General features: G+C 43.2%; 1 pseudogene; it reads left to right on the top strand.

The window, feature by feature from the left end:
- The first annotated feature begins 40,548 nt into the window (after positions 1 to 40,548).
- Positions 40,549 to 41,161, top strand: LOC118593711 (annotated as a pseudogene).
- The last annotated feature ends 103,018 nt before the right edge of the window (positions 41,162 to 144,179 follow it).

Genomic DNA, 144,179 nt, shown 5'->3' with positions numbered 1-144,179 from the left:
TGCTTTATGGGGCTTAGAAATGAGTTACTCTTTTGTGATCAGAAGTACAGTGATCTACAGACTGAGCATTTCATTAGAAAGAGGGAACAGCTCATGCTCAGACAGACTGCAACTTACCCAATAGTGTTGTTCTTTAACACCCAAGCCAGAGCAGAGTCCTGGCTGGGCCTCTTCCAGACCCTTCTCCTCAGTCCCATGCATGACACATCACTGTCTGTTGAACCTTACACTCTGAATGTGCCATTGTCCTCTTCTCTCTTCAAAATCAGCTCTCCGAGAAAAGACCCAACAGCTGAAAATGTGGAACTCTCCAGATGTGTTCCAGTATTCCCAACAGACCTGTCAGGGTGTTTTATTTGGGGAATGGTTTATATGACTAGAAAAAGGAGCAGAGCAAGAAGATGGCTGCATATATGACAACATAGAGCTCTCTCTCTCTCTCTCTCTCCTTCTTAAAATATTTATTTATTTATTTTATGTATATGAGTGCTCTATCTGCATGTATGACTTTATGCCAGAACAGGGCATCAGATCCTACTAGAGATGGTTGTGAGCCACCATGTAGTTTCTGGGAATTGAACTCAGGACCTCTGGAAGAGCAGCCAGTTCAGGGCTCAGCCACGGCTGAGCCATCTCTCCAGTCCCTAGAGGCCAATTCTCTATCAAGCGATGACACTAGGGACCACACTCCTGTTCTAAGCAGGAGGCATATACCCAGTGGTCCAGCAGGATGGGTCTCACACACACAAAGGAAGGCTAAGCATCAGCACAGAGGACTTAGAGTCAATGCTGGCACTTATGGTCAGTGGCTGGCTGAACATCTCTGTGGTTAAGCTGGTTTCTCATCTTAGCCATTAGGTCTTCTCAGAAATCTCTGTATCATCAGGCTAGGCCACAGGCAACTGTGGGAAATTTTCTCTTATGTTCATCTCTTCTTTATTATAAATCAAGGGTATCGACATTAGCTGCCACTATATTCTAAGACCCAGGAGCCAGGTGAGCACTCAGCAAATATAGCTTCCATCAGGAGCAGCTACACTGGAGTACCTCTGTTACATGTCTTCCTTGGCCAGATCAAAACAAGAACAGGGCACCTCCCCTGCTAAAAGCTTTTTTATGGGGGAGTCTTCTGAACGATGAGGTAGTCATTAAAATCTTTCATGCCATACTCCCTCAGAGAAGGCTCAAAGCTGTGAAAAACCTTTCAGATAATAGGAGAATTATTGGGGTGACAGGAGGGTATTAATATGGTTATTTTAAGAAAATTCACCTGACTGACTCAATGCATCCATATGCCAAAGCTGTGATAACAAAACACCACAAACTCTGTGGATAAGACAAAAGATATCCAAGGTCCCATAGTCTGGGAGGCTGGTGATTGTTACAGAGGTGTGGGCAGGGCTGTCACTGCCTGAGGCTGTGACAGAGGATTCTGCCCACACCTCCCTCTTGGCCTCTGGTGGCCTTCTGGGCATGTTTGATACCACCATGCTCTGTCATCATCCTCAGATAATATTTGTTGATTCTGTGTTCACATTATGCTTTCTGTAATGACACTGCTCATATTGGGTTAGGTCCCTCCATAATTGACTTCATTTTAACTTGGTTAGCTAGATTCTATCTCCAAATAAGGTCACATTTTGAGGTACTGGGGGATTAGGATTTCTACAAATGAGTTTTGAGGGGACATAATTCATCCCATAACACTGGAGAGTAAAAGTCAGGAAATAAGTAAGTAGATTACCCTCCATCTGCAGACACAAGGCTGAGCACATCCCCCTCTTAATTCTGGTGAACTGGGCAACCATAGTCATAGTCTAATTCTACTTTAAGTACATTGTAACTTTGTGATCTCTTTGACTTTTCAAGGCTTCTGTTTTCTCAAGAATAAAATAAGAATCTTAAAAGCTTCTTTGGAAGTTCATTTAGTGCATCCCCAGAATGACATGTGTTAGGGTAGCGCTTGGCACATTGCCAGTTATCTGAGGAATGGTTGGTCTCCTTCCTGTAGCAATGTTAGGTGAAGTTTGAAACCAGGAAAAGGTGGCAGGTGGCAGGTGGTGGGCAGTTGACAGTGGGTGCTAGGCTGGGTAAAGCAGTTATATCAATTTGTCTAGTGCGATTGTTTTTGTGAAGAGCTATTTGAGTTTGAAGCTTGGAAATGGAAAGCAAGCAGTCAAAAAGCCTTTTAAATTGACAGGAGACAAGCTCTCTGGTAATCCATCAACTCAAATCGCCTACCCCAGATCACATCCTGCTATTTTTTTCCAATGATTTCACCAATAATGACTTCTTTTAACTTTCGATGTGGCTTTTTAAAATGGAGATGATTTATAGATAAAAAAATCCTCTACTTGTGACCTTGAAAGCCACAAGAGATTTGATTTATTATTTTAATGTGTTGCCCTTTTGCAATACATGTTTGGAATGTATAATGGGAAAAGGCTTGTCTCAACAGCTCTGGCGTAGGGAGGTGGAAGGCAAAGGCAGTATCAGGAGACTCACTCTCTTTGATTTTCAGCTAAAGAACAGAGAAGCAGTCACCCCAGGGACAGAGCCTCAAGCAGGCCCTGGCTGTCCCACTCCATCTTATGCTCAAGTCATTCCTAGGTCTCTGTCCCCATCTGTTAAAAAGATTTGACCAAGAGTTGCTTTTGCATTTCCTAACAAAATCCACCATGCCCTACCAGCCTGCTGCCTCCCTTTTTCTTCTCTACAAGACTCCCATTCCAGGATCTGAGTCCAGTGACCATGAGCTACAGAGGAAGCAGGGCTCTGATCCAGCTAAAAGTTGGCTCACAGAGATGGAAGGACGGGGGGATCCGTGCTTTGTCAGCTTGGCATAGGCAGAGTCATCAGGGAAGAGGGTGCCTCAGTTGAGCAGTTTCCGCTATCACCTTGACCTGTAGACAAGTCTGTGGGGGCATTTCCTTGATGGATAATTGACGTGGGAAGGCTCTGTGGCAGCGCCAGTCCTGGACAGATAATCCTAGGTTGTGTAAGAAAATGAACTGAGCAAGCCATGACATCCCTCTGTGCCCTTGGCGTCAGTTCCTGCCTTTGGGTTTCTGCCTTGAGTTCCTTCCCTGACTTCTCTTCACAGCGGACTACAGTCTGTAAAATGAAACAAACCGTTCCCTCATTAATATGCCTTCCAGTCACGGTTCTCATCACAGCAACAGACTAGCACAAACTCTGACGGCGTGGTCTTCGTTTCCATCTAGAATGAGTAATAGTGATAGCACTACACAGAGTTGAAGAAATCATCCTATCAGTGCGAACTGCTCTGTGCCATGCTTCTCTAACTAACAGAATGGCTTAGGGTGGGTTAAGCTAAACTAGGCCAGTTGCCTAGCTTGTTAGCTTCAGTAATAGTGGAAACAAACATACCTAAATGGAGGTTGCTAGGGCTAGTAAACGAAAGAGTGCAGCAGAGGATTCACAGAGGTCTGGAACTCGGGGAAGGCTGGAACAGTCACCTTGGTAGCATCCTAGCAGAAGTGTTTCCCATGAGAAAGCTGAAGCAGAACACAGATTCTAGCCTGTTCAAAATCTGGTGGATGGCGGCCTCCTTCCCACAAGATAAGTACATGCTCAAATACACAAACAATCTGGGGGCTTAAGACAGTCCTAGGCATATGGGAGGCTGGAATAGGAGAATCCTGTGTTTGAAGACAGCCTCAATCATGTGATGAGACTCTGTCTCAAAACCACAACACACCACAATGAAAGAAATCCAATAATGCCAGCAACAAACCCGCTTTTAAAACCCACACATGGTCTTTGGAAGCCTATGGATCCTAATCAAGCATGAGAGACTATCCCTATAAGATTCTGCTCTCCCTGTGATTCAGTGAAATTTTCCACTTACCTAACAACCACGGAGCTGTATAGATGTTTCCCAAGTGGGCTGAACCACTGTACTCTAACAGCAAGGAAAGACTCCAACAGCAGCTTGAAATAGAATAAGAATAGGAACTTACATGAAAGAAATGAATTATCCATAAATTCTACATTAATTCAGAATCTAGTGAGGCACTAATGGGAAAAAAATGTGGTTCCTCATTATGATTCCATGAAACAAGAAAAGGCCAAATGTAAGATGCTAACAACCTTAAAAGCTGAGAAGGAGGATTCGACTGCTGGCCCTTGGCCAAGCTGCCCATGACCCTGAAGGCACCCTTTGCACAGCAGTCCCTTTGCAAATAGAAGTTATGGGTTGTGTTATTCCCCAACATGCCCTTTGTGGAGTTAAAAAAAAAACCTCTGGTTGTCTAGTTGGCTCATTAGTTTATTTTCAAGAGCCTTTAAAAACACTCAGCTCTGAAGCTTAACAATTCAGTGTGAGCTAGCACAAAGCCCCCTTGGACGTGGCTTGTGCTGCCACAGATGTTCATGGAGACACAGTACCTGCAGGGCTCCATTGAGCGGTTTGTAGGGATATGAAAACAAGGCTTTAGGTTTGGTTTTAATGCCGACTGCCATTCCTGGTTTACATTTCTCCTGTTGGATGATCTTTCTGGCTTTCCTTCCCCTCTAGTTATGTTATTTACAACTCCCAGGAAGATGGTGGAGGGTGTCTGGCAGGGAACTTTATTCCTGCATTAACAAGGAGTCTGATGCCAAGAAAACGTAGCTGTCTTTGCACCACGGTGAGAAGAGGGTTAAGTGCCCTGATGCAAATGTAACCTCCTTGCACTCGCTATTCGTCAGTGCTTTATACTTTCTTAGTTTAATCTTGAAAGACCTTAGGTGCACAACTGGCCCAAACATAAAGGGGATTCAGCGATGGAGATCCCTTTAAATTGGCCAACAGAAAGGATCAGTAAGAGTCATTCTATATATGTCTGTGCACATCATAGGCAAATGTTATCTCTCTAGTTTTATTTTTATCTTTGATTTTCAGTCACTAAGTTGCCCAGGCTAGCCTCAAAGTGACTTTGTAGCCCAAACAGGCTTTGAACTTGTAATGCTTCTGTCTCAGCTTCCTGAGAACCCAGGCCTACAGACCTGTGCCATTTGGTCTGGCAGAAGAGTTTCAGGAGACAGGTTTGGTAGTTCTTTTGAGTCTCTGATAGTGAGTGGAAGAAAAGAAATCAAGCAATTATTTCCTTTGTCAGCACTCAGAGAGTTTGTAGATGATCTGAGACCATCAAGATCTGTGGCTGAGCATAGCTGCAGCTTGTGTTCTGCTGCCATTTTGGTAACACAACTCATTCTTCCATAGATAAAATACTTACTGTCTGTCTTGCTATCCACCATTCTCCACCATAGGGTAGAAGTCTTAGAAAACACAGTAATGATTTTAATATATACAGATGTGTAACTGCACATACATGTTTATGGGCATACATGACATTCATTTTCCTTGCAGAGTCAATGGTTTCTGTTTTAGCACCTGTCACTGTATCTTGTTGGTTCTCAGGGAATACCATTATGAAGCACTACAAACTTGCTCTCTCACAGTTTTGAAATTTAAAAGCTTGAAGTCAGGGCTCAGCAGGCTTTTGTCCTCTCTGGAGGCAGAGAGAGAGAGAGAGAGAGAGAGAGAGAGAGAGAGAGAGAGAGAGAAGGGGGCAGTGTTTTGGGATATTTGTTTAACTGTGCAAAGATGTGTTGCTTTTGTTTAATTATGTGTTGCTGTTTCACTTTGCCTGCCTAAAGCACCTGATTGGTCTAATAAAAAGCTGAACTGTCAATAGAGAGGTAGGAGGTATAGCACAGAGAGTAAGTAGGAGGAGGAATTTAGAAAAGGAGAAGCCAGGGGACAGACAGACAGACACAGAGGAAGCAGGAAAGTCGGACATACAGAATGAAAGAAAGAAAAGGCCCAGAGGCAAAATATAGATGAACAGAAACAAGTGAATTAAGTTAAAAGAGCTAGTGGGACAAGCCTAAGCTAAAGCCAAAGCATTCATAATTAATAATAAGTCCCTATGTCTTTATTTGGGAGCTGGTTGATGGCCCAAAGAAAATTTCAAGTACAGGGCAAAAAGAGAGAGACACACAGAGAGATCTTTTATTAGTAAACACTGAGGATGAGATACTCACTTCAAAGAAGGTGACATTTGGTTTAAGAAACAAAAGTGAGGGTGAATGAGTGCTCTGCCACATGGATTCTGCATGTAGCACAAGTAGAAAGAACTGGGTCTGGATTCATCTCTTAGGTATAAAGTGCTCTAAGCCTCTGGAACAATGGTGGGATTGCAAGTCTGTGTATTGCCTGATACACAGAGACTCAGGGTTGTTTTTGTATCAAGTGTGTGGACTTAGGTTTCTTTGGATGTCGTAGAACGTTTTTTGGTTAACATTGGTCAAGTCAATGCATTTCAGACAGTGTACTCCCTTGAGCTATGAACCTTCCAAGTGGGCACTTCACTTTGAGTAACAGAGACTTCACGGAAGTGGATTGTGATAGTGAGGATTGCAGATGGCTAGGGTGTGTTTGGGTGCACGCAAGGACGGAGATGCAGATGGTGGAAGCTGGATCAGGAACACCTCATAGTCACCGGTAGTGCTTTTCCTGACCAAAGATAAAATGGAAAGTATCAGTCCAGCTAAATCATCTCCAGTGGCTCATATGTTTAGACCAACAGATTTTTTTAAAACTATATTTTTAATTTTTTTAATGTTAAATATAATCATATCGTTTTCCCTTTCTCCTCTATTCAGTTCAACCCTTTCCATGTATCCAACTCACCCCCTCTAACTCATACCTTTTTTCTTTAACTGTTTCATATGTGTATAAATGAATAAACATGTACGCATAACCTGCTGAGCTTGTTTGGTGTTGCTCATATCTATGTGATCTCAGGGCTGAGCAATTGAAATTAGATAACATGAAGTTTTTGTTCATTGATTGCCTTCAATGAAGCAGAAAAGGAAAGCTAATCATTTTAAATTAAAATTATGGCTTTAACTATTTAAAAGCTAAAAACAGTGTAGAAGTTTCTGGGTCAAAAAAAAATAGCTACTTACAATAAGCAAAAATTCAGTGCTTTTTAAAAGAACTGGTCCCTGGAAGACTTATCAGTAATTTAGCTCATTACTTTTAAACTTTAACTGATTTAAAGCATCTGGAGATCTGAAGCATCCTCACCAAGGACACATAATTTTATCTCATTTTATGTCAACTTGACACAAGCTAGAGTCATCTTTAAAGAAAGAACAATTGATAAAATGCCCCCATCAGACTGGCCTGTAGGGAAGTCTGTGGTGAATTTTCCTGACTGATAATTGATGTAGGAAGGCCCAGATCACTGTGGGTGGGATCACGCTGGGCACAGGCGGTTCTGGGTGCTATAAGTAGGCAGACTGAGCAGGCTAGGTGAAGCAAACCAGTAAGCAGCGCTGCTCTATGGTCTCTGCATCAGTTCCTGCCTCCAGGTTCCCGCCGTGTGTTTTTGTCCTGTCTTCTCTCTGATGAGCCTATCAGCTGTGGGCTGAAGTACGTCCTGCCGTTCCTCAGTGGCTTCTGGTCATGGTGTTTTATCCCAGCAATAGAAAACCTGACTATGACAAGGAAGGCTCACTTTGTGCAAACCACTTTTGGATGCTTCACCAAACATCTCCTGTCCCTTCCTTAAGGCATGTCAAAGGTGCCTAATGGAATCTGACACATTCTCACTATGTCTGAAACATCAAAATGGCACCTTCTGATGTTTGCCTCATCTAAGGACACTTTAATACCGTATGCTTTTCCCCGTCATCTGGAATTGATATCAGGACAGGCCAGGCCATGACTATACTCAGAGTTTAAAATGTGAACATCCACTCTTTAAATGTGTGGTGCGATATGAGAGATCCTGTGGAGTGATAAAGAATACATGGGCAGCAGTCAAAAACCTCTGTGCTAGGGCCAATGGGAATAGCTCAGTGGATAAAAGTGCTTGCTTTCGAGCTGATGATTGGACTTCAGTCTCATAACTCATATCATGGAAAGAGTAAATTGACTCTTCTATCTTCTGATTCCACACAATATCCATGCCATGTGTGCCCCCTCCCCCTCAATAAATAAATAGGGAAAAATTAAAACCCTATTCCCTGGTCTCCACTTTGCCAACTTTTACAAATCAACAGAACTTAATAGATACTTATTTGTCACTTTCTATGTGACCTGCCTCGTGACAGAAGGAAAGTGAACTGAGACATGGGCTCCATCAAAGTAAGCTCTCATAAAGTAACTACAATGTGAGGTTCACAGACGCTTGTACCACCAATGAAAACTAGAATCAAAGAGAATGTGATTGTGTAGGTATGCAGAGGCCAAGGAAAGCTAAAATTGTGGTGGCTGGTCTGAAAGCAGAGTTTGTGGTAGGCAGGTGGGATAGGCAGAATGAACCACATGGTTGAGCTTATGTGACTGACGTAAGCACATTGTGCTAGAGAACTGAGAAACCTGCTAACTTGGGGACGCAGAAGCAAAGGAGGGCAGCACGATGGGTGGAGGAGGCTGAGTTAGGAAGGACTGAGTTCAGACCAGAATCTACAAAAATCTAAGCTATCTGTTGGAGTTGATTTAGGAGGAAGTGGGAGGAGAAGGAAGGAAATAAGGAAGGGAGACAAACAGGGATGGATGAGGGAGGGAAATGCTTGCTCTGGAGCAGGCCTGTGGCCCTACTGACCCCCTCTGCTTGGACAGAGCAAACGGAGCAAGGCCCTTGACAGAGTGTGTCCTGTTGTGCAAACAGCTTGATTCAAAGCACAGTGGTCAGAGTGGTCTAGAATTTCTGCCCAAGTCACTGCAGTAGACATAAAAGACAGGAAAAAAACCACACTTGCAAGTGTATTAATCCAGCCAATCTCTCTACTGGGATGTCCCTGTACAATGGTAGTGTATGTTATTACTGACATTGATCTGAGGCTTTGGGGTTCGTATGGTCTTAGAAAGACACTGCTTTTTAGTAGACATTTGTGTTCTCCCATTTCCTAGCTCAGTGGCCAAGGAGAAGATAGGGTTAGAGAAGGAAGCCAATGGGGGTATAATAGTACCAAAGACACTACAAACTGGTACAGAGTTGTCTATTTTAACATTCTTTCTTCATCTGAATCTTGAAAATGACTGTTCTGGGACAAGACACTGACCTCAGTCTTATGATTCAACTATTAAAGTGTCCTTGAGAGGACTACTTTCTTTCTCTTAGTTTATATTTTATTTTTAAAATAAAAGATATGAAACTGATATTTTAAATCTTCCCTGTTTGCTCTTTGTATGATTTTTAAATAGTATCTGGCTAAAACTATCATCCAGATTTTTATCTACATTTTACAAGATATTTGAATAGGAGGAAATTTTTCTCGGTTAAATATAGCATTAATACATGCCAACATTTTTAAAATATTCAAAAAGTGAAAAAGAACAAAACTAAAAAGTAAACTCCTCGCTGCTGCCTCCCTCACCTGTGACAGCCGGTGCCGTTACTCTTTGGTTGTTTGGGTAGTTGGTGTCACACCTTTATGTAACACACTAGAGTTCTCCTTCTTCCTATTGACTCTAGAACAGGCGCTATTGGTTGTTTGGTCTGAGGGCTTATGTGTTTGCTCACATCCCCAGCCACTTTTCCTTTCTCCTCGACTTCTCAATTTTTGTTAGCTTATTATTTTTGAATCGCATCCTGTTGTCTTCATGCATTTAATTCACATGATTAAACTCCATATCATAAATTAGTAACTTTAGACAGATGCAGACTCCACTCTAAAGAAAATGACAATGGTACAGCCTGTTTTCAATCACGAAAAGTTTTCTTTCCTCTGTAATGATTTTATCCTAGGCATATTACATTCAATATTCTCTGTCATGACCGAAAAGACTTCTTCCGTGATTATGTAATAGGTGGGCTATTTTTAAAATGAACAATCAGAATTAGTGATGTAATGAGTGTATAAATATTCAGTGCTGAACCAGGAAATGTGGAATTATTAATACCACTGGAAACAGAAGACACAAAGGTTTCACTCAGAGGGGAATCTTCAGGTATCCTGTCTAATGGCTCTCTTACTCAGGTTCCACTTTACTTTCTCATCTCTGTTGCTTCTGCTGCATCTGTCCCCTGTACCTTTCTCCTTCAATTTCCTTCCTGTCTTGGTAAAGGACCACATCTCCAGCAATGTTTTTTTTTTTTTTTTTTTTTTTGTGTGTGTGTGTGTGTGTGTGTGTGTGTGTGTGTGTGTGTGTGTTTGAGACAGGGTTTCTCTGTGTAGCTTTGAGCCTTTCCTGGAACTCACTTGCTAGACCAGGCTGGCCTTGAACTCACAGAGATCCACCTGGCTCTGCCTCCCGAGTGCTGGGATTAAAGGCATGCACCACCACTGCCTGGCTGGCTTGCTCCTTTGTAAAGATACTTTCTCTCTGACATCCTGATGCTCCCTTTGTGATAAAAGTTTTCCAACTCACCCCATCGTGTGTCTGGTTGCTTCTTTCCAGTGGTCCTTCTTGATACTAAGCACCTCTATTGCAATCCAGGTGATGGCAGTGAGAGGTGATGAGGTCCACAAGACTGAACAAGGGATTTGCAGGTAATGACATGAACTCAAATCTTGATTTTTACCATATCTTATTTCCCGGCTGTGAAACCTCATAGGATAGCTTGTCTTCACTTAGACTCATTTTATTTTATTTTTTTTAATTTTCTATTTGGACAAAATGGTAACAATTTCAGTCCTGCTCGTGTTGCCATGGACCATCTGTTGTTTTATTGGGAACAACTGAGAGAGAAATTCCTTTACAGATCAAGGGGCAGACATTAGGACTAGTACTATTTTGAGGAATGGAAATTATATGGTGTTAGAAAAACATTGGAATCTTCCTTCCCCTATGCATTTAATTATTTATCATTTTGTCTGTATTTGTAGACCATTGTGGTATGGCCATCCCTCAGGCAACCTTTCGTTCGGGACAGGCTTCCTGGTTACAACAGCTGGTGCTTTGATGCACAACAGACACGTGTGGGAGCATTGCTGTCTCAGTAATTCTCAGGGAAGGCACTAGGTACACTCTGTGATGGGGAGACAGGGCCGAGCAATAAATAACCCATCCCTTTATGCTCTTTGGAAGAGCTCTTTACTATCTGGGCATAGAAATGATACACACCACAGGCATTGGATTCCAGAAGCCTGCCCATAGACCAGGGACAGATCTCGATCCCCCTGCCTGGGTGCCCCCAAACAGTTCAAGCCAGACAACCATCTTTCATATCCAGAGGGCCTAGTCCAGTCCCATGGGGGCTCCACAGCCACTGTGGGGTGACACCTTGCACAGCCTGGTGCAGTAGGAAGGGGCTTGGACCTACCTAGGCTCAGTGTGCCGGGCTCTGCCGACTCCTCATGGGAGACCTTGATTTGGGGGATGTGGGGATGTGGGGTGGCTTGGGAGGGAGGGCTGGGGGTGGGAGAAGGGAGGAGGGGGAATCTGTGGATAGTATGTGGAGTGAGTAGAAAATTTCTTAATAAAGAGAAATGAAAAAAAAAGAAAATGAAACTGATCTGAGGGAGAGAAGGGATGGTGAGGGGAGCTGGGAGGAGTGGAGGGAGGGAAACTGTAGAAAAGAAATTTAATTAAAACAAGAGACGAAAAAGAAACGATACACACACTGATTCACTTTGAACCTGTAAATTTCTATCAGTACAAATAATAAACCAAATACTGTGTGGACCATGTGCCTAAATGCTTCCAGGAATTTGATTCTTGTTGATTCAGTACATACATAGAGTAAAAACAAAATTTAGCTTTCAAATGTATACATCTAAGAAACAGTATGCCATAATAGAAGCTGGGGAGGGTGAGGATGAGGTCTCAAAGCATCAGGGTTAGGAAGAATTTTTTCAATCCCACTCTGATCACTGTTCTCCAAATATAGAAGCTGAGAAGCTGGCTTCAGAAGGAATTCACACAAGGCTATTGAAATGAGAGGAAAGGATTCAAGCATTCCTAAACTCGGTCCACAATTATGTTAGAAGGGTCTATTCTCCTAACAGTCTTTCAAACTTCTATTGGAGAACAGAAATTGTCCCTCAGTTCTGCTTCACATTTAATGGACACTGGATAAACAGAGGCAAACAAACCACTTTTAAAATAGTCAGTTCTGGGGTAGGAGGTGTGGCTTAGTGTTACATAAGCTTACTACAGGCAAAGTTCTGGGGTAAATTCCAGCATTACAGTAACTAAACTAAAAGAATGACAATTTCTTGACACAATTCAAAGAATTTTTGATGAACTTAGGTTTAGTGGATCTTGTCTCGTTTTTTCTTTGGTATATGGAGTCTTTTTGAATGAGCTTATATAACACTCGTGGGGTAGAGGGGTTCAAAATGCCTGAAGAAGTCCTTCATTCCTTGGTTAGGTTTATTACAAGGTATTTTATTTCTTTGCAGCTATCAGAGAAAGCCATAACTAGTCAAAATGCAGAGAACAGCTAACAGCCCTGTCCTCACTGACACATCTACAGTACAACTCTTGTACCCAACACTCAGGGAACATCATGAAAGATGAAAGGTTGCAAGAGCCAGGGGACCAGGAAGTCTGCTGTGAGATTGTGCTTTCTACCTATGATGGAAACGCTATGCTCAAGAAATCCCAACAAGAAGACCTGGACAGTCCAAGCACAGTTGACGTCCCAAAGTGGACAGAAGAGAGTTCATGGGGCTTCAACCCCCAGATGAAGAGCCGCATACATTTCATGACCATTGAGGAGGATAATTAGTCTTCCCTAGGACAAAGCCTCCCATTTGGTAATCCAACACCAAGTGTTAATCCTAGAAACAGGCCACGCTCAATAGACTCAGCAAGTCTCATTTATACACTCGTTCATTTACATGTGGATGTAACTGTGATGGTGAAAAGAAGAGGAGCCATGAATTTGGAAGGAGCAGAGTAGAAGAGATGGGGAAAGAGAGAGAGAGAGGAGAGGATGTAGCTATAATTTAGTTAAATAATAAAATGCCCAAAGAGATAAGTTATGTTTTGTCTTGGTGGAGTACCTCCACCACAGTGCATTAAACCCTAGGGGACTGTTCAGGGCGAAGTACCACTCAGAGCAATGAGGAATACTTAAGAAGGGAGAGGCCCAAGGTCAAAGTATGAGCAAAACCACAGAGAAAGTAGATATGTGAACTCATTAAAAAGACAGTTCCTAGATGACCACTGCTATGATTTGGATAGAATTTGAATGTTTCTCTAGAAGAGATTCCTGTATTGGAAGTTTGAACGCTGGTGTGGTGATGATGATGGTGGTTGGTGATGGAACTCTTAAGAGGCAGGGCCCAGGGGGAAGCTATCAGAACCTTAGAAGAGCTATTTAAGTAAGGGATTAAGAGTAATTCATGTGGGACCCTTTAGCTTTCTTGGGGGGGTTATGAAGACTGGGGTCTCAGAATTGCCCTTGACTGATTATTGATGATCTGATCACTTACTGATCCACACAGTCTTATCTTTGCCTCTGCATGAGGTGATACCACCCAGCAGGCCCTCACCAGAGCCTGTCCCAGGCAGTTTAGACATTTATTCTTCAAAGCTTAATCAAATAAATCTCTTTTCTGCATGAAGTTTTCCTGCCCCACCTATTCATTTTATCAGACAAACAGAAGACGTACCACCTGACCCATGAAGCGGACATATTAGACTTGTATCATGTTCCCTTAAGGGACTGTCCAGACAATAGTTTCAAGCGATAGAGAACTAAGCGGTGGCTGATAATCAAAATGATGTTCTACCAGTCAGTCTTTCTGAAGATGACACCAAGCACCTTTAGACATTGTGTGGGTCTGTTCTGGGATGCAGTATGACTTCCTCAACATGGCGGCTGTGATGGGAATTGGATTAAAGCCATCAGAAGACTGTCTACGACAGATACACTAATAATTTTCAGTGTAAGCATTCAATCCCTTTGCAACCATAAATAACACCCCCCCTCTCCCTGCATGCACACACACACACACACACACACACTTTAACTAAATGCATTGGGTCTTTAATATATGCTTAATTTGTTCAAGTCTTTGTATACAGTGTTACCTCTAATCATTACCATCCCATTAAACAGATAATATATGAGTAGTATAGGTTAAATAATACGTTCACAACATTATAGCCAGGGAGCTGGGGTCTTGGACTTCAGTCCAGATGAGCCTGGCACTAAGATCTTAAAAAACTCTGTTCTCCTGCCTCTTTTCTTTATAAAGATTAATATAGTCAAAATGCCAAAATAACCCGGTTGGCACCCAAAATAACTCAGTGAGAGTTGGAGGGTGTTGAAGGTAAACTAAAATAATATTATGATTTCCCTGTCACAGAGAACTGACAGCTGTGCTCCATTTTGCCTGAGGAAGTAAAATTTCCTTATTAATGCGAGCGAAGTAGACATTCGCAGCCCCGCAGGGGAAAAGCTTCCCAGTTTGAGACGTTCTCTGTCAGTTTGAGATGGAGGGAGCTTCCTAACGTCAACTCCGATTGTGGCGGGTCTTTGACAGTTTTCTCTAGGAGCCATGGTCCAGGGCCATAGGATGAGGAGTACCTATTCCTTTCCAACTCAGAAGAATGGATTTAACTTCATAGCCCTTCGGGAGTCTGAGTAATTAGAAGTGAATGTGTGAGCGTGTGTTGTTTCCAAGGAAGTTTTTCTGGCTGTGACTTCTGAGCCTCCACGGTGCTTAAGCATTTCCTTGAGGAGTAGCCACTTCAAGTCTGACTAGACTTTAAAAGATGGAACCAGAAAATAGAGACATCCTCCCGAGACTCCTTGAGACAATAAAGAAGGAAAACACACAGCTTTCCTGGGCTGGGAGGGGCATTTGAGAGGCTCTTCTCTGTCTGGTGTTTACAGCCACCTTGAAATGAGATTTCCAACTTTGGATTTTCAAACACTTGGTGATCTGGGCTTTGAGATTCCTTTCACTCTCTTTGCTTTTCTACTGAGGGTACTTCTATGAGACTAATTCTCTAGGCTTCACATTCCACGATGCCCCAGGAACACTGTGAAATTAGACTCTACTGAGAATGTTTCCAGAAGTTTCTAAAATGAAGTTTCTGAAGTCTACTTGAGACTACATCCCATAAATGTAAGGGCTTGATCAAAAACAGGTCCCCGTCCCAAGAACAAAGGGCCTGAGGAAGTCGTCAATAGTAAATAAAAGAAGCCAGGGAGTTAGGGAAGCAGAAAATTGGGTTTAAGATCATGACCTCTGGAATCTCAAGAATTCTAATCCTTGGCTAAGAAAGTGGGAACAGACTTCGGAGTGGCAGCCTGGGAGAGAGAGCAGTTGCTCCTTGAGCTCTCTTTTTCACTCTGGACTACCAGGAAGTTACTTGTAACCTCACATTATTAAAAACCTGACAATTGCCTTGGGAAACAATTGTTTAATTTCTTTGTTGAGGATGCTACATACAGTGCAGGACTCATGCAAGATGTGCAGCCCCTGAGGAAAGAACAAGAAAAGTGTCGAATGGACAGAATCCGGTCCCACATTCCCAATGCTTCACCTCAAGACCTGGGAGCTGAGAGCCCGGCTTCAAGGCAGCACGATTCCTTCTATGGGCAAGTTGCTTGCATGGGGGAACTGGAGAGATGCACAAGAGGGATTTACAGATGTTGATATAACCCCATTCTCGCGATACAGGGGCGAACTTCACGCCTGAGATCTCTACCAGGTACACAGAGTCAGCATGCCTTGTTCACACTCATGGAGAAGTACAGTGGGCCACTAAGGATACCAGAGGTCTGCAAAGTCTTCAGAAGTGGGTTAGCAAGATGGCAAAAAAAAAAAAAAAAGTAAAACTAACTTGTAGGATAAGAGAAGAACACAGGAACATATGAACATTTTAATAATTAATTTGTAATTAACATCCTTGAGTATGATGGCCCAGACTATAATCCTAGAAGTTTGGAGATTGAGGTAGAAGAATTGTAACTTTGACACCAGCTGGGACCAAAAACTGAGCCTCTCCCTCTGCTTTTTTTAGGAATGGAAAACGTAAGACAGAACACAGCACTCTCAGGAATAGAATCACTCTTTTGAAATTAAAAATGTTTATGTCCAGGGCCCAGGGGACAGTTTATTAGGTGAAAGGCACTTGCTGCCAAATCTGATAACTTGCCTTCATTTTCCGGGACCCTCATGATGGAAGGAGACAACCGACTCCTACAAGTTATCCTCCGACCTCCACATGTACATAAACCTGCATGCAGAAACACCACACACAAACAAATAAGTATAATATTTTTATTTTTGATTATAATTTTCTTTATTATTAGGAGTTTCTTACATGAAAACAATGAAATATGTTTATATCTACCTCTCATTTCTCTTCTCCAAATTTCCTCATATGTCTCCCAATAATTCCCCTTCCTAACTTCCTACAGTTTATTCTTTCTTTCTTCCTCCTCCTTCTCCTTTCCACTTCCTCTTTCTCTCCCTCCTCCTCCTCCTCTTCTTCATCATCTTCTTCTTCTTGAGAATCCATTAAGTCTAGTTACTGCTGTCTATATGTGCACAGGTATGGGGCCATCATCCACTGGTGCATGGGAAACCTCCCAGTGGGAACATCCTCAAACCAACGAACCAACCCAAACAACCATGACTCTTCCTTCTCTAGCAGCTATGAACTGCCAATAGCTCCTCAGGAAGAAATGGAGCCTGGAGAGCATCTCCTGTATCTACACCAGAACGTTGATTGGCTTGGTTTTGTGCAGATAAACATGGCTGCTCTGAGTTCATAAGTTAGCTAACGGTATCATGTCTAGAAGACTTCATACACTCCTCCCCATCCTTCTGCTCTCAGATTCTTCCTGCATCCTCATTCAAGATGTTTTTGTGTGTGGGCGGGGGGAGGTGCCCACAAGAGAGAAGAGAGAGAGAGAGAGAGAGAGAGAGAGAAGAGAGAAGAGAGAGAGAGGAGAGAGAGAGAGCTGTCCTATTTCAGGATGAGCTCTCTCTATCTCTCTTTTTCTTTTCTTTCTCTTTTTTTTTTTCAAGAAAGGGTTTCTCTGTGTAGTTTTTGCCCCTTTCCTGGAACTCGCTCTGTAGACCAGGCTAGCCTTGAACTCACAGAGATCTGCCTGGCTCTGCCTCCCATGTGCTGGGATTAAAGGCGTTTGCCACTGCCCCCTAGTGCTCTCCATCTCTTATTCTCAACATTCTGGTCAGTTATGTGTTCCTGTATTGACTACTTTCCATTGCAGAAAAGAAGTTTCTCAGACAAAGGTTGAGAGCAGCTGGGGTCTACAGGCAAAAACATAAGTATTTAGAAGGAAACTTGATAACATGGCTGTCTGGGAAAAATTACATTAGCAAATTCTGCTCAATAGCTTATAACCCACCCATCTGGGGGCGTTTGACCAAGATTACAATATCGGGTATGAAATTTCCTGTGGATCAGGCCTTAAATCCAATCAGAAAACATCTATCTCATGAAAGGTGTAATCTATTCCACCAGTAGGTATTTCTTGCATGGCTGGTAGTCTTTTCTCCCTAGCAACCCAAATAGCGTTCTCACTCTCTGAAAACTAGCAACAAGCATGAAGTTTCCCAGTTGGTTTCTTTATGTACAACAGCCAAAGTCTGGTGTGTTGAGCAAAGGGGTCTTTGATGATAGCATGTGTTGTTTTGGAGACCTCAGGATTTCCCTGATCAATGATGGATAGCATTTTTCATTTAATAATTCATGCCTTCTAGGAGTAACATTGTCTACCCATGCAGGGTAATTCTGCTTGAACTCTTTCCATAGGCCTTTATATAACATCCTGGTCTGGGTTAACCCATCATCTACCCATCTTTTACCATGCCCAATCCCCACTCACTCCTTTAACTTTGTCATTTCCCTCTCTTCTTTCACACCACATGCATTCTAGAATCTCTCCAGTCATGTGTTTTGATCAGTTTGTGAGGTAGTTTGTATCTGTAATAAAATGACATAAAAGAATCAGAAGAGACAGAGAAACCCTGTCTCAAAAACAAACAAACAAACAAACAAAAGAATCAGAAGAAGAAAAGTAAATAACTTGTCATAGGGTGATAAGAGGGCATAGATATCAAAGCTGGGTGATACATTTGGAAGTCACAGAACAGGGAGAGAAGAACAGGTTCCTGCATGGGTAGTCTAGGTACTGGGGGTCCTAACAGTGAACAGAGTAGAATGGAGGACAGAAGATAGGGAGGAACAGGATTCAAGACCTGAAAGCTGTGAGCTTTCATATCGACAGATTCTGTTGCCTGCTCAGCTCAGTGATTTAAAAGGGACTCTGTCACTGGAGGTCTCCCTCTCGACCTGATGACCTGATATTTCCAAGTTCTTGGCATCTTGAAAAACAACAACAACAACAAAACTGAAGAAGCACATACAAACAGCAGAGAGGCAAATGATTTTATTCAGAAGCAAAGTCATGTTACAGGCCAGATATAAAAGACCGAGTGAGATTTCCTAAATAACCCCTGGTTACTGCCTGTGGCTTCCTTTTGTTGGTCCAGGAAGAGAAATTGGTTATAATGGTGGAGTGTGGGTAGTTTAGTTGTGGTTGATAGGTTTGGATTGTACAAGCCTTTATTCACTAAGCATGTTCTTTCTTACTCTTTGACAAAGAGTAAGGCAAGTTATATAAGAGGGTTTGGGGGGAGATAGAAGAAAGGGGAAGCGATATGATTATGTTATAATCTAAAAAAGTAAAAAAGACTATTTAAAATAAATTGTAAATGATTGGTAAATGCTGAAGAGACAGAACAGGTTCCAAGTGAAGAAAACTGTTCTACACTACAACAGGACATCAGAATGACACCAGACACTTCAAGGGATAATTTTTCAGTTTTTAAAAAAACCGTGAAGAAAAATGATTTTCATCCTTGGTTTTATTTCTGAACTAGTGTACAGCTAAGCCCACCAACCCTTCACTCTGCCCTTCTGTGGCTCAGATTCCAGTGTCCCTTCCAATCACAGTGCACTGGGTAGACTGCACAAGGTCACAAAGTCAACAGTGGGCCAGTCTTCTTTGTCCCACCACTCTGCTCCCTCCTGCAGGCCCTTCTAGTCCACATCAGCCCATCATGTCACAGCTGCCCTCCTCACCACCTGAACTCCAGAATGTAAGGAGCACAAAGGGAGCTTTGTTTTCAGAATACAGAAGTTACACACATTAATTCACCTACAGCCTTTGGCCATGGCCTAGTCTTATGGTCACTGCAAGCTGCAGAGCAGACTGGGAAATCTTAGACTCTGGTGGGGGAGAACATTCCTAGCAGGGCTTTCTCACTAACAGAAAGGAAATGGGTGTGTTGGCTATTTAGTAGTCTCTATCAGGTACTCCAACAACCAGGCAAAGATGGGGCCTCTGGACAAGTAAGGATTCAGAAAATTTGGTTGTCGTGGGCCATTAAGGGAGTTTGGCTCCAGGTGAATGCTTCACCAAGCAATGGGCAAATTGAAAAGTTAGAGGCCAATGGGGCACAGGATGCAGGAAGCGTGACAGCAAAGTGTGTACGTGTGGTCTCACAATGAAGAGAGGAAAGCAAGCCAGGCTGGAGAGGGCAATCAGGCACACTTTGAAAGGGAGTGGTTCCAGGAGGTTTAAGTTTACAAGAAACTGCATAGACTAAAGCTGTGAGATTGTTTGAATATTTGGGGAGAAATGATGGGAAATGCATTTTTTAAACCAACAAAAGGAAAATTGGGCATCTTTTTGACTTCAGAAGAAAGAAAGTGTTGTCAAGGGAAGATAGTCATAATCACACAATCTTGGCTCACTCAAATATTTACAGTCATAATAATGCAAACTTTAACTATTGACTCAACCAAAGTCTTACTATGATGATCACGGGAGAATAAAAAGAGAGAAAACAGACCCCGGGGACAGGTAAGTTCTCTTTTCTTATAATAGTCAACAGAAAATGTCTACAATTGATCAAGTACATCATTTACATTATTCAGAGACAGATTTGAAAATACTAAGTAGGTAACCAGAGAGCTAAGTGTGATTGGCAGGTTGGACTAGGGTGCTGGGGGATATCTTTCTGTATGCTGTGAATATATGTTGTTCCCATTGGTTAACAAATAAGCTGCTTTGGCATATGGCAGGGCAGCTTAGAGGCAGGTGGGAAATCTAAGGAGAGAGACAGCAAAGAGAAAGGTAGAGTGTGGAGAGACACCAGCCTGCTGCCCCAAGGAGCAACATGCCAGCAGATCAGTAAAGACATGGAACACATGGGAAAACATAGATTAATGGAAAGGGGTCAATTTAAGATGATGGAACTAGCTAGTAAGAAGCTTGAGCCATCCAGTTCATAATTAATATCTGTGTGTTTACTTGAGTCTGATCAGCTGTGGGACCGGGCAGGCCACAGGAAAACTTCTGACAGCAATGGGGGGTGGGTGGTTACAGAAGAAGTAGAAGAGGAAATGTCTATGTGTCTTTCTAGCAATAGATGACTTAATTTAGATGTATACAAATGCATACATTAATTTCAGAAATTAAGAATAATTGTTTATGTAATCACACTTAAAGGAAATTAAAAGGTCTTTGAATTAAAATAAATATATATTCTAGATATTCTATATAAAATGTGTTTACACACTATGTATATTATACATATATAATATACACATTATGTGCATTCACATATATATATATATGCACACACATATGTTTATGCATGTGTATATGTGTGTGCATATTACATAATATACATATTATATACACATATTGTATATAATATGCACATATATAGCTATATAGTTCAAAACTTGAACAAATTAAGGTATTTTTTTCTAATTAGCTCTCTGGGAGTCAGTTACTATTTTAAAAAAATGTTTTTCCAGTGACCAGAAACTCACGCCTTGTGTGGAGCCCATTTGAAATCTCAGAGCTGTTTCTAATGTGGAGCCAGTATTTCCCTCTGCAATGTACACCTGTGAGCTAACTCTGTCTCATGTCCCCTGGGAGGTGCTCAGGTGCTTGGGCCACACCAAGCCCAGCAGCCAGCCAGATGATGGCAGATAACTCTTCCCCTGAAGGTAATCTCTCCCTGTGGTTTCACCTGCCTGCTCTCCACCCCCTACCTAGGGTAGTCCTTCTTCCCTAGAATGACCTAAAGGCAGGCCTGACTCTGAGAGTCACACTGGCTGGATGCCATCCCCACTCTGTGTGTCTGCACTTATTATTCAGAAATATGAGGTTCTCAGAAGTTTGGTTCCTAGAAAGGATCTCAGCATGAGAGAATGAACTGAAATGCTCTGGTCTTTCAGAGAGGGACCAGTTCAGCACAGCAGTTCCACCAGAGGTAAATCTATCACCCCAATGCAGCAGGCACACTCAGTCTTTACAGTAGGTCCTAACAACACCCAAGGGAAAACTCAGACTATGCCCCTAGTGGTGGTCCATACTCTCTGTGGGGCCATATTAGCCTTAGTGGGGATATTGCATAACAGTTTCCTCTGAGATTGAAACATTCCATCCTCCAGGGAAGCTCCTTGAGCAGGAAGGTGGACAACTCAAAACAACTTCAGGAAGTCCCTGAAACTGACCAGATTCCCTAGGCCCCTCCCTCTATGGCACAATAATAAGAAAAGATGAGCGTCCCTCTTACAGAGAAGAAAGTTGAGACGCAAAGCAGAATCTCAGCTGAGCTGAGCTGCAAAAAAGACTGCGGCCAGACCAGCTGCCTGGAAGAAGCAGAAACCTGCTGAGCTGCATGGAAGAGATTTCGACTGAGTCACTTGGAAAGGACACTCTCCACCCTGTTGAGGTGCCTGAAGGCTGTGAACTGTATTTCAGGTTCTCAGCTTCATGAGGTGTCACCCATACTGGGGTGGGCTTCGGTGACACTGCTGTCTTTGAGTCATTTCTGCTCCTGTAAGTAACCCCTCACCTATATTCCTGTAAGTGATCCCAATAAAACTTGTGGTCACTAAGCTGGACTTTGGTGACCTTGGACTGTCATGGGCTCCCTAAATAGGGTGAGTAGACATGTGTGTTTTGTCTCCCCAGGGAAAGTTTTGTCACATGACGTGAGGATCTCTCCTACAGCCTTAGAAGAAGACAGAAGGGATTAACTTGTTAGAATTGCCCATTCAGTATGCATGCTGATGCCCAGAATGTTCACATTCTGAAAGTATTTCAGTAAAAGAAGCCAGGCATCTCTTATTATCTCTAATGGAGGTGGGGGTGGGGGGCATTAAAATGGAAATGCATTGACAATGCATTTTGGTGGGCAAGGGGGTGGTAGAACAGCAGCTCTCATGGACTGTCAGGGGATCAGGAACTCCACCATGACGCTCCACACTCGGAGGATTGATATCACTTACATGGCCAGAAACCTATTTTTTTTTTTCAGAGACCACCACAGGCTAAGATTGTCTCACCCTCAGAATGCCACCCCAAAGACCTCCATGTTCATGGAGATTTGCTTCTCCAAGACAATAAAACTAGAGGCATTGAGTGATTAGATGATGATTAATCCTATTAGATGCTGTCTCATCTCACAGAGAGCAGTCAAGACCCCTTCCCCTTGTAAGGAAAAGATACTTGGATCCACTGAGGAGAAACGGCCAGCTTCAGGGAAATGATGAATTACCCAAATCTTGCTTTTACTATTGTCAGAATGTATTTCTGAGGAAACAGCAAAAGTACTGGAGGCTACATTATTTGGAGAGGGGAGAATACAACATGAAAGTTGCTGATAACATTTTATTACTTAATTCCGAGCTTGCCATAATTTTGAAGATACTATGTCATGGAAGAACTTTTAAAAACACACCCTTTTCTCCCCGTGTGAGAACAGAGGCCCCTCTGCTGTCTTTGTGTGGGAATATGGCCAGTTTCAAGTCACCTATTACATGATTGTGAACCCTGCCCCTTTCTACCTCTAGCTTGCATCCCTAAGCTTGGAAACCCTCTTCTCTAACTACTGAATGTACCATGCAAGTGTTTGCTTTAAGTCTCTCTAGAGTCAAACAGCAAAATATCAGTGAACCAATCCTGTTCTTTGGATATTTTTCACTTACCTGTAGCCTAGATAATAATATTACTTGCTAGGATAGAAACACTAGAAGTAGATTACAAATCGATACACTATACAGACACAACAAAAAGGTAGCAGGGCCAGTGGGCAAGGCCATCAGTACAGGAGAGGCGCTGTCTTTAACACAGGGCTCCCAACACTTCTTGAATACTCTGAGTCTTGCTAGGATGTAGAAAAGCAAATGAGGCAGTGTTGCCTGAGAGGAAGTGACACCCACCATTTCCTTAACATTTCTCTGACTACAGCTCATTAAAATGGTCATAATGAGTCGTGAGCTTGAGGGATGACTGGGAAGGAGTTGGGACATGTGGTCTTTGGTTAGGCAACAAATTTCTTACCATAATCCCTTACCAAAGAAGATGGTGATGAGACTGGGAGACAGATAGCTATATTTCTCAAATGGGCACTTTCTCAATAGCTCTGAACTCCAGTCAAAGTAAAATATAATACTCTCCACTGATGTCATTTTACTTAGGAGGGTTTCTTTTCAAAATTCTAATTTATCTTACTTTATAAGAAAAAATGTATTATCTTAGTTTTATTTTCTGCTTGTGAATATAAAACATAAAATATAAAATATTCTGATGAAAGCAACTTAAGGGAGAAAGGGTTTATTTGAGATAATAGTCCCAGGTTTCAGGTCATCATAATGGGGATGGTATCAGGAGCATGTTGCTGCTGCTACATGATGTCTGTAATCAGAAAGAGCATCTGCATGTACGTGCTCAGCTTTCTTTCTCTCTATACATAGCCCAGGGCCTGCCCACTATTAAGATGGCTCTTTCTGGGGGCTGGAGAGTTGGCTCAAAGGTTAAGAACACTAGCTGTTCTTCCAGAGGTCAATTCCCAGCACCCACATGGTGGCTCACAACCATCTATAATGAGATATGATGCCCTCTACATGTAGGCAGATCACTGAATACATAATGAATAAACAAATCTTTTTAAAAAATAGGTCTTCCTACAGCAATTAATAAAATCAGGACAGTCCCCCACAGGCATGACCATTACCCAAGTAACTTTGAATTGTCAAGACAACAATGGACACCGATCATCTCATTTACCATTCCGCAGATAGAATCAATTTTGATTTGGCCCTTCTCTCTATAAACAATTACTATCCACCCATTTGAAAAATCACTAACTTTATAAAAGAGGAGTCAGTTATTGTCACTTGCAGTTAAGCTTTCTGCTAGATGTTCAGGTGACTCACTGAAGATAGACAAGCCGTCTGCTGGCTTGATCTCATGAGCCTAATGAACTCAGGTGGAAAACAGGAATAAACAAAATTTAATGTGACTAAATGATTTGTAATGACTTATTGCCATACCCATAGGTCAGATTATCTCCCAGCCCAAATAAGAGAAGATTCCAAATAACACAGAGACCCTCAACTGGCCAGCATGCAGAGAACAAAGGATTGTACAGAGAAAGTCACAAACTGGACATTCATAGCTCACCCCAAGGCTCCAGGATCTCTGCAGAAGAGGGAGCAGAAAGATCGTAAGAGTCAGGGACGGTGAACAGTCTCTAGGACACAGTGTTTCTCGGACACAACAGGGCAGACCACTATACATATGAGCTCACAGCAATTGTGACAGGATACACAAGGCCTTTGAAAGCTCCAGTCCTGTGGCATTGCAGTGGGACGTGGGCATGGATATGTAATATCACCCCTAGCTATGGAGTTATTAGTGTTGGATGGTTGCTGGGGTGGGGAAAGTAAAGGTGTTTTCCTTTGTTTTTGTTTATGATACAACCCCTGGTAGGCTAGCCAGACAGGAGACCACGCCCCAAGCCTATGAGTAACTGGGCAGGACAAACTGCATTCAATAGGGAAAGGAAAAAAAAAAGTAGTGATCTCAAAATTTGATGGGAAAAGATGGGAGGGTTGGGTGTATGGGAAGAGGAAGAATCGAGGGAGTGAATGTGTTCAAAACACAAGAATTAATAGCATTTGATTGAAAAGGTCAGGTAGTGAGCAGGAAGCACTAAAAATAAAACAGTGCTGATAAGGACAGTGGCTGGAGCTATTCAGATCTTGAGGCTAGGGATGTCTTCTTGGAGGATGGCACATTTGCACTTGGACACCAGTGACAAGAATGAGTTGAGCATTGTGAGATTGTGGCTCAGGACTTCCCAGGCTGCAAATGATCATGGGCTTGACTGTGAGACAGACCAGTGGTCAGAGAGCTGTGGTGCTAAGGAGGCAGTGGGGAGCAACTGTGGTTGAAGCAGGAGAGTCACCCTCCCTTCACTTGGCTGCTATTGTCAGAACCGACCAAAGGGGCAGCAGAGGCAAGAGGAGCAATCAGGAGATGGTTATGGTGGTCCCAAGCAGGATGACAGCAAGCCTGGAACCACAAGCAGCTGAGGAATGGACCACGGGGCTGATGAATAGTGTGGAGGTTCTGTGGCCTGGACTTGCTGAAAGGTTTGTTTCAGATGAAACATGAGGAGCCCAAACTGCCTCCAACTTGTGATTCTCTGATGTTCAGTAGCTGGTCTAGTCTTTGAGAGCTCTAAAGAAAGCTTTCATAGGGTCTAGGCAGAGGGTCAGGAAATGTCTCTGTTTCTTTTACTTCCTGCTTTATTTGCCAGAACGTATCTCTGTCATTGTTTAACTTTTGCAAGAAAATGAAAACAGCCCTCGCCATTTACTCAGAAAAGCTGGCACAGGGTGAGAAATGTGGTACCAGTCTCTGTACCCGAGTCCCAGCAGGGGCACGAGATGTCCTTCTGGCTGAGAGAGCTGTCTGGAGCATTTGAATTTAATCAGACCATAACATATTTCTTTGCCCTTTTACAATGATGATGAGTAACTGGCTCCCAAGTGGGTGAGTTGTATTTTAGAGGGAGGGCAAATAAAATCACTCTTGGCTTGGGGCACTTAATATTTAATTGAGTCATAGCTACACAGACCATAACTGAATATGTATGAAGAGAATAACACAGAGAAGTTTTTCTATCAAAGGAGTTTTTCTCTACTTTCCTTTTGCTTCGTCATTCAGTGAGAAACGGTCCTCTGTTGATTCTGGTTTTTGTTTTTGTTTTTCCCATTTGGCATAGGCTGCAGATGGGAGGCCCAAAGTGTGTGTGCTGGGGGATGAGGAGGGGTGGCGAAGTCCCTGTCTGTATGTCTGTATGCTCCATAGGGGAGCAGATCCTTAAGTGCTGCAGCTAGCAGAGAATTGAGAATTTGGGGACATCACAGACGCATGACAGCCACAAGTCAGCCCCTAGATCAGAAAGTCTGGAGTCTGCATACACCTTGCTCAGACCGCGAGCAAATGGTAGTGGTTTCGTGCAAACTCTTTACTACTAAAGAGGTGTTACAGCCTTGTCCTTAGACAGTAAATCCTCTCACTTGGAGGTGGGAAAAGATGTAGAAAAAGAAGTCTGGAGGTAGCTGAAGGATGGTCTTCTATGAGAGTTCACCACTGGCATCTGTGCCTTTTCTGTTAACACTGATCTAAGGCTTACTGCCTAGAAGGGGATTCAGTAGCTACCAAAGCTGCTATTGAAACTGTGAGCGTGATAATGGCGGCTCAACATTAAACCAAATCATGTGGCCTTTTTTTTTTTTTTTTTTTTTTTTTTTGAGCACACAGGGAGTAAATGACCAACTACGGCAGCATTTCTGTTAAAAGGAGACCTTGCTCTCTATTGAACTTCGGCTCAGTAACTATTTCCATAAATAAATGTATAGTGCAGCTAATGTTTATTTTCCCAGTTTTAGTGTTTTGTGTTATCTTTATTTTGAACATATTTTTAGAGTCTATAGCAGGTAACTCTAGGAGTCTTTGGGGATGTTTCTTTTGTCTTCACAGTGCTGGGATAGAACTCCATGCCTGGTACGTGCGGGGCAAACACTCTACCATTGAGCTGATTCACTAGCACTCCCAGGGGCTTGTGGTGAGTAATACAAACACTCCTCTGGATGTCTTTAAGGGTACCTCCATAGGACATCAGTTAAAGGGGACCTGCCTTAAATATGGGTGACACCACCCCGTCGGCTGGATGGAACAAAAGAGGAAGAAAGACAGGGCCATCCTAGAGCAGACATGCCCCCTTATGTAGGCTTCCTGGGCCTGGTGAGGTGGGGTGTTTGGTTCAGCCGATCCTCCCTCCCTTGCTGCGCTGAGACTGGACCTGTGAGCCCAAATCAATCCGTCCTCACTCAAGCTGCTTCTCTCTAGTATTTGAGCACAGTATCGCAAAACTAACTAAAATAGGAATCTCTGGTCTGAGGAATCTATCCTACAGAATCTTTCTTTTTCTCTCAGTATCATGAATTTCCTGACATTTCCCCTCATTTTAGGCTTGGTATTTAGTCAGTAATTAGCCAAAATTTTGCACTGGCTTTCTGGAAATTGCCATGAATGTTGAGTCACTAACTGAATATATATATATATAATTTTAGAGTGGTTTTGGATTCACAGAGAAGTTCCGAAGCTAAGAAAGACTGGGTTTCTGGATGCTTAGATTTCCCTGTTGCTAGCATTGCACATTCATCACAACTAATGAAACAGTGTCATTACTAACCCAAGTCCATCTTTTGTTAACATTTTCTTAGTATTTACAGAGTGTCCCTTTCTATCCAAGGACCACATTCAGAAAATCATGTTACAGTTAGTTTACTGTGATGTTGCTTGAGTGTGAAATGTCCTCCTAGGCTGATATGTTTGCACACTCACACACTCGGACTCTAGCTGGTGGTGCTGATAGGAAGGTTATGAGCCCTTAGGGCAGAGGCTGGTCATTGGGCATGGGCCTTTGGAGTGATATATTGATTCTGCTTCTAGCCTGAGAGCTTGGCTTCTTGTCTTTCCTGGCAATGCTACCAACCCGCTCACACTCTGCCGTTGTGCCAATCCCATAATGACAGGCTGAGCCTCTTAAACCATGAATTAAAATAAACCTCTCCATGTTCCTGTGGCAGGCCACAGCCAGTAACACATCTTGTCTCGGTAAACTCCTCAAGACAATCACAGTTTCTGTGTTTATGAGAACCTTGACTCTGTATCTCCCACACATTTAAAAGTGTGTCCTCAAAAGATATAAATAGAAAAAAAAATTTCAAGAAGAAAATGGTAAATCAGGGTGTGTGTCTTGAACCCTTCCTTCAGATTTGAAAAATTAAGTAAGCAAAAGCTTGGTAAGGCTATACAGTATAAATCTCATGATGATCAAACCCAAGATCTATATAATTCAACTATTAGAACTCCCACCCTTTCAAGGTTACATAAAATATTTACAAAGATTGACTATCTGCTCACAAGCCAGGTTTCAAGAAATATAATAATCATGGCACATAAATTAGGAATTAATTACCAAAGATAATTAAAAACCCACACAAATTTAAAAATAAAAGAGTACACATAAATAATTCAGTGGATCAAATGAGACAAGGAAGTGAACTTAGGAAATATTCAGCACAGACTGGATATGTCACAACCTTTGGGATGTAGCTAAAACATAACTTAAGAGGGAAAGTTTGACTCTTAAATGTGTATCAAAAAAGAAAAAAGTCTGGTTTTAAATTCAGTGCACAAAGATTATTCATCTTTAAAAAAAATTATTTAGCTTTAGTTTATGTACATCGGTGTGAAGGTGTCAGATCCCCTGGAACTGGAGCTACAGAAAGTTATGAGCTTTCACGTGGGTGTTGGGAATTGAACCCCAGTCCTCTGAAAGAGCAGCTACTGCTCTTAACCTGAACCATCTCTCTAGTAACAAAGGTTACGGTTAGCATTCAGACCCACTTCTTGGAATCCTGGCCAAAAAGCAGATAATATCCCAGCCTGCCCAGCATCCAAAGTTCCTGTTCCCCGTTCCCTTTAAGAAAAGACTCCTCCCTCTTTGCTCGCTCTCTCTCTCTCTCTCTCTCTCTCTCTCTCTCTCTCTCTCTCTCTCTCTCCCCTCACTCTTACCCCCAGCAAATAAAACTCTCTACTGAGCTCCTGAGTGCTCTCTGCATGGCACCTTGGTTCCACACGCCAAGGCCTCTCACTCATGGTATCAGAACAACTACTCTTTGAGAAAAGACTGGGGATGCAGCACATTGATGGGGCAGTGGCATGCACAAGATCCAGGGTTCAACTTCCAGCTTTGCAGTAAATAGATAGATAGATAGATAGATAGATAGATAGATAGATAGATAGATAAACAGATCAGAGAAAAAAGAAAATAAAACCCGAGGAGGAGGGACCTTCTTTCAGCTCTGTAACCATGAGGTTATGCAGAAGAGTATTACCACGGAAAGGTGACCTGAGTATATATGTCTAAGCAAAACTTAAGTTAAAGTAATAACATGAAGCCATGCCCATAATGATCTTCAGTGAGATCTCGCTTTTTCTCACGAGGTGTCCCTTTTTTCTGTACTACTCCACATCAACTATTGATGTTGACATCTTGCTAACGATGTCAAATAGCTAAGTGTTTATTCTTCCAGCAATAATATAAAATAATAATAATAATGACAATATTCTGCTTAGCTACAATACTATTGCCACTTCAAAGAAATGAATGCAAATTCCAGAAGACCACCAGACAGCCCAGCCTCTGTGGCTGTTCTCAAGTGTTCTTCCATAGCTCCTTACTTCCGCTGTAAGATCTGAGTGTAGGCTCAGTTGATATGTTTCTCTTTGTTTTTGTTTTTTTAAAAGTCTAATGTCTACATCCAAAACAGTTCTCTTCCATTTAAAATCCAAGAGGAGTTTTAAAACACTCTTGTGGTTGTCCTGGAGAACACACTCAAGTCAGCGATGGACTCACACATGCTAGGCCAGTGCACTATGGTGGGCTACACTCCTATCACAGATTACTTCATCTGCCACCATTGAGCTGGTTCTTCTGTTCTTAGAGCTTCTGCACACGGGAAGTTAGAGCTACAAGGCCTGGTTACTACATTCAGCTTAAAACCCTTCAGGCTGGAAGCAATCACAGGTAATTTCCCAATTTGGAGCTGTGGTTCATGGAGCCACTAGTACAGACTATACCACTGCTGTTGGTGACCATCAGCTTTTCCAGCACAATAATAAAATTTCCCCCTTGAATTGGTGACTTATTTGGTGATGTTTTTGTTCTATGAGAATATTCCGTTCCCCCAGTTCCCTACAACCATTTGCCGAGTTGTTTTAGCTTCCTCTCATGATCTTTGCTTGAATCAGTTATATTTAGGTTTAAGAATGAATGGTGATTTCAGTGATTTCTCCATTAGCTTTGGAACTGTGAATAAGCTTCAAGCTTCACGGGCCTTTTTGGTGTGCACTGTGGAGTTACTGAGCAGGGAAGGGTGAAGAACAAAAGATGAAAGGCCTGTTATGGAATTTAAACCAAGATCCCAAAGTTCCAATGGTACTTTCTCACCTCGAGGCTCCTTGTAGCGACACCTGCTCTAGTTGGACATTCCTCCTAATTGAGACAATTTATAGAGACCATGATGGGCTTCTAACATCCAGCTATAAAGATTTCCTATGAGCAAGGGTATGGATCTACAATATAAAGTATTTGTTAAATGCATGCATGTACAGATGTACTATGAAGCCCTTGGAGGATAGCAGAAGTTTACTTAATGAAAAAAATTTCTGCAATGTAAGTTAGTAAAATACAAGTCAGACACAGACCCATTCCTTTCCTGCAAGCTCCAGGTGCTTATGTAGATATGAACTTTGGAAGGTTAGGGTCATCAGATTCCTGTCATATCAAGATTAAGGCTTTATTTCAGCAGTTTTACAAAGAGACATTTTGTGAAAAACAAGTATCTAGTGCACTTTCTTCTCAATATCAAATACCTACACAGGTGTGACCCCACTTCCTGTCACCCCCAGCCTCCCGTCCCTTGGCTTCTAGCTTTCCCAAATCAGCCTCACTGAAAGGAATAAGAGAGAGGTAGGTTCCCGCAGAACACCGGGAAAGCGTGCAAGGTAGACTTCCCAGTTCCCAGGCCCTCACCCCAGTCTGCCCAGGAGACCTTTGCTTCTTCATGCCTGCTTGTGCACACAGCTTTGCACCCACCCACAGGCAACCTTTAGCCTGCACTCTTCTGCCTCCAGGGGCAATTCTTAGACTCCCCGAGTCTCCCTCAATTCCTTTCTCAGTCTTTCTCAGCAGCATTAAGTCTTAAAACTATCCCAAGAAAGGAGAAGGTAATGAAAAGCCTTCAATTTTCTCAGAGTTATTCTTTAATTACCAAAGGTGGTTGTAGACAACAAATATTTTTCTAACAAATTTTTCAGCATTAAATAAATGTTCTGTTTTTTCCTATGTGTTTCTTGCATAATAGACATGGAGAGAAAATGGGTACCCTGTCATTGTCTTACATTGGGGGAATGTTCTAGTACACTCTGAGGTACAGATGAGACTGAACAGGGTAGTACAAGGTAGGGGCCCCACAGCTAAAAGACCAAGACACTTGTCACGGGGTAGAGATTGGGGGTGATTGAAGCAGGGGAGCTGCTCCTGAACTGGGGAAGATATGGGGGATTAGAGCTCTAGATAGGATTTTTTTTTTCTTAAATTCAGATTTAAGCAAAAGCATAATGCATTGTCTCATCCACGAAGGAAACTGGTTTCTCCTTTTATGTTTCTTTATTCCTCTCCCTTATTTCACTTCTTAATTCAGCAGACTCTTCCTGTAAAATGTAAACATGCCTGTAAATCAAGTTAGAGAAGTAACACTTCCCTACCAGCATTTCCAGCAAAATAAGTTGGCATGGGGCAGGCACCTGCCCACAGGTAGGGATATATGCATAGTTGACTTGTGTCTGGCAGGGGGTTTCTCCCAAAACCAGACTGCAGGAGAAGGGCTGGACATCTGAGGAAGTCTGGAACTACTTGACAAACACTCCCCATGACAAAGGCTTGAGCCACTACATACAACGACAAAACTCCGTCGACAGCTCATCGTTTCTCTCCTCAGAGGTTTCAAGTGCTTCTCAGAGAAGGAAAACTATGAATGTGCTGCTGGACAGAAACTGACCTCAAGTCAGCAAGAATACTATCTGACCCTCCACCGTGAGAATGTGTAAGGAGAGTACTGATGAGGTGACATGTGAATTTTATGACCAGAATGGGGACTCTTATATGTAAAGGTTTTCATTCCTGAATAGCCCCACATGAGTTATTCCAGAAACAGATCTCTCAGGCTCCAGTCATCTGAAAAGCTCTCCCAAATACCAGTTTCCTAAAAGCTGTTGTGGCTGCTTCCACCAGCCACTGCCTTTCTTTGCTTTGATGAAATTTTAACACAGCAAGTAAGCAAGCTAGACCACCGGGTAAGATTTTTTTCCAGCTGCATTTTATATGCTTATTTTTATATAATTATTTATTTGTATGTGTGTGCGTGTATGTCTGTGTACCCCATGTGCACCTGGTGCCCACAGAGGTCAAAAGAGGACATCAGATTCCCTGGACCTGGAGCTACAGATGGTTGTAAGCAACCATGGGGATGCTGGGAACTGGATGAGTGTCCTCTGCAGGGCAGCCCTCCAGGTATTTTAACTGAAAGTTGGTTTTCCAGCACACTTGTTTGTTTTGTAATTCATAATTATTATTTCTAAAAGCTTTTGTTGTTTTCCATTCTGCTTACACACCTCCTTGTTCAGGACCTACGACCACTGGATAAGGAAGAAAGGAGTGACAGAATTACACTGAACAGCTGACAGCCTACAGCACACCACTCCACATACACTCGTTCTGTAACTGAGGCGGCTCCCATACCCGACTTGCAGTTTCATGTCTGTGGAACAGAGGGTTTTCACAACATGCGACATATCCGCATGGATCGGGAGTAAAAACTACGCCATGTTGACCACAGTCTCTAGCATGGGTGATGCTCAGCGCCTGTTACTTCTTCTCATCATGGTCTTTCCTAACTTCTTCAAAGCTAGTAGCGCTTTCTCCTACACTGGGATTCTCAGTGTCGAGACAGCATCCAACGACTATAAAACAAAACATGTGCAAAACAGCTTGAAATCTGATTTTGGTTCCTCCTCTAACGAATAGCTACAGACTGGAGTCTACTCACAAGTCCTATTCCTTCTCAGAGCAACCACTGAATGAAGGGCAGCCAAGAAAACTAGAGGAGGTGAAATTGCCATCTCCTTTGAGAGGCACCCTCAGAACATGGCTTGGCAAACTATAACCCATGCTCTAAATTCAATCTACCACCTGATTTTTGTGTAGTCTGTAAGGTAAGGACTTTTGTCTTATATTTTTATGTAAGTGAAAATTTAAGTATCTTTTCTTTCTCTCTCTTAAAATGTTTATTTTATGTGTGTTGGTTTTTTCTCAGCATGTATGACTGTGTAGTGTAGGGTCTGAGGAAACACTGAAGGAAGACCCCGGAGCAAAAAGCGTTTTCTATACCAGCATACATGTGGGGCTGGCTGTTCACCTGTACAAAATGGCAATGACCCTGAGAGGAATGTGCAGGCTCCTTTTAAGCACAGTTAAGGTGAGTTTCAGGGACAGTTAGGTCATCTCAGATATGATTGGTTAAACAAACAGCAGTTTATGTACATGTTAATTTGGTTGAGGTTTAGTCTTATATTTAGACGTAGTTGTACAAGCTTGGGCAAGTCTGGACGTGACTCAGAAGGGGCTGCTGGGTCTATCCTTGAGACACTGTGAGACTGACTTAGATCCTCTGTGTTCCTTCTCTCTTTCAGCCCAGAATGTAAGGACATTGTGGATAAGTGGTCCTTTTTAGAAGAGACACCTGTTTTGCCCTTTTCAGAGAGCTGCAACTTAAATTCAGTTGTAAAAAGTGAGAGAGTTTAACCCCTTCAGTACCACATATGTCCCTGGTACACACAGAGGCCTGAAGAGAGCATCAGATCCCCTAGAACTGGAGTTCAAGTTACCACATGGGTGCTGGGAATGGAACTCAGGTCCTCTGGAAGAGCAGCCAGTGCTCTTAACCACTGAGCCATCCCCCAGCCCTTCCCCCTTTCTCTTTCTCATCTTGGGAAACCCCTTCTCCCAGTGAAGACCCGCCTTGCCTGCCTACATTGCCACTGTATATCTTGGTAGGCATCATGGCTTGGCCTGAGAAATGGAGGCTCTCAGAAGCACCTGGGGGAACTTAATTAAACCCCTCCTCAGACACATTGAAGCTGGGAAAGGGCTGGACAGCACACTTTGGTTTATGCGCCACACGCGATTTGGATTCCAGGCTAGGAGCCACTGTGGTGGAGGGCTCAGTAAACAGCAACCTGTGGTAAAGGAATTGAGGCATCTCCCACGGTATTCTCCTCTGTGCTTTCTGAAGCTGTCTGAGGAAGTCGGGATTCTGCATCAGGCTGTGGCATGCTGTCTTCATCCCTGATTCAATCACTCCCATTCCCAGAGGTCTGAATGTCTCTCTCTCACCATCCCTGGCTGGTGGGGTCATAACTTCCTTGCTATCTTACCCACCGTGGCCTCTGCCTTTACTCCCCATTTACTTTTCCTAATCTCGTCCGTTCTTACAGAGGAAGAGAGGAAAACTGCTTCTTATTGTTGCTTAACTTACCAGCAGCACCAGCTTCCTGCCAATAACACCACCACTTTCGAGTCTTCGCAGTTTTTTTTATTACTGTTTAAATTAGTTTTACCTCATGCTTCATACCAGGAAATAAATCTCTAGAGTCCCCTTGCCTACTATCTAAATTGCTGTCTCTGCTAGTAGGTTATTTGCAGCAATTTTGAGCTGATTAAAAAATAAGGAAATGTACCTTCCATATTTATGGGAAAGGAAACTGGGGCCCACAGAGAGAAGCAGGCTGCCGTGGGTCACAAAGACAGTTCAGTGCAGGGCTGGACTGCAGATACATCACGTCCAGCTCCGTTTTCCTTCCTACTGTGCTGTGTAGCAATCCTCTGAGATAAAATATTTCATTGAAGAAGGAGGTTTGTTAAGAATCCGGATGTCCTAGAGGGAGGTGAAACATCCTAGTGAGAAGCTCCCTAGGACTTGGACAGTTCTAACTTGGGGGTCATTAAAACAGAGGAAGTAAACAACCCAGAAGCTTCAGGAAAGCCCTGAAGCTAACTAAATGCACTGGGTCCCTTCCTTCCAAAGCTTATATGAGCCGCATGGGATGCTGAGAAACACTATCTGCCTGCAAGTTGTTCAGTAACCTCCAGATGCCAGCATTTCTGAGGCATCCTCCATGCTGGGGTGGGACTTTGGTGATACAGCTGTCTTTGAGTCATTGCTGCTCCCTGAGTAACCACTTGCCCTTTTCCTGTAAGCAATCACAATGAACACATGGGTTCACCAAGCTGGACTTTGTTGATGTCCTTCCTCTGGCCTGTCATCAATTATTCATATCTACTCAGAAATAGCGTCACACACCATGCTGCCATATGGCTGGCCCCTGGCTTTGTGACAACCGTTTGTCTCTCTGTCTGGCCCGAGCACTTTCCCCCAAACGGCTCCTTGCCATACTCTAATGATTAGAATACACAAAGGAAAACGGAGTGTTGGTGGTGGTAATCACAAGGAAATACTGGAGAGACTGACTGACAACTTTGTGTTGGTGACAATCAGGAGATCCAGCTGTGAATGCTCCAGCCTCCATATCTACAGTCAAAGAAACAGGAAATGGCAGACACCCCACCGCACAGCACAGAGAGCAGCTCTGTCAGTGACTGGGTCCTAAATAACTGCCTCCAGCGGCCTCAGATCTGCACTGTCCAATCAGTGGAGTCTGTAACTACAATTTACATGTGTGGGTAGCTGCTGAGGCACTGTATCCAAGGCTTTCGCATCGGGGAGTATACATATTGAACATTTCCATCATGTCTGAAAATTCTTTCGAACAGAGCAGTTCTGGGTGCTTTGTGGGATCAATGTCTCCAGTGGAGAAAGATTATGAAGAATTCACACTGTCCCCTCGGGCTCAGCCGTTCAGCATCCGTGGCTCCCTTCCTGCCATTCCCATATGGGACCTGTCATCCCTCGAGACTGGAAGCGCCTTGACTGTCATGTCTGCCTTTGGTTAATTTTATGTTCCCACAGAATTGAGCGCAGGACCTGATGCATGAAAGACTTCAATAAATGACTTCAGTGAATGTATACATTACACCAAATAAAACTGTGATTTAATTTAATGTTCTTTATTTTATACTAGTTTTAAAACAGCTGTACTCAATACAGTGGTTAAAAAAATAATGTTGGTTAAAAAAAAGAACAAATGTTGAAATTGGCTGCATATCAAGTGAGGATCAGATTAATTTCCTCTCCTCTAGAGGGAAGACTGATTCTTTGGAGCAGATATGGCAGGCGGCAGGCAGAGAGGATAGAAGGGTGGAGCCCAGTGTCCCAGCAAGTATGGGTTCACAGGTGTGAGTGCATCTACTGGGAATTACCTTGGCTTTCTCCACAGGACTCTGGGGTGGCATTTGAACTCATAATTCTAAGCTAAAAGACGGCATGGAGTGGTGTGTCGGAGACCAGGTTTTGGAGCCAGCCCCAACGCTGAGGAATTATTTTTGTGAAGATTTGTCTCTTCATGAGAACCTGGGCTGTAATCCCAACCTGGGTCCTACCCAGCACACAGGCAGGATAAAAGTGAAGCTCAAAGACGAGGAAACTCCAGGAAAACTGGGGAGCCTGAACAAGGTATGTACGTCACTATGAAGGCCAGTGGTCCTGATGCTTAGAAACGACACATTTTATTAGATGTTTGGATGAATAGAATGATTTTGCACATACACGCTCCAGTTTTCCTAGTCATTTCTCCATTGGTAACAACTAGATTGTAAGTAGCTATACTTGCCAAGAACTCCTGAAAATATTTCTGGCCTTGCAGCTAGTATCTACTATGTAACAAAGTACTTAGTTGAGACTGGACCAGCCTTATATTTGTTGAATTAATGCTATAGACATGAGTATTTCAGATAAGGCAATAAAAATAGGTTTCTGTTTTTGTCTGTTTTTTTTAAATGTGTTTTTTCCCTTTTAGAATCCCTTCAAAATATTATTCCAGTTTTCCTGTGGTATCATAACACATCAAACAAAGTAAGAAACTATTCAAAAGTAATGAGAGGGTGGGCCAGAGAGGAAGAGGAGGGAAAAGAACCAATCCAAACTCAGCCTATCTATGAGAGGCAGGCAATGTGCTTGATCTCACGCCACCCACATAACAACTTTTAAGGGAAGTACCCAAAGTCACATAGCTGGCCAGTGGGACTGCGCTATCTGTCTGACCTTTGCATTTTGACCTCTAAACTGACTAGACGCTGATGGAGGGTTTGGATCTATATTCTTGGCTGCAAGCCCTCAGCTCCCCCTGGCACACTCTGAATGTCTACATGTCTTTGAGCATATTGGAAACTCCTTGCATTGAGCAGCTCTCTGCTGGTCATGCTAGAAATGTGATGTGCCCAGTGAAGCTACAGATCCCTTTTACCCTTTAGAAAAATTCTAGGCAGTTTGGGAAGGTTTTCTGGGCCAAGATAATCATGTTTAAATATCTTGATCTTGTTTGCGATTACAGTAACTCTGTTCATTATTCTATGTCGTTATGGCAGCAGAGAAAGGGGGGTGTGCCCAAAGCATGCGGCTGACCTTTGCATTACTTCGTTAACCTTACACAACCTCGATCCGGTGTCATTGTCTGTATTTGTAAATGGATGACTGTATGGCCTGAGGAAAATAAACTGACAATGGTTGCATATTACGTGAGGGGGAAGAAGCTGGTGAGGGATTGAGGGATACAACATCTGCAAGAATATTGCCCTACAGTCATTGCTCAAGGCATGGAAACTTATTGGACTTCATCTTCATCTATGAATCAGTGTTGATAATTTTTTTTTCTTCCCAAGGATTAGGTTAGGGAGCACGTTTGAAAACATTTTGTAAGTTATAAAGTTCCATTGAATTCTTAGTACTTAGGAAGAGTCTGTTTGTGATGGGTGATGGACCTGAGATGGGACAGGGTGACAGTCATGGGGCTAAGGCATAATACAGTGATTTGTTTGGTCTTAATCAGCCAGAGATAGAAGATTCATTTCTCTGCCTGTGATTTAGCACATAGGAACCAGGAACAGGAGCTATGGCTGTCCCCTGTGGGAAGCCTACCCTGGAGCCAGCAGCTTGCTTCTGGCCAACATTCCCACCCGCCCACAGCATGGGCTCCTTCCCAGCTCACAACCCAGCAGCCATTCTGACAGGAGTTTACCTGTCTCTTTCTCCTTGAGAGTAAAATGTGCTGTTATCCAACTGTTTTCCCCACCATTCTCCTCTGCAGTGAACGCCTCCCTCACCTGAAGTCCATGTCATTTCAGAGAAGCCTTGTGAACATTAACATCATCCTGCATCTGTGGGAGTGCATACATTCAGGGTCAGTCCCTCTCACCAGAGGGGTAGCTCACAGCATCTGTACTCCATGTCTGCCCTCTCCAAGTGCCTGGGACATGGAAAAGACATGTGTCCTGAGTACAAGACTGACGCCTTGTGTGTGAGACAGGCAGCAAGACCTAGTGTTAAGAACTTAAGATGACGCAAAGCTTCCGTTCAATTTTAGCTGCATTTACTAATGTGTGGGAGTAAACCAGACACAGCCTACAGCCAGAGGAGCCTTGGGACTGTAGAACAGGGATCATGACACTCGCCTGCCTCGCTGCAAGAAATATTGGAAGCTAAATGGAGTGAAGAAAAGCTCAATGTTAGCTTCCGGTACCAGCGTGGCTGAGCTGTAGCACATGGATATTTAATCAAATACTGAATGAACCTTGGGGTGTCACTGGGGAAGTACTTTGTAAATGTTGTTAACATCTCCAGTTGGTTAACTTTACATAAAAGGAGATTGCTTTGTATGATATCTATGGGCCACAGTTGAAAGCTTTGGGATGAAGACACTGAGTTTTCTCAGAAAAGACACTTGTCTTCCTGGTGAGCTTTTGCCTGAGCCTGGGGCCTACAGACCCGCTTTACAGCTTACTCTCAACACCATCCAGTCAGTCAATCGTGAGCATGGTTGCTAGAATTCCTTCCCTGGGGAAGATGTAAAGCAACTTCTACCCCTCTTCCTGAGGTGTCAAAGACAAACCAAACAAAGTGCACTCTGGGAAACCAAGGAATTTTTCGGGCTTTCTTACAGAGCTTAGGTGAGAAGTTACTGGGATGTGGACACCCCTTCCTCCACTTGCAGCTCCTGGAAGGCCTTACCCAGCAGGGACGTGGACTCCCCCAGTAGCCTGCTGGTGAGCCCTCCTACCCTCCACCTGCCTCTACACACTCTAGCCCCTCTCCCAGGCCAAGGGGAGACTTGATAGGTAGTAGAGAGCAACCGTATACTCGGGAGAGAAACTTGGGGTCTACTCCTGCCAGATGTAAACCATTGATAAGCCAGCTGGAATGATCTTTTGCAAGAGGGTGCAGCTCAACTCGCCAAGGTGGCAGATGTTTGGCACTCGTGGCAAGAATAAATAAATCTAGGTATATGCTATGTATAATTTCAAGGAGCATACATACATAACATATTGAATACATGCCTGCATATACATAAATGGTTTCTAGAGAACACTGAGGGGGATTGGAGAGTGTCGGTCATTACAGAAGGACAGAAAATGAAGGGCAGATGTGAATGAGGGAGCCAGCTACCTCACTGTTTAAACCATGGGAGAGAAAGGGGCGGATACTCAACACAGCTGTCTCCATCTTCCTTGGAAACTGCAGAGAGCTGGAATGCTTTCCACCTCCCCAGGTCCTGGCTGGGATTAGGCTGGCACACATCTCACAGGGCTGACCATTTAGGGCACAGATTTTAACAGACTGGTCCTAAAGGGGGGGGCGGGGAGTACAGTAGGGGCAGCCACAACCGACAGCATCCCGCACCATAGCCTTGGAGCTGTCTGTGTGAGTGTTCTGGCAACCTAATTAGTACAGGTTCCCTCTGAGGCCGGGGACTTTCTTTGATTAATGCCTTCATTAAAAGGTCTCCCCTAATCAATCAGTATATGCTGGCCGGAAGAAGGTTCTCAGGCTTAACTACAGGTCCGGTGCTTGAGAATGAGGAGTCTGCAGTTGAGGGGTGGGTGAGTGGGTCTTCTTGCAGACACTGCTTGCCCTTCAGCCGTCCCTGGCATTATCCTGAGCCCCCCACTCCCACACCACAGACATTTTATGACAGAATAAAGATTAAACCCCATGTGGCACATTTTTTTTTTCTCAGAGAGAAAGGTTCTCAGTCACCTCAATAATTAGCTCATTTGGGACAGGAGATGCTATCTCTGGCACTCCTTCACTGCTGTGACAGCTACATTAATTATTCTCTACCTCTGTGCATCAGCATGAGCTTTGAAACCTGTTTCACATCGTTCTTTGTCCTGTGCCCACTATGTGCCAGTCCTTGGGTTTGTCCTATGCCCACTATGTGCCAGTTCTTGGGCTTGATCCTGGAATGAAAGGTGATGGTCATGACATTAGGGATGTATTTATCCGCCTCAAAAATGGACCTTTTTAAACATTATGCTGGAGAAAGGGTGCCGAAGGGAGGGGATGAGGAGAGCACTAGGCTTATGATCAAAGCTCACTGTAACCTTCCCTGGTGGCTGCCAATGTCAGAAGGGCAGAGTCCAGTGCCCGATGGCAGAGGCTATCTTCTAGGCCACCTGGCAGGTGTCATGGCCAAGTGAAGACTGCTGGGCCAGAGGGGTAGTGGTGTGTACTATGAAGGTGTCAACATTTACGGCAGGGTCTACAGAAGCAAGGTAAGTCACCTGACCTTTCTCTGAAAGAGGATGAACACCAACTCTTCCCAGGGTCCCTGCCACTTCTGAGCCCCAGTGGCAACTTTTGTTGCACTTTGTGAGCTATAATGCACAAGATGGAGCTAGGACAGGCTGCCATGGTCCACCTCAAGGTGTTGACTGGGACCCCTCCACCTTATGACAGGAAAAAAAAAAAGCAGATTGTGGTCCCTGCCACCCTCAAGTTAGTGCAGCCAACGCCTACCAGAAAGTTTGCATACCCGTGTCATCTGGCTCATGAGGTCAGCTGGAGTACCCGGCAGTGACCGACACTCTGGAGGAGAAGCCAAAGGAGAAAGCTAGGATCTGCTCCCTGAAGAAGCTGCTCATGAGGCTATGGAAACAGGCAGAAAAGAACATGGAGGGGAAAAATACCAGCAACTTCACAGAGGTCCTCAAGACCAGTGGGACCCTGCTGTGAGCCCAATAAAGATTGTGCCTCAAAAAAAAAATGATGAAAATGAAATCATTATACACTAATAAAATAAAGCAAGTGAAGTCCTTTGCTTTCCTCTGAAGTTGTGGCAAGAAGGCCTTCACCACACATGGGATGCTAGCTGGCATCATGGTGTTCAATTTCCCAGCTCCCTGGATGATCCTGGCCATCAGACTACTGTGTTAGTGAGATCAAGAGATTCCACCTCTGAGTGAGGCCAGGGTTGCTTGTCTTGGAGTCTGGTTACTTTTCTTGGCAGGCTGGTCTCCTATACCATCTACAGTCCTACAAGCAACCAGGTATTGTTCTTAGGGGCTGAATGGTACTCCGCAGCTGGCACCTGCCATGTTCTCTTCATCCACTCATCTGATGGTGTTGGCTTACCTGTCCAGACTCCCTGACTTGGCTGTTGTGAATGGGTAGAATAGAGTTTGTCTTGAAAATGTTAAATAGGACTGGAGAGATGGCTCAGTGGTTAAGAGCACTGGCTGCTCTTCTAGAGGTCCCGAGTTCAATTCCCAGCAACCACATGGTGGCTCACAACCATCTGTAGTGAGATCTGGTGCCCTCTTCTGCCCTGCAGGCATTCATACAGGCAGAACACTGTATACATAATAAATAAATAAATCTTAAAATGTTAAATAAACAATCCAAAGCATTCTTCTGGGAAGAGGCACTGTGGTATCTTTGGGAGGGACTATCCAAATGCCAGAGGAGTTAAGGAAGGTTCGATCTGGGTGGTTTAATACTGCCAGCTTCTTTCTAGGTATAGGCAGAAGCCTAGACAGTCTATGACAGCGACAGAGCAGAGCTGTGGAAGCAGCTCCTTCCCCTCTCTCCAAAAGGAACCACAGGAGCAGCTCCTGTTATACTCCATCCAGGAGGAAGGCAATCCCCCTCCCTTCCTTGAGAGCCAGTGCTGGGGCAAAATTCCCCATGGAATCCAATTCTGAACAAAGCAACACAGCTGGTACCTGATAAGTAGTGAATTCTATTTACCAGAGACCCTTTACAGCAACCGCATGAGACAGACAACGCTGTCATCACCACTGTAGAGACAGGAAAAAGAAGCACCGAGAGCCGTGATTCACCCAGGCCCTGTGAACCTTCAGAAGGAAGATGAGAACCCAGACAGCTTGACTCCACAACCCAGGATAACAACCACTGTTCCACACTGCTTCTTAACAACCCACCACTGTGCTCTAAAGCTCTTGGCCACCAGTACCTCCTCAAGAAGCTCAATGTGACACACTAATATATTGCTATTTAACCATAACCTTCGAGAGCTCATATTAATATAAATATCACAGTATAGAACATTCCTATTTTTAGAAGTCCTGCTGTCTTTAAAACTTTAAACACTTGTTGGGTGTGGTGGCATACCAAACACATAGGAGGTAGAGTGATAGCTGTGTATTTGAGACTAGCCTGGTCTACATAGTGAGTTCTAGTACAGCCAGGCCTACATAGAGAGACCCTGTCTCAGAAAACAAACAAACAAGCAAACAAACAAACAACAAAAAACCCAAAAACTTTAAAAGTTCAATATCATTGAAACACCAAGTCTCTTTCAAAGTACAAAACCTCTCCAAAGTATCTCCTCTAAACTAGCCAGGGTCTCTCTTAAATTTTAAAATCTCTGTAAAATTAGAAAAAAATCTCTCATCTGTGGGTTCCTGAAGAGGGACCAGGGAATGTAACTGCTTTTTTTAAGCCAAGAGGGAAGAACGAGGGCACAGTCAGAATCAACCAAGTCAACACCTGTGGGAGGCCAGCTCCCACCGTTTCAAGGGTTCTTATGAGGAGGAAAGAGGGCTAAAAAAAATATTAGCTAGAAAAATAGCAAAGAGGAGAAAGACAGAAACACAGGATAGCTTTGGGAGGACCTGGGTCAATAACCAAGTTTATTCAAAAGGGCTTTTTTATAACAGTGCTAAGAGGCGAGGCAAAAGGCCTACCCCTTGTTAAATCAAAGCACCTCACAGCCAAAAGTAGACCCTTCCAAACACCTGGTAACCATGCCCATGGTCAAATCATCCCCTTATGCAGCACTGCTGGGTAAAGCAAGCTCAGATTCTCAGACCCTGAGTAAGTTCTCACTAGGAAACCTCTGTGGGTCTCCACAAACACCAAAACTCAAGAGTGCTTGCTATCTAAGACTCACTCATGATCCTTTGGGCTACAAAGGAGCTTAGTAAGTTCCACATCTCTGTTTCAGCCATCCACAGCACATATAGCTTGTCTTGTTGGCTCAGGCTGCCTCCATCTCCCACCTCCTGCTGTTCTTGGTGGTCACCCCCTATTACTAGTATCTCCAAAACGCTGAGGTCTCCACTGTAACTGGGCTGCACCCTCCACCAATGGCCTGTTCCGACTTCTCTTTAAGGATTCTAACACTGCTACATGATGCCAAACCTCAAACCCTCTCCATGACCCCTTCAAGGAGTTTCCTCTGTAACTGAAAGTGCACTGTCACCAATGTTCTTCCCTGGCCTTTCCCAATGCGACACTTCAGCTGTTCTCTATGACCCCTGAATGCTTTCAAAACCAGTAATACCTGGGGAACTTTTACACAATACCAAGTTTGGCTACCAGAATCAAATATAGCCTGGGGGCCCCTTGGGACCATAGCTTCTGTGTGGTGGACCTGAGGAAACACTTCCCAGAATATTTTGCTTCAGTGATGCTAGTCTTTTTTTAGTCACAGCAGATTCTTCATCTGACCAATATGGATTGTCCCAGCAGAGCCTTTGGTCTGCCCACACCAACCATTAATCAAAAATATACCTTTGTAGACTTGCATACAAGCAGTGTAGATGGAGGAATTTTCTTAATTGAAGTTCCTCTTCCCAGATAACTCTAGCCTGTGTCAAGTCAACAAAATAAAATAAAACTAAGACAATTAACCCATCGTCAATTATGGGTGAAATTATTAAGGCCACTCCACGTAGTTAAAAGGGAGGTTTATTTTGTGGGGTAACTTACAAATGAAGGGGTAGGTTGCAGGGTCTGGCAAAGGTATAGTGCAGTCTGGCGGTGTTCTCTGGAGAACTCTGCTCGGTCTACCTCCTGCGTCCAGGGTCCCTGAACCAAGAGAGTGACCTCCTCTTGATCCTAGGTCTTCTGCTCCCTCCTCTGTCCCGCCTTGTGGGCGTGATCATTACTGAAGCCTCAATGGGGGTTGGAACTTCCAGGCCAATGGTGGGATGGCTATCCACTACAGTCAATGTGACAGACAAACACATCACTGTTAAACATAACTTCTCCTTCCTTGTTTATCTTCCAGATCTCCTATTAGTATCAATATCTCAATATAAAACACAACCCAACTTTTAAAAGTCCCACAGTTTTTAGAAGTCCAATCACTTCAAAAATTAAATCTCTTTAAAGAATTTAAATTTCTTTCAAAGTTCAAAGCCTTTCTAAAATATCCAATTTCTCTCTAAATATCCAATGTCTCTCAACTGTGGGTGCCTTTAAAGTAAAAAAAGAAGTTATGCCAAGAGAGAAGAATGGGGGCATGATGACATTCAAGCCAATTCAATACCAAATACAATAGTGTAAAAAGCTCAGTATCAGACATCTGGGACTCACTTATGATCTTCTGGGCTCCAAAGGGCATGTACAGCTCCACCTCTTGGGTTCTGACATTCACAGCACACATAGCTCATCTCACAGGCTCAGGCCAGCTCCACTCCACAGCTGCTGCTGTCCGAGGTAGTCACCCCACAGTAATGGAATCTCCAGTGTATTGTGGTCTCTATTTCACCTGAGCTGAACATTCACCAAGAGCCTCTCTTGGGCTCATTTCAAGGATTCTAACTCTGCCATATAATGTCAAACCTCAACTTCTTTCCATGACGCCTTCAATTCTGGTTCTTCTACAACAACTGAGGCTGTACCTTCACCAATGGCCTCTCCTGACCTCTCACAGTGCCAGTCCTCAGCAGCTCTCTATGACCCCTTCATGCTTTCAAAACCAGTACCGCCTGCTTCCTCTCTTAGTATAATACCAAGTTTGCCTACCAGCACCAGGTACAGTCTTGGCCCCCTCTGGACCACAGTTTCTGTGTGCTGACCCTGAGGAACACTTACAAGAAGATTTGCCTCAGTGATACAGGTCACAGTTGTAACAGATAGCTGTGATACTGAGGGAGCCTGGAGGCCAGCATGTATGTGCTTTGGTGTGCTAACAGGCACCACAGATAGTCATTTGTCCCTTTTGCCAGTGGTAAGGGAAATGGCTCCTTTGGTAGGGGGAACTGGCTTCAAAGTTCCCTGGGAATTCTAGCTTTTATCTAAATGCCAGAATGTGGGGAACTGGAGTTTCCTTTGGACCTGAAGGTATCACTCTTTGAGTTGGGTTTCCCCAAGATAATGTGAAAACCTCTGAGTCATGTTTCAAAACTCAATTGGTGGGATAAAAAATGAGAGGAAGGAGAGAGGGAAAAGAGATGGAGAGAGAGAAGGAGGAGAGAGAATGAAGAGGGAAGGAGAGGAGGAAAGAATGGAAGGAGGGAGAGGAGAGAAGGAAGGGGGAGGAAAAGGGGGAAAGAAATGAGAAAGGGAGAGAGATAATGAAGAGACACTAGGAAGATAAAAAGAACAACAAGAGAGGAAGGTAGAGAGGAAAGGAGGGAGGGAAGAATGGAGAGATAAAATGGAGGAGGGAGAGACAGGAATGAAAGGAGAAGAGAGAAATAAAGCATCACACCTCTTACTAAGTCCTAAAATAAAGCAAGACAACCAAGAAAATACAAAAGTTGACACAAACCAGTCCCTGGGATTCTTTTACAAAACCTGGGAAGAGGGCCTTCTAAAAGATTTCCTCTGTTGTATGGGCTGTTTATAAATGGAGAGAATCCTGCCCCCATCTCTCTCAGTCTCGGAAAAATCCAGAGCTAGCAATGGACTTTAAGCATAGCATAGTCAACTAGGTGGAGAATCAAAGACCACAGAGACAGTGTTAGGAGTTGACCGTGGCAGATGGTGACGTTCGAAGAGGTGTTGTAGGCGGGCAAGAAAATGTTTGTTGAAACATTACTCACTGAGAAATTGCTGAGTGGTTGTACTGGTTTTCATTTAACTATTCATTGAGAGCATGTGTTCATAATAATTAATAATGGAGTAGTCATTATATGTGCACAAGAAAGCAGGCTCAAAAAGTTGAAAACATTGAGAAAAATATTCATTACACATAACTTTAAAACTCTACATTTTCAGTGTCTTATGGAAGAGGATTTTGAAGAGTATTAAGTTAACTGAGTAGTTAGATAATATTTGTCATGTGCCCAGAGATTAACCATCTCCTTTATTAAAAATCACATGGCAGCAAAAACAGAGATGTATATAGAAGTTTGTGTGGAAGGTTGTTTATCCCATGGCTACTTCTGAGCAAAGGTTTTGAAAGAACATAAGTACTCCTTGACAAAACCACAATTAAATAAACAGAATATTTTTAGAAGTTTTATTAGTAAGTACAACTCATAACTTTAGAGCATTTAATAATGAAGCAGAATGTTCATTTTGTTACAAAAGTAAAACAAAACAATTTGTACTTGGAAAATTATCTTGATTTTGTAATATAATATTATAACCAATATATGTTTTATAAGTCTGTGCAAAACAAAAGGCTTTCAGAGGGTGTGATTATGGATAATTATGACACTCATATATTCTTTGGTATTTTCCAAATGTTCTTCAGTGAAGTTCAGCACTTCCTCAGAAGGAACAAAACTCCCACCTCCTCTTCCAAGAGTTCACTTCACCTTTTTGCCGTTTTCTACCTAGGCAAACTTAGTATTTCCCATTTAACAATGAGTTTTAATTTCACATATGCATCTACGTATTAACTCATCAAATACTTACTGAGTACTTGGGACAGGGTAAAGATGGACTTGTATATAATAGATGAACATAATGAAAGCTATATACAGCTTTATATACACTTTATATACACTGTAGCCAACATCATGCTTAATTGGATCAAAAGCTTATAACCCTCCAACTAAAATCAGGAATAAAACCAAGGTGTCCACTTTTTCCACTTCTGTTCAATATAGTGCTCAAAATTTTAGATAGGATATGTCCCAGATACTGTTTTAGATCCTGTTCCTTAGGAAGTAAATGAACTAAATCTTTGATTATTTGAATTTGTGGCCCAGGCTGCAGTTTGTCCTGGTTGAGTATACACTTGAAAAGAACAGCTATTTTGCTTTTGTTTCTTTTTAAAAGACACATTTTAATTAAATTAGAATTCTGTCACTTTCCCACCACCAGCCCCTCCCAAGTACCCTCCTTCAACCCCTCTTATGGTCCCCACTCTCAAACTGATAACCTCTTTTTCTTTGATTTTTGTTATATGTGTTTTCAAGGATGCACAAATACATAAATACAACCTGCATTTTAAGAGTGTTTTATAACTAAATGTTTAATTGTTGTATTATGTATGTGTGTGCACATGCATGCTCTGATTCTAAAACCAGATAAGGACACACACAAAAATAAAATTACAGATAAATCTCCCTGATGAACATATGAGAAAATTCTCAATAAAGTATTTAGAAACCAAATTAAAAAAAAATCACATAAAGTAAGATCATTTATCATCAAGTTGGCTTGGTTTCACAGATGCCAGGGGTGGCTCAGCACACATAAAATCAATAAATGTAATACAGCATATTAGTAGACTAACAGACAAAAATCACATGATCATGTCATTAGACACAGAAAAGGTCTTTGTCATAAATCCATCATCCTTTTATGATAAAAGTCATGGACAAGGCAAGGATGACAGTAGTATAAATCATCAAGATGATGAAAGCTATACAAGTTGTATTAGACTATAGCCAACATCATGCTTAAAGAAGGAAAATCCCAGAGCATTCCAATTACGATCAGGAATAAGAAAATGGTGTCCACTTTCCCCACTTCTATTCAATATAGTACTCAAGGTCTTAGCTCGAGCAATAAGAGAAAGGATACAAGTAGGCAAAGAACAAGCCAAACTATTTTTATTTTCCGATAATATGATTCTCTATATGAGAGACCCTAAAAGACCAATTAAAAATAGTCTCTAGAGCTGATAAACACTTTCAGGAAAGCAACAAGCTACAAAATTATTGTATTAAAATCAGTAGCCTTCCTACATAGCAGCTACAGACAAACACAATGAAAAAGAAATCAAGGGATTAATCCCAGTCACAATAGCTACAATACAATAAAATACTGAAGAATAAACCTAACTAGTGAAGCAAAAGACCTCTACAATCAAAACTTTGAGACACTGAAGAAGTTGAGGAAGACACTGGAAAATGGAAAGACCACCCATGATCATAAATTACAATAATTAATATTGTGAAAATGTCCATCCTACTGAAAGCCATCTACTGATTCAGTAAAAATACTAACAGAAGATTTTGGGGCCATTTTTCAAAGACAAAGAAAAAACAATCTTAAAATTTATATAGAAGCACACACACACATACACACACACACACACACACACACACACACACACACACACACACACGTATAGTCAAAACAACACTCAACAAAAAGAAAACTGTGGGAGGTATACACACCCATAATTTCAAGTTATACTGCAAAGCCCCAGCAATAAAAACAGCATAGTTCTGGCACTAACATGGAAAGTATAGGTCAGTGGAGGAGCCAGATGTAAATCCACAGTTTAGTCAGGGACTTCGTGTTGACTAGCTTTTAAAACTAGAACATGCTAGTTGGACTGCTAGGAAGAAAAAGCGTCAGTGGTCTTCCCAGGTGTGAACCCTGTGAGCCAAGCATACAGCACCTGGGCAAGGTGTCACAGTTGTTTGAGGGACAACTAGTAATCCTCTGGCTATATCTGAAGCCTGGGAGGGAATCCATGACTGGAACTGTAAGCCCGGTTCACAGCTCATAACTGGAGAAGTCACAGGCACCAAACTGCCATCAAACTGCCTTCTAGCCTTCTGTCTTAGAAACAGAACCTATTCTTAGCTTAAATCAGAGAAGCCTCTCTCTGTAGTGACGGGTGGTGGATGCAAAAACTCATGGCTGCCAAAGACGCTGAAGTTAAATGACAGTTGGGGGTTCAGCCCTAACCAAGACATTTCTACCACACCATCTACGGCTAAGGAAACTGCCAAGGGGGGTGGGAGAGGGAGTGTGCAGGAGCTGGAAGATAAACAGAGCAAGGGGCTGTGAAAAACCTCTTCTAGACTCCAAATCAGGATTACAGTCATGAACCCACCACCGAAGTGGCCTACTACAGGGCACATGCTTCCTGTGGAGCAGGTCTTCCGGTTTTGAGTCTAATTCATTTTCTTTCCTAAACCTGTTTGAATTTCTACTTTATTCCTCTTGGGAATTTTCATTTAGATAGACTTCTCTTTCCTCTTGAAGTTGTAATGGCTTTCTTGCGGTGAAGTCTGTCTGTGTTGTCTCTGACGAGAAGTCTGCTGTCATTCAAGCGTATCTGCGACACGGCTTTCTTCCCGGGCTGGTTTTGGCCTTACTTTTTTGTTTTCAGTTTTTAGTAACTTTATTATCATATATGTGGGCATGCAGTTATTTGAATTTATCCTATTGAGGCTCAATGTGTCTTTTATATCTTGCTGAATTTACAAATCTTTTGTGCTTAAAAGCTTTACCATCATTGTTTCTTCAAATTTATCCACGTCAAGCTTTAACTCCTCTTACAGGGTAACTTCAGTGATCGTACCTTTGGGGATGATCACAGACAATGCCTTGGCTCTGTTATTTATTTCACTGTTTATCCCTGTGTGCTGTTCATTTGTTTTGAGACGGGATCTCACGTAGCCCCGGCGGGTCTGAAACTCACTATGACACGTACCCGCTGACCCTCCTGCTACCATCCCCTAAGTGCTATGGTTTCAGACCTGGACCCCTGCTCTCAATACCTGCTGTTGTAGTAGATGGTCTTATTAATATATCATTTAAGTTCAGTGACATTTCTCACTTTACTATTGAGAACATCCCATGTAGTTTTTAACTATGCTTTTTCTGCATCTTCGTTTTCGTATTTCCCTTTGGGCCTGTTTCATGTGTCCTGTTTCTCTTCAGTTACTCTCTGTTTACCATTCATCTAGGCACGCTCACCCTCCGTTCCAGAGCCTGACTTAAATGGTATCTTCAGTATCTGATAGTTCTGACATTGTCTTCTGATGTTAGTGTGTGTTGAATGTTCTGTCTCTGTCAAGTTGAAATCTTCCTAATATTCCCTTTTTTAAAAAATAATTTCCAGGATATATTCTGGACACTTTGAATACTGTGCTGTGAGGCACTTGGTCTTAAGTTTTATAAAAATTATTGAAGCTGGTTGAATCTAAGTAGACAAATGATTGAGTTGGATTTGTTCAGGTCATACATTCTAGGGGAATTTCTGAGACTCGTGGTTCAAACATCAGTTCCGTTTTTTAAAGCCACTTCGGTGCTGTTCGGAGTAGTCTAGCTTGGATGCCACAGGGAATCAATGCAACCTAGTCAGTGTTCTGCTCCATTCGCCGCTTCTCAATATCTTGTCTACAGTTTAACTTCAGATACAGGCACAGAAAGTCAACAATGAGCCAAGCACTTGACACGAGCCTTGGGATAGCTCCCCCATCTCTCTCAGCCTCCCTCGTACTTCTGGGAGGATCGCCTTTCTTGGCTTCTAGCAAGCCATGTGGTTTTGCATTGCCTATATGCTGCTTACGTGCTTTTTTCCAAGGTCAAGTGGCTGGGGGGGGGGGTGAGAAAGGGAAAGAGGAGCAATGTGAATCCCCCACCCCACCCCGTTCTCATTTCTGTGTGAGACACCTGTTCTTCCGCTATTGCCACGGCTTCCGCCACGGCTCTTCGGTTACTGCTTTGGAAGCATCCACGGGTTTTCCTAAGGACTGATGAATGAGAAGATAGGAAACGTAAGAAACTGCAGGCGCAGCAGCAGCAAACCCAAGGGACTTTTCGGCACTGCTCTTCCCTTGGGACAGTTTTCTGTGTCTTTGACTAGAGGGGCCTCCTCGCCAATCGTACTTCCTCACCGGATGCGTCCTTCTGGGTTTTGAAGCTCGAAAAGAACTGTGAGCGCAGGTCCCACAGTTCCTGAAACTTCACATCAGCATTTGACTGTCAGAGTCCTCAGACCGCTGCAGCATGAGGCATGCCTACTGCTTAGTATGCTTAGTATTCTCCACGGGAGAGACAGGAAGCAGTGAATTTGGGGCATCTTATGAAGAACCTGGGCTCTCACCTCCTAAAGTTACATTATCTTGTGTATAAACATCTCTATTTTAATGTAAAAGTAGAGATGTGAACATTTGTGGATGGATGTTCACATCTGTTCAACTTTAGCATCTTAGCCTGAAGTCTGGGGAAAGATCTGCCCTTAAAAAGTTTGAATTAAATTTCTTTCCAACTTAGCAGACCTTTTCCTTAATGGATGAAGGTTGATAGTGTTTTTTAATGTTATAGTTTTAGGGAACGGTTTGGTGCATCATAATGTTCTTGCTAAAACCAACTGTGACCTAAATGCCCAAGCGTACCATCTCAGACACCTCCCTTTCTCAGGAATAATTTAGTCAGAGGACACAGTTCCCCCACTCACTGTTGCCTAGACTCATTAGGAAGGCAAAAGGGCTGTCAATTTACCCATATTATTAGTCTTGGTCTTATGGGGAAATCAAATATAGTTTTCAATGCAAAGAGGTCCAAATACTTACATAGATGAATATTTTAAAAAGCTTCCTTGCATCCCTAAAAATGAAGAGAAGTATCTGTAAGTGTGAGTCATGTGTTAATTCATCCATTAGAGGAAGTTAGGAAGGAGCCAAACTAATAAAATCAAAACAATATGGTCATTAAAAGGAGCAGTGAAAAGTAGCGTGTTAAGTGGGAGTCTTGTAAGGATAGAGCTAGAGTGAAGCCACCCACTCCCAGGCTCTTGGCTGTCATCTGGAGAACATTAGGGAGACTGCAATAAGAATAATGGTAGATCTCAGCTCTGTCCTCCTCTTTAGTTCCCTGTCCTCTACCTGAAGAAAGTATACAAACAAACATCAGACCCAACTCATGTTCCAAGATAACCAAGATGTTACAGCTGTTTACTAGTCTGACAGCCAGACTTCAGGAAACCAATTATTTAAATGATTAAGTAGCCAAATGAGGAAGGAAGATTTAAGAGTTCTTTTTGTTTTGTTTTGTTTTGTTTTATTTTTGCTGCCTCTGGCTGTGGCTGGTGATGTGAAAGTGTAAAGGCTTTAAAAAAATGAAAAAGACGATTATTACTACAGCTGCCCAGCAAGACGCAGGCATAAACTGAATGCTGGACCTCAGGATGTCTCATTTCCAGAAGTACCGAAAAGCCTGGAGACTTTCCTACTGTGGCTAACAGAGATTGCCCTGGAGACAGGGCAGCCATTTCTCCCTGAAAACAAAACAAAACACAGCCCGAGGATTCTTCCTTGGGGCTTTTGAGCCAAAAGGAGCTTTGCAAATATATCTAGGCTGGCTTTGTACTCGCTAAATCCTTACAGTCACAGGGAGATTAGTAAATGTCAAAATAATGTGAGGTAACTATCCACTGAGACTACATAAAATATAAGAAGAAAAGGGTTTTTTAAACATCCTTCCAAACATTCTCACCTTAATGTACAGCTATTTGGTGAGTTTTCTCCTGCTTTGGGTAATTTTCTTGATGTCTAGTTATTGAGATGCTTCAGCCCTAAAAAGAGACAATTCCAAAATCATTAGTATTTATTACTATTTTTCCAAGTGTCTTGATTTTTGTCTATTCTTTTAAAAATGGACTAGTTTGTTGAGAATTCCGCCCAGCTCCATTTCTCTTCCTGTTCCACTCAGCCTTGTGCCCCTCCCCCAAGCTCATAAGGCCAATTTGTGCCACTCCAATATTCCTGGAAGTACGATCTCCTGTTGGAAGGTGGTAGAATTATCAGCGGATATACTTTTAGAGAAAACTCACCCTTCTTCTCTCCCAGTAGCTAAGAATTGCCAGGAGCTCCTCAGCTAGGGATGGAACTTCATGCCCACCTCCTTTCTCTGTAGACGCTGGGGTTTGGTTGGGTTTAGGTTCACACAGGTCTTGTGCATGGTGTGGCTGTGAGTTCATACATGTGGCTGCCCTGCTGTAACCAGAAGATACTGTTTGCTTGTAGTCATCCGCTGCTTTTTCCACCTCTTCTTCCACGGAGACTCCTTCTCCTTGCGAGGAGAAGGTGAGGTGTATAAGTTCCATTCAATGCTGAGTATTCTGAAGTCTCTTATTCTCTGCACTTTGGCCAGCTGTGGGCTTTATGTTGATCTTCATGTGTTGCAAATAGAAGAATCTGATGGAGGTTGAAAGGTGCATTAATCTGTGGATATAATCATAGGTTCTTAGGAGTTGGTTTAGTATTTTCTCTCTTTATCAGAGTGATAGGACTAGGTTCTCTCCCAAGGTCTATGACCTGTCTAGCCATAGGTTCTTCCACTGATAATGATGCCAAGGATGGGTTTCATCTTGTGGAGTGGGCCTTAAATCCAGTAAGAAAGTGATTGGTTTCTCCCATGACCTCCATGCCACTATTGCATCAGTAGGCACACCTTGCCAAGCAGACTGTTATTATAGCTCACACAGTTCATGGCTGGAAAAGACTGATTACTTTTTTCTTGTAGTGTTGTGCATGCTATCTTTCTGGCAAAATGAAAGTTAGACAGTAGGGATGGTGTTTCTAGGTCAGCATCTGTTTGATTTCTCCATGTTTTGTGGCTCAGGTATGGGTGTCTTCAGTGATGGAGTCTCATTGTCAAGTTCTACAAGACAACCAAGAACACTGGTAATATCTTGTAATGTTTGGGGTCTTTAGGACCTCACTGGCCAACAACTCCAAAAGAAAGTAACCCATTTCTGGCAGTAGATTTGTATTTCTTAACTTGTGTTTTCTATTGGGGCACTGTTGCTCTACTATAGAATAACTCAATGTCCTTATTAGTTTTTTCTCAACTTGACACAAAGTAGAGTTATCTGGAAAGAAGGAAGTGCTATTGAGACTTCCTGTAGGCAAGTCTGTAGTGATTAATGATTGATGTGTGGGTCCTGCTGACTGTGGGTAGTGCCCTTCCTGGGCAAGTAAGTTCTGGATGGTATAAGAAAGCAGGTTGAGCAAACCATGAGGAGCAAGCCAGGAAACAGCCCTCTTGTGCCTCTGTATCAGTTCCTGCCTCCAGGTTCCTGCCTTGAGCTTCTGCTCTGACTTCCCTGCATGACAGATCACAAGCTCTAAGACAGAATAAACCTTTTCCTCCCTAAGCTGCTTTGGGCCATGATGTTTTATCACAGCAGTAGAAATCCTAGCTAAGACATTCCACTTTTACTGTTTTTATGTATGTGTATAAATATGTTTTAAGAAGCTCTACAGTAGTAGCTATTTGGCTTTAAACAGATTCATAGAATTCCTGAAAAAGTACTGTGTGTGTTCCTGAATGTGCACATATGTGTGTACACATGTACATATGTATTATGTGAATGTCTGTTGCATGTGTGTGCATGTGTAGATGTGGGCATGCATGTATGTGTGCATGTGTTATGTGCAAATACTATGTATATGCTTGCTTGTGTGTGTTCATGTGTGGATGTGTATACATGCATATGGAGTTTCTGTGTACATGCAAGTAAGCATATGTGCATGTATGCTCATGCAAATATGTGTATTTACATGTATGTGCATTTGGGTACACATTTGTTTCAGTGTACAAATAAATGTATTTGTGATTATTGTTCATGTATATGTGAGCACATGTATGATAGCTTGTGCATATGTGGCCATGTTGTTTTGTGTGTTTGTGTATAGTTAAATGAGCGAATACATTAGTGCACTTGTGTAAACTGTGTGTGTTTATAAATGCATATGTTTGTGTGCATCTGCCATCTGTGTTCACCTATGTACTTGTACATGCATGCATTTGAGTATGCATTTGAGCTCTAAGCACATACATACACACATATGTAAAATAATTAGTGGTATATTTGCATATACACATATGTGTGCATATTTGTGGTCCAAGTCATTATGAGTGTGTGTACATTCTTGTTTGTGTGCATTTTAGAATTGTATAAGTATATATCTACACCCTGCAGGTAAATCTTGGACCTGGAGTTGTTTCTTTTCAGCATAGAAGAAAATATTGTGGTTACCTGTCTCTTAAAGGGTGACGTCTTCACCCAGGTGAAAGCAGGATTAGAATTCGTTGACTTCCTCTGCAAAGGAATTCGCCATTTTATGGGAAACACTGAGGCAACAAAGTGATGCAACCTCCTTTATTATAGGAATTCTGTCTGTTTATAAATGCCTTGGCATTGCCAATAGGATTAACACTGTAGAAACTAATCCCAGGCTTTCAGATTTATTCAGAATTCTGATTTCAGAATTATTTTTTACCCTTGTCTTATTGGGCTAGAAATATAAAGCATGGCTATGTGAAGGATGGTAAAATGAATAAATAGTGTGGTATCTACATGTTTGAGTTCTAAAAGCCTGTTCACACTACATGGACAGACATCATGAGCAATGACAGAATAGCACATGCAAGATATTCTGTTTGTGTTTATTATAGATTATAGCCATGATTACCCCCCTTTCTTTCAATGTAAAAAATAAAACTAAGGTGCTGAATTCAGACTTACCATATAATCAGTATATTAGGTGCTCCTGATGAGCAGCAACAGTGATTATTCAACTGTCATTACAAGAACAATGTGTGCTGCTGAAGCAAAGCACCAGCAATGGTGACAGTGATGTCACCTTTACAAAATGACAAGGAAGGCATTGTGGTGGGGTATTTGTACACTGTGTGAAGATGTATTCCTGTGGTTGGCATAATGAAAGGCTGAATGGCCAATAGCTAGGCAGGAGATATAGGTGTGACTTCCAGGGGAAGTAGGAAAAAGAATTGAGGTTCGAGAGATGCTAGACGACATGGAAGAAGCAGTGTGGGTGGCATGTGACAGAGCACAGACGAATGGAAATGGGTTAATTTAAGTTATAAGAACTAGTTAAAAACAAGCCTAAGCTAACACCAAGCTTTCATAATTAATAAGTCTCCATGTCATTATTTGGGAGCTGGTTGGCAGGACAGAGAAAGCCTCATTAAAAGGCATCTTCAAGAAAAACAAGACAGTCAGAAAATGGTAAATCTAGCTGCTGCAACAACATTCAATCCCAGTGTCTTCATAAAATGAACTTGGGTTTCATTCATAAGAAATCTTAGGCAGATGTCTCAGTGGGGTGTTCCCAAAGGCTGTCCCAAAGAGCAGCTTCTTAGAGTCCTCAACTTCTGACACACAAACCTGCAAGAGACGATTGGTCAGAGCAGAGACAGGCAACCATCCTATTCAGTGAGATCATCAACAGAGCTGTGGGGGGAGGAGAAATTAATTCTGGCTGGGTGGGTCCTGCAAAACATTACTAAAGAGTGGACTCTAAGCCCAAGTTTCTGGGAGCAGAATGTCTGGAAGGTTACCCAATTTAAAAAAATACAAAAGAGAACTCTAAGGAGAGAGAGGTGCATTAGCCCAAACAGAGTTGTGGAAAAGTGTGAGTCTCGTAGAGGATGGCGGGTAGGAGACAGATAATCTGAGGCCCCAGAAAAGTAAGGCTGAATTGGAAGCTCGCACAGCAATGTTGGGAGGAAGATGAGGCTGGATAAAAGAGGGCACAAGGAGTCTTCATTTTAGAAGAAAAGATCAAGCAGGCGTGTAGACAACCAGAAGGAAACAAAATGGAAAAGGTTCTGTATTGGGCTTGGAGCGAAGTGAGGACAAGGTACACTCGTGCAGAAACAGGCAGTGGGCAGGCTCAGCCCGCCAGTTTTCTGTGCCCCGCAGCCACTGACTGAGGCTGTTGATCAAAGAGCCCCATTTCTTCCCATTCCTCCCTCCTCTGTTCTGATCCTTCCTAAGAAACAAAGGACTTCATTTCTCTCCTTTCAAAGCTGCCAAGTTGTTGGTTAAAGGTTACCTCTTCTGTAAGGATTAACAACTGTGGCAGAACAGAAGGACTTGACAACCCATTCCACAGAGGTTTACTCAGTCCTGTTCATTACTCCTCTCCTCACAATAGCCAGGCAATGAAGACAGCCTAGAACTGGGAAACGGGAAAACTGAAAAACACATAATTTTTTAAAAAAATAGGATATTCTTTCATGTTTTCATGAATAAATCCAACTGTTTTAGAGATCTCCTTGATGTCAATAAATAGTGCTATCATGAACCAGATGGGCCAGTAAATTCAATTAAGTAGATTGCTTTGCCTAGAATGATCAAAAGCATGTCAGCTTCCTTGAATTCTACACAGCCCTGTCCCGTTGGCAGCAATGGCTGTTTCCAAGACTGCAGACATTCTGGTCATTAACTAAGAACTGGTGTCTGTTTTGAACAAGATTAATTTGCACCATGATGTTGAGTCCCTCCATCCCCAAAGTGTCTCTCACACAGGTCTGAGCAGTTACATTGTCAATAAAGAAGCTTCCAAATTACTGCAACACTGGGAAAAGGGACCTGATAGCAAAATCAATTGAGACTTAACAGCTGTAGTATGATGCTTTCCATCAGCTGTCAATTAAACCCAAGACTTAATTGGTACTGTGCTTAAAAATATACATTGCTGATAAGTATTGGCATAAGGAAATAGATTGACACATGTGGGTCCAGGAGTTTTGTCTGGTGGCTTCATTTATTTTGTGTAGTTCCTAGCCCTTTGCTCCCTCCCCCCCCCCCCCCCCCCCGTCCCTGCAGACAAACACTGCTGTCTGTTCTTGAAGAAGCAGCATGTTGTTTTTCAGCCTCTAAACAGAACTGTAAGTCAGGTTTTTCTGAAGAAAGGGCACAGATAATAAGCTCAATATTGGTGTGGAGTCCTTCTGTGGATGGCTTAAATTGACTCTGCATTGCCAAGCTATTTCCTCTGAATCAAATGACTGCAAGGCATCATCACAGCATCCAAGAACCTTGAAGTTTTTGTTTTAATTTATCTACTAATTGTGCCAAGTGCAGGGGTGGGGTGGCATAGGGGATCGAGTGCTGAGACAGTCTCTTCAATAGACATTTATTGAAGGCTGGTGTGAGCCTAGCAGCCCTCAAGATAAATTGGGACAGGAAATGAAGATAAACAGTACCCTAAGTCTACAGGAGAATTGTAAAACCAGCCAGCAAGCTCCCAAACACAGTTCTGATAGGAACTTGGGACGCGGGGGCGGGAAGAGAATAGGGCAGCGGACCTGGGGGTCGGAGGACAGGGCAGCCCCGGTCAGAGACAGGAAACACTGAAAAGCTGGGTCCCGCTGTCTTTTGATCTGGGTGTACTGGCTAAAACGGAAAATGGTTCCTGGGTGGCCACGATCCAGGCACAATCCCATCTAACTTCACAGCACCTCTACAACTGGTCCGCATTGTCCTTGTGGCTAAAAACTAAGACAGCTGAAGCTCATCAAGGGTGGGTAGCTTTGCCAAACTGAGTAAGTGATGGAATTCGTGTTTAAACCTGGTCATACCGGATGCCCAGCTATACTGTTGCGCTGCTTTCAGGTTTCTGGGAGAGGAAGAAAGCACATGGATTGGGCAGTGCTGTCCAGGGAAGATGATTCAGGGAACCATGGTGCTGTGTCTGCCATGCAGGCTGAGCAGACCCATTTCACTCTTTGTTATGATACCTTTGTTTGAAGCAAAAGTTAGATAATCAAGAGACTGGGTGGGAGGCGGGGGGGGGGGGTGTCATTTTTTCCTCCCTGAAAGACTAATGTTTCTATTTAGTTCAAATTTTTTGGGTTTAGATGAGTGAGTAGAATGATAGTTAGTGGACTCTTTTAGTTGAAAATAGGTGACTGGGAAAAAGTTAACTTGTCCACTGATTATAAGAAAAACCATGTGCAGAATTCCAACTCTCTTAAGAATAAACTCCTCATGCTATTATATATATATATGAAAATATTATGTTATACCATATTTGTATATTATACATTATACAGTATATAGTACATACAATTTATATATTATACATTATATAGTATATATAATTTATATTGTATGATATACAATAATTAATATAAATATATTATAATAATAAATATTATACACACACACACACACACACACACACACACACACACTGCCTGACATTAGGTACTATAGTTCCTCATGGTATAGATGAGAAAACTAAGGCAACCATAGTTTAGGCTGCTTCCTCACAGCCTCCCCTGTGTTGTTGGGATTTGCATGCAGGCAGAGCAGAGGGCTGTGTCTGGGATTGAAACTTCTGTAGACAGTGCCCCTCCTCCACCCACCTGACTACAGTGACTGTAGCTACTGGAACCATATTTGGAGACCACTCTCTTCCCTGATTTTCAGAACTCACCAATGCCCCTCAGGTTATCTTAAGAATTTGTAAGGCAGCAGGTCAGGCTTGCCTCCTTTGGGAAGCAGGGACCCTTCTCTTACTTTTTAAATCATTTCTATTGCATTTCTCTGTTTCTTGAGAAACATTTTCTTCTTGTATCCTGCTCATTTATTTGAGGAAGAAGCTCTACCAGAATTATTTCCCCCAAGAAAACAGATCTGTGATGCTCAGAGCTGTGCTTACTTCTGTCCATCTCCAACTTGCCCCTGGGTTTCTGGCAAATGTAGAGAAATGGTTGGGCTGAAGTTCCTTTATCATATTCAGTTGTGTCCTCTCCAGATCTACCTGCTACATGGGTGCCCCTGCATAGTGATGTCCTGGCCACCTTCAGGGTAATTCTTGTTAGGCTGTCATGACAGTTTCCTTCTGAATATCCACTTGTCATGTTCCACCATGCTTTCTATGACACATCATCTGAGCTATTATCCACAGTTGACTCTCTCTTCCCGCTCTTCAGTGCAGCGCAAGACTATTTCAGCTGTAGATAATAAGCTATACCTTGAACAACCAAGGTGTCCTTCAAGAGGAAGCCATTTATCAAGGAATATTTAGTGTTATTTAGCTTATTAATATATATCAGCTGTTTTATGCTGTGAAATTCTTGTGCACCCATATACTGCTAGGCTAAGCCAGTTGGCAAACAGTTTAGCTTCTCAGACCTACTGCTGATCCACTAGGTACTAACACCCTTGAAGGGCCTAGGAGACAGGTAGGCTGTAGATGCATAGCTTTGTTTCTTGTGCAAATGAAGCTCAGAACATCCCTTGCCTTCAGGCCTAGTGGCATCAGAGCTATTGACTCAGGACAATAGAATAGGGCTTTTTGCATAACCAGGGACAGTAAAGAATGGGGGCAGATTTCCTGGCCAGAGCAGAATGAAGTGGCCAGGAGAGAAAGGACAAGGCAGTTTCGGCTGGTAGGAGGCAGAGACATATGGGTGGAAAGAAAAGAGGAAGGCAGGGTTTCTCAGATCCAGGGGTAAGGAGCAAGGAAGGAAAGATGGAGGGTGAAGGAACAAAGATGAGGTCAAAAGCATAGGAGCTTAGTTAGGACAATGAGAAGACAGAAAAGTAGATTCAGAGAGGAACTGAGTGTCAGGATGGAACCAAAGCTATATAGATAGAAGTTTGTTATGGAGAAATAAAGTAATGGACAAAGAGCATGGTGTACAAAGATTCTTTTCCCCACGCTGGATGTAGTGTCTTCCCCAGGACTCTGGGAGGAATCTTCTTAGGGCATGCCTGTAGTTATAGTTTTCCTGCCTGACCCACAGTCAGGACAAATCTCTCTTACCTGCCAGTCCCACAGTTGCTCAGACCCAACCAAGAAAGCACACAGAGACTTATATTGTTTACAAACTGTATGGCTGTGGCAGGCTTCTTGTTATCTACTTCTTCTATCTTAAATTAACCCACTTCTATAAATCTATACTTTGCCAGGTGACTCATGGCTTACCATTACTGTTAGGGTCGACATACAAAACAGAGAGCTTCACTCCGATATCAGGTCACAAATGAAGCTTTATTTTTAGCACGAGCTTGTGGGTCACCAGCGCGAGGAGTAGCTGGTGACCCCGAGTTTAAGGCTCACAGGCCTTTTATGAGGCAGTTCTACCAGGGCAGGGGAGTGGGGTCACCCAGAGTGTAGACATCTAGACACCAGATGTCTCCACGGTCTTTTCTCAGAGTCTGGGTAGGTAAACGAATTCCAAGCTTATCTAGCAAGGGGTTATTTGGCAAGCATTCTTCTTAAGCAATTTATCTTGCAAACACAACCCCAGGGGTTAATTGGCAAGCATCCTGTTAGCACAGCATGGTGGGCTAACTTTTCTGATATGGGGCGTGGGGGCAGAGTGCAGTATTTCCCACTGAATCTGCAATTAGCAGAGCTAGTGGGGGGGGGCCTTGTTTCCCTTACAATGGCCTTTCATTCCTCCCTTTCTCTTGTGCCGGCCTTTAATCCTAAAGGCCACTGCCAGATACTGGCTGGTACCGTTGCCTCAGTACCATCATCTTAATCCCATTTACCTGGGATTGTACAAGAGCCAAGATTTGATTGAGGATACATGGTCCAATCATGAGGATAAGAATTAATATAATAAGTGGTCCTGTGAGGGCTGACAATAATGTAGTTAGCCATGGGGATTGATTATACCATCCATCCCTCAAACCAGCTTTGAGAGCCTTGTAAGTTCTTTTTTTTTTGGCATCTAATCTTTTTTTTTTTTTTAAGTTTTGTCATTGATTCCCTTATTACATCCATATTTTTTCCTATTATATTTATAAGTTTCCTTTTTATCCTGACAGACGGCTGGCGATCTAGGGTTCCTAGGGTCAGTTGTAGGGATATCCCAGTCATCTGACCCTGCTGCTAGCTGGCAGAGGTCCAGGTGCAAGTCAGGCCATCAGCTCCATAGTGGGTGCTGATTAGAGGTAATTTTTTATACAATTTTTCCTTGGCCTGATATAACCTGCCAAGTCTGAGACACTGGTTGATGTGGGCTACTTGCGGTCGCACTGGTGACGAATCTGAAGCTTAAGAGGATGGTCAGTCTGTTCCGAAGTCCAAGAGTCTTCTGGCACTTTGGCTGGCTTGAGGTGGGAGGCATGGATCCAGGCGGCGATCCCATCCACCTTGATCGCCGTTGGAGTGGTCAGCAGGACTTGGTATGGTCCCTTCCACTGGGGTTCCAAAGTCTGATGCTGGTGTCTGCGGACGTATACAAAGTCCCCCATGTGGAACTGATGGGCAGCGCTATCCCCGCCAGGTTGGTATGCAGGGGACAGTTGTTTCCACAGTGTATGCTGGACAGATGCTAAGGCTTGCAGCCTGTCAGACAGAGGGGAAGGTATGATTTCTCTTTGCTGGAGGGTTAGGTTCTTAACTGGGGGTGCACACCCAAGGAGCAGTTCAAAGGGGGTAAGACCCATGAAGGAAGGGGTATTTCTAGCTCTAAAGAGGGCATACGGTAGGAGCATCGTCCAATCTCTAGAGCCAGTCTCTATGGTCAATTTGGTTAAGGTCTCCTTAATTGTTTTCCTGTCCTGAGCTCTGGGGTCTATAGATATAGTGTAATTTTTAATCAACCCCCAGTATTTTTGTCAGTCCCTGACTTACCTGGGCCATGAACGCTGGTCCATTATCTGACCCAATTACCTGAGGCAGTCCAAATCTTGGGAAGATTTCTTCCAGGATTTTCTTAGCAACTATTGCTGCAGTCTCCTTTTTGGTGGGATAGGCTTTTACTCATCCTGTAAAGGTATCTACAAACATTAGCAGGTACTTTAGGCCATACTTAGCTGGCTTTACCTTGGTGAAGTCTGCTTCTCAATGCTGGCCAGGGCAGGTTCCTCGTAGCCTTTTTCCGGGGCCCAGTTTCCCAGGATATGCATTTACCTGCTGGCTGGCCCGGCAAGCAGCTACCATCTTTTTGGTCGTTTGTTTCTTTTTAGATGGGGAGAGGGTCTTATCTTTTGTAGTCAGCTGGGTCAATTTTCTGCTGCCCAGATGGGTTAATTTGTGGATCCTTTCCAGAGTGTCTTTCAGAAGTTCCGGGTGTGGAGCCTCTTTAGGAGCTGAATCCTCCAGAGTCGAGGCATGAAAGGCCAGGCTCCTTGGATCCCGGAGGGCAGCCTCCTTTGCCTCTTGATCGGCCTTCCTGTTTCCCGAGGCCACTGGGGAGTCTCCTTTTTGATGCCCAGGACAATGTACGATGGCCAGCTCTTGGGGTAACATTACAGCCTCTAATAGTGCCTTAATTTTTTTAATTTTTAATTTTTTTTTTTGGCTGAAGTTAACAGTCCCCTCTCCCTGTATACAGCCCCATGCACATGTGTGGTTGCAAATGCATACCGGCTGTCTGTGTAGATGGTAGCCCGTTTACCGGCTGCCATGGTAAGTGCTTGGGTGAGCGCAATCAATTTGGCTTTTTGAGCCGAGGTTCCCTCTGGGAGGCTGCTAGACCAGATGACCTTATTTTTGTCCACTACTGCCACTCCCGCTCTCTGCTGGCCCTCATTTAGGAAACTGCTGCCATCTGTATACCATATCAGGTCAGGGGTGGCCAGCGGTTGGTCCGTTAAATCTGTCCGGACCCCGGTTTCTTCCGCCAGAATGGCACCACAGTCGAGAACTGGCACCCCCTCCTCTCCTTGTTCAGCAATTGGGAGGAGGGTGAAGGGCTTACTCACATCAGGAAGGGCGAGGGCAGGTGTCGACAGGAGTGTCTTCTTTAGCGTCTCGAACGCTGTCTGGTGTTTCTCTTGCCAGACAAAGGGGTTCTTTTCCAGAGCTGGAACTGCTGTGGGTTTTAAGGTGACCATAACGGGTGGCTGTTCTACTGCCAGTCCAGGTCCCCCCCATCTCTGCCCAAGCCTCCGGGAACCTGTAGGTCCATTTTTTATTTTCCAGTCCTGTGGGGACCATAGTCAGTTGGGCCGCGGGGATGGTGGTCCCATACAGCCGATATTTTTTCTGTTGCTGGGAGTTCTTTCCCCAAGTTGACTGTTTTCTGAGTGGTCCGGGGTCTCTCTCTGTTTCCATTTGCTCCTTGGACCAGTGACTTTCGGGTAGACAGAGGGCCTAGTGGATGCTTGATGGCTGAATAGACTGCCCCCGTGTCCACCTCAAAGTCCACTGGGGTCCCCTCCATTTCAAACGTTACCCGGAGTTCAGGGAGGGGGTCCGAACCCTGACTTTCTCAGTCGTCAAGGGCCAAGACCGACCGGCCTCGTCTTTTTTGTTTTTTGTTTTTTGTTTTTAATAATAAACATTTTTTGTTTTCTTGACTAAATCTCTCAAACTCAGTTCCTGCAAATCATCTAATCTCTGTAACTTGCGTCTTATGTCTGCAGCTGACTGTCCTACAAAGGCCATCGCTACCGCCCCCTTCTGTTCTTCAGACTGTGGATCGAAAGGCGTATACCTCCTGTATGCTTCTATGAGCCTTTCAAGGAAGGCAGAGGGGGTTTTGTCAGGCCCTTGGAGAACCTCATCTACCTTAGCCAAATTAGTGGGCCTTCTGGCCGCCGCATAGAGACCCGCCATTAGAGTCTGGCGATAGAGGGACAGATGCTCCCTACCTTCTGGAGTATTCGGATTCCACGTTGGGTGCCTCATCATGAGGGCGTGCCCTTCTCTGGCAGCGATCTGTAAGGCGGTGGGGGGTCTAGGTCAAGAGAAATGAGATCAGCCTGAAACTCTGGCAGGGGTGCAGGTGTCGGGATCAATGGGGGAGGGGAAGATTTAGGCGAATCAGAGGTTTTGGTTAGAAGGAGAGAGGTATGATCAGTAGGTGGTGCAGATGGGCTGACCTGAAATGACCAGACCCATTTAGGTGGGTCCACCATTAAATCTTCTCAGACCCAGATGTAGGCTTGTTGGTCCGGATGCCCATGTGAACCTGGAATGAAGATTTTTTTGTTTGACTGCTCTGATTATTTTAAGATCAAAAGTACCATCTACCAGCCACCCGACTCCGAAGGTGGGCCATTCAGATGAACAGAAAGTCTGCCACTTTCCTTTCTTCACCCGAACCGCCAGGTTCAACGTGCGGTCCGTCACTGCCGACCAATGAGAGAGGGTTAGGGACAAAGGGGTGGAGGCAGACTTGGCGGCCGACTGTCCCATTCCAAACAAGTAGAAACCGACATAGAAGGACACAAAGATAGAGACATAACACACAAACAAGACAAGCCGGCAAAATGGTAGGGAAAATGAAGTCAAAAGATTGTCTATTGGCCCAGGTCGTCTGAAAAATCTCCTAGACAAAAGGGAATCAGACAGGGCCCCTGTCTTAGGGTCCCCACACTCCAGAGCGTCCTCCAGAGCTGCAGCCTGTGGGTTCAGGACACGTCTGTCCCCCACCGTCCAAGGGTCCTCATGGGCTGCTTGAACAGCTGCTTCCCTGCCGACTCACCACAGTCCTTACCAATCTTGGTGGGACCTCCAGATGTTAGGGTCGGCGTACAAAACAGAGAGCTTCACTCCGATATCAGGTCACAAATGAAGCTTTATTTTTAGCACAAGCTTGTGGGTCACCAGCACGAGGAATAGCTGGTGACCCCGAGTTTAAGGCTCACAGGCCTTTTATGAGGCAGTTCTACCAGGGCAGGGGAGTGGGGTCACCCAGAGTGTAGACATCTAGACGTCAGATGTCTCCATGATCTTTTCTCAGAGTCTGGGTAGGTAAACAAATTCCAAGCTTATCTAGCAAGGGGTTATTTGGCAAGCATTCTTCTTAAGCAATTTATCTTGCAAACACAACCCCAGGGGTTAATTGGCAAGCATCCTGTTAGCACAGCATGGTGGGCTAACTTTTCTGATATGGGGCGTGGGGGCAGAGTGCAGTATTTCCCACTGAATCTGCAATTAGCAGAGCTAGTGAGGGGGGGCCTTGTTTCCCTTACAATGGCCTTTCATTACCTTACATCCTTCTTGCCATGGTGGTGGCTGGTGTTGTCTGTCTCCACCCAGCCTTCCACCTCCCAGAATTATCTTCTCTCTTGTTCCACCTATACTTCCTGCCTGGCCACTGGCCAATCAGAAACTATTTTTACACAGAGCCATATCCACAGCACAGGCCCCTTGGAAAATTCTGTTACTTCAGGCTGTCAGTCCAACCTGGGGCCTAGATCTGAGCTGAGGTTTCAGATTTGATGAGGAGAAGATATGGGGGTGTGGGGAGACAATGGGATGGGAGAAGGTAGGAGGCCATAAAAAGAAAGGGAATGAAGGAGCTGAGAGGAGACAGAAGGAAAATGGATGAAGAGAGAGAGAGAGAGGAGATAAGATGTGGAGAGAATGAAGCCTGGTATTGTAAAAGTGAATGAAAACATGGTAGCTTCACTAATCTCCCCCAGCCAGCACCTACAGAGTCCCTGGTTACTCAGCAGAAAGAAATAACTCTGCAGCTTTAGAAATCCTGCAGATAACTCCAATGGTTACAGGAGTGTTCATCCCAGTTTCTAGAGTGCCTCCTAAGTATGATTACTCTCTGTACTGTTTCCTACTTTGCTGTAGCAAATATTTTGATAAATAAAGGAAATGAAAACATCCCAGGGAGTGCCTATGCCTCAACCAGCAGGCAAATTGATGAAATATTGTAATCAGTGAAATAAATATATATATATATATATATATATATATATATATATATATATATATATTATATGTTTGCTGAGTACCTATAGTATAAGACTATATACAGGCATGATGAAATAGTTAGCCTGACCTCGTATGTAAAATCTGCCCCTGGAGAGGGTTACAAGCTATTCCAGGAAAAGGGCATTTACACAAATAATTACAACCACAGGGAAAAAAGTGGGAAAATAATCTTCTTTAAGAAAAGAAATGGCTAGGTACTGCAGGAGTAAGGTAACACTTGGATAAAACTCGACATTCCCTAAAGTTGGACGAGGGTCATAGGCCTATTAACTATATGTATACATAAGTACCAAGGTCAAGTAGTGAGCGAAAGAAGTGCATGCTCAGGAGTAGTGGATAGACTGTTGGAAAATGAATTTAAATTATATCACTTTACTGATAGGAAAGGACAATTTCACTTACCAGAGAACTTGAAGGCAAACCCAGAGAAGGGGGTCTTCTGCATTTACAAACGAAAACTCTACAAGGAAATTAGAGGGCAGTGTTCAGTTTGTTACAACTAATATTTATCTACTGTTTGTGACCAGATCTTGGCTTCCTGTCTCCATCTGATTGTTTCCTACCTCCACTGCTCCTACATTGCTCACCAGTGCAAGACATTTATTAAAGAAGAAAGGAGCCAGGCAGAGGTGCACATGCCTTTGATCCCAGGACTTTAATCCCAGAGCCAGGCAGATCTCTGTGAGTTCAAGGCCAGCCTGGTATATAGAGTGAGATCCAGGACAGGCACCAAAACTACATAGAGAAACCCTGTCTCAAAAAAATATCAAAAAGAAGGAGGAGGAGGAGGAGGAGGAGGAGGAGGAGGAGGAGGAGGAGGAGAAGGAGAAGGAGAAGGAGAAAGGTATTCATTTATTCCCTGCCCAGGAACCTAACCGGTTGTGAAGTGACAATCTTTCAGGGGCTTCGGAGGATTGAGGAAAAGTGTCTTGTTCCATGAATGCTTGCTGAACCATTCTGTCCTATAGACACAGACATAAGTGATGCATGTGAGAGGCTTGTAGCTCAGACACAAGGCCAAGCATCGTTATAAACCAATCACTGAAAGGTGGTGACAAGGTAGGCATGGTTGGTTTCAGCTGAGGCGGCAGGTGGTGGGGGAGGATTCATAAAAGAAATGGCTTTGTCATCCTGTGAGGATGTCTGGCCATGCTCACTCATGTAGCAACAGGCACGGCCCAAGTGCACAAGGCCCAGATGCTGAGACACGTCAGAAGGGGCTTCTTACCGCCTGGTGTGTGTGGGCAGGGGAGGGGGTGCTTCTTGAACACGAGCTCCCCTTGAACATAGATGTCACCAAGTGGTGACAGCTTTCAGTTAGTTTGCTTTAACAAAAGTCTTTATCAATTAGCTGACCTTTCCAAAGAGTTCACTGTGGAGAACTTAAGACATGTGTGTGTGTGTATCATATATATGTATGCATGTACAAGGTATACATATATACATATGTAAGATAAATCTATATGAAAGAGCGCAGAAAAGTGTAGACAGCCTTCACGTCTTTGCTATGCAGCTTCAACAACTCTCATGGTTTCCTTCGCTCCATTCCTATTCCATGTCTCTTCCTCACTCAGTGTTTTAGGTAACTCTCAGACATCAGGTCATTTTCTCCATTTCTCACATTTCAGTGTCTGTCTCTTACAATGACTCCTGGTAAGTCGGTATTTTTCCCCACAGTGTAATTTGCATCAAAACAGTTTAAAATCATTTTAATTGTTATTTTTCATGAACCTAATATTCACCCACATTCCTGCTACCATTCTTTTTTGTTGTCCTTCTATAGTATAACATAGTAGGCGTTTTTCTGTGTGTAAACTAACACGACTATATTTTAAATTGTATTTTATTATACATGTGTATGGGTGTTTTGTCTGTCATGTGCCGTGTGTGCTTTTTACCCACAGAGGCCAGAAGATGGCATTGAATCCCCTAGAACTGGAGTTACAGACAGTTCTGGGTCCCCTGGTGCTAGCAGTTGAATCCAGGTCCTCTGGAAGAGCAGCCAGTGCTCTTAACTGAGCCATCTCTCCAGCTCAACTTTATGTTTTAGTATTGTTCTACAGCTTGGTTTTTCTTCTTGATGACAAATTATTTATATAAATATCCATAACATTACATATGATGATCACATTTTTGTATTATGCAATTTTGTCTGCTAGGTTTCTACACAGTGTTGACTTTGCTTCCTGAATTTCTTACACTTGTTTAGCATTCCTCTTAGAGTGTTGGTCTCACTGGACTCTGCTCACAGACCTTCACTGCTCTGCTTATCCTGCAGCTACAGCTCCGGAAAGTGATTCTCATTTACCAAACAGCCACTGTGTTTTGCTTTTGGTTCATTTAGAATTAATTTTCTTTTTCTTAATGTGTGTGTGTGTGTGTGTGTGTGTGTGTGTGTGTGTGTGTGTGTGTGTGTTGCCTGCATGTATGTCATACATTATGTATATGCCTGGTACCCATGGAAGCCAGGAGAAGTCATTGGATACTCTGGAACTAGAATCACAGACAGTTGTGAACCACTGTGTAGGTGCTGAGAATTGAACCCTGATCCTCTGGAAAAGGAGCCATCTCTCCAGCCTCATAATTGCCCCCCTTTTTACTTTAAACAGTTAACACTTGGCAAAATTATTTCTTGATACTAAAGAGAAATAATTTATAATATCTTACATTTTTACTTTTGTCCTCAAAAAGTAAATTATCTTCCTTTTTGAAAATTTGAGAATGATGGAAATCTGAGGAAGACTGAAAAACTGCTCACGCATTGTGTTTTGAAGAGCTAACCATGGTGATACATATGTGAATATTTATGCTGCTAGTGTTTCTGTGAGCTTCTATTCCAGAGACCACTGAGAAGCAACTATAAAATGGAAATCACATGCTATTTATAGGTTAGTATGGTATCAGCATTTAGCCTTTCTTTATATTTTATTCAGAAAGAAACTATTTGCTACTCTGAATTTGTATGCATTTTTGAAAGCAATTGTATTAAGGCATAATTAACTTGCCCACATAAGGCATAAATTAAGTGAATTCTGGCATGTGTGTTTGCCAGTGAACCTAGCACACCAGGACGTGAAGCATTTCCATCTTCCCAAAATTCCTCATACCCCTACTTTACGTTTTACTATTTTCAAGTAAATACCATGAACTAAAAGAAACTTTAAGTCTAAAAACATAAGAATTTTCATATAATCTTCAACCAGATTGACTATTTCACTCATTAATACTTTTGTTGCATGTCCATTCTCTGTCCTTAAATTCTGTCTCTGCTCTGAAGTATGTGATAGGTATTCTAAAGAAGAGAGACTTTGCAATGATGGAATTCAGGAAATGTAACATTGATGAGATGTACATACCTGATATATAGTACTGACTAAGTCCACTGACTGGACCGTTTACTTTGCAATGTCCTTCTTTCTCCCAAGCTGGAGTTCAATCAAGGAAACATCACTTCAAAATACAACTGATGACAATTGGTTCTGTGGTTGATTTCTACTAACTCGATCTCTTGGTAGTAGTATTTGCCAGATTTATCCACCACATATGTTAAAGTTCCTCCATTGTAATTAGTAAGTAGCCTATGAGTACATATTTCGAGGTGGGGTGTATATCTTTGTCTTTAAAAAATATTGACATTTTCTTCTTTTTTTCTTCATGGGATGTTTATTGAGAGGAGGGGAGAGAAGGGGCAGGGAAAGGAATAGAGACTGGTACCTGGAGAAGAGATTGAAGGAAGAGAAAGAGATGGGAGGTGTACAAGGCCCCCTTTTATAAGGAAACATAGCGAATGCCCAGGGGGCGCTCTTAGTGGATGCAGCTGAGGATGTATCCTGACAGGATCCTAAGGGTAGGCCAGTACAGATGCCTAAATGCCAACACTCTTCCCTTCTTTTTATTATAAAAAGATGAGGCGTTAGAAAGGGGTAGCAGGTGAGGCAGGGATGAGGGTGCCATGTTCTCGAGACTGCTTCCTGCTGGTCTGGGGGACATCAATCATCTTTGGGGGACCAGAGATATCTGGGGTGCTGGCCATGTCCTTAGGTAGCTAGCTGGACAGTTCACTGTCCAGGCTCTGTGGAACCGTCAAGCTGTTTGAGGTGGATGCAAGTCGACTCCCTGGAGCTCACAAAAACAATCGTCAGTGTTGGATAGAGAGACCCAGCAATTTGTTAGGTGGGAAAAAAGAAGGGCTGTCATTGGTGGGCCAGGGGCAGGGTCCCAGCATGTCTCAGACTGAATCTAAATCTTGACACCAAATGTATTTTTAAACCATCAGGGAAGGAGTCACTGTTAGTTATTATGGCGCTCTTATCTGCGAGGAACACGACAAGACCACAGAAGAGTTTTATTAAAGAGGATAGAGGTGACAGGCCTGTGTGAAACACACGTGGGTGAGGAGATAAGGGGGGCTCATGCAAGATGGCACCGGCTTTATAACTTGTGTGGGAACTCCACGCATGCACGTAGATTACATGGCTGCGCACGCTTTACACAACAATGTAAAGCCACAGAGTCCTGGTCCCACGAGATGTCTGACCTGGAGATGGCTATTTTGAACCGGAAATAGTAAGGTGGTCCGCTGGGCAAGCCCAACCGTGTGGACATGGAATTCTCTATCAGTCACACCATACAACAGCGCCCATGTGGGAGGTTTATTGAGGGGGTGGGAGAGAAGGGGCAAAGAAGGGGCATAGAAGAGAGCAGAGACCAGTCCCTGGGAACAAGAGTGAAGGAAGAGAAAGAGAGGTAACTGCTTTTTCAAGTAAGTTTGAGAACGTGTCACCCAGACTCCTAGGAGATTAAGGATAACACTGAAAATCACTGACCTCCATTTAGTAACAGTAGCATGCCAGCTAAGCATTTTCATTCTCACAATCCTATTCATGCTGGAGCAGTACCTACTTCTCAGGAGTGGCTCTGTGCAACATTTTTTGGCCTCCTGAAATTCATTTAGCCCCTGTTGAAGATGAGTTAAAATTTGTGAGTCTGAATGTAGCCATTATGAGACCATTAGTTCTGCTGCTTGTGAGCTGCCTGTTTTTTCTTTATGGTTCTTAGTTGTTCTTTTGCAGAGCTGCCAGCTTAAGTTGTGCTGGGATCAAGAATAAGGGGCCTGGGTGGTTTGTGTTCCTGGAGTTGTGTCCATGCCAATGGATACCCAAGTGCTCCAGAAGAGAATTTGACATCACTGCTGCCATTGTTGCTATTATAACAGTGATGACCACTGCTATTACTGTTCCTGGGGTTGCCATTTCATAACTGGTTACTACAGCTAGCACAGTGGAGACCCTGGCAGCAAAAGTAGCTACCACGGTTAACTATTTTTTTCATTCTATTGGGCATGACAAATTTAAATCAATAGTTATATACGCTCAATTGGCTTCGAAAGTTATAAATATACAAACTCAATTTCCATTTGCTCTCGGGATACCATCTTACAAGGACTCCAATTTGCCATAAGGCTCGTTAAGGAAGGGAATGGCTCAGTTGCCTTTAGCCTACTGGCTATGGGTGGGTTAAGACTTCTGTTGGCCTTTTCTGTGTCGAACACACAGATTGCAAGCCCAGCGCCACTTAGAGATCTTTGGCTACAGTTAACTCTGCAGCTCTCACACAATTGAGCCTATATGATAATGAGTATTCAGAGACAAGTAACTTGCCTGGGGGTGCTCACCAACCTAAGCCAGAACTCCTGTGTGGCCTGGACAGGTGTCTCCATGATGGGTAGAGTGACCTGCTGATGTCCCATGCAACCTAAGTCAGAAGCTCAATTTTTAGTAAAAGGGGGGACCTGTAGGTCTCTGGCCCCCGTTTTGGGTAACTGTTGCCTTGCTTGCCGACCTTGACTTTGATATCCTCCCTATGCTAATTCCCTGTGAGATTCCACCCTCCTGAATGCTTAAGGGAAGCTCCTTGTCTGTGTATCCAGTATATTGGGCGTTAACAGCTTTGATGCAAGATTCTAAAACTTCAGGAGTGGGGTGGGGATTTAGCTCAGTGGTAGTAGAGTGCTTGCCTAGCAAGTGCAAGGCCCAGGGTTCGATCCTAGGCTCAAAAAAAAATCAGAAGTGAACTTCTGCCCTCTGGGGTTCTTCCATTGTGCTGTAAACCTGTATTTAAGACCTCCTCCCTCCTTCAATAAATGGCATTTGGCATAGAAGAAGAAGAAGAAGAAGAAGAAGAAGAAGAAGAAGAAGAAAAAGAAGAAAAAGAAAAAGAAGAAGAGGAAGAAGGAGAAGAAGGAGAAGAAGAAGAAGAAGAAGAAGAAGAAGAAGAAGAAGAAGAAGAAGAAGAAGAAGGGATCAAGATCATGATGGGGAAACCCACAGAGACAGCTGACCAGTGCTAGTTGGAGCTCACTGACTCTGGACTGACAGCTTGGGAACCTGCATGGGACTGAACTAGGCCCGCTGAATGTGGGTGACAGTTGTGTGGCTTAATCTGTTTGTAGGGTCCCTGGCAGCAGGGCCAGGACTTATCCCAGGTGTATGAACTGACTTTTTGGAACTCATTTCTGTGATGGGATACCTTGCTCAGCCTTGATACAATGAGGAGGGGTTAGGCTCTCCTTCAACTTGGTATGCCAGACTTAGTTGACTACCATGGGAGGCCTTACCCACTCTGAGGAGTGGATGGGAGTAGAGTGGGAGGGAGGTGAGGAGGTAGGAAGAAGGGGAGGGAGGTAGATCTGGGGTTGACATGTAAAATGAAAAAAGAAATTAATAAATAAATATATTTAAATTAAAAAAATATTGACACATTGGTAAAATGGATTTATGATAATTTCTGCTCCAATTAATTAGTACCATTTTTCAAATCAGAGACTTTCTAATTCTCTCATTTCTCATGTACTTATAAACTGACAAGCTTCAATAAAAACCTATCCTTACCTCCCCCTCTTTCATGGACTGTGAATTGTTTTTTCATTGAAACTATTGCAATCCTTTCTTGTTTTTTATTTTTCTTTTTGTATTAATCCTGAAGCCATACAAGCCTGGCCAAGAGCAGTCCCTTCAAAATGCTCCTGTGTTGTATTGGTACACAGTGATGAACCAGCCTGCCTCCACCTTAGGACTGAAAGCCATCTTATAGTAAAGACAAACTAGGTTCATTCCTGTTTATGACTAAACCTTTGTTTCTTAAGGATTGGGCTATGCCCCATCTGTGACCTTAACTACAAATGGTTCTATACTTCCTGTTCCAGGAGATGGCAACCATGTCTTTGTTTCACAGAGCTCTTATAACCATCTTGCAACCCTATCTTTGTTTCAGAAGGTTGTTATGACTACCTGTTGTTATGACTACCTTGTCATGACCACCTTGCAATCATATCTTTGTTTCAGGAGGTTGTTATAACTAATTTGTTATGCTTAGGTTCTGCTCCTGTAGTCCCACATATTTTGCCCACCAAATCCTCCATTTGGAAACCCTCTGCCCCTGAGCTATAAAAGCCTTGTCTTCCTCATGTCCAATGCTGATGCCTTGAACATGAATAAAAAAGCTTGTTTTAATTACTTGCTTGCTTTAATTAATTTGGCCATGATGGTTCTGGTCAGTGGTCTTTCTGAGCACTCTTCTGGAAGGACATTGTCCTGATCTCTGGTTCCTTTTGGTAGTAAATATTATTTAGAAACCAAAATCTCCAAGTACCAGGTGATTTTTGTGTCTTTAAGAATACTATTGTGTTATCAGACCAAACACATCAAAAATTCCTTATTGCCATAAAAATATAGTCAGGGTATAGAAATGTCTAGTTTTTTCTCATATATACAGTGTTGCTCTGTGTGTCTTTTAAGTTTTTGAAAAACAAAACTCTATAGAATTATCCACTCTCTTTTTATGGCTTTGCTCTTTATATGTTGAAGGAATCAAGCTGTTTTCACTCTCTAGAGCTTTCTCCTGGATATTGCTGTTCATGCTCCTGTGGCTTAGTTTTAACAAATCCCTTGTCATTTATATTTCTCATGCATTGGCAGGTGACTCTAGACCCATTAGTATGCTTGGTCCTTCTGCTCTCAGCAAGACACCATCAAAGCTAGATCTGTGCTTCACCAGGAGGCACATGTGGGATGTTTGTCTCCTCTCCTTGGTGTCTGATATCTGCAGCTAGTTCATTAGCCATGGCAACATGGCATTCTGTCATCTCCTCTTCATTTGTCAGCTAAAATATTGCCACAAAATAGGGAGTTTCTTGTCCTAAAGTGAAAATTTTCTTCAGACACCCGATGATAACTTAGAAGTGTAAGTTAAATGTTCCAGCCTTTCCCTTTGTCAGTTTTCAAAATAATGAATCGATTCCCTGGCATTCCCTAAGGTAAACAACCCATTCTCCCTCTCAGCAGCGTTTTGACATATTCTCACCACTGAAGCCTCTTCCTTATTGATGCCCAAATTGCCTCACTTTTTTGGTCATTGGAGGCTTCTCACTTGGGCCTGTAAGTCTTTGGGGACAACCTTAGCAGGTGTTGACGTCTTCCCTACCATCTGGTGTAGCAACTTCTTCAAAGCTCATTTCTTCAGATGTAAAAATTAAAATCTTGGAACCAGAAATGTCAGTAGAGGTTTGATCATGATTTGTAGGCCTTTTTTTTTTTTAAAGTGGATCTATTTGTTTTCTCAAAAGATAAAATATTTCACAAATCTCTAACAGTACACATCAATTTAACACCATCAATATTTTGCTTAAATTGTCAACTTTACAAGGTTCTCTCAAAAAGCAAACTTCTCAAGGACACCAGGGTCCTTCTATTAGTTTTTCTTTCATCACATGTTCTATAGAAAACACTTTCAGAACAGCAGTATGGCAATGGCGCTGCCAATGTGTTTACTGAGCACAGTTTGAAATATCTGTCACCAATACTTTTGTTTTTAGATTGCATCTATTTTAGAGATACAAAAATCAAATTTATGTGCTATGATTCTTAGAATAGTTTTTTGTTATGCATAATTGTGTCATTAATAAATAACAAGCAAGTTCGTGTCTTTTGTTTTGGGGCACTGGAATTGCTTATTTAAATTAGATTTTATTTTAAAAGCCTATAATGTACTCATACAGTTCTGAAGTCAAAGCCATTTATATTTCTTCCTCAATAATACCTATCCTTATAGTTAGCCTTTTAAAAATATTTGTTGCAAATACATGGAAAAACATGTTATTTCGGGTTCTTGAGAGAAGGCTGGTGGTTATGATGAAACTAGTGACAGCGGTGAGCACAGTGAATTATCCAAATGTCTCTTCCATATAGAGCACGCTAAACAGTATGCTTTCATCCCACACACTGTGTCACTGTGTAACAGCCTTTAGGGAATAAGAGTTATTTCTGTTTCATAAATATTTGGATTGATGTATTATTAGCCAACTCCTAGAACTGGTGAACTTCTAAACAAGACTGATCCTTAATCTCAGTAAACTCGGTTCAGTCCAGCTTCCTGTTACCTCATGCTCTGTGCCCTGTTGTCCCTTCAGCTACCAGTCCTTATTGAAGTGACAATAAGAAAACCATGACTTTAGATTTGGAAAGCCATATTTCAATTCTAAGTTACCATTGTCAGAGATGATGAGGTTTGTGGAGGATTGTTTACTATCTCTCTGGAACAATTTCTTACCTGTACATAGATGGGAACTGTGTAGGTTGATGAGACACTGTGACATGATTGTCCACACAAGACTGCACCAGGCAGCAGCTATGGGACAGAGAACATCCTTCAGCCCTAGGGAGAGAAGATCTCAAGCTCAAATGTAATCAATTACTATTCTTTCTGCTGAAATGACAAGGAGATAACAGTTTCTTGTGTATTCGTTATTGGGCCGAGACAATAGAGACAGACATAGGATGAAGCTCTCAGGACTGAAGGGCACCAGGCCACTGAATTGAAGCCACCACTGTCCAGTCATCCAGTAAAAACCAGTTGTCGGCACAAGTTCTACAGAAAGCTCCCCAGTCATACTTCTGAGTGAATCTACAAGGCAAGACTAGCCCAAGACTAGTTTGTGCTAATGGGATGAAGCTGCCTTTTGTGAAGACCGTGATGGTCCCATGGCAGTTTGAAACACTGTAAGATTAGTGAGCCATTCCCAAGGTAGTGATCAGGACAAACAATTGCGCTGTCTTTACCACAGTACCTGCTTCTTGGTGCTCAGGGGATAAAAGATGAGTTCCACAGCCCATTGCATCCATCAGGCAGTCACAGGGAGAAGCTGTTCAACTGAATCGATTGAATGCATCTGTTCAAACTTTCCTTCATCTTCATAATGCCCTGGGGACAAGTGCACATTCAGAATAGACATAAATTCAGACTGGATGGGCAGCCCAAACCCAATCATGTTCCTCCATCCTCTGGTACTCAGGAAGCACCATTAGATGGCTGTGTGCCTCACAAAAAGTTGACCTAACTGGGAGCCATTGCTGTCTGGCTGAGGATCAAGCCTGTTAAGCTCAGATTCTTGTCTTTGTATTTAAATGCACATTCACACTCTCACTCACACACACACACACACACACACACACACACACACACACACACACACTCACACGTACACGCACACATAAGCTTGAGATACCATCCGTGAATGTCTTTCCAGATGCAGGAGGTGTAACATGAGCTGCAGGGACTGTGGCTCTCTTCCTTTAGTCAATGTCTTATCATCAATCTCTTGTCAGAGTGTTGAGCCAGGAAGAGAAAGAACGTCTTCCTGATAAGCAGCTCCTTGGAAGCATTGCTAGATTCTTCTGGAGTTTGAATAACACTTTGTTTATGTCTTGTAACAGAAAGAGAAAGTTCAATGTCTTTCAAGCCCAGCACATTACATTTTTATGTTTGCTGCACTGTAACAAAATGAGTTGTGTGGGCAGTCACAAGCCAGGTCAGAACTTAGGACCACCGATATCTAGGAACCAGATGCTTGATATAGAAGTTATCTGGCCTTGGTTTTGTCATCTTCTATGTATGATTAACCATCTCCATCCAGGTCTAGTAACTGGCTATATTTTGTGTGTGACTGTTCCTAGAGCCAAGCAACTTCCATCTTAGGAAGTTTAGCTGTTCCTGTTTCCAAAAGAATTGTCGGGGTTGGGGATTTAGCTCAGTGGTAGAGTGCTAAGGCCCTGGGTTTGGTCCTCAGCTCAACAACAACAACAAAAGAATTAAAAAGAATTATCTTCCCAGCTGGGCCTGTTAACTGTTTACATCCCCTCATGGAGAGGTGGGGAAAGTCACAAGACCTTCCCCTAAGAATCCAGCTACTCCCTATCTCCTGTTGTATGCAACTCTGCATTGCAAGTGGCCTCAGGGAGGTGCTAGCATCTATAGAATCGGGAAGACAGTGGGAGAGGGACGCCATCTTTGTGGTTGGAGGAGAGCCCTCATCCTTTCTGGGTAAAGATGATCCTGTGCTGTCTTTTGGAAAGGAGTATATACCCCTATAGATACCCTCATCTATGTTCTGTAGATAGGCCCAATAAACTCAATGATTCCCAGAGTGAGTGAACTCAGTTTGTTGTTAGGACCACAGGAGGAGACATGTTGTTCATGTCTCCCTTGGAAAGAAATTTTAACAAAACTATATAAGAATAAATATTGTTATTAGGTCAACATCATGAAGAGCCAGATATCACCGCTCTGGAAAATGAAGGCCCCTGGCTTAAAGAATCTTCCCCTCTCTTTTTTTTCACTGTGAAGCACATGACTTCATGGGGAGGAGCAGGACTCACGTGGCATCCTTTAAAGAGTCTCCATTTCCTAGCACTTGGGTGTAGACCACCTATTATTGAATCATCTTTTATAATATCACCCCCAAGTTGGAAATATTTGGTATTTCTACCAACTCATGGAGAAATCTTCAAATATATTAGATATTTGAAGAGTTTTATAGTGGAGATGAAATGTCTTCCCAACCCAGGGGGCCTTATGTGTCCCAGGACAGCTTTGAAAGTGCCCAGTGCAAAATTGCACACATATTTAAAATATCATACAATACTATTTTACTTGATTGCACAGTTCCTTGAGTGTGAACTTTGTAGATGACCATATTGTGTCACAAATGTGCAATGGTTGGACACATATGCCAGAGTAAAGAGAACTCTGGACTATCACAACAAGGTTGAAAAGACCCCCATCAGTGCCTTCAGTTGTATACCCACAGGTGGCCCTACCAGATTCTAGTGGGTACTTCCAATTCAGTGCTCATGCAGACAGCCCAAGTTAAACCACACAGCTAGCAAAACCAAACCAAAAGCCATCAGTCTAGGAAAGGGGTGGTAGGGATGGGAGTGGGTGGTGATGGAGTTGGGAGGAAGATAAAAGAGAATGGGGAAGGTAGAGTAATCAGAATGCATTGTATACATGTATGGAATTGTCAAAAATATAAAAGATTAAAAAAATAAAAGAAAAAATAAACAAAGAAACATAAGATTTCCACAAATGTTCAAACCAATATACAAGTAATTTGTGATCTATTTTAGAAAACCAACATGTTTAAAGGAATGTGAAAAATCTAACAACTGATCAAAGTACAAAACCTCACACACAATTTTAAAGTTTCTAGAATGTGAAGTAACATAATAATAAAACCCATAATAAGATAAGAAGCAACTGACACAGACCCAGAAGTTATAGGGATGATAACAACTAAGAAGCCTGGAATAGGTATTATTATGCATAAAAGTAGAAAATTACTCAACACATAAAAAAAAAATATTTAAAACTCTAAAATGCAATTTCTAAGAATGAAAAATGTACTAGATGGGGTTCTTAAGCAGACCATCCATGTTATAAGCACTGAGCTTGGCTTTGGTCCACTGTGATCCTTTTTCAGACTTCTTGTTTATAGAAATAGACCTTTGGGTCCTGAAGTCTGCTTCCAGATACACAGCTAGGAATGTCTGGGCTTTGTAATGTGTTTCCTACCCCCACCTCTGCCCAGCTCCTCTTTCTATGGTCTAGGTCAGAGGTTCTCAACATGTGGGTATTGACCCCTTTGAGGTTACATATTAGATATTTATGTTACAGTTCATAACAGTAGCAAATTTACAGTTAGGAAATAGCAACAAAATAATTTTATGGTTGGGAGTCACCCCATGTGGAACTGTACTAAAGGGTCCCAGCATGGGGAGGGTTTTGAACCTCTGTTGTAGGCGATGGCAAAGCATGTGTCCTGCCTCATCACATTCAACCTGACATTCCATCTCACTCCTGAAGTTCTAGTCAGTTGCCAACTAGTTCAGGCTCCACTTCTTTTCTCTGTGACTAGCTACCCAGGTTGCTATTTTTTGCCTGGGCCTCAGCAATGCCTCCTGGTTCCACACTAACTCATCCTCTGAAGCCAGAGTGGCCTTCCCAAGTCAATTTGGTTAGTCTACTCCCCTGAGTAATGTTTCTGCATTCTCTATAAAGTGAAACTTAAGCCTTTTAAAAGGTGTGTGATCTTAAAAATCTGACCTTTTCTTGCTGCCACAGCCTTCATTTGCAACTTAGTTTCTATGCTGATCTCTACTGTGGTTTGAATGTGAAACATCCTGCACAGACGTGAATTTGGGCATCTGGCCCCTAGCTGGAGGCTTTGTTTTGAGGAAGTTGTTAAACCTTAGGAAGTGGGACCTGCCTGATTAGGTGGGTCACTGGGTATAGTCCTTTGAGGAATATGTCCTTGTGTCTGCCTCACAGTTGACCACCAAGATGGGAACAGCAGCCTCTTGATCCCACTGAGAATGCTCTTCCATGAGGGGCTGAAACCCTCTGAAGTCCCAAGCCAAAAACAATCCTCTACCTTAAGTTACTCATGTCAGGTGTTGGGTCACAGCAACCTGGAACTACTGAAAGCCAGCACATCTTCAATGTCCCGTGTTCTTGTGTGTTTCCAGGACCCTGCAGAGAGCTTGTCATACTACTGTCTGTCTCAAACACAATCATCTTTCACCCATGTCACATGTCCTGCCTATCAGGGAGACTCCTACCTAGATCTCTCATGCATGGATTGGGTTCTTCCATCCTGTTGCTAAGCCTGCAGTGATGTGAATCACAGCATGTAGTTTTCACCTACTTCACTGACTCAATGGGCGTGAGGACAGGAACTGCTCATTGCCTAAAACATTGTCTGGTGCTCAGTTACAGATGCTGGAAGAATCACTGCTATGAATTACTTGCTCTAACATCAAGATTAGCTCTTGTATCACAGTCCCTCACACATGTTAACCACTGGGCACACTTACCACATTATAACAGCAATTTATCACTTCCTATGCCCTCCTCATGTGATAATGCCCTTCTGTAAACATGATCACATTTTCATGTTCTCAACTATCCCCGATGAAGTATGCATTTTGTTATCGTCAATGAAAACAGAGAGAAATTAAGGTAAGAAAACTTAATCAGCTTTTTCATGATCAAATTAATATCAGGAATGATGTCCAATTCTCTTCCCAGCTGAAGAAAATTCATAAGCTCAAAAACAGAAGAAGAATAAAGATGTGGCGTTATTGCTCTTCTCAGCCAGATCTTTATCAACTTTATTAAAGGAAAATTACTTAATGCCCATGTAACATATTTCATCTGTAAAAATGAAAGGGAAGGGGCAAAGAAATCTGGTACTGTGGAAATAGGAAAACATTCATTTCCAACTTACATGTGAATTTTAGTGAAATAGATAGTAACTGTGAGAAGAGGTAAATCATAATTATGCACAAATGTCTTAGCAGCAGAAGGAGGATGGACCAGGAACACTGATATAATACCATGGTACTTTTTGTCAGTATACTGGACTAGAGAATGGGTGGACACAAGGATCTTGTTTCAACTGGTCCATGTCAAACAATTCTGCAGTCAAGTTTGATTGATAGGCACAGAAGTCTGTACAGTTCTGCAGCCAATGCTCTTAGGATATGGCTAAAAAAGATCCCAAAGGGGCTATTTATCACCTAAGGTACTTTCTGACAGTCTTCTCAAAGGGAATCCAGGCTAGACAGATGGAAAATCATGATGGCTCATCCCCAGTGGGCTGTGTGATGGAGCAAAAAGCATTCAGACTTCAGAGGTCTGCTTTTGCCCTTTCCTGCTGCCCACTCTGTGAATGGATAAATTGCTTTTGCAATACAACCAAGTTCTTTACTATTCTATAAATGAGGATTTAGACACATGATGCCTGAATGCCATCTGCAAGCCCACTGTTGTGGTGGGCTTGATCCTTTCACTGTGACAGGCAACCTGCCTCTTGTTCCTCCCTTCCTGAATTCCCATACTCTGTGAGTGGCACCTGTTCTGTGATTCATACTGTATGGTCCATGGGATAGAAAGCACTTGAGTAGCTGATTCCTGGAAATTTTAACACTTGGAGAAATTGTAATTATTTCTGACTACCTCCTCCTATCCCTTGCTGATATTTAACACAATTTCTGGAGCATGTGGTCATCAAGAAACATCTCTAGTCTACATCTTTTTTTTAATAGATTTATTTATTTATTTATTTATTTTGTTATACAGTGTTCTGTTTGCAAGTATCCCTGCAGGCCAGAAGAGGGCACCAGATCTCATTACAGATGGTTGTGAGCCACCATGTGGTTGCTGGGAATTGAACTCAGGACCTCTGGAAGAACAGTCAGTGCTCTTAACCTCTGAGCCATCTCTCCAGCCCAATCTCCTCACATCTTAAATGGATTTAAGCGATGGATACATCTTGGTCTTCAGTCCAGGTTTCTATTCTTTTGCCTTAAATTACTGGTGAAGTTCTAGTTGGGAACACATCTGCGACAGCACTTAACCCGTGTGTGGCACTCGATGCAGGAACTTAGCTTCCAAGTGGCTATGTTTTGAAATCCCCTCCAAAATCATGTGGCAGTTTAATGCCACTGTCATAATACCAGGAGGTGGCAGACTCAAAAGGCAAGTAGGTACTGTCTTCATGAACGGAGTCAAGTTATCTGTGACAGGACTTGTTCTAGCAGAGTTTGGCTTCCTTGGGTCTCCTATTCCTGCTCTCTGGCTGACATGTATGTTCTTCTGTTAGCAGGCTATGAGGCACCAAAAAGATCCCTGCCAGATATTAAAGTTTGATATTGGACCTGCCTTCTCTGGAGCTATGAAAAGTGAATCAAATTATTTTTGTTAAAAAAAAAATTAGACTTGTTTTTTTTTTTGTTTTGAGAGTTTTGCCTGTATGTTTAGTGTATTGTATGTGTTTGCTGTCCATGGAGATCAGAAGAAGGTGTCAGACACTCTGGAACTGGAATGATGGGTGTTTGTGAGTCACTACGCTGATTCTGGGAACCAAATTTGGGTCCTCTGTAAGAGCAACAAATGTGCTTAACCACTGAATCAACTCTCCAACCTCCCATTTCTTTTCTTTATATTGACAATCTGAGGTTTTGTTACAGCAACATAAAATAGACAAAGTCACTGGCTCTAGCTTTAATTTTCCAAAAGCATCTGTGATGCCCAGTTACATGTCAACTTGACACAAGATGGAGTCATCAGAAAGGAGGAAACTTTAACAGAGAAAATGCTTCCATAAAATTCAACTGTAGGCAAGCCTGTAGGGCATTTTCTCAATTAGTGATTGATGGGGGCAGGGGGAGCCCAGCCCATTGTGAGTGGGGCCATGCTGAGGCTGATGGTCTTGGATTCTATAAGAAAGCAGGCTGAGCAAGTCATGAGGAGCAAGCATCACCCTTTTTGGGCCCCTGCACCACTTCCTGCATCCAGACCCCTGCCCTGTTTGAGTTCCTGTCCTGACTTCCTTCAATGATGAACAGTGATGTAGTAGTGTAAGCCAAACAGACCCTTTCCTCCCTAAGCTGCTTTTGGTCATAGTGTTTCATCACAGCAATGGAAACCCTAACTAAGACAGGGTCTAAGGATCAAGTAAATATTACACTCCTCCTATTACCAAACTTGGCCCATGTGTGTGTGTGTGTGTGTGTGTGTGTGTGTGTGTAGTAGTAGTAGTAGTAGTAGTAGTAGTAGTGGTAGTAGTAGTAGTAGTAGCTGACTTTGAGTGATTCTGCACATCTGGGAATATGATTCAAAGTACTTTTTCTGAGTCTACCACATCTCAGTAAAGATGGTTGTCTCTCCAGGGCCTGATGTCTCTTCTGTGTATGATGTTGGTGGGGGAACAGCATCTACTCAGAGTTTGGTTGCCTTGATGGTGCTGCATCATGTGAACCCTTCAATCCGCTCTCCTAGAGACACCAGTTACCCAGAGTCCCCAGTGACACTTCATTTCACCAAGAAATCTCAAACAGCTGAATGTCTGATGATGATGTCATTAGCAGTTTTCTTTCACACTGCAGTTAATTATAACATTCACTAAGAAAAAAAATAAAGGGACTGGTTGTTATAGTGATGTCTGACTTTTCAAGCAGGATGCATAGCTTCAATGGGAACGTCTGCATGTATAGAGACAAATATCAATTTGGTGTGTACACTGTAGGAATAATTGAGACTCCTCTTCAAGAAAAAAAAAAATTTGACATGGACAGGGTTTCCCACACTTGTGTTACTCTGAATCATCTTTTGTACAGACATGCTTTTTTTTCTACTTTGTATTTGCTTTTCTGATAGCTTTACTGGTCAGGTTCTTGACTACTCCTGAGTGACAACCTGTTGATCCTAGATTCTAGTACCCAGGATCTCTAAAGAGCTTCAAGGCTAATGGGGAGGAGGGGTTATACAAACCCTTGGAGCCACTAGGATTTTCTCTGTCACAGGAAAGGTCCGGCTGGACCCCCTGACAAAAACTGTGGAAGTGAAAAACTTTGGGAAAAAGTTCTCACTCTCAGATTCTCTTGGAATCTCTGTTTTGCCAGTGCCAAGTTCTCAGCACATGTGTGATAAGATGAACAACCTCAAGCTTGTTGTCTAGTTTTATTTTGGAATAGAGATGCTCTGCACAAACCCTGGAAGAGCTGGAGGTGATAAAAAAAAAAGAGAGAAAGAGAATATTGTTCAATATCAGGCAGCAAGTATGAGCCAAGGACTATCCCTGGTGATATGACATTGGTTATCTTATCTTCATGCCTAGTAGTCCTAGCTACTCAGAAGTATCAGGCAAAGAAGTGTGGGTCTGTGAGTCTGAGCAGATGCTGTTCCTCACCAACATCATACACAGAAGAGGCATCAGGGTCTATGGAGACAACCATCTTTACTGAGATGTGATAGATTCAGAAAAAGTACTTTGAATCATGTCCCCGGATTTGAAGAATCACTGGAAGTCAGCTACTGCACCACACACACACACACACACACACACACACACACACACACACAGTTTTAAATTTTTCAGTTTTCCATTTCTGACACCAAATAGCAGAAGTATGAAAGAATCAGCTATTATGCCAGAATTTATATAGCCAGTAAGAGGGAAAGATCAGACATTTCCCCTAAATTCTTAGGGGTTTTTTTGTTGTTGTTTTGTTGTTGTTGTTGTTGTTGTTATTGTAGTTTTTGCTTGTTTGCTTGCTTGTTTGTTTGTTTTTGAGACAGGGTTTCTCTGTATAACTTTGGAACCTGTCCTGGATCTTGCTCTGTACACCAGGCTGGCCTTGAACTCACAGAGATCCACCTATCTCTGCCGCCCAAGTGCTGGGATTAAAGGTGCGCCACTGCCACTGCCACCAGCACCACCTGGCTCCCCTAAATTCTTAAGTCTTTCTATTTCCCCATAATCTGTGAGTCTAGACCTGAATCTTGATCTTTTGGCCTCCTCTCCCATATCTCTTCTTTAAAACTTTGAGGATGGGAGCCAGTGAGATGGCTCAGTAGTAAAGGTGTTTGCCTTCAACTCTGATGACCTGAGTTCAGTCCCTAAACACAACATGGTAGGAGAGAACTGAGTCTTGCAATTTGTCCTATAATCTCCAAATGTATGCTGTACCAGAAACATACACACACACACACACACACACACACACACACACACACACACACATAAAAAATATAAAACATAAATCTTTGAGTCCATTACTTGCACAAAGTTATTTTTCACTTAATATCAATCCAGGGAAAGAATAGCGTTATGGGAATTTACCAGACTGGAAAATCAGTTGCTGGACCATGCTAACAGATAGGCAAGCAGATCAGTCTAACTACAAAAATATTCCTCTACTTGTAAGGCACAAAAGAAAAACACTGGACAGAAAGTCTGGTGATAAGACTTTTAATGTTTGGTTTTCCTTATCTGCTCCATGAATTTAGATCAGTAGCTTTCCCTCAAACAATTGTTTACCTTGAGAACTAAGGTGGTGCTAGGCTAGTGAGAGCCTTATGTTGAGCTGGACCGATGCATCACACATGGGAATCCTAACAGGAAATTTGGGGGAGGCTGTATAGTATTGCATTCTTGTTAAATCCTGATAAAAGTGATACAACAGATAACTAACAGGGAACAACTAAAAATCCCCTAGACATTATATACAATTGATCATTGTGTCATTGACACACAAAGTGCAAGCAGACTATATCATCACAAATCTCAATTGTATTTAAAACTGGATGACAGAAACAGAGCAGGGACATTTAGAGAGCCCAAGAGCCCCAAGACATCCTCAGTCGCAGACAGCTACTCCATGGGATGCTCACCCAGCTGTCTAGACAGTGGTGGGACTTAAAAGGTTACTTTTCAGACTCAGGTTTTCAGGTGAATAGAAAATTCTGTGAAGTTCAGACTGGCCCAGAGTGGTGGAGGGCCTAGAAAACATTCACATTATAACTTCTCTGGGGAAAAAAATCCCCAAACTCAGGATACAAACTGTCAAGAACATGAATACCAGGAGAAAGAAGTGAGAAGGAGAATGGGGGAATGCCAGGTCTAAGAATATATGAAACATTCCCTTCCTGATTCCCTATCTCCCCAAAACAAAGGAAGAAGGTGTTCTGGAGATAGAAGCTAGACAAGTACTCCTGACCTCCTTCTTTTATTTAACTATAGCCCCTCAATTTTCAGTTCAGCAGCTATTAGTCTCATGTGACTATAAAGTTTAACTTTCTCAGTTGCTCTAGCCACATTTCAAGTTCCTATAAATCTCATGTGGTTAGTGTCTGCCACATCACACAGTCCTAATATTTCTATCAGCACTGGGATCCTATTGGAGAGAAACAGCCATCTCACGTGTGAGCAGCAATAATAGAAAATCACTGCACTCAAATCTTGTGTACAGCAGCCAGACAAAGAAATTAAGAAGAAAAATAACCTACCTAAGAATGGGTAGTGGTGGTGAAAAACTACTTTTCATAAAGATCGTAAATGTTTTAGGTTTTACAAGCCAAGAACAGAGAGTGAATATTCCAAGCAGATGATAGACAAATTTGGCTATATGTGCCATCTGCTTTCTGTAGCAACTGTTCAATTCTGCTAATGTAGGGCAAAAATAGCCATAGAAAACATGTAAAGAAATAAGTGTGGCAGTGGTCCAATAAGATTTTACTTGGAAAAACAAAACAAAAACCAGATGATAGGCTAGATTTAGCCTCCTGGCTATATTTGGACAGCTCTATGATAAATAGTAAATTTTTCAGAAAGACACATTCACAGATGAAATGAAAGCACTAGCTGTCTTAGTTACTATCCTATTGTGAAGAGATACCATAACCAAGGCAAATTATAAAGAAAAGCATTAAATTGGCAGCTTGTTTATAGTTTCAGAAGTTGAGTACATGACCATCATGGTGGGGAAACATGGCAGCTGGCAGCAGACACCGTGCTGGAGCAGTAGCTGAGAGCTTACATCTGATCCACATGTACAAGGGTGGGGGGCACACTGAGAACAGTGAGGGCTTTGGAAACCTCAAAGCCTACTTCCAGCGACACACCTCCTCCATAAGGTCAGACCTCCTAATCATTCCCAAACAGTTCCACCAACTTTGAACCAAGCATTTAAATATATGAGCCAATGGGGGCCATTGTGGGAGACCAGCTGGGTGACTGGTACCCAGGGTACTCTTGAGTGAGAGATAAGAGATTTAGATAGAAGGATGGAGGGGAGGGAAACAGATGGAAACACAGGAGAGCCTCGGGAGGGCCTGGGTCCTTATCCACCAACCCCTTCTGTCTCTTCTAAAGGGCTATTTATAGGAATGCCAAGGAGTGGAGCAAAAGACCTCCCCCTAGCACAGCCAAGTGCAGACCCTTTCCAATCACCTGGTAACCATGCACGTGGCCAAGCAATCCTCTGATACAGCTCTGCTAGGTAAAGCAAGCTCAGATATCACTAGGAAACCTTTGTGGGTCTCCACAATTGCCCCTTCTTGATATAAAAAAAAGGGCCACCTAGACCCCTCAGACAGACTGTGACTGTCTTAGGTTGTTCTTCTTGATTAAGTTTACATATATACATTCAGGAAGTTATCAAGAAGAAAGTTGCCCATCTTTGGCTACCAGCCTCTGGCAAGAGGGAGTACAGAGCTTAACTCAACTCTGGCCCAGATCCCCACTATGAGCTTGCAAACATCCATAGTGATCTCCATAGCTGCCACACCTCCCAGTATATGAGTAGAGGATGGAACATCCTTATTGGAATGGGTCTAAGGTGATTAGCGCAGTCTTAGCTGTACCAAGCCCTTTTCCTGGATCAAAACTCTCTCCTAACAGATGTTCAATAAGACTTTCAAAATACTGTTTTGATTCCCAGGAGAAAACAGTCATTTCAAATCATTTCAAAGTATCCACTCAAGTAATCAAAAACCCATGTTAATTATAAAGACACTTTTACAAACTAACTCAATTATGGAAGGCTTATCCCTTTCTTGGAGGCCTACCCCTTTCTAAACAGAAACAGAAGGAGTGGAAACTTCTAGGAAGAACACAGAAAAACTCCTGTAATTATGACACCTTCACTTAAGTTTTCCAGGGGACCCTGAGATTATAAAATTATATTTTAAGCTGTCATAAAAGTATTCAAATATATCTGCAAGTAAAAGAGTAATAAAAAACTTCAAGATGCTTCTAATGTGATTGATTTGGTTTATCCTTTAAAAATTAGTGTTATCTGGGTTGGGGATTTTGCTCAGTGGTAGAGCATTTGCCTAGCAAGCGCAAGGCTCTAGGTTTGATCCTCAGCTCAAAAAAAAAAAAAAGAAAGGAAAGAAAAAAAAAAAGAAAAGAAAAGAAAAAAATTAGTGTTATCTAATTTGTCTGGACTATAGAGATATTGATGGAGTAATAAAAAATAATTCTAGTGTGAACTCCATTGTACATATTTTACAAACTTACTTACATTCAAAATTTACTTTTTTATACTCAATAGTTACACTTTTTACATGATTAATTCAAAAAGGAAACTCTATAGAACTATTTTAAAACATATCTAGAAGAGATCTGTTCACAAAACTAACTTATATTCAAAAGCAAACTCTATAGCAAACATCAAGAATCTCTTAACAGAACTAACTTATTTTCTTTCAACAAGATAAAGAGTACACAAATCATAAGTTACCACAGTAAAATTATAAGTGAACTCAACACTGCTTCATTTCTAAGTTTTTAGTTCATGGTCAGCTTTGATGTGAGACTCCTGTGGGTAGCCAGTAAGCTTCATTTGGTGACTAAGGATACAATTTTCCCCCTTCTTAATTTTTTAAAGCTGGTTTTTAAGATTATCATGAGTTCTTTTAATAATGCCAATGTTTCCTTCTTGTATCTTAAGCACAACTCAATCTCCTAAGTTTTTTTCACACCTGAAGCAATTTTCCAGTATAAGAACCATATTCCCATGTTTTCTAAAAGATTTCAAAGTAACTTGTTGACAAACGGTATTAGCATTTTAATTATCTCCTTAGAGGCAAGGTGTTTGCCTGTTCTTAGTTCTCTGGAGGTAAGACTAAACTTTCTGCATTTGGAGCTGAAAATAACAGTATTTGGGGGCAGTATCACCATTTTGAGCTGAAAAACTACATTTCCTATACTGCCTTCCTCTATCATAACACTGTTATGTTACATACTATGTTTCCTGTGATGCTTTTCTGGGTGTGGCAGAAAACTCCCATACACACAGTCTGTTTTCATACTGAAAATAAAGATCAAGCCAGCTTCCTACACACACACACACACACACACACACACACACACACACACACACAGGAAGTTTCTGTTCTCCCTGAGCTTGCTTTAGGATGCCTGACAGGTATACCTCTCTAACCAGAATTTTCACCTGCCACTGTTCCCAGAGCTGGTCACATCTGTCTGCATGCACTTCAGATAGGCATTTTGGTGCCCAAAGCAAAAACCTCTCAGGGCTTGCTTTTTTGTTTTACCAAGTCAGTTAAAAAATAAAAAAAAAATAAAAACACTTAAAACAAGTCTTTTCAGCCTTTTCAGAGAGATTTTGGGGAACTCAATCCCCACCTCCTTCATTGCAGGGAGGATTTCAAAGCCTCCACTGCTTCCTCCATGACAACAGACACTCCCTGCCTCTGTCATGTCTTCACTTTAGGGGGAGTTGTCCTGGCTTCAGCTTTCTGCCTGCACTTTTTCACTAGGCTCTGGCCACAGGCAACTCCGGCTACTGTTTTTCTAATACTGGCTGGAAGAAGAGACAAGACTAGCAAAGAGGATGTGCCATGTTGAAAGAGTTTTTTTTTGTTTTTTCTTGGAGCAATTACAGGTGATTTTCCCATACTGATAGATGTTGTTTCCAGGTGAGTTAAATTTTTGCCCTTACAGAAAGAGAAAAAAAAAATCTGAGAAAGAAAGACCTGGAAAGCTTTCAGATTTTTAGAGAAAGAAATTGCTAAATTTTTCCAAAGACCTCTGTTCTCCTTGGCATCATGGCCAAATGGAAACTAATTTTGATGGTACAGTGTTACAGTGGCATTTGCAGGTGGAGTGGAGAATTTTGTTTCATCCACGTCCCCCTCAGAGAAAATTCTTTCCTCAGCTACTTAGGACTTAGAACTGAGCTGTTCACAGACTAAAAGCTTCCACGGGAATCTTTTTCTGACTGTTTTCTTTCATCTTTGATAGATATTTCTGATTCTTCCCCAGGATTTTGCATTCATGGCCCCATAGTTGGAAATCAAGGACATAGTTCCTCTCTCTTATTGCTTATCTTATCCAAAATTTTTCTTAAACTATATTCCTAACCCATTATTTCTATATTCTATCTTACTCTAAAATTTTTCCTACACTATTTTCCTATAGATAGAAGTTAAGAGAAGGATAAAAAGAAAGAATCCTAGATAGAAAGAGACATGCACTGCAGTCTCACTTTTCAACCTCACCATTCCACGGCCTAACTTGACTCCCGAGAATAAAATACTGTCACCTTTATCAACTCCTTATCAGCGTACCTTACACCCATGATGCCCCGACTACTCCTTTAGACAAGCCCCTGGGTCCCTGTTTTGGGTGCCATCTGTGGGAGCCCAGCTGGGTGACCAGCTCCCACATTTTACCCCAGGGTACTCTTAAGAAGTGAGAGATAAGAGATTAAGATAGAAGGATGGAGGGGAGAAAAATAGACAGAAATACAGGACAGCCTCGGGAGGGCCTGGGTCCTTATCCACCGGTCCCTCCTGTCTCTTCTAAAGGGCTATTTATAGGAATGCCAAGGGGTGGAGCCAAAGACCTCCCCCCAGCACAGCCAAGTGCAGACCCTTTCCAATCACCTGATAACCATGCACGTGGTCAAGCAATCCTCTAATACAGTGCTGCTAGGTAAAGCAAGCTTAGGTCTCACTAGAAAACCTTTGTGGGCCTCCACAGGCAATTCTCATTTTAAAATACCACAGTAACTTAACAATCAAAACCAGCTTTAAGAGTAGAGGAAGAGGAGGAGGAGGAGGAGTTGTCAAGTCTTTATTTTGCAAGTATAATGGGCATGGAGAACAGTCAGGAAAGCTGACTGTCAGTTTCTTATTGCTGTGGTAGAATACTCTGACGAAAAGAGACTTAAGGGAAAAAGTTCATTTTTATATTCATAGTTTATAGTAGAGTACATTAAGGAGGAGTGGTATCAAGGTAGCAGGAACTTGGAGCAGCTGAATATTATATTCACAATCAAGAAACAGATATTAAATATTACATTAATGAATTAATAAATGCATGTTGTTGCTCAGTACACTTTCTTCATTTGCACAAATGGGATGATGTTACACGCAGTTATATGGTTCTCTCACATCAATTAATATGTACCAGGTGATTCTAGACTGTATTAAGTTGGCAATCAGCACTAACCATCATGCTGACTTTACTTCATGCTGTCAAGAAATCCTCAATACATTTCAAGTTTTCAGTGAAACAGAAAAATGAAAACCCATAGAGATAATAAAGGTAAAATACAGCTATCTGAAAAAAATCAAGATATTCAAAATTCTAGTTAACTTAACTTTTGACAAAAGGGGAGTATAAATACAAAATTTAGAAGTGACAGGAAAAACAACCAACAAACCAGAATAAATTAAAAAACCTCTTGATTGAATTTGTACCCTGTCAAATACACTTGAAAACTTTGAAGACTAGTGTTTTAGAAAGTATGACTTAGGAAAATTTACCTCAGCAAAGACAGAAAATCTGGAAAAAAATCAAATACCTCAGGAAAAAAAATGGAACCCAAAAGACACAGGACCAAATGGACCAGCACTCCTTCAAGTTACCTTTGCTTCCCTTGTGTCCTCCAAAGTTCTCCAGAAGAGTGCTTGGCTACTAATCTCTACACACTTGCTTTATCAATCTTCCTTGTGCACTTATTAAGTGGGTGAGGAGTGGGTTGGACACAGGTCACCTTGGTGACTAAGGTGACTGCTGTAAGAAGCTCAGCTGAGGTGGGAGCCTGCAATTGAACTTTGCAGACCTGGGTTTGAATCCTGAATCTTCCAGTGTATACCTTCATGACCTTGAACGAGTTATTTATTGCTTCTCAATGTTATATTCCCTGTCTCTAGAGTGAGTATACTATAAAGATCTACCTTTCATTTAAGGCTGTTCCATTGGCACGATGGGGAACATGTACTCATTACTGTGATCCATTTCCAAACCTCACTGTAATAGGGGAGACGTTGTGTTGTAGGAGAAAAATGCAGGAGAATGGAGAGCACGGGAGAAACAAAATAAAATGCAACAAGATTTTTGGAAGGTACTGTGGTTTGGAATTGACTGTGCCCTAAAATTCCAGATGTTAAGGTCTTGCTGTTAGCCTGTGGTGGTGTTAGAAAGGGATAGAACCTTCAGGAGGTGGAGTCTAGTGGGAGGAAGGGTAGTTATTGGCAGATCCAACTTTAAAGGGCTATTGGGACCATTACCCACACTTCCCCTTATCCTGTCCACCAGGAGGTAAGCAGACCTCCTTTTTCATGCACTGTCATGATGCACAGTGATAGTACCATGGCCTCATACAAGCAGTTCTAAGTAACCAGGAACTGAAATCTTTGAAACATTGAGCCAAATAAACCCTTATACCTCTTAAGTTGATTTATCTTGGTTATTTTGTTACTTGACAGGGAGCTGACAGTTACAAATCTTGAAATGCAGGTGAGTGGGTGCCAAGTTATTAGCAGGCCCAGAACAGCTGAACCTAACCATCATTCTAAACATCTTTAAAAAAACAAAACTTATTTACTTGTAGATCACCTCCAAATATTACAAATTCTCTAGTAACTCAAACTCTGAGGACACAGCATTGTGTAAAAGTCTAGGTATGCCATACGAAGATTCCAGATCTCACCCCTTATGCTTACAGCAAGCTGAGAACACATAGCTTGGCTTGCTGAGGAGGAGAACGGTGGTCTCTGGTTAAGACAAATCAGATGAGCCCTCAGCCAGAGGCTGCCAAAAACAGTTGAGACAGAGAGAGGAATGAAGAAGGAATAGATGATGTCATTAGACTATGGGATAAAGTAAGAGGAGAGGAGCCCAGCCTTCTAGAACAAATCTTGTGGGACAATCAACTTGAAAGATAAATGTATAATACTTATTAAAGTAAGTGCCAAAATAAAAATAAAAACAACAGAACCTAAAAGTGGGAAGGAAGTCTCAAATGGGCATGAGGTCTCAGCCTGTGGGGCTCACTGCTGAACTACAGTCTCCCTCCAATCACATTCTAAGAAGGGAAGATGTTTGGAGAACACAGTCTCTCCCTCCTGACCATTCTGTAGTGACCGGTGTTCAGGAGCAATCACAGACCACCAACTGGACCACAGCCAGGGTCGGAAGAGTGCAAAGGGCAGCCAAAATAACTGTGTGGGTGAGTGTAGATCCTGCCATTTACCAGAGTCACACCTTCAAAAATAAACACGTGAGGGAGGCCTTAACTGGCGAAAGCACCATGCATCCCCTAATATAGCTAGAACAAGATATGCAGGGTCAGCAGATTCATCTGGGTTCCCAGGCACAGCCAGGATCCTCATAAGCCACATAGATGAAGAAGCATTGGAAAGTGCATCCCATGTGAGCCGGGCAATGCCAGACTCAGCTCTGTCCACTGTAACTTCATGAGAGAGCCTGTGAGAGAAACACTAGGTGAAGACAAGACAGTTCAAAGGTCCAGGAAAAGTAATGGGTTTGTTTTAATGTACAAATTTCCAGGGTGGTTTTTAAATGGCAATTATTAATTAATCAGAACAGGAGGTGTCTACTCCAGGTCCTTCATTTTAGCAATAGGAAAATAAAATCTGCAGCAGGGTAGCTTCTCAGAAGTCTGTGCAGAGGGTGGAGTGAAGCAAGGTGGCTTCCTAGAGGTCTCTGCACAGGGAGGCATGAGTCAGAGGACACCGAGTCTCCAGACCTTTGTGTAAGGCCTTGTTTCCTTCTCTCACTTCTCTGCACCTCTTGCTTCACTTCCTCCTCCTTTTTGTTGTAGCTTTTCATTTTGATATTTCCAATCCACAGGGCAGATTCGGGAGGAGTCCAAGAAACCCTCATAGCCTTTTCTGAGATTCATTCACCTTTAATTGCATTTTCCACCTTTGCCAATGTTCTCTTCAAGGGACACTTCCCACGGAATGGATTCTGGCTGAGTGGTTAGTCACCTTCCCACCATCCCAGCAGGGGAGGGAGAAGCAATGGGTACCTGGAAACAGAGTTGTGTGGGAGGCAAAGCTATGGTAAAATGAGGAAGATTAAAAAAGAAGGCCAGATGGCTAAAGACCACAGCAAGTTCTGAATACATAGTGAGCTTGAAGTCCAAAAGACCCATTTTAAATCCTCAGTAACTGACTGACATTGTGAGGGTTTCCTTGATATCTGGTCCTTGATTTTGTCTTTCTTTACAGGTGTGTGTAAATGTTGCCCGACTGAAGAACTTCAATCATCTTTATCTCAGAGAATCACCTAAGGAGTTTAACAAAACCCTCATGGTATGGCCTGCGTTAGTTATGTTTCTGTTGCTGTGGTAAAACACTGTGTTTAGGGCAACTCATCACAGAAAGAGTTCGTTTGGCTTATGGTTGCAGAGGGTTAGAGTCTGTAATGGATAGGACGGCATGGCAGCAGGCAGTGGACATGACAAGAGGAATAGGAAGCTGAAAGCTCACATCTTGAGCCACAAGCATGAAACAGAGAGCAACCTATAAGTGGGTGGACTTTTAAATCCGAAAGCCTGCTCCCAGTGACATGTTTCCCCCAGTAAGGCTGCACCATTCAAACCTCCTCAAACAGCATCATTACCTGAGGACCAAGTGTTCAAATGCCTGAGACTATGGGGGACATTTCTCGTTCGATCTACCATATTCTACTTCTTGGCTTCCAGAGGCTTGTGGTAATATAACCCAAAATGCATTTACTCTAGCTTCCAAAGACTCAGAACTTTTAGAAACTCAAAATTTTCAAAGTCTCTTTTGAGACTCAAGGCAACTTTTTAGTTGTTACCATCCCAAAAGAGAGGAATGAGGGCATAGTGGGGAAATACTGGACAAAGCAAGACAAAATCACAGCAGGACAAACAGCAAATCCTGCACCTGCAAGTCCAGTGTCAAAAGACTTAGAAAGCTCTGTCCCTCTAGGTTTGCTGCCTGCCCACACATCTCTGTCTTGGGCTGGTTTCACTCCCTGTACACAACTCTCCTGGGCAGATGTCTCCTAGGTCTGGTATCTCCAACATCCATGATCTCCACTGAAACCCACACTTCATTTCTACAGCTTCTCAATGACCTCACACAGTGTCTTGAAAGGACCTCCTTGCCATACATCACCTGGTTCAGCAGCTCTCTGAAACTGAGGTGGAAGAATCCATGACCCCCTTATTCTCACATCCTGTATGCCCCTTTTCTTAGTGAGGATTACTATTACTGTGGTAAAACACCATGACCAAAAGCAAGCTGGGGGAGGGGGGAGGATTTATTTAGCTTACATTTCCACATCATAATCCACCACTGAAGGAAGTCAGGACAGGAACTCAAACAGGGCAGGAACCTAGAGGCAGGAGCTGATGCAGAGGCCATGGTAGGGTGTTACTTATTGGCTTGCTCATCCTATTTTCTCATAGAGCCCAGGAACACTAGCCCAGAGATGGCCCCACCCACAATGTGCTGGCCCCCCCCTACATCAATTATTAATTCAGAAACTGTGCTACAGGCTTGCCTACAGCTGAATGTTACGGAGGCATTTTTCTCACTTGAGGCTCCCTCCCCTCTGATGACTCTAGCTTGTGTCAAGTTGACATAAATCTAGCCAACTCACCTCTAAAACCAGCACCACATGAGTGGCACCACCACATTTGGCTGCCATCTTGGCAGAACGTGGCCCCTTGAACACATAAGTGGCAGAGGTTTTATTAAGCTGCTTTCTGGGAGCAGAAAATGCCTTCTGCTCTTCCATAAGCTGGAAGCTTAGATGGGTGAGGTTTTTGCCTTGGTGATGTCCCTCTCTATTTTAGTGTTGAGCAGAAGGACTCTTCTTAACAGTACTTATCCAGTTATCTCCCCACAAGCCTAGGCTGCAACACTGTTTCGTAACTCTTCTTTCTTCTTCTAAATTACAGTTTGTATTTCTTTCTGCCCTGCTTGTTCCTTCCCTTTTCAGACCTGCTTAAGAGTTATTAGTAGTAACCACATCACAAGTTCTATATAATGCTGCCTTGAAATTGCTTCTACCAAATAAACAAATGTACTACTTATTAATTTAGCCTCAGGCAAGTTATTGGGACAAAGACAGGATGCTGCTAGCTCTTTGCCAATGTATCACAGGAACGACCTCCAGCCCAACTGCTGATGTTGTTCCACTCTGAAGTTGCTTGAGCTGGTCCTCCACACTGACCTCAGAAGGACTGTCCTCAAGGCTGCTATCTGAATGGCTCTTTACAGCATTCAACTACTTTTCTAGCTCAAAGGTCTGGTCTTCCACATGCCTCCACAGTACAACATGGTCGCACAGCAACAGAGCCCACTGGAAATTCACTGAAACAGTCCAAGGTGAGGCCCACTGCCGCTGCTGTTATTGTTTAAAGCTCCTAGATAATTTTGAAGTGACTCTGAGATTGAGGACCACTGTCACAGAAAATAATGCCATCACACAGGGTCTGCTTAAACTCTCAACTTCCTCCTTTCTGCCATTGCCCTCCTCTCAGAAGTGAGCCTCATACTTAGGGTGGAGTACTCTCCTCTCTGAGCTGAAGCTATCCACTTCCAGAACTGCTTGATTTTTGCACTGTCCACTTCTGGATTGCCTGGTAATTCACACTGTAAACAGCTTCTTGGATAGACCATGTGCAGTCTCAATCTCTCTGTAAGCAGTCAGGCTTTAACTTTGTGAAGGGACTTTCATTTTACCTGACCTCAGTATCTGCTGGCCTCCCCTCCGACAGTCGGCATACCAAATAACTTCTCCACAATCCTATGTAATTTAGCATTGGCGGAAACCAGCTCCCAAACTGTCACCTTTGAGAAGGAGTGAGAGAGAGATTTTCTTTTCGTTTTTTGGTCTTAACAGGGCAAAAAGAATAATTTTCCAGAAGAGGATAGCTTTTCTTTAATTACCAAATGTCATATGCTCTATTTAATTCCCATTTTACCACAAATATACCTGAAATGAATTGCTTATACATTTTGAAGTTTAAATTCCTTCTCCTCCTTCTATTTCTCTGTTCCTTCTGGCTTTTCTGTCTCACTTCTCATAAGGTATTTATTGAATACATCTCTGTTTGACACTGAGGATAAAGAGACACACTGGAGCTATTCTATCCTCTATAGACTCTCAGTCAATCTAAGAAAAAGAACACTGCAGTACAATTAAGATGTTATAATGGAGCTGCAAAGACTTCCACGGGCTCACTCTGTTAGCTTGCTTCTGTTGTTGTGATCAAACACTGGTCAAAAGTGACTTGGGGAGGAAAGGGTTTATTTGGCTTAGAGATTATAGTCTATCAAGGAAAGCCAAGGCAGGAACTCAAGGGAGGAACTTGGGATCAGAAACTGAGGCAGAGGCTATGGAGGAGTGCTACATACTGTCTTGTTCCTCAGGACTTGCTCAGCCTACTTTCCTATGCAACCCAGGACCTCCCACATCAAACTCAAATCAACAAAATGCCCAGTAGACTTGCATATAGGCTAATCTTACGGAAACATTTTCTCAACTAAGGTTGCCTCTTCCCAGATGAATCCAGCTTGTGTCAAATTGGCAAATCACCACAATATTCACCTCTGCTGAAAGTTCTTACAAGAGGCAGGATGGTGTGAGTGAGTTTGGGAGCATAGTCAAGAGAGTTCTCCAGATGAAGACCCGAGATTAAGCCTTTCAGGTCAGGAAAGCAGCCTTGCAAAAGCCTTAGAACAAGCTACCAGTGTGTTAGGAGATTTGCCAGACAGATCTCCAAATAGAGAACTCTGGGAAGAGGGTGAGTGGGGTTGTTGCCTAGGACTTGGTATTACAGGAACCCCTGGGAGAAAACACTCATCTTAACCCATTTTTGATCCAGAGTCTGACTGGACCCCTTCTCCAGGGTGTTGGTTACTTTAGGCATCATTGTGCCTGATGTAACAGACATAAACCACTTGAAGCAGGATATACTTTATTTGCAGTTTCAGGACATTGAGGTGGGGAGGGCATGTCAGAAAGAGGCTGTTCACATCATGGAGAGTCAGGAAGCAGAAAAGAAGAAATGGGGACACTCAGCTGGCTGCCTTCTCCTTTATCCAGGTCCCCAGCCCTCAGAGTGGTGATGCTCACATTCAGAATGGATCTTTCTGTCTCAGACAGTCCTCACTGGGGACAGTCAGAAGTGTGCCTCCAGATGTGGCTCACCAATGTCCTCGGCAGTTCCAAAGCTAGTCAAGCTGACTGTGACCATTAATCATCACGCGAGGCTTCCGCAGGCTGCTTTCTTGGCATCCACAGGAGCCGTGGATTTGTTTTGGTTTTTGTTTCTACCTACCAGTCACACCACCACCCCTGTGCTTCAGGTGCTGAGTCCCAGACCCCCACCGGAGCCTGGTGACAAAGTCATCTGTCTTGCGGACTTTGTTCTTGCTTGTCCCTTCGCCTGCATTCATCACATAATTGGGTCCCTCCTTCTTGTCATTTTGGTCTCAGTCCAAATTGTCACTATCTCAATGCAGTCTTCCATGGCCACTCCATCTGCAGCTGCCCTCCTGAGTCCAGTCAGCCTCTGAGAGCTCACCGTGGCCAACATTCTCCGTAGTCGTCCTTGTTATGTATGTATATTGATCTTCATTTGCTGGGTCATATCTCATTGCCCATCCACCACCTAATTTCTCCACTGATTCCCTAGACTATATCACTTGTTAAGAAGTCAAAAAATGTGCTGAGTGAAGCATAGGGATGCAAATACTCACGCCTTTTAGCCTGTCTCCTACTATCAAAGTATCTCAGAAACAAGGTTAGAATTGTTGCTGGTGAGCTTGGAAGAAAAATATAAATAAATTGGAAGCCCTATACAGTTCTCTGGTTTGTTGACATTTAATAAAATGCCCCAAGCCTGCAACAAAACAATCTTATTCATCTACTCAAGGGTGCAGGCATCTTACACACACACACACACACACCTAGGTACCTATCCTTCCAAGAATTGCTCTAGGCTCACCTGCCTCCATGCCTTCATTTTCTAGCTTGCCACATCACTTCTGGTAGATTTATCCTTGGTTCTGTCATTTCTATAGTCATGCTGCTCTAACTTACTCTGAAAGACGCCATTTCTTCACAGTCTCGGGGCTCAGGCCCTGTGAATAGTTTGTCTAAATGAAGACAGAGTGAGCACGCTTCACTCATTCATCGTGTGGGTAACATGTGTCAAAACAAGCTGAGGACTAGAATTATGAGAAACCAAAAGCAACTCTAATCCCCAGTAAGTGAGTACTTCATTAGCTGTTTATTTATAAGACATCTTCAGGTTTTTAAGAGTGTTTTTAAATGTATTCAAATTATTTAATGTATTTAAAGAAAGGACAGCCATCCCTGGACTTATACATGTACAGTGACATACGTGCATACACACACAAAATGATTTTCTAATTACCTAATAAAAATACAAGATGGAAATTAATTCAAGAGGCTTCTTTAATGAAGAAGAAAAGCAAAATGGCTTGAGGAATGTGTTATTTTCTCTTGCATCTGAAGAAGGGGGACTTTGTGTCAGCTCAGGGAAGACTTTTTTCTTCAGAGCTTAATACAGTTAGGAGCAAATCCTCTAGCTAAAAGCAGATTCCCCCTTCAGTCACTTAGCCAGCCATAATTACCTGGTGAGATCATGGAAGGTGATGCCAGGTGGTATTTGAACCTGTCATTTTCTTTTACTGTTTGGGGGACTCAGATATTTTCCACTTTAATGTGGCAAATTTGCAATCAGCTTAAATTAGGCATGTTTGGCAGATCAGGACAGCCAGATGTCAGGGACAATTCAACATTTCCTTGAATGTGGGAGACCAAAAGGCAGCAAGACAGAATGAGGAGACGCAGACACAAACGGACTCTGCACATGAAGAAAATGAGCAGAGGAGGGAGGAGTCTTGTCCCTGGGGTATCTAGAGAATTCCACTGGTTGTGTTCCAGCAGAACAGAAGACAATTTTGATTTCCAGTGCCTGCCTGGTGTCCAGGCATTCTACAGGAGGGAAAATCTACATTTCTGAAGACTTGTACTTCTGACACAGGACTCAGAAAATGTGAGCTAGACCTTGTCAAAAAGCTCTCACAGTACTAGATGGTGCTGTACAAGCTGTCAAGGAAGGAGAGCACCATTAGTCCCACCCAGCTAGGATGCCTATAAATCACAACAGTGACAAGGATGGCAGGGTATCTCAAAAAAACGTGATAGTGACACTCAGCCGTCCGATTGCACTTACTTACCAAAAGGGAAATCATGCTGGTACTGTAAACCTAACCAAGAACCAGGGCCAGTGAGAGCATGGATCTTAGAGAAAGTTTTGGTTAGTTTTTTGTCAACTTGACATAGAGTCATTTGGGAAGAGGGACATTTAATTGAGAGAATGTCTTTATAAGATGTGCCTATATTTTCTTAATAATTGACGTGGGTAGGCCCAGCTTACTGGGGATAGTGGCACCCCTGTGAATATGGTCCTAAGCTGCAAAGAAAATATGATAAGCAAGCCCATAAGCAGCTTTTCTCTGTGGTTCTGCTTCAGTTCCTACCTCCAGGTTTCTGCCTTGAGCTCCTGCTCTGACTTCCTTCAGAAATAGACTGTGGCCCAGTAAGCTGAAATAAGCCCTTTCCTCCCCAAGTTGATTTTGGTCATTGTACTGTTTTGTTTTGCATCAATTTGATACAACCTAGAGTTGTCACAGAGGAAGGAACCTGAGGAAATGCCTCCATGAGATCCAGCTGAAAGGCATTTTCTCAATTAGTGACCAGTGGGGGAGGGCCCAGCTCCCTGCGGGTAGTACCATCCCTGTGCTGCTGGTCCTGGGTTCTATAAGAAAGCAGGCTGAGAAAACCATGGGGAGCAAGCACATTTTCAGGGCCTCTGCATCAGCTCCTGCCTCCAGGTTCCTGCCCTGCTTCAGTTCCTGTCCTGACATCCTTTGGTGGTGAACAGCCATGTAGAAATATAAGTCAAATAAACCCTTTCCTTCCCAACTTGCTTTTTGGTCATGGTGTTTCATTACAACAATAGAAACCTTAACTCAGACAGTCACAATGTGTTACCACAGCAGTAGAAACCTAACAAAGAAAGAAATTGGTATCAGGTCATGTGGTATTTCTGTGGCAGATCCAACCTGTGTTTTTGAGATGATTGTAGTGGCATTTGGCTGTTGGGTTGGAAAAGCTACTGAGTGCTCAGACCTCAGTGGGCTGTTCTGTAGGATCTTGGAAGATGAGAAGGTTGAGAGACATGCAGATGGCAGACGGCTGGCTTGTGTAATTTCAGAGGGAAGTAAAGACTCTACCAGGGCTGTTAGAGTGATATTTTAAATTATGAATGTGTGGTTCTGGTCATCTGGGGGTGAAGAACTGGCTCTGATGAGCAAGAGACCAGCACCATTGAAATAAAAGTGCATTACTAAGGTAATTAATGCTGGTTAGTAGGAGCTAAGAAATAAACTGTGATTGAGAAGAGACCAGCATAACTCAGGTAAAATCTTCTGGGAAATGTTTCCTCGGAATAGACCACACAGAAGCTGAAGTCTGGAGGGGTTCAGGGCTCTACTTCATACTGGCAGCTAAACTGAACATTGTGTAAAAGTCTCCCAAATAGTACTAGATTTGAGGGCATAAAGAAATTATGAAAACTCAGCTATGAGAGAATGGGAGAGGCCACTGGCGAAAGTGCTATAAAGGCCCCAGGAGTGGAGAGGTTATAAAGAGAAGTTAAGAACTGGCACCATAGGCAGGGTTTGAGCCCCGAAGAGAACCAGGGGAGGCTATTGGTAAAGGTACAGCTCAATTGCAGTAGAGACTCCAGCATTGTGGAGTGCCAGTACCATAGAGGACCACCAAGGACAGGGCCAGACTTGGCATGGAGCTGGTCTGGTCCTTAGACAAGCTGTGAGCACTGCCAGGGATAGAACTAGAGAAGTGTCCTGGGCCCTTTGGAGCCCAGAAGACAATGGTGGGGGGGCAGTCCTGGATATCAAGTACTGAACTCTTCACACTGTCGAATTTGGGTTTTGCTTTAATCTGATAGTAACTGTGTTCTGGCTTTTCCTTTTGAAATAAGTATATAACTTATTATTATTATTATTATTATTATTATTATTATTATTATTTACAGGAGTCCAAAGTTAAGAGACTTGGAATTTTAAAGAAATTTTGAAATTTTATGGGGACTTTGGATATTTTAGGGAAACTTTGGATATTTTATAAAACTTTCGAACTTTCAAAAAGATTTTTAAGTGTTTGAAAGATACTGAATTTTTAAAGTATTTCAATTTTTAAAGCTGGGACTTTCAAATGTTGGAATGTTTTTATATTGTGACAGTGATATTAACTTGAGATCTTGAGGGACAAACATAAAAGTCTCTATGTGTCAAATTGACAAAGGGTCAATTGCATTGGTTAGTTTTCTGTCAACTTGAAATAAGCCAGAGTCATTTTGGAAAGAGGGAACCTCAATGGAGAAAAAAAAGTCTCCAAAGGATTGGCCTATAGGCAAGTTTATAGTGCATTGTCTTGATTAATGACTGATATAAGTAAACTCAGCTCAGTAGAGATGGTGCCACCCCTGGGTAACAGATTGTAGGTGGCATAACCAGACAAAGCAAGCCATGAAGAGCAAGCCAATAAGCAGTGTTCCTCCATAGCATCTGTTTAAGTTCCTGCCATGAGTTCCTATCATGATTTCAGGAATGTGATGTATAGAATTGAAAGTTGAAGTAACCAGCACCACTTCACCAGACTAGCATGATTCCTAGCTACATTCGAAATACTTATCTTATACCCCCCAGAGAAGTATAGTCTTGACCTTCACCAAAGAAGCTTGCTTCTCTTTGCAGTATATGGGCACCAGGACAGAAAATGTAGGGAACAACTGACCATGAGGTTTCCATACTGGAAGGATATATCTCCAACATAATTCCTATATCTAAGGTTTAGGAAACATTACTGAAGAGGGGGCAAAAAAATAAAAAATAAAAATTAAAAAAAAAAAAGTAAGAACCAGAGAACCAGGAAATCTGCTCTGAGATTATGTCTCTTAGAAAAGACAGAGAATCTGGATCCACAATAGTGCAACAATATGGCTACCTAAACAAGACCCAAAGAATGAGGCATGCTAATGTTGAAGGGGAATCTGAAAGGGCCCACCCCCTGGACAAGGATATAAGGCAACTAATGACTGCTGAGAGGAAAGTTGGTCTTCCCCATGGACAAGCCCCCAATTGGTTGCCCAGTCCCAAATGGTCAGCCCTGAGATCATGTTCATGCAAGAAATACTAAGCCGATTCAGCAGGTTGAATTCATGTACTTATGCATGTATGCACAACAATAATTAAAAATAGACCAATTTAAGAGGGAATAACGGAGAGGAGCATGGTAAGGGTTGGAGAGAGGGAAAGGAGGGGGAAAATGATGTAAAACTGCACTTTATTTAAAAATTTTAAACTTACAAGGGCGGCAAAAGAACTAACTAATGATGTAACAGATCAGACTGCCCTTTGATGTGTGAGTATGGCAACATGGCCGCTGCTTTGTGTCATTGCACTCATATTAATTGGTAGAAAATTTTTTGTCAGGGTTAAATTAACCCTACAAAGACAGGTTTTAGTTAATTCTTTGAATTTTTTTGGCATATTTCTAAGATACCAATTGACGGCCAAACTGTGGTCAACATGAATAAAGTGCTGATCCTGCATACAAGTCTGGAATACATACAGTCCAATCGTGGATGAAAAGTAGAGGAGATAAGGGCCATGGAGGCAACTTACTCCACAGACTCATGGTGATGGTCGTTCACTGTCAATTGACAAAATCTAAAATCATTTAGAAGGGGGACTCTGGGCACACCCGTGGGGGATTATCTCATATTAGTTGATGTGAGAAGACCTATGCAAATGGTAAGCATGACCATTCTTTACATCGGGGATTCTGGGTTGTATAAAATGGGGAAAGGGCTGGAGAGATGCCTCAGTGCTTAAGGGCACTGGCTGCTCTTCCAAAGGTCCTGAGTTCAATTCCTAGCAACCCCATGGTGGCTCACAGCCCTCTGTAATGAGATCTGGCACCCTCTTCTGGCCAGCAGGCATACATGCAGACAGAACACTATATATAGTAAATAAATAAAATAAAATGGGGAAACAAGCTGCACACTGGCAAGCTCGCCTTCACCACTCCATTTCCTGATGGTGGCATCGATGTGATCAGCAGCTTCAAGCTCCTGCTGTCACGGCTTCTCCGATGTAATTGACTGCATCTTGAACTGTAAACTGAAACAAGCCCTTTCTCCTTTAAATCGCTTTTGTCAGAGTGTTCCACAGCAACAGGAAAAGAAATAGAAACCCACTGCAGGGGAGCCCAAGGGAGCTCAATTTTGGATGAGTCTGTGCACACGCTAGCAGGATGTTGCCCCTTTAGGTAGAAGAGTCAATCTTAAGCAAAGGCGTGGAGTTGTGCACCTACCAACTCTGCTGCAGCAACAGGGAGCAAGCCAGTAACAAGACTGGCAGTGGTGCAAGAAGAGGAAGTACCAGGTGATGGAAAGATGCAAGAAGAGAAGACCCTAAGCCTCAGTGGCTTATGGAATACTTGGAATGACCAATTAAAGGAATGATGGATATTCCGTAGGTGTGAGAGGCTTCAGGTACAAAGTATATGTTTGCATTGCTTCAATGTTTATATTTTGAAATTCTATCTTAGGGGGAAAAATAGGTCATGTGCTGTGGATAGCGCTCTATAGTTGGCCAGTAGCCAGGCAGGAAGTATAGGCAGGACAAGCAAAGAAGAGAATTCTAGGAACAGGAAGCTGAGTCAGGAGATACTGCCAGCCTCCGCCATGAGTACTGACATGTAAGATAATGGTACGCCACGAGCCATGTGGCAAGGTATAGATTTATAGAAATGGGTTAATTAAAGGTAGAAGAACTAGATAGCAAGAAGCCTGCCACAGCCATACAGTTTGTAAACAATATAAGTCTCTGTGTGTTTACTTAGTTGGGTCTAAACAGCTGCGGGACTGGTGAGTGAGAAAGATTTCTCCTGACCATGGGCCAGGCAGGACTGGAGAAAACTTCAGCTACAAATGGCACCATTAGGCCAAACAGTTTAAGTAATATAAGAGTCTGTGCGTTTGTTTTATAAGTGGGCTGTGAGACTGCCAGGGCTTGGTGGGAGCTGGAGAGTACAGTTATGAGTATTTGGCTCTCATGAACTGGTAGTACTCTTAAAGAAGAAATGGAGCCGGGCGGTGGTGGCACACGCCTTTAATCCCAGCACTCGGGAGGCAGAACCAGGTGGATCTCTGAGTTCGAGGCCAGCCTGGGCTACTAAGTAAGTTCCAGGAAAGGCACAAAGCTACACAGAGAAACCCTGTCTTGAAAAACCAAAAAGAGAGAGAGGGGGGGGGGGGGAGAAGATTTAAAAAAAAAAAAAGGAAGAAGAAGAAGAAATGGAATGCTTGCTCAGTTTCACTGTGGTCTGTCAGAGAAGACAATGAGAAGGCTGTCTCTAAGCCAGAAAAAAAGTGACACCTCCCAAATTGTCCCCCAGACATCATCTACCTGCCATGGCTTTCCAGATTTTGAGGGGTTGTTAGAAATAGATATTTCTTGCTTAAATGTTCCAGTCTATGGTCTTTATGTTATACTGAACCAAGACTGCTATCAACCAGAAAGAATTGTTTTTCAAAGCTAATTCCAACTGGGAAGTCACAGGGCTTGGACAGAAATAGTGGTGGTCAAGCCCTGTGACTCCTACTGAAGCCTCTATTTTGATTGACCAGTACAGTTAAACGCTGGACACTAGGGGCAGAGATACGGAATCAAGCTTCTCTACCCCAAAAAGTCTGCATATAGTATAATATCTTGTTTTTAGAGCTCCTGTTCACAGAACCAAGAAGTTAATACCAAGTCCTCAAACAGCACTGAGAAAACAGTCTCCAGAGATTGGCCTTTGCTAAAACTGGATAGATAGCTTGATAGTTCGAAAATTGCCGGGAAGAGACTATGAGTTGTCTTTATTAAGTATTTGCTGAAGACACACACACACATGCTGTGGATATCGCTCTGTGTAAATAAAGTTCTGATTGGCCAGTGGCCAGGCAGGAAGTATAGGCGGGACAAGAGAGAAGAGAATTCTGGGAAGTAGAATGATGGGGAGAGACACCGCCAGCCGCCGCCATGAGAAGCAACATGTAAAGACACTGGTAAGCCACAAACCATGTGGCAAAGTATAGACTAACAGAAATGGGTTAATTTAAGATAGAAGAAGTAGATAACAAGAAGCCTGCCACTGCCATACAGTTTCTAAACAATGTAAGTTTCTGTGTGCTTTCTTGGTTGGGTCTGAGCGACTGTGGGACTGGCGGGTAAGAGAGATTTGTCCTGACTGGGCCAGGCAGGAAAACTCTAACTATACACACACACACACACACACACACACACACACACACACACACACACACACACAAAACAAAAAACAACAACAAAAACCCTCCAACCATACAATAAAAGTCAGTTGGGTTAGATATTTGGGTTCTAGGCACATACTTTGTACTTTGTTTTCCTCATTATGAAACTAATGATGAGCTTCAGTCTTTCTACCCCAAATGCAATGACAAATATTCAAGTGTCCTGCCAACCATGAATACTAAAGAGTTGTCATACATGGTCAGTGTTTTGGCAAAATCACAATCCATTGTGAGGTGGCTGTAACAGGAGGTGAAATGAGTTTCCATTCTCTTCCCGCACTGCTCAGAAGCTCAAAACCCAGACACTTGTGACTAGCCTGTACATTTCTAACAAGGTGTACCTCCCAGAACAGTCATTAAGCTCCATGCTGATAGGAACCATTCCTGCTGTCCATGACTATTCAGAAAGCCTAGAATATGTTCTGACCCAAAGCAGATGTCATTAAAAGATGGGCTGAGATGAAATGCTGACTGAGAGTGTCTTTGTTTTCATCTGAGATGCAGGGTTTTACACCAGGCCTTTAGTTGCTCAATTATCAGCCTGTATTTATATTGTTCTGTTTAGCTTGTATTCCCATTTAAAAAGAATGGCCCTCTACTCTGTGCTGAGTACTATGTTAAACACTGGAAGTAGAAAAAAGCAAAAGCACAAACATTCTGCTCTCTCCACCTTGAAACTCCTCCCAGCTGCTGCCTGGAGCCTAGTGAACAACTATCAGTACAGGACTCATTACTGACAAATGACAAAATTAAGCAACAGTTGAGGTCTCAACCCTTAACAAGACAATTACATCACCACCCCACTAAGGTTCAGAGAACATTGCAGAAGAGAATCCACATAAAAATTAAGGGTAGGGAGAAAGTCCACAAAAGCCATCCTCTAGGCCTTTGGAATCATGAACCCACCACAGCTGTGCGTACTGAAAAATCAAGACACCCCCATTTCAAGCAAGCCCCTCACCCCAGCTGGAAATAGGCCCAAGTTTTGAAATTCTCAGAGCTGCTGACATAGGTCCCAGGAACTCAAAAGTACAAAGTCAGGGTGTTTGAAGGACTATCTGGTAGCAACTGATTAACCACAGAATGCCCTGATGTCTAACGTAGTCTATACAGTTTGACAAACAAACGGTCAAAACTGCAAATTAAGATAACACAGAAATTTTGGAAAGCCCCTAAAACTTGAGCCAATCAGAATTATACCTGTACTAGCACCCCCAGATGTTGTAACCTTGTGATTTCTGCCTTTAAACCTGAGCTTGCGGGCTCCAGAGATGGCTCAGAGGTTAAGAGCAATGGCTGCTCTTCCAGAGTTCCTGAGTTCAATTCCCAGCAACCACATGGTGGCTCACAGCCACCTATGATGAGATCTGATGCCCTCTTCTGGCCTGCACGCATACACACAGGCAGAATACTATATATACAATTAGTAATTTTTTAAAAAAAAAAAAACCTGAGCTTGCAGACGGGCAGGCACCTCCTCTAGCCTCTGCTGAGTTAGGGTGCTCAACAATGTCCCTGCTGCACTGCTTGAACTGCTCCAATATATTTTGCTTTTGCATTTCAGTGAGTTTGTGTCTCTGGTGGTCTCTTTGGGGGTCTTTCTTGTGCCTAGGGCACAAAAGTTACCTGACTGGTAAAAAGTCAGTCATGGATGAGGGAAGGCACTTGGAACTCTGCCCCTTGCTGCTAAGCTGTTTGCTATTCACAGATCTGGGAGGGGTAGTCCTTGTCTTCAGTGCTACATATACTGGTCAGCTCACTGGGCTCTAACTGATAGTTTCAAACTGCGATCAGACAAACAGCTGTGATTAAACTCACTGGGCCACCAAACAAAGACAAAAGGAGTAAAGAGGGAGGGGAGGGGATGGTGGGAGTAGAGAAGAGAATGATTAACAGCAATCAGAAGTCAGTATATACTGACTGTTAGGGTCGGCGTCCAAAACAGAGAGCTTCACTCCGATATCGGGTCACAAAAGAAGCTTTATTAGCATGAGCTTGTGGGCCATCAGCACGAGAAGTAGCCGGTGACCCCGAGTCTAAGGCTCGCAGGCCTTTTAAGAGGCGGTTCTATCAGGGCAGGGGAGCAGGGTCATCCAGAATGCAGATGTCTCTGAGGTCTTTCTCAGAGTCTGGGTGGGTAAACAAACTCCAAGCTTATCTAGCAAGGGGTTCTTTTGCAAGCATTCTTCTCAAACAATTTATCTTACAAGCACAACCACAGGCAGTTATCCTGCAAGCATCCTGTTAGCACAGCATGATGGGCTAACTTTTCTGGTAAGGGGCGTGGGGGCAGAGTGCAGTATTTTCCACTGAATCTACAATTAGCAGAGCTAGTGGGGGGGGGCCTTGTTTCCCTTACAATGGCCTTTCATTCCCCCCTTTTTTGTGTGCTGACCTTTAATCCTAAAGGTCATTCCCTGGTATAGGCTGATATCTTTGTCTTAGGACCATCATTTTAACCCCGTCTACTTGGGAACAGACAAAGCCTGAAATCTGATTTAGGACATATGGTCCAATCATGAGGACAAGAATTAATACAATAAGTGGTCCTGTGAGGGCTGACAATAATGTAGTTAGCCATGGGGATTGATTATACCATCCCTCAAACCAGCTTTGAGAGCCTTGTAAGTTTTTTTTTTTTTCTGGCATCTAATCTTTCTCTAAGTTTTGTCATTGATTTCCTTATTACACCCGTATCTCCTCTCATTATATTTACAAGTTTCCTTTCCATCCTGACAGACGGCTGGTGATCTAGGGATCCTAGGGTCAGTTGTAGGGATATCCCAGTCATCTGACCCTGCTGCTAGCCGGCAGAGGTCCGGGTGCAAGTCAGGCCACCAGCCCCACAGTGGGTGCTGATTAGAGGTAATTTCCCATACAATTTTCCCCTTGGCCTGATATAACCTGCCAAGTCTGAGACATTGGTTGATGTGGGTTACTTGCGGTCGCACTGGTGACGAATCTGAAGCTTAAGAGGATTGTCAGTCCATTCCGCAGTCCAGGAGTCTTCTGGCACTTTGACTGGCTTGAGGTGGGAGGCATGGATCCAGGCGGCGATCCCGTCCACCTTGATCACCGTTGGGGTGGTCAGCAGAACTTGGTATGGTCCCTTCCACCGGGGTTCCAAAGTCTGATGCTGGTGTCTGTGGACGTATACAAAGTCCCCCACGTGGAACTGATGGGCAGCGCTGTCCCCGCCGGGTTGGTATGCAGCGGACAGTTGCTTCTACAGTGTATGCTGGACAGATGCTAAGGCTTGCAGCCTGTCAGACAGAGGGGAAGGCATGATTTCTCCTTGCTGGAGGGTTAGGTTCTTAACTGGGGGTGCACACCCAAGGAGCAGTTTAAAGGGGGTAAGACCCATGAAGGAAGGGCTATTTCTAGCCCTAAAGAGGGCGTAAGGTAGGAGCATCATCCAATCTCTAGAGCCAGTTTCCATGGTCAATTTGGTTAAGGTCTCTTTAATTGTTCTCCTGTCCTGAGCTCTGGGGTCTATAGACATAATGCAACTTCCAATCAATCCCCAGTACCTTTGCAAGTCCCTGACTTACCTGGGCCACAAAAGCTGGTCCATTATCTGACGCTATTACCTGCTGTAACCCGAACCGAGGGAAGATGTCTTCCAAGATTTTCTTGGCAACCACAATCGCCGTTTCTCTCTTGGTAGGGAAGGCCTCTACCCATCCTGTAAAGGTATCTACAAACACTAGCAGGTACTTCAGGCCATACTTAGCTGGCTTTACCTCAGTGAAGTATGCTTCCCAATGCTGGCCAGGGCGGGTTCCTTGTAGCCTTTTACCGGGGGCCAGTCTCCCAGGATATGCATTTACCTGCTGGCAGGTCCAGCAAGCAGCTACCACTTCCTCTGTCATTTGTTTCTTTTCAGATGGGGAGAGGGTCTTATCTTCTGTAGTCAGCTGGATCAATTTTCTGCTGCCCAAATGGGTTAATTTGTGGATCCTTTTTAGAGTGTCTTTCAGAAGTTCTGGGGATGGAACCTCTTCAGGAGCTGGATCCTCCAGAGTCGAGGCGTGAATGGCCAGGCTCCTCAGATCCCGGAGGGCAGCCTCCTTTGTTTCTTGATCGGCCTTCCTGTTTCCTGCTGCAACTGGGGAGTCCCCTTTTTGGTGCCCAGGGCAATGTACGATGGCCAGCTCTCGGGGCAACATTATAGCCTCCAATAGGGCCTCAATCTCTTTTTTATTTTTGAATTTTTTTTTTTTTTAGCTGATGTTAGTAGCCCTCTCTCTCGATATATTGCCCCATGCACATGCACTGTTGCGAACGCATACTGGCTGTCAGTATAGATTGTGGCCCGTTTCCCTGCAGCCATGGTGAGAGTTCGCGTGAGTGCGATCAGGTCTGCTTTCTGGGCTGAAGTTCCTTCCGGGAGGCTACTAGACCAAATTACCCGATTTTTGTCCACTACAGCTGCTCCCGCTTTCCTCTGACCCCCACTCAGGAAGCTGCTGCCATCCGTATACCATATCAGATCAGAGTGGGCTAGAGGCTGGTCTGTTAGGTCCTTTTGGACCCCGGTCTCTTCGGCTAGGATGGCCTCACAGTTATGGACTAGTTTATTCTCACCCTCCTCCGGGGAGATTGGGAGGAGGGTGGCCGGATTTAAAAGGGACAGAGGCCCGAATGTGATGCAGTCTCGGTCTAGTAGCATTGTCTGGTAATAGGTGGCCCGGGCATTGCTCAGCCATCGTTCGGGCGGCTGGCAAACAATGCTCCCTAGCGCATGGGGAGCAATGATGGTCAGGTGCTGCCCCAGAGTCAATTTGTCTGCATCTCTCACCAAAGTAGCTGCTGCTGTCATTGCCTGGAGGCAAGTGGGCCACCCTCTAGCCACTGGGTCGAGTCGTTTGGATAAGTAGGTGATGGGCCTTTTCCAGGGTCCGAGAGCTTGAGCTAGTACACCAACCACCACCCCCTTTTTCTCGTGGAGGTACAGGGTGAAGGGCTTACTCACATCAGGAAGGGCAAGGGCAGGTGCCAACAGGAGTGCCTTTTTCAGCGTCTCGAATGCTGTCTGGTGTTCCTCTTGCCAGACAAAGGGGTTCTTTTCCCGAGCCGGAACTGCTGTGGGTTTTAAGGTGACCACAACGGGTGGCTGTTCTACTGCCAGTCCAGGTCCCCCCCTCTCTGCCCAAGCCTCCGGGAACCTGCAGGTCCATTCTTCATTTCCCAGTCCTGTGGGGACCATAGGCAGTTGGGCCGCGGGGATGGTGGTCCCATACAGCCAATATTCCTCTGTTGCTGGGAGTTCTAAAGTGAGGAGGCAGAGGTCCCCGACCAGGGGATGGGCAAACTTTAATTCAGGTCCTTGGGCAGTGAAAGTTATTTGGGCTCCTAATTTTGTCAGGAGATCCCTCCCCAGGAGAGGCGCAGGACAGTCAGGGAGGACCAAAAAAGAATGTTGCACACTACCTTTTCCCAAGTTGACTGTTCTCTGAGTGGTCCAGGGTCTCTCTCTATTCCCGTTGGCCCCTTGGACTAGAGACTTGTGGGAAGATAGTAGCCCGAGTGGTTGTTGTATTGCTGAAAAGACTGCCCCCGTATCTACTTCAAAGTCGACTGGGGTCCCCTCCACTTCAAAGGTTACCCAGAGCTCGGGGAGGGGTTCCGAACCCTGACTTCCTCAGTCCTCAAGGGCCAAGACTGACTGGCCTCATCCTCTTTGTTTTTGGGGGCACTCTCGGGCCCAATGACCTTCTTCCTTGCAGTATGCACATTGGTTAGGCTTTAAAGGCAGGCGACCTCCTTTGCCTCGAGGCCCTGAGTTGTCTTTCACTGCCACTGCCAGGATCCGTGATAAATTTCAATTTTGCCGCTTCTCTCTTTGTCTTTCCTTTTCTTCTCTCTCTTTTTCTAACCTAGCTTCTTTTTCCTCTGCAGTTTCTCTTTTATAATAAACGTTTTCTGCTTCCTTGACTAAATCTCTCAAACTCAGTCCCTGCAAACCATCTAATCTCTGTAACTTGCGTCTTATGTCTGCAGCTGACTGTCCTATAAAGGCCCATCGCTACCGCCCCCTTCTGTTCTTCAGACTGTGGATCGAAAGGCGTATACCTCCTGTATGTTTCCATGAGCCTTTTGAGGAAGGCAGAGGGGGTTTCATCAGGCCCTTAGAGAACCTCACCTACCTTGGCCAAATTAGTGGGCCTTATGGCCGCCGCACAGAGACCCGCCATTAGAGTCTGGCGATAGAGGGACAGATGCTCCCTACCTTCCGGGGTATTTGGGTCCCAGGTTGGTCGTCTTAATGGGAAGCGCTCGTCAATCAGGGTGGGGAGTTGAGTCGGTCGCCCATCTGGCCCGGGGACTAGTTTCCTGGCTTCCAGGAGAATGCGCTCTCTCTCTTCCATAGTGAAGAGGATCCCCAGGAGCTGCTGGCAATTGTCCCAAGTAGGTTGGTGGGAATACATGATAGAATCTAAGAGACCTGTTAATCTGGAGGGGTCCTCAGAAAATGGAGGGTTATTATTTTTCCAGTTATACAAGTCAGAGGAGGAAAAGGGCCAGTATTGGAGAGCGGGCATGTCACCCCCGGCCCCATCATTGACCGTTCCCCCAATGGGGCGCAAAGGCAGTGTGATAGCCAGGGGTGCCTCATCCGGGGGCCTTGCTCTCCTCTGGCGGGTTCCCTGTGCTGGACCCGACAGAGAGACCAAGACAGACTCGGGCCCAGTCTCTGCCAGAGGTCGTGGTTCAGGCCGATAGGGAGGCGGTCATGGTGGGAAGTCTAAGGCAAACAAAATGAGGTCATTCTGAGATTCAGGTAAGGGGGGTTGAGGAGGGGATGGAGTCGGTAATGGAGTCGATTGGGAAGGTTTTGTTGCAAGAATTGGAGCAGAAGTGAGTGAAGGTGCTATAGGAGCAGTCAGGAAGGGTCGGACCCACTTAGGAGGGTCAGTCACCAGATCCTCCCATACCCAAATGTAGGCCTGCTGGTCCGGGTGTCCGTGCGAACCTGGAATGAAAATCTTTTGTTTGACTGCCTTAATTACATTAAGATCAAAAGTACCATCTACTGGCCACCCAACTCCGAAGGTGGGCCATTCAGACGAACAGAAAGTCTGCCACTTTCCCTTCCTCACCCGAACCACCAGGTTCGACACGCGGTCCGTCACTGCCGACCAATGAGAGAGGGTTAGGGACAAAGGGGTGGAGGCAGACTGTCCCATTCCAAACAAGTAGAAACAGACACAGAAGGACACAAAAATTGAGACACAACACACAAACAAGACAAGCCGGCAAAATGGTAGGGAAAATGAAACCAAAAGATTGTCTATTGGCCCGGGCTGTCTGAAAAATCTCCTAGACAAAAGGGAATCAGACGGGCCCCGTGTCTCAGGGTCCCCACACTCCAGAGCATCCTCCAGAGCTGCAGCTTGTGGGTTCAGGACATGTCTGTCCCCCACCGTCCAAGGGTCCTCACAGGCTGCTTGAACAGCTGCTTCCCCGCCGACTCATCACCGTCCTTACCAATCTCGGTGGTACCTCCAAATGTTAGGGTCGGCGTCCAAAACAGAGAGCTTCACTCCGATATCGGGTCACAAAAGAATCTTTATTAACACGAGCTCGTGGGCCACCAGCGTGAGAAGTAGCCAGTGACTCTGAGTCTAAGGCTCGCAGGCCTTTTAAGAGGCGGTTCTATCAGGGCGGGGGAGCGGGGTCATCCAGAGTGCAGACATCTGGAGACCAGATGTCTCCGTGGTCTTTCTCAGAGTCTGGGTGAGTAAACGAATTCCAAGCTTATCTAGCAAAGGGTTATTTTGCAAGCATTCTTCTCAAGCAATTTATCTTGCAAGCACAACCACAGGCGGTCATCCTGCAAGCATCCTGTTAGCATAGCATGATGGGTTAACTTTCTGGTATGGGGCGTGGGAGCAGAGTGCAGTATTTTCCACTGAATCTATAATTAGCAGAGCTAGTGGGGGGGGGCTGTTTCCCTTACAATGGCCTTTCACTGACGAAATTGTGAAAGGCCAATTTAAGTGATTAAAAAATGTCCTTGTCCTAAGAACCTGCCTGAGGTGAGATGGAAAAGTAATTGACTACTTGCTTTGTTGAAGGAGATTTCAAGACACCTTAAAGTTGACTCTTTAACATGGCTATTCCTAACTAATATGGATTAACAACACAACCCCATGGTTGGGCATAGTTGTGCATGCCCGGCAGAACCTAGTCACTTCCACCTAGACATTTCCAGGTTAAAATGTATGCATGACCAGGACCCTGTGGCTTTGAGTGATTGCGTAAAGCATGCAGCATGTGATCTATATGCATGCGTGGAATAGCCACATGGGCCTGTGTGCGCAGGCGCAGCCCAGCCTTTATAAGCTGGCGCCATAATTCCTGGCTCCATCTTTACTCCTGTGTCTTTCCACAGGCCTGTGCACCTCTATCTCTTTACCTTATCTTAAAAAAACTCTTGTTAGGGGATTCTATCATGTTTCGTGACATTTCCTCGCTGGGTAAGAATGCTGCAAAAAAAACAACAGTAACCACTCCTAATTCAGGTCTACAATGAAGAAAGTGAGTGGGGCAGAAAGAAACACAAAATGTACATTTGGAGGGCAAAATGTGGGGGGTGACAGCCAGCTTGTAACCTGGTGGCTCTGTGCTTTTGCCTGCCCAGAAATCAACTGCTCTACCACAGTCCTTAGAGCGCCCAGAGCTGTGTCATCATTTACGCGGGTCCCTGTGATGACTAAAGAAACCTAACATGGTACTAGGCGTCCCTTCAGGCCTGTTGACCTTTTTCTCTGGAATGGCTGGAAGATCCTGGTGACAAGGTGAGACAAGAATAGGATAATGGCTTGTGAGGTATTAACTGCTGCCTCTGCTTCTTAAAGCTTGCTCACTGCTATGGGAAGAAGATGGGATGGTCCTTTTGTTACTATATATTGGGAAAGAAAGAAACAATTGAAGGAAGTGAAACAATGTTCCTGTCCAGCTGTGGATTCCATGGACAGCTGTAATCTACACCTTTCTGATGACTACTTTAAAACCCCACCTTAACACACACACACACACACACACACACACACACACACACACACACACACGTGTGCGCGCGCGCACCCAAGCTCTTTGACTGTAAGGCTGCCCTCCTTCTGCTAGTAAGAATTAATCCATTAATCTAAATTTGAGAGTCCAAGTGTTTCCCAGCAGTTTTGAAAGACTCAACAAAAGGACAATGACAAGGCGTAACCAAAGCTTGTACTGGAAGAGAAGCTATGACCTTTAAGGAAATTAGTCCCATTATGTAGATGCAAAATCTGCATTGAAATAAAGGGAAGGGTGCCCTCAGGGCAAGACCCCACCCAGCTAAGCTTCTAACTCCCAATCAGATAAAGCCCACTGTGTTTTGTGTTGCTAGAAAAGAAGGACCAAACAAAAGCTGTTGTGAAGGTGATTCCAGGAGGTCAGGTTCCATCCCAAACTGAGGTCTGAGCTTGTGGTTGTGCTAAAGTCTAGAGTCATGAACCAGTGCACAAGTAAAACTGTTGTGGAACCTTCCTCCGTGGTTAAGGAGAGCTCCCAAGACCAGGTGTGTGGCAGAGGACTCCCCTGCCCTCAGGAAGACCTGCAGAGGCTCTTATGTGACCCTGGAGAAGTAAAGACTAGCTTTCATCGGAGACCCCAGGACGCTGGAGTTACCAGAGCTGTGGGATATCTGCCAAGGAAAGCCAACGCACAGAATGTAACCAGCCCAACCAAGAAGAGATGCTACAGACAGCCAACAGGGAAGTGTAGAGCCACCTAAGCCCTGTGATGTGCGTCATGGAGATACAGATATGAGTTTGTCCACTTGGGTTAGGGTCTAGTATTTCCTCGATGTACCCCCGTTCCTCCCTTTTGGAATTATACTATATATTCTGTGCGGTACATTGGGAGGATGTAATTGGTTTTTTTAACTTAACAGTGCAATACAGTTAAGAGAGTGCCTTGAGGTGCAGAAGAGACGGGACTTTAAAGCAGTGTTGAGATTGTGAAAGGCTATGGGGACTTTTGAAGTTAGATTAAGACATTTTGCAATGTGGTATGGCCATCAGACTATATGGGGCCAGAGAATGGACTGTGGCAGTTTGAATGAATGCCCCATACTCTCAGGCATCTGAATATTGGTTCCCAGTTTGTGTGCTGTTTGGGTAGGTTTGGGAGGTGTGGCCTTGATGGAGAAAGAATGTCACTGTGGCAAACCCTGAGGTTTCAAACATCATACTGTTTCCAGCACCTGTGCCAGGTGCCTGCCATCATGCTGCCCCACCATGACGGTAATGGACTCTCATTTCTATGGAACACTAAGTGAAAACAAACCCTTCTAAAGAAAAAAAAAATAACTTGCTGTCAGCTTTAATAGGATATAGATTCTTTTATGATAGCCAACCTCATGGCTCCTATCTTTTACAAACCAGTTCTCCACTTCATTAGTTCTACTAAATAAAATTACATTAATGAGATAATTTGAAACCTTTAGGGATATATCATTTTAAAATGTCATATGAATTAGTAACTAAAGGACTTTTAAATTACTAACAACAATCAATATGGGTACTGTAGATACCTTAAAGGATTGATTCCTGAAAATAAAATTTTGTTTCAGTATGTTCTGATGATTTTCAGCTATTGAGTGCCCTCAGCTGTTTAGAAATACCCTTGTGTTCAGAATTAAATCCTATGGAACTACCCAAAGTGTGAAGATACACAGAGAACCCACTTACAGAATGTTTATTCCTCAATTAAAAACTAAAGTCAAACTTCAAAGGCTTCCAGAACATGATACGATGTATATCAAAGAAATTTATCAGTCCATCCAATTATCTAGAAGGAATATTTGAAATGGACATTGCATTGAAAGTATACTTGTTTACAGGGTGGATTGCTGGATGGATGGATAGATGGGTAGGTGGGTGGATTTGGATATTGCATTTAAACTTGTTCATACTGCAGAGAATGCAACCTGAAATGGTTTTAAATTGATTGAGACTTTGCTATTCTAATGAAGCCAATATTCTACAAACTTCATGTGGGCTTAAAATTAGCAAGGTTGTTTTATTGCAGGTATATGGATGTTTTGTCTGAATATATGTCTCTGTGCCACACATGTGCCTCGTACCCTCCGCAGCCAGAAGAGGGCATTGGATCCTCTGGAACTGGAGTTACAGATGGTTGTGAGCCACCCCATGGGTGCTGGGAAGCCAGGTCTGCTCATCTGGGAGGAGCAGCCACTGCTCTTAACCAATGAGATATCCCTCCAGCCCTTTGTTATGGTTTTTTATGTGCCATTTCATTCACATTTCTCTTCATTTTTGAGCAGTCTGTGTTTGTGGCTTCCATGCTACCTAACCAACTTTCCTCCATCAGTTTATAAGTTTTACAGTCCACTATTTTAGCTCCCATTAAAAAAATCTCACAGACACATTTAATATTTAGAAAACAAATTGCCTTTTTTAATCTCAAACCAAGGGAATTAAAATGCCTAGAAGCATTCATTCTGATTACCCATGCCAAACCTGGTTAAGTTAAGTTGTATCTTGATATTTCTTTTACAACCCAATCTGTTTAATCACCGGAGATGACATATAAGATGGCTGGCATGCTGCCAGCAGAGACTGGAGAAAAGGGGACCTGAGATTATGGACCATCAACCCTCCAAGTGTTCCCCTCCGGATATTCTGCTTAGCATGCCTATAGAGGTGCCACGCCCCACGACGGTGTCTCCCGCATGACAAATGCCTTGGATGAGGTAGTTACTTGGGAAAGGGGGGTTCGCAGCCCTCGGGTCTATGCCCCCAGCGACCACTCATCAATCTGCCCGAATCAAGGTGCCAGGCTACACGGAACCACGCAGATCTGCTTGCTGGGGCTGGCTGGCACTCTGCCTTCTTCTCTTTACAGCTGTAATTATTGCTGTTTCCTTGTGTATTAATTCCAAGAAGTTAACTCTTAATGTTCCTGATGTGCCACATAAAGAGAGTAATGATTCCTCAAAAGTGGCTTTGATACCCCCACCTATGATTCAAGCTCTTAGGCAAACAGTTCAAGAGGGTCCCTAAAGTTTGGGGGAATTCATAATGATTTAGAGCAGAAAGAACTTATGATTCAGAAGGACGAAGATTCTAGCAAGGAGAAAATGAAAGTAAAGGTACAGGCACTCATAGGCAATCCACACATGCAGCCGACAGCAGCTGCAAGGAAGCAGTTCCAGGAATTAGTCATTCCTACAAAAATTATTCAGGGACAAATAGAGTTTCTCATCAAGGGTCGATGGTAGCAACCCCCTAACTTTAATCTTAGATATAATAATTATTTAGAGCCATTACCTTTTACAGGAGCTTATGACGTACATGGGAACCGATGGGTGAATCACAATGGTATGAAAACAGAATGGCATAAGTTACAGTTCATGGAAAGATTAGCTAGGTACCGACCCCCCTGTTGCATTCTCACCCACAGGCAAAGGTTAGAATATTTTCACACAAATGAAACCATGGTTAGAACAATGATGGAAAGGGTTTAATTTTGATACAGAACAAAGGTGTAGAAGGAAAACTACAGCTAGGGCCGTAATGTTCTCTGTCTGGATGAGGAACCATAAGAGAAAAAGTAAAGGCTATACTCATGAGATCTGTTAATCATTCTGAGAAAAGTGTGTAACTACATTGTTGATTCTATGTCTATCACCCTACTGGCCAATTGCCGTGTTTCCTCAAGTAACTGTATAAAATTCACTGCTTGGTCTGAGTAAAATTGCAGCAGCTTCACAACATACTCTCGTGTCTGTGGCTGTCTGTCACTCGCCAAATCCCACTTATCCTGAGTACCTTCACCCCGTTCTCCCTCGGTCTGGTGGTCTAGCTGAGATCTAGTCCGCGACATAGAGGGCCAAGGCAGAAATGCCTACATGTCCCAAGGTCATGCTTTATGGCGTGCACATGTCATGCCCTCCTCCATATAAATGTTTCTTGTAACACTAGTCTTTTTCTTCTATCTGATATTCATGTTCTATGTTCTTAGACCAATGGTGATTTCTGTGATACAGGCAAGGAGTGAAGTAAATTTCACAGGAAATTACAGAGATGATCACTCAGGCTGGGGTTAAGGCAGTTATGCAGTTCATGGGAAAGAACCTGCAGCATGGGGAAGCTTTTTAGGCTTGGATAATATGTACCGAATGTGTGGTCAACTATATAGCACATGGTATGATGTGTATCAACACACTGGACTTAAATTTGTCATGATGAATAATTCAGTTTCTGAGGATATTCCAAGGACATTGTGTAAAACTTGAGACCCTATGGAGTATTGGCTGAAGACTGTGGACTGAGTAACATATAGATGGAATGACAAACTAAAAGTGTGGGAACCTAGAACAGGAGGAAAATAGCGGCCTCCACCAAGAAAGGGAGATGGTAATTCAGATACTTTTTATTCCTCCTGAAAGAGTTTGGTGATAATGTGACAATTGATGGAGTGATTGCTACAAGCTTTATTGGGTTCCTAGATTAAAAAGAGCTGCCAGAAAAGGTGAGCTTCCTTTCATAGAAGCTCTATAAATTAGATTAAGTCTTCCTTGGAATTGTTGGATATAGAAGGACAGAAGTTGCTGACTTGCAGGGGCAGATTTCTTGTCTGAGGTCATTGTAGCCCACCAGTCATGGGTCTTGGTGTTTGCAGAGGGCTGAGGAGGAACTTAGGCGGCTGCAGGGGTCTTGAGGTCGGAGCAGGCTGTATGAAAAGGAAATGACTGTCTGGTACATTAACCACTGTTCTTATTTTTACCTTTTTTGTGAAATTGCATGTTGCTAGCCTTTGGGTCAAGTGCTCAGAAGATTGTATAATCATGAATAATAAAAATAGATTATGTTTGCTTTGGTGTTAAGTCTGGGATAGTTCCTCTGTTTAGTAAAAAATGATGAAGAATACATTGGTGATTTTCTAAGAATAACCTTTGGAATCGTGAGAACATATTGTATTTCCTTTCTGTTCCCCCTTTACTTATGATAATAAAAGACTAAGGTCACCAGGGCAAAAACAGAAGCTAAAGAAGTGAGGGAAGCTGAGAGAAGCTAGAGAAGCTGGAGAAGCTGGAGAAGCTGGAGAAGCTAGAGAAGCTAAGAGAAACCAGGGAAGAAAAAGAAACTTAGCACCTGCAGAAGCCGGAAGTGACTTGTCAGCTGCACGAACACTGTCTCTGAGTCATTATTGCGCCTTCCAGGTATCCCATCCTTCAGACCCTGGAAACTGCTGAGGCTGGTCCCTGGCATTTAATTTCATCCATAAGCTCACGCTTTGCCTGGCACTCCTTCCCCCACCTTCCCACTGCTCTCATGCCCCGACTCCTCCCAACTCCCCACTCTCCCACCCCACCCCAACCCAGACAGCTCATTTTGATGTTTGCTTTCTTGTTCTAGAGAAAATCACCCGATGTCTCAATTTTCTCATTTGTCATTGATTGCCCTACCTATAAAATACTATTTTGACAATTGTTTTTTCTTGGCACTTCAAAGACACATTGTTGAGTTATTGTTGAGTTGTTGAGGTTAGGAAGTAAGCCACCAGTTCTGAAGGTAACTTTTTCTCAACTTCCTTTAATGCTCCTTTTTGTGTCTTTGTTTGTTTGTTTTGTTTTTGTTTTTCTCTTTCACAACTGAGACTTTATTGGTTGAGTACACAGACATTTCAATTCTTAAAACATGGACCCAAACTCTAAAAGTCATACATTGTGTTCACGTACCCAAAAGAGCCATGTGCTGTTTCTCTTTGAACTTATTCCAGTGATATTCCATCCTAAGCTTGGCGAGTTTTCCCTAAGACCTCACGTAACAATCAAATACTCACAATCCTTAATTCCACTGACTCACAATTTTATGCCACATACAGTACATATTCAAAATTTCAATCTTTCACAGCATATTATCACAGTTGTTAGGAAAATGGACTGCCATGACCAGAGAGAGTTCTGACAGGGCAAGGACCCAGGAGTGGTTTTTTTAGGATACAGTTCTACTAGAAACACGAGACCAGAAATAACTGAAAATATTCCAGACACAAATGCACGGCCAAGACTCCAAATTACCATGTAGTATGCTTTGTGTTGTAGGATATAAAACTAGCCCCCTCTACGGAATGTTATGGTGACCCCCGAGACAGTCACAGCCTCTCCTGATTCAGTATCCTATTTTCTGGTTGTACCAAAAAATAAACAACCAGCAAGTGATTTAACCTCTTAAAAAAATCATTTACACTTAAAAAATGGGATGAGGTGGGACTTCCTCCCACCTTTTAAAAATGTTTCTAGAGCTGCTAAAAAACTCGCATTTACAAAATAGTTCATAAAAATATTCCTCTGGATTGTACAAGAAGGGAGGCGGGGACCCTGACAGACGCGATGGATGGTTAGTCGGACTTGGCTTCTTTCTCTTATACTTCGGAGGCTGGACTCTGGTTCTCCGTCTCTCCGTTTTCTGCAGGCACATCTGTGGTTTGCTGGTCCGCCACCTCAGCCTGTTTGCCCTTTGCTCCCCTCTTCCCTTTGTTTACACTTTTTTGTCTGATGATTTATCCTTTCCCGGGCCTTCTTCGGCTTCACCTCCACCTTGGCAGGGGCGGGCTTGGCCGACAGCCTCTCGGAGCGTCGCTTGGCTCCGCCGCCTTCACCACTCCGTCGTGCTAACCTTCCTCTTGGGCATCGTGGTGGCGCTGGGTGGGAGGCTCGTGCGAGGCCGAAGCTGTCACAGAGCTACACCACCTTGGCCACCACTGCACGAACTCGTTTTTTTTTTTTTTTAAGGATTTATTTTATTTATTACATATACAGTGTTCTGTCTGCGTGTATGCTAGCAGGCCAGAAGAGAGCATCAGGTCTCTTCATAGATGGTTGTGAGCCACCATGTGGTGCTAGGAATTGAACTCAGGACCTCTGGAAGAACAGTCAATGCTCTTAACCTCTGAGCCATCTCTCCAGCCCCCCTTTTTGTGTCTTGATATGAGTTTCTTTTCATGTAAGCTACTTGAGATTCACCCAAATTTTTGTTTTTAAGTATTCTTCAATCTCAGAAGATTCTTTGCTATATTCCCCAAGCATGTTGTGTCTCCCATACTGTCCATTCTTTTGGAATTATAATGTGTATGCTAAGGACATGTACTCCATTTTGCATGCATCTAATTATTCAAATGTTCATCCTTTTACTCCCTATTCTATCTAGTATTTCTTTAAATTTTTCTAATGGTTCAATAATTCTTCCTTTTGTGATGTCTCTTGGACTATTAAACAACCCATTAATCTTTTAATGGATTTTTAAACATTTTTAATAAATACACATTCCACCATGGTATTCTCCTCTGTTCTGCTTGGTATAATTGCATAATCTTCTTTTAATATCCCCTTTCTACATTAGATATTCTGATTATGTTTATTTTCTTACATTTTGGGTAAATCTAATATCTGCCTTCATGAATACGACTCAGTAGTTTGCTGGGCTCATTCCCACACCTCAGCTAACTTGTGCAGGTAGCAGCTGCCAATTCATGCTTCTTGAATATTCATCATAGACATCCTCAGAGGCCAGCTTTTAAAGAAGAGAGTTCTACCTTGCCTTCTAGCCATTAAGAGCACATTACCCCTGCAACATTTCAGACTAGTTTCTTACTTAGAGTATCTTGATTTATCTAGCTTTCTGATGTCACATAAATTGGATTGGTTCTGGCCTTCAACCCATCTGAACTTGCCCATGTTTGGGAGCTGTTAGAGGAAATATCTGTTTTCTTTCTGTTATTATTTTTTTCTCCTTTTCCATGGTGAATTAAAGAAATCCAGCATGTTGCTCCATCATCTTCTCGCTGAAGGCTGGGTTCCTCCCACAGGAGAATCATCATCACATGGTGGTCCAAAGACACTAGACCACCAACCATGAGAGGTCACATAAGGACAGTTCTATCCCCTGGGACTCATGCCTTCTCACATGTCTGCCTTTTCTTTACTTTTCCAATGCCTTGTCAATGCCCTGATTTGTTGGTCTGTTTTAGCTATCTGGTTCTTGTATTCTAATTGGTTCATGTCAGGAGAGGTTTTGCTTTCCATCTGTTTTGCCATGTTGTTCGACCTTTTCCTTAAAACTCCTTTCTTCACCTTTTGTTCCTTTCTCTGAAAACAAAGTAGCCATAAAGGAAAAACAAAACATTAAAATGTGTTCATTGTGAACTATGTTACTTTGTTTGCCATTTGTTAGAAGGAAACTGTCTGCTTTATATCTGTTTTTAATTGATCTTTTGTCCTAAGTTAACACTACTTTTGGTGTCTACTGGTTTGTGTTTACCCTGCAAGCTGTTTTCTTTGGTAACCTCCATGAGTAAGTCCACAGTGAAATGCCTCGTGCCTAAAGGCAATTTCTGTTTAAGATGAACAATAATGTTTCATGGAACATACACAGCCTGGGGACACACACAACCATAGCTAATTCCAGATCTAGTTTTATGTCCCTACAACATTAAGATGACTTACTTTTGTCCTTAGAAGATTCCAGACACTAATTAGGCTTCAGGAATGGGGAGGGGTGCAGAAGGGGCCAGCAAACACTTGAAGGAAGATATTCTCAACAAAGGATTGTGCTTATGGCATGGATGCTTACCAGGGATCAAGAACAACCTTTGCTACTTGGTAACTTGCAGGCATAAGAGCTTCTAAGCCTGGTGGCTACAAAAATCTCTATTTAATTTCTAGTAAAAGGAAGTAAGACTGTGTTCAGTCTCTTCTTGTAAGTGGCCTAACGTGAACTATGAAAATGGTTTGCTACTCCCTTGACATAGAAAACATCACAAAATCATGCAAATCAAGAGGTTCAAATCTTCATGTTCAGTTACAGAGCATGTATGTCTTGGATTCAAAGTAGGCCCCAAAATGGCAGTGTTGCCAACCATGTCCTAAATGACAGCCGAGGCTCAACTCGGGCTGAACCCTGACTCGGTAAACAGAGGATTTCTATCAGTAAACAGAAATCTAAACTCAGCATTCATCAGAAATCTCAAGAAAGGAGTTTCTGTTTGTCAGAAAAAGCCATTGCTTCCCTTATCTATCCCTGATGGCCAACCACCTAGGGCAAAGGGCATCTAAGTCCTGATTAACCCAAACAGCCTGAACCATATCAAAACCCTGGGGGTAAAGCTCAGGCTGTTCTGGCCTGCACCTCTCCTCTGGCCATTGCCCGCCTGTCCCTTTAAAACCAACAGGCTTTTCCAGTGGCTGCTGTTCTCTGGCACTTATCCCCCAGACAGTCTGGCAGTTTGATTCTCCAAATAAACTGTCCTTCTACCTACAGACTGGTCTACTTGGTGGTCCCAAAAGAGTGCTGAATATTTACTGCATGTCTTATTTAGGGTTTCTATTGCAGTGAAGAAACACCATGACCACGGCAACTATTATAAAGGAAAAATATTTCATTGGGGTGGCTTACATTTTCAGACGTCCAGTCCATTATCATCTTGGTACAACATGGTGGCATACAGGCAGACATGGTGCTGGAGTAGGAGCTTAGAGTCCAGCATCTTGACTCAAAGGCAACAGGAAGTGGTCTGGGCCACTAGGCAAGTATCTTGAGCATAGATGAGACCTCAAAGCCCACCTCCACAGTGACACAATTCCTCCAACAAGACCACCCCTACTTCAGTAGGACCAGACCTCCCACTAGTGGCACTCCCTGTGGGGGCCATCTCTTTCAATCCACCACACAGCACATGCTTGCAAATGCAGAAAATGAGGCTGAACTTAAGGGCTGGATGCAGATTCTGTAGTAGTTGAACATATCTAAGTGACCAAAGCACTGAAGATGCACTGTTGAATGTAGGATAAACGATTAACGCGCACATGAGCTTCCCTGCCCCCCTGAGGTGACACTCACCTAAAAGAAATAAATTGAATTGGGGATTTAGCTCAGTGGTAGAGTGCTTGCCTAGCAAGCACAAGGCCCTGGGTTCAATCCTCAGCTCAAAAAAAGTCAAAAGAAATAAATTGTTCCAAAGCCGGAAGAGGGGGTTTCACAAAAGAAAATGACAGCCAAGAGGAAACTGAGGAAACAGGAACTTGAATAAATTCAGCATAAGTTAAATACAAATAAAACCCATGCAGCAGTGGTGGCGTACACCTTTAATCCCAGCACTCGGGAAGCAGAGGCAGGGGGATCTTTGTGAGTTCAAGGCCAGCCTGGTTTACAGTGCGAAATCCAGGAAAGGCGCCAAAGCTACAAGGAGAAACTCTTTCTCGAAAAACCAATAAAAAAAAAACACAAATAAAAGTATTGGGCGGCGGGGGGGTGGGGGGGTGGGAGGCTTGCGGGGGCTGGGGGGTGGTATAATGTGTTCTGGACATCCTATACAGAGGCTTAACACTGGAGAAGACCGATTCTCTCTCAGCAGCTAGTAATTGCCTGAACATCTTCCTCTAGGAATGGGGCCTTGTGAGATTTCCCTATCTGTGTTGATTTGTCAACTACTGTTGCCATCTTTGAAGTCTTAAGCAAGACCTACATTGCTGAAATCTAAGGGGTACAGCTTCCATGTCACTTACAGAAGGCACTGTCTCACAGCAAATATCCTGGGCCTCAGGTTCACACAGTCTTTCCACCCTCTCTTCTGCAGTGTTCCCTGAGCCTTACATGTAGTATGTGAATTGCAGATGTGCCCATTGCAGCTGAGCATTACAAGGCCACTTGTTCTCCGTCTGTTGACCAGTTGTAGTAGTCTATGCCTGCTGGAAAGAGAAAGGAAGGAAGGAAGGAAGGAAGGAAGGAAGGGAGGGAGGGAGGGAGGGAGGGAGGAAGGAAGGAAGGGAGGGAGGAAGGAAGGAAAGAAAGAAAGAAGGAAAGAATGAATGAAGGAAAGAGAGAGAGAGAAAGAAAGAAAGAAAAAGAAAGTAAAGCTTCTTTGGTGAGGGGCTACATTTATGTGTGGTATAATGATGAGTATTTAGAATGCAGTTAGAAATTATACTGCTTCAAGAAAGTAATAACAGTATGTTCTCATCTGAGGTCTATGAGCTCATCAGTCATAGGTAGCCAGCTGGATTTAAAGTACCAGGTATGAATTTCCTTCTACTGAGCAGGTTTTATATCTAATGAGACAGGTCTTGATTATCCCAGGTATAAGTGCCACCATTGCATTGTTAGAGATATCTTGCCGGGGCAGTCATTGTTGAGATTTATAAGGATTACAGCTGGGTAAGACTACTGACTGCTTTTCTCCCTTGCCAGCTTGCATAGCTGCTTCAGATGTTATGAGAGCTAGGCCTTAGGGAAGAGGTTTCTAGGTCAGTTCTAGCTGGATTACTCCAAGTCCTAGGTCTGATGTGTGAAGTGACATGCAGGATCTATCTTTCTGAGTCAGCGTTACCTTAGAATATTCTCTATTTCCATCCATTTACCTTCAAATTCCATGATTCACTTTTCCTTTATAGCTTAATAGAATTTCATTGTGTGCACGTGTCATATTTTATTAGCCATCTGTCACTTGAAGGACATCACAAGTGGTCAGATATACATACTATCAACATCAATGGACTCAACAGGAAACACACACACACACACACACACACACACACACACACACACACACAAACAATTTATCTACCTATCCATACCCATCTAGACACTAGCTATCTGATGCCTGTGAGGATGTCATCTTTCATAGTGTGTATCTTTGATGTGTATATGATTTATATAGATATATGTAATAATAATAATTAAAGAGGAAAAGGTCAAGTATTTGAGAAGGAATGAGGGTGCATAGAAGGAGCTGGAGGGGGATGGTAGAAATGACAAACACAGAGTCCTCATATAGGAATTCCTAAAAAACTATGAGACATTAAGTGTTTGAGAAAGAGTGTGTTCTGTACACTGTTGTTTGTAGCTTTAGGGGGAGAGAATGGTTCCTGTGTCTTCCAAGGGAACATTTGTACTGATTTTTGTTATGAGGATTCAGCTACAGTTCATGAATATCCACATGTTCTTTGGTTATTAGAACATCATTGGATCACAGAAGGGCTAAGGACCTGCCACATTGAAGGCAGGAGCTCAGGGATTCTCTTGGGCTCTACAACTAACCTCCAAGGCAGGGTCATTATTCAGAATTTCTAGTAGCCAAATGTCACTGTTAGTAGTAAGGTGTGGTCAACACCTTTTATCCAGCCTCTCAAATGTAACCTTTCTGTTTTGTTTTTTAAGCTACAGATTTTTATAAGAGCAAAGATAAATGAGAAATAATGGCTAATTCTCCCTATTGAAAATAAAAAGTGTTTCTTTTTTCTATTTTAGAGAACATTTGTATTAAACTTGTGAAACCATTTTACAACACATCCTTGAAATATATCCTTTGGAAGATTGATTAGACCTGAGAATTTCTTGGGATCAGGGAGCATTTATGCGTTTATTTGTTTGTTTGTTTATTATTTTTAATGGAGGGTATAAACTCCCTATGTTTGGTCCTGTGGGAGCCTAATTTTGGTGGGTATCTTGCTTCAATTTGCAAAATTTCCTTTAAGGTTAGAGAGGAGGGTCAGTGGCAGAGTACTTCCCGCCTCCTAAAGCTTAATTCCCAGAGCGAGAACAAACAAAGAAACAAAGCCCTTGCTTAGTCAGTGTTCTATTGCCTTAAGGAGACAACATGACCACTGGCCACTCTCTTAAAGGAAAGCATTTGATTAGGGCTTGCTTGCAGTTTCAGAGATTTACTCTATTATCATCATGGCGAGAAGCATGGTGGCATGTATAATCATCACAGCAGGAAGCATGGTGGCATGCAGGCAGACATGGTGCTGGAGGAGGTGAGAGTTCTACACCTGGATCTGCAAGCAGTAGGAAGAAGAGAGTGCCACTAGACCCGGCTGGAGGTTTTGAAACCCCGAAGTCCATCCCCGGTGACACATTTCCTCCACAAGGTCACAGGTACTCCAACAAGGCTACACTTCCTAGTCCCTCTCAAGTAGTACCACTCCCTAATGGCCAAGCTTTCAAATATATGAGCCTTTAAGGGGCCGTTCTTATTCAAATCCCCATAGCCTCCATCCCATGCTGTAAAAAGAAGAGAAATTTGCTTCTCCTCCAGATAAAGCCAGCCAGCCCCCCAAAATTGTCTTGATGGCATTAGAATGAGTTGTTAGTGACACTATACTCTTGGCAAGTCCATTTTCTTAGGACTGGTGATTGTTTACTTTGCAAATGCTCGTGTGATGTGTTGTGTGCATTCTTTTCTGCCTGACAGTCTCTTAGCAATGTGCCCGTGGTGACAGCACATTCTGGTTGGACCCTTCCTGGTGAAGGTGGACCTTTTCTCTTCCTTTTAGGTGATGTATTTTGCTTTCAAAGGAAATTTTATGTTTAATTACATTTCCTCAGCACTTCTAAAGACAATGATATCCAATTATACATCATAACCACAACCTGATTTGCTACTTTCTCTCCACGAAGATCCAGTGTCCTGACACAAGCCTTCTCAAGAGTCAAGGTCTGTGTTAACAATGCTCAGCAGAAGGAGGCACAGGCCCTTCCTCCCACCCTGAGGTCTTTCCCTCTAAGGTGGAGATGGAGTTTGAGCTGATAAGCAAGGGGAAAGAGAGGGTGTGATGGCATGTCCAGATTATTTCTCACCATTGGCTTCTAAATAAAGACTCATTGTCTTCCAGGTTCTTTCCAGTGAGCCACAACTAAAATATGGTCCAGTCTACAGACACACTAATTCATAAACCTTATGTTTTTATTTATTTACTTATTTTGCTGTGCCATAAGGCCATATCCTTGTGACATGCATGAACAATATACCAAGTTAAGCAGATAACTACCAGCTGTATTATATTTTCAGGCGTACCCAGTGGTTCACCCCCCCACCCTGATCAATTTTATTCACATGCATTGTCTCAACTGGGTGTCACAGACATCCTGCAGGGAAAGTAGGTGCTTTTGTCCCGAGGTTTTAGTCAAGTCTGCAGTTTTTAAGAGAATCTATTTCTCTGGGGTAAACAATGAGTTAATAATATAACAAAGATGTGCTTGACCAAGCCTAGGTTAATTTTGAAAGACTCCTGTTTTTCCATTCTTTAGAAGTTAGAGGCTTTCTAATGAATTTGAAGAATGGAAAATCCCAGGACATTTGAGCTGCTGACAAGAGGAAGCTTGGGCTCTGCCTCTGAACAGTGGACAGACTTTGCAAAGGCAAGATGGGCTCCAAGGTGACACACTCCCGTTGATCTGAGCATCAGGAAAGGATCTACAGGAAGATCTGTAAGACAAAGAGGAGATTTTTTAAGAATCTGGTATCCAAGTTTGTTTTGCTAGGATTTCAGAAAATTAAGAGTCAGCATGTGTTCCAGACTTCCGGACCTGGGTTGGTCACAGCTGCTGGCCTGGCAATTGAAAATGCTACTGTTAGAATCCTCCAAAACTTAAGACAAACTCTAGATTGGTTCATGCTCTGCTTGGGGACACAACTGTGCCTCTTTAGCTAAAGTTAATTATCTATACACCTGAGAAAATTACTGTCCACATGATCATCTGCCTGAGGCCTCTGTGAACTGCCTTCCAGAACTTTCTGTTCTTAGCTGTCATTATGGGAAAGTTCAAAGAACCTTATTTTGTGGAAAACTGAGGTACAAGACAATATCTTTCTTCCTACATGTGATGTCTTAACTTCCATGTCCAGCTGATGATCCTGTGTTACTAGACAGGAAGGTGGACTGTTGTTGTCTGAATCAAGGACATATGCTTTTCCAGTTAAAAGTTGCTCTTGAAATGACCTATAAATGACTTATGAAGGGATCATGGAAGTTGAACCAGAAAGAAAATCTGCTCTATGAATGAAGGCCATTTAGTCTCATTGAGTATCTTCATTGTCGACTTGACAGGCTGGGTCACTTAGAAAGAGAAAGCCTCAGTTGAGGGATTGCCTATATTAGGTTAGCCTGTGACCTTGTCTTGTGGGGCATCATCTTATTTGCTATTACAGGAGGTTCAACCCACTGTAGGTGGTGCCATCCATAGGCAGGTGGGCCTGGATTGTATAAAAAATGTAGCTAAGAAAGCTAGAGAAATGAAGCTCTCCTCTGTGGTCTCTGCTTTAGCTCCTGCCTCCAGGTTCCTGTCTTGAGTTCCTGCCCTGACCTCCCCCAGTGATGGATTGAGACCTTAGAGTGGTAAGATAAAATAAACCCTTTCCTACCTTAAGCTGATTTTGGTCAGCGTTTTATCACAACAACAGAGCAATAATTAGGACAGTGGCTTGTCTGAGTCTCATTTATTTGCGCATGCATGGCTCTATTTTTAGTGCACAATAGCCTTCAATCCCTGTTCACTGTTGAATAACTTTTGACCTGTGGAAGGGCTTATGCAGGTTGGAGATCCACAGAGCAGGGAAAGAAGCCCATGCCAAGGTCAACACTTCAGCAAGGCTCTTAGAGACATGTGGGCTCTGCCTACTCTTAAACTGTGACTTGGAGAGTGATGTAGGCATTAGGTCTAGTGATAACTAAAGAATCAGAATAAGAGAACTCAGAGGAGGGAAGATCTTTGGGGTACATGGGTGTTAGGAATGCTTAAGTCCCTGCCCACTTAGAGCAACTCCTTCAGAATCCCTTTGCTCAACCACTGGGGACAGGAGAGTCTAATATAATGATGACACCATCTGTGTCACATGACATCATGGCAACTACTGCTTATTTTTCCTCTCATTCAGTTTGTGCTAATAGTAGAAGAGACACGCCCTGGCACAATACTCTGTGTTTAGGATGAGACCTGTTTCCCTGGAAAAGCTACCCAGAGCCTGAAATTCTTCCTGACTATCTTTGGTCATGGAACACAAGGGAACCCATCATCACCGGGCATGTAATGTACCCATTAGAAGTGAGGTATTAGGCAGCTCTGTGATGCCTGGCCTGTGGCAGCATGAGAATGAGAAATGGGAAAGAGACCCAGTAGGATGTATGACACACCTAGCTAATAAACACAAACACAGTGTATCACAGTGAGGACCATGAGAAATGTGCAATGGAGCCACTGTGAAGCGGTGAGAGAGGGAGATGGTGACTCTGAAATCCTTAGGGGACATCATCTTTCAGCTAGGCTTTGGATGACAGGAAGATTTTGGACAAGCAGCTTTTGGAAAGAGAGGCAAGGGGATTCTAGAGAGAGATAAGAAAGAGTCGGATCCCCGTAGTGAGAAAGCACGGACTGCGCTCAGGGATGAGCGAGCGGCTCCATTGGGCTGGAACATATGTCGGATGAGAGGGGATGTTGAGAGACGTGATTTAACCACCCGAGGAAAGCCATTGGGCCTTCGGTGGAGTAAAACAGAAGCCGCACACAGAATGGTGGCGGAACAGGCTTTGCAGCCACAGAGGGATAATCGGAGCATTCTAAGGAGCTCACAGCGAGATTTTCCACCAGCCTCGCTGTTTACAGAGAACAGAGTCTGTGATTAAGCTTCTCTCATTTCAGGTGGAAAAGAAGGAAGCTAACCTTTGAGCATGGGACATTCGTTGCCAGTTAATTATCAGAGCTGGGCTTAGCAGCCAACAGTTTTGCAATCTAATTCCAATTCATACGGCCTTCTTTTTTAGATATTAGGTCATGTAGGCCATCTCAGAGTTCTTTGGTAATAGCACAGAGATTGAAATTCTCTATCTACTTAGAGCAAATTCAGCTTTTTTCATTGTATTTGCTGATGGAGGAGGGGACACGTTCACTGTAGTTTGTATGTGGAGATCAGAGGACAGCTCCCAGAAATCATTTTCTCCTTCTACCATGCAGGTTCTGGGAATCAGACTCACATCACCAATCTTGAAGGCAAGTGCCTCTACCTGTCAGCCATCTTGCCAGTCCTCAAGTAAGTTCTAGAACAGTGGGACCAGTGTAGTTTGCTCTATGGCTGTGGTAGTGAAACCAAAGAAGAGACAAATTCAAGGGAGAGTTTGAACATAGACTCAATAAAAGAGGGAACGTGTGTAGATGTAACCGTCTTGTTAAATAAGAAACACAGAACCAATTGCAGAGTTAAAAACCACGAGGTCAGAGCAAGAGCGGAAAACCTTACCCTTCACTGCTTCTGCTGTCCTTCCTCTCCGCAACAGAACTACTTCTGTGTGTCCTGCCTATTTAAAGACTTTCTGTTCTCCTCCCTCATTGGTTGTAAACCCAGCCACATGATTTCCTTGTCACTGCCTGTTTGTACAGACCTCCAGGTCTTCTGTGGTTGGTATTGAGATTAAAGGCGTGTGTCTGCCATGCTGGCTGTGTCCTTGAACACACAGAGATCCGCCTAGCTCTGCCTCCCAAGTGCTGGGATTAAAGGCATGCACCACTACCGCCCAGCTTCTGCTCTGGCTTGCTCTGACCTCAAGGCAACTTTATTAACATACAAATAAAATCACATTTCAGTACAAATAAAATATCACTATAAAGGAAAGAATAAAATGGGGTGCATATAAGTTCGGATCCTCCAGGAAGTAATGCAAGACAGGCAAAAGCACAAAAGCTCCAATGGATGTTACCTCTGTGAATGAGGGACCAGAGGGAACCTATGCACGAAGAGAAAGCCGCCAAACCTTGATGTATGCCTGGTAGCCGTGGAAGGGATGAAGGGAGGGGGACAATTGCATGAGGGAAGCTTCCGGTTGTGATGAAGTTCCAAGAACATGGCACATAGCGCCTTGGAGAAATCCTACCTAAAGCAAGTCTGGGAAGCACACCCGCACTGGGCAGAAGAAGCAGCACTCATTCATAAACTGGGAGTCTCTGGAGAAAGAATTGTCCCAACGCAGATGCGCATATGGACCTGAAGGAACGGCGGGTGGTGGTGACCTGACCTCCTCCCCTCAGGCTGTCTCTAGAGAACTCTTCTGGAAGGATCTCTTCCATTGCTACCGAGGAGGGGCAGGTGAAGGGCAAAGGTGATACCAAGAATCATGAATGGGTGACCCCATGTTTCCGGGAATTACGTTCATTGTTCATGGACCATGAAAAGCTGTGTTCTCCAGATGTCTGTGAAACAAACGCTGCTCAAAGGTTGAGAGTGTTACTTCTTACACTCACCACATCTGTTGTCTTGCAGGCTACACCATAAACTTTCCTGAGGCTCTTCTCGGGTCACAGTACAGTCATGTTGAATTACAGGTATGTGGATAATATAGTGAGGCTCTTTGCTATGGGATGTTCTCTATGCTGTGAATGTGTTGCTCTGATTGGTTAATAAATAAAGTGCTGATTGGCCAGTAGCCAGGCAGGACCAGGTAAGGTTGGTGCTCCATTGACTTTCTGCTTTTATTCAATCTTTCAAAGCCCATGAGATGGTGCCATGCATTCATTGTAGTTCTTCACCATTCAGTTAAACCATTCAAGAGAAAGGTCCTCATTGGTATCCTCTGAAGTCTGTTTTCACAATAACTCATAATCCCATTGATCAGCTGATGAGTTAGCTCACTGGGAAGAGGTGCTTGCTGCCAAGCCTGCCAAGCTGGGTTTGATCACCCAGAAAGCCACACTCACAAACGTTGTCCTCTGAGTCCACATGCATGTTGTGGCATGAGCATTCACACATGTACAGAAATGTAATGAACTTAAAAATCCTCATCACTGATAGCCGAGCCTAACACTCACTGCTCTAACCCCTTGTCTATTTGATACTCACACCCATCTATCTAGATCATAGCTGTCTGCCTCAGCCCCTATGGTCTCATTTTTATCTAATTATGCAATATGCATTGAGTCCATCCCTAAAAGTCACCACAGCCTTTAAGAGAATTACTACTGTTCAAAAGTCCACAGCTTCTTCTGAGACCCAAGGCAATCTCTAACTCTGAAGTGCTATATAGCTAAATCACAAGCTACCTATGCTTCAACATGTATGGTACAAAACAACCATTCCATTGTAAAGCCAAGGCTGTATTATATGTATATGGAGCATGAGTAATAACAGTCAAGGTTGTACTGTATGTGTATGGGGGACATGATTAATAACATCCAAGATTATACTGTACATATATGGAGGACACAAGTAAGAATAGCCAGGGTTGTACTGTGCATCTATAAGGGACATGAGTTATAACAGCATACGGGGGACATGAGTAATAACAACCAGGGTTTTAATGTACATATATAGTTAAAGTAACAGCCAAGGTTGTACTGTACACAAGTGGGGAACATAAGCAATAATCACCAGGGCTGTTCTGTACATGTGTGGGGGGCACGAGTAACAGTCAGTGCCAGGACATAGTAAAGCTTCTCAGTTTTGATGATAACTATTAGAGCTACGTCAACTGTATTTCCAGAAATAAATACCTTGTTGTCCTAGGTTCTTTCCCTCTCCTGTCCTGGTGATCCCCAATCAAGGACAACCATGAAAGACACTTGTTCAACACCTGACATTATTGTACACACCACTCCGTGGTCACTCCTACCAATGGTCAATCTCAGGCTATAGGGGAAGTTTTGATCTCCCCTTCATAATTATCCAGGGTATAAACGGATGAGCTTTATGGGTTCTCTAAGTAGAGTTCTCTGTTCTACAGGTGTTTGCTAGGATTAAAGCTACTCTCCTACACTGTTACTTGTTCCATTGTCTGCCTTTCCTTCCTCACTGACCTCTCTGTGGTGGGGCTAAAGACACTAGGTTGTCATCCATTGTGTGTGTCCTCCTGACCGAGCCAATTAAGTTCCTTCCAATCCAGGAATGAGGTCTGTTTTGTTGGGCTTCTTTCCCTATGAGACAATTACACACCATGGCCATTCCCCCTGGTACCTGCACCCTGTTGGGATTACAGGAACAAATGCTTAGTAAACCTGCCTGGGAACATCGCCATAAGACATATCCAGAGCTCTGTTTCCATGGTGATTCTAATCTCATCCAGTTGAGAGTGAAAGATTCTCATTCCCTATTACAAAAATCTTAGTCTTTCGTGCCTGTCTTCTTTAAGAGATGTTTGCAGCTTTGTTGAAGTGTAACAGAGATCTAATAAATATACTTAACACATAAGAGTGGACAAGATTGGGTACAGACCCAGTAACTGTACCTCAGTTAACAGAGATTTCCATCAGCTTCCAAAGTTTCTTCATATCATTTATCATTTTGTAATACATTGTTCTATTTCCTTATTCCTCTGACTCACTGATTTGTACTCTGTCATGGTAGATTAGTTTGCATACCTGCTAATGCTTGGGTGATCAAGAACCTGAAACTAGATAGCCCAGGGACCTAGGGGAAATCCAAACATTAAAGAAAAAGATGGTGATAAAATGACTCCTAATGCTATTCTGCTGTACTCATAGGTCAGTGCGTCATCAGAGAAGCTTCCTCCTGCAGCGGAGGGAAAGAGACTCCTGCCAGACAATATGCAGAGAGTTACCTTGGAATACTCAGCCCTATTGGGATGTCTCCATTAAATCCCTTTCCTCAGAGCTCAGGGAACCCCAAGGAAGAGGAGGCAGAAAGAGTGTAAGGGCCAGAGAGGAAGGAGGATGATAGGAGAACAAGGCCCTCCAAATCAACACAAGCAAAGCGTCTATGAACTTGCAAAGATTGTAACAGCTTACACAGGGCCTGCACAGCTCTGCATCGGGTCCTCTGGTGTATACATGGTGGCTTCCAGTTTAGTGTTTTTATGGGATTCCTGAACATGCAAGTGAGTGGGTCTCTGATTCTTGTGCCCTCTCTTGGCCTCTTTTCCTTCTGTTGGTTTGTTTTGTCCAACTCCATAGTGATTATTATATTTTATTTTGTTATTTTTTTAAAAAAAAGAATGAATGAAGTCAGGCAGTGGTGGTGCATGCTTTTGATCCCAGCACTTAGGAAGCAGTCAGGTGGCTCTCTGTGAGCTCGAGGCCAGCCTGGTCTACAGCGTGAGTTCCAGGACAACTAGGGCTGTTACATAGAGAAACCCTGTCTCAAAAAACAAAAAACCAAAACATCAACAAGAAAAAAAAAAAAGATGAATGAATGAACAAATGAATAAAAATCTAGCCATTAGAGTAAAAATTAACAACTGAACTGTTATTTATACCTGGTGGGAGAAGGAAAATCAGTTTTCTTCAATAGAGTGACACTGGGTATATCAACCACTCCAGGACAGGCCTCATGCTCAGTAGTTGGGCAATGCATAGTGGACTCCACAGTTCTCTAGTGTGGGGTCCTTTATTTGGTTACAGTTTGGTGGGCTTGAGAGAGGGCTATTTTATTTCTTGCTTTGCAGGGGTTGTAATTGTATTTTTTATTTGTAATTAAGGTTTTTGTATTTTGTTTTGTTTTATGAGAAAGAATTTAAAATTGGGTGGGTAAGGATGGGGAGAGGATCTAGAAAGACTTGATGGAGGGGAAAATGCTAAAAATATATTTAGAGGTTGGGGATTTAGCTCAGTGGTAGAGCACTTGCTTAGCAAGCGCAAAGCCCTAGGTTTGGTCCTCAGCTCTGGGAAAAAAAAAGAAAGAAAAAATATATTTAAATTTAAAAATTATTTTAAATGATAAAATATAAAAAAAATTCAAATTGGTCAAATTTAATATAATGGTATTATAGGATATGGACTTAGCTCTTTCTCGCTCTCTCTCTCTTTCTCTCTCTTTTGACTCATGTACCAATAGTCTGTTCCTTGTTATGATGGAACAGCTTTGCAAATATTTTTCCCTTTTTCCCCAAGTCTTAGAGTGAAAGCCTTTAGCCTTTCATCCTTAACTATGTTCTTAGCCATTTTTGCTCATAGATTTTCTTTATCAGGTGATGTTTTTCTCTATTTTTAGATTATTGGGAATTTTTTATTATGAATAGACATTGAATTCTTTTATGCTTTCTGTGTTTATTGAGGTGATTATTGAATTTTCTTTTTTAGTTTAATGATATGATAAATTCTATTGACTGGTTTTCAACTGGTAAAGGAGCCTATATGTGTAATAAACCCCAATCCTGAAATTTTCATGAATTTTTATATTATTAAACTGAGTTAGCTAAAGTTTTATTATGAATTTTGGTGTCCAGGCCCAGGAGCCATGTTGGTTTGTAGTTTCCATTTTAGGTAATATCTTTGTCTGTTTTGAATACTTAAGGCAATGCTGGCTTCATGGGTTAAGTGAGAAAGTTCTTCAGATACTGTTTCCTGGGAGAGATTATGGAGAATTAGTATAATTATCTTCATTGCATATTGGTAGAATCCACTAGTCAAGCCACCTGAACTTGGTGAGGCTTCAATATCTGTAGCAAATATGAGGGTATTCAGATTATTTTTGCATGCGTATATGAGCTTTGGTGGATTGTAAATTTTAAGATATATGTCACTTGAAAGGCTAGGTAGAATTTGTTGGCGCACAGGTGTTCATAATATTCATCTTACCTTTCTAAGGATTATGTGCCGGACGATGGCATCCTTTTGTTCCTGATGTTAGTCATCTCCAATAACTGATTTTCTTCCTCATTTTTGCATTTCTGCCTCGTTGACTTTCATGATGATTTTTGTCATATCGCCTCCTTTCCTTGACTTGTTCCCCTCTCAGTCTGGTTTTTAATGTGTTTGTAATAGGAAAATAATTAGGTTCCTGTCACTCTATCATGGCCCGAGAGACAGGAGTCCCCGTGCAGACTCCCACTGAGGTCGGCATCTCTGCTCCCTCTGTCTTTACAATTACTGGGGTTTTGTTAGCCATAGTAACTGAGGCCGAATCTGCAGGTACATTAGGATGTGGCAGGACCACTCTATGTTTGTGATGGAGTTGCGAGGAGGAACACATGGGAAGCCAGGCAGAGAGAAGAAGATCCTCATTTAGAGAAGATGAGGCTCACTGAAGGCCATGGCTGCCCTGCTTGTGTGGACAATTACATCCCAGAACAAGTTGGTCTTCTAGTAGAGCTGGGACATTTGAGATAATGTGTTGGAGCTACAAGGGAGGCAGGTTTTTTCCATCAAACCTACATCTCAAAGCACAGTGGTTTCTGGATGGACATGAGATTCTCACCTTGGATGAACCGGAGAAAGGGAACGTTAGCGCTCTTTTCAACCTTGGGTCTCCATCTCTGAAGTCAGGCAGGTACATGTGCCAGCTCCACTGTCTCTACCAACCAGCTGTGTGATCCTGGGCCACTTAATTAACCTGCATCCCAACTTCCTCATGTGTGGATGGATGGTAGTGATAAACATACCTACCTGCACAGGGAAGTGGAGATTAAAAATTATATAATATTGTTTAGCATGGTATCCGATACAGAGTATGTATTCTATATGTATTTATTAACAACACATTATTATACACCACTGTCATGAAGTCAAGTCATATTCACATAGCATTAGGAACTGAGGGGACCTTATAGGTCATTTGGACAAAGCCATTATCTCATGGATGAGGAAGAGAAAACAAGAAGTTCATTGCTCAGAGTCAGAGTTTGTCATTCAAGAAAATGAGCTCTAGGGGTGGGGCCCTCAGCCTGTGTGGTCCACCGATCATCCTCTCTCTTCACCTCCCTGGAAAAGGGGGTTCAGAACACAGGAAACTCCATTCTCTGCTGGCTTGACCATTGTAACTGTGGGATTATAAATCTTTCTCCTCTGTATTTTCTTTCCTGATGCTTTTGTTTGAATATTTTTTACCTTACTGGCCTTTTGTTTATATATTATGGTTTCTGATTTTTGTGGTGTGTGTGTGTGTGTGTGTGTGTGTGTGTGTGTGTGTGTGTGTGTGGTATGTGTGTATGTATGTGTATGGTATATATGTGTCTGTGTGTGTGGTATATGTGTGGTGTGTGTGTTTGTGGGTGATCTACATGTATATGTGTTCCTCCTGCTTGTTGGTTTTTTTTGTTTGTCTATTTTATTCTGGTTTGATTTTTATTGGCCTGTTTCTTTTCTAATGAGAGAGAGAGAGAAGGTGTGCAGTGGGATGGGTGAAGCGGTGCAGAGGATCTGAGGGGAGGTGGAAGGCAGGAAAACCTGATCAGAATATACTGTGTGGGAAAAAATATTTAAAATAAAAATAATAAACAATAAATCAGATTCTCCTCTCTCCAGGTCTCAGCTCTTCACCCACAGAACAGTAATGAGGCAATGTTATAAAGCTTTTCCGGGCCTGGCATTCTGTGCTTGGAGAGGAAAGATGGGCTGCTGGGGGGGGTGGCGTGCACAAGAATTGGTTTCCGAGAGCAGCACTTCTCTTTCTTTGCTGTTAGTGTTCAAAAAAAAAGGGGGGGGGGACAACCTTTTTGTTTATGTTCCATTTAAAAAACTGAAATCTATCATTCATTTCCAAGTTTGTGAGCAGCTGTGTTGCGTTAACTAGCACACTCAGCTTGGAGCAGCCCCGCTCCACCCCCAGGCAGCTTCACAGGAAAGCAGCTTGAAGCTTCTCTTTTATTCCCTTATCTTCCCTCCCAGGGCTGATAAGCCAGCCTGCCTCAGCCTGTCTCCAGCCCTGTGGCTGTCAACAGCTTAGCAAGTCACAGCAGCCAGGCTGTTCCCGCTCCTGTGGTCCTCTTCCTGCACTCAGGAAGAATGCGGAGCTCTGCCTGCTCCACAGTTGTGGGGTGCTTGTTCCAGTGGCCTAATTAGAGAATGTCTGGACCTCAATGGAAGTGAAGATGTGTCCATTAGCGTGCCTACCTCACAGCTTCCTTTAGCTTGATGGAAAGAATCTTCTCCTTCCCAGTACAGGGCTTATTTACAAGCTCTTTTGTTGTCGATGAATGGGCACACAGCCAAGGACACACGTGCTGTCTTCCTTCCCCAAGTACTGAGCACCACTCAACGATGAATGTTCTTCTAAGACGTGCTCCGTGCTCTCAGGTAACTAACAAGTAAGGTTCTGGAGGAAATAAAGAACTCGAGGTGAGTATTTAAATAAAAATAGAGTGTTGAGAGAACACGGCATCCAAAACAGAATGGGCATTGGGTGTACCCCCAGGAAAGGCCTGCAAATGGCAGGACTCTCGGCCTGGAAAGACAAACGGAGTACATGTGAGCAGAAAGGACACTTTGCACGATGAATTTCTTGCATGGACTTTGTAACAGTTCTGGAAGGAACTGAAGAGACATTTGAATCTCCCCCATTGGCCATCAGACAGCTAACATGATGGTTCCCAAGAAATTGGAATTTCACCAGGAATCCCGTGCTGGAAAAAGAAAACAAAACAACAACAACAACAACAAAAGCAAAAAACCTGTTCAAGCCACCAGCCGGAAGAGGAAAGAGATTTCACACAGCCCTCACACTTTATAAGACCACCTTGCAGGGGAGAGTAAAGCGGAGGCAGAGAAGGTCCATGGTGGGCAGGACCACCCTTGCCCATGGCTGCTGAGTGACTCACTCACACATTCTTCTTTCTAGTGAAGCCCAAGGATGGACTTTGGGTGGTAGTAGGGGTCACTGGACCTTTGTACTACTCTTGCCAATGTAGCCACATTGCAAAACAAATCGTGTTTTTCTGCTTTTGCTATTATTGGTCTGTTTAATTGGCTTGTTAAGGCTAGCTGGCTGAGCCCAGCTCAGTAGAGACACCATAGCCCAGGCTCTAACTACCTCAGTCACAACTTCACAGCTGATATGAATTGGTCCTAAGCTAATTGGAGGTCACAGCGTTTATTATAGAGAAGAAGAAAATAAACCTGGTTATTGAAGAGGGGCCTACTCTGAATGGTAGCATTCTCTTGTAACCCCAGCATTCCAGAAGCTGAGGCAGGAGGATTATACATTCAAAGTAATTTTATTAATTACTTTACTCTTCACCTTGAACCAATACCTCTCAAGAAGTAACTCAAAGGAAGATGTCCTTCAGTTCACAGTTTGAGAAGGTAGGCTCCCTCATGTCAGAGAACGTGTAGCAGAGTCCACAGCGAGAGGAGTATGGGACTCCTCGTATCTCAGAGGACTAGACAACAGAGAAAGCTTGGGCCAAAAGCACAGACTACCCATACCCCTTAGACCTACCACTCATCTAACCCTAACCCTAACCCTAACCCTAACCCTAACCCTAACCCTAACCCTAACATCTCTCCCAGCAGGGTCCCAGTTCCTAAATGTTCCACACTCTCTCCAAACACTGCCACCAGGTGGGACCCAAGGATGCACACAGACGAACCTGTGGAGGGCATTTTGCATTTAAACCACAGGAGCTACCCTGGGCTACCCAGTGAATTCAAGGCCAGCTTGTGATGCACAGCAAGACACTGCCTATATCAAAGGGAAACAAAACCCCTGCCGCTTTTTAAGATTAAGGGAGGCTTCATCCTTCAGAGTGAGGAGATGAAGCATCTGAGAGGATTTCCTGTGACCCAGAGGAGACAAAGGATTCAGCAGCATCCAGCTCTTTAACTGCACCTCAGAGTTGTCAACCCGAGCACCAGTGACATTTCCAGTGAGTTCCTTCTTCCCAAGGCTGCCTTGCACTCCCCTGTTTATGGCAGGTTGATTAGAAGCAACCCAGGAACCATCCAGGCAGCCAGTAATCCTGCCCCGCCATGACCATTGCACATTACGTTGGGCAAGAGCCCCTTTGTGAGGGTCTCAGCACGTTGGAAAGATCGCAACCCAGGTCCAGCAGAACTCACCACTTTGCAGTCCTCAGCAAAGTCACTTACAGAAGCCAGAGTCTGTGCCCAAGAGCTGTGCAGCTGGCTCCTGTGGAAGTTCGAGTTTTCGGGTTCTCTCTCTCTCTCTCTCTCTCTCTTTTTTTTTTTTAGGAACTTCTGTGTTGGCATTTGCTCTGCCCATGACCATCTTGTAAGAGGTCAAGTACAAAGGCAGGAAGCACCGCCTCCTTTGGGCTGTAAAGCTCAAGGTCATGGGCGGAGCAAATACCACTACAAACTTCCATACTGATTTCCTATGGGCTGCCCCACTTTACATTCCTACCAGCAATGCACAGAGTTCCTCTGTTTCCCACATGCTTACCAGCGTTTGTTGTCATTGATGTTAGACATTCTGACATTTACAAGAAAATGGAAGGATCTGGAAATATGTTAGGCAAAATAAGGCAAATAGTGTATGTAGGTGTGTGTAGGTCGTGTGTGTGTGTGTGTGTGTGTGTGTGTGTGTGTGTGTGTGTGTGTTAGGCATGAAACTAGAAAGAAAGCACGAGATGGGAGGAAGGGATCTTAAGAATAAGGGAACATGTGTGGCATGAACAAAGACAGCTGCATGGCAGAAGAAGGGTCTGGCGCAGAAGAGGGGGAGGCGTGGGGCGGGGAGGAGAGTGAGGAAGGAGGGTAAGTAAGAACAAACTATGTATGAAGATGCTATGCTGAAAGCCATTGTGTTGCATACTCATTTTTTAAACTAAGAAAAACAAAAGGGTCAAATGTTGTTCACTCACTCGTTGTTCATTCACTCAATGTGCTTTTCTAAGTCCCTTCTACATGTCCACACTTTCCTAAGTCCCTTCTACATGTCCACACTTTTCTAAGTCCCTTCTACGTGTCCACACTTTTCTAAGTCCCTTCTACATGTCCACACTTTCCTAAGTCCCTTCTACATGTCCACACTTTTCTAAGCCCCTTCTACGTGTCCACACTCCTATAGGCACCAGGGCATCTCAGTGAGCCAGGACAGCAGGATGTCTGCCCAGTGTTGCTTGCATTCCAAGAAACAAGTAGACACATTCAACAAAATAATGTTCCAGGTAATGACAAGTCCTGTAAGAGAGACAAAGCAGACGTCTCACAGGAAGCGCCTCCAGATGGGAAACTACTCCCTGAGAATGATTCGGAGATGACATTTGAGCTGAACCTAAGTGATGAAGGTGCTGTCTGTGGAAAGCCTAGAGAAAAAATGACCCAAGCAGAGACAGCATGCTGTGAAGGAGCTCTAAGAGAGGAGGAAACTCCCTGTGTGTGGTGGGCGATGTAATGGACCAAGACAGTAATGGATGAAGTCTGAGGTATGGACAGGGACCGTTCTGATAGGGTTGTGGGGGACACATTAAAAAAAAAAAAGTAG

This window comes from Onychomys torridus, chromosome 12, assembly GCF_903995425.1.
Source record: "Onychomys torridus chromosome 12, mOncTor1.1, whole genome shotgun sequence".
Lineage (NCBI taxonomy): Eukaryota > Metazoa > Chordata > Mammalia > Rodentia > Cricetidae > Onychomys > Onychomys torridus.
Note: the sequence above shows the minus strand (reverse complement) of the source record. Positions and strands in the feature narration are given on the sequence as shown.